General features: G+C 45.5%; 5 long non-coding RNA genes and 1 pseudogene across 8 annotated transcripts; 2 read left to right on the top strand and 4 right to left on the bottom strand.

The window, feature by feature from the left end:
* Positions 1 to 2,725: 2,725 nt before the first annotated feature.
* On the bottom strand, positions 2,726 to 109,680 carry LOC147996331 (uncharacterized). The gene is made up of 6 exons (XR_015672100.1): positions 109,487 to 109,680; positions 56,478 to 56,668; positions 44,091 to 44,238; positions 41,335 to 41,392; positions 6,866 to 7,259; positions 2,726 to 3,114 (listed from the first exon to the last, which is right to left on the bottom strand). It is a non-coding gene; the product is annotated as an uncharacterized LOC147996331 (long non-coding RNA).
* On the top strand, positions 5,623 to 26,057 carry LOC147996332 (uncharacterized). The gene is made up of 4 exons (XR_015672103.1): positions 5,623 to 6,037; positions 7,931 to 8,198; positions 17,007 to 17,068; positions 21,238 to 26,057. It is a non-coding gene; the product is annotated as an uncharacterized LOC147996332 (long non-coding RNA).
* Positions 37,164 to 77,620, top strand: LOC103691600 (uncharacterized). 2 transcript variants are annotated; one of them, XR_015672088.1, is made up of 3 exons: positions 37,166 to 37,663; positions 74,338 to 74,712; positions 75,247 to 77,620. It is a non-coding gene; the product is annotated as an uncharacterized LOC103691600 (long non-coding RNA). The 2 variants fall into 2 exon arrangements; XR_015672082.1 differs by lacking the exon at positions 74,338 to 74,712 and having other exon boundaries at positions 37,164 to 37,663.
* LOC103691602 (uncharacterized) lies at positions 48,884 to 49,968 on the bottom strand. Its single transcript, XR_015672091.1, has 3 exons — positions 49,812 to 49,968; positions 49,319 to 49,390; positions 48,884 to 49,125 (listed from the first exon to the last, which is right to left on the bottom strand). It is a non-coding gene; the product is annotated as an uncharacterized LOC103691602 (long non-coding RNA).
* Positions 87,759 to 88,650, bottom strand: Fdps-ps3 (farnesyl diphosphate synthase, pseudogene 3; annotated as a pseudogene). Its single transcript, XR_015672060.1, has one exon. The product of XR_015672060.1 is annotated as a farnesyl diphosphate synthase, pseudogene 3 (transcript).
* An 18,342-nt stretch (positions 109,681 to 128,022) lies between the features above and the next one.
* Positions 128,023 to 144,013, bottom strand: LOC103691599 (uncharacterized). Of its 2 annotated transcripts, XR_015672080.1 has the most exons (7): positions 143,833 to 144,005; positions 141,025 to 141,095; positions 136,112 to 136,219; positions 131,207 to 131,511; positions 130,806 to 131,001; positions 130,191 to 130,322; positions 128,023 to 129,187 (listed from the first exon to the last, which is right to left on the bottom strand). It is a non-coding gene; the product is annotated as an uncharacterized LOC103691599 (long non-coding RNA). The 2 variants fall into 2 exon arrangements; XR_015672076.1 differs by lacking the exon at positions 136,112 to 136,219 and having other exon boundaries at positions 143,833 to 144,013.
* Positions 144,014 to 144,179: the final 166 nt, after the last annotated feature.

Consider the following 144,179-nt stretch of genomic DNA (forward strand, 5'->3'; position numbering starts at 1 on the left):
TTTATAATGAGGAAGGATTTGAGGGTACGGGTTCAGAGGTTTCAGTCCATCACTGCTTGGCCCCATTTCTTCTGTGGCGGTGGTGAAACATAGCATCACGCCAGGGTACAGATTAGAGGAGACTATTCATCCCCCTGTGGCCAGGAAGAAGAGATGGAGCTGAAGGAAAGGACACACACACACACACACACACACACACACACACACACACACACACACGGGGGGAGGGTCAGGTGAGAGGGAGGGGAGGGGAAGGGGGAGGGGGGAAGGGAGAGGGAGGGGGAGAGAGGTATCTGAATATCCACTTTAAGGTCATATCACCGATATTCTAACTTTCTCTCTCTAGATCAATCTCCTAAAAGTCCCAAAAGTAAGTGACCAAGTCCTTGAAGCATGGCTTTTGAGGCTCTTTCCAGAACCAAAGTATAGCACTAGACTGAGCCAAAATTAAATACAGTGAGTATATGGAACAGAAGTCAGACCGTGGCTTCCAAAGAAACAGTAAGTGGGCGTGGATATAGTTCTACTTAAGTTGTGTAATCCAGGTCTCCGGGTGACAGTTCAGACATGAACACCCAATGTCTGCCACGTTGGGTCTTGCCTTTTGGTTTGTGGCTTTTTCTAGTTATTGGAATAGAGGGATTTTGACATCAGGAGCTCCTGGGGATGGCACAAGGGTGGGGACAGGCAGCATGGCCAGCTGTCATCTCCTCATTTCAGTGACAGGGTATATTAGAGCTGGCTAGCTGGTCTGGCTTCCACAAAGGCAGCTGGGCCTACTCTGGAAGAGAATTTCTGCTAAGTCATTTATGTACACTCTTGATTTGTCCCTTAGAGTCAGACTGCAGGGACTGGAACAATTCAGCAATAGAGTTTTTGCATAGCACTCATTCACACACACACACACACACACACACACACACACACACACACATTCACATACACACACACATACACATATACACACACACCCCAAATATATACATTCACATCTTCACACACAAACACACCACATACACAGGTACTCATATCACACATAAACATGTATACATATACATGAAACATATCACACACACACATATACACACACATACACACACACCCCAAATATATACATTCACATACTTCACACACAAACACACCACATACACAGGTACTCATATCACACATAAACATGTATACATATACATGAAACATATCACACACACACATATACACACACATACACACACACACCCCAAATATATACATTCACATACTGCACACACAGACACACCACATACACAGGTACTCATATCACACATAAACATGTATACATATACATGAAACATATCACACACACACATATACACACACATACACACACACACCCCAAATATATACATTCACATACTGCACACACAGACACACCACATACACAGGTACTCATATCACACATAAACATGTATACATATACATGAAACATATCACACACATACATATACACACACATACACACACACACCCCAAATATATACATTCACATACTGCACACACAAACACACCACATACACAGGTACTCATATCACACATAAACATGTATACATATACATGAAACATATCACACACACACACATATACACACACATACACACACACCCCAAATATATTCATTCACATACTGCACACACAGACACACCACATACACAGGTACTCATATCACACATAAACATGTATACATATACATGAAACATATATCACACACATACACACCACACACACACACCACCCTAACTATACATATACACATATATAACACACACACCATACATGCACACAACATATGCATACCATATACATAACACACACACACAATGCACACACATACACACACACAATGCACACACACACACAATGCACACACACACAATGCACACACACACACACGCACACACACACACAATGCACACACACAGTGCACACACACACAATGCACACACACACAATGCACACACACACAATGCACACACACACAATGCACACACACACAATGCACACACACACACACACACACACAGCGTTGGGGTTTCAGGGCAGGAATAAGTTGTTGTGTCCAGCACTTCCCACAGGACATAATGAACAGATGGAACCCATAAATGAATGCAGAAGGAGGTGTGCCGATATAATTAAAAATAAGGGAGTGTGAGGGAAGGTGAAGGACCAGGGGAAACCGCTCTCCTGGTCCCATGACTCACATGTTCCCGTGAGAGACCACTACCTTCTTCCTGCTTTGATTTCTATGTGGTTGAGAGTTATTCAAATCAAATCAAATTTCCGCTTTTGTTGGCCCAAAATATTCAAATAGAGACGATATCGGATTTGACTCAGTTAATAGTGGGACAGTTGAGGAGCTAAGAGTAATTTCATGTACAGGATGAGAATTTGAACTCTGACCTCTGCTTAGACCCACATGCATGGCACTTTACATCTCCTGCGTAGACTGATGCAGTTGAAAGAGTTGGACTACGGCCTGTGTACCCTCAAGGCTGGAGTCTTCCAGTCCTGCTCCAGCCCTTTCTTCTGTCTCTAGCATCCTAGAAGCAGCTTGTCAACCACTCTCTCCCTCTGCATTGCACATATGCTGTGGGCAATTTTAAAGCAAGATTGAAGCAGAAGCTTGAAAACAAGGCATTAGGTTTTTTTCCCTTCTAAATCAGATATTTAAATACATCGTGGAAGCAATTTTGGGGGTATTTAATTATTCACACTAATGGTTTATTGTAATGAGATTTAAAAAAAACCATTATGACGGGCAAAGGGCTGAGGCTTAAAATATTTTCATTTACAGATACGTTTTGCTTTAATGAAACCCAATCTGCAAAAAATCTAAAATTAGGTAAATTGGAGGCTTTATCTGGACTCATATTGTTTACTTTACAAAAGGGGTGTTCTGCTGCTCAAAAGCATTCGCCCCAGTGTTCCTTCAAACAGTGCGAGCGAGGCCCATGGCGCCTTTGGAACGCAGCTTCAATCATTCCCACGCTAGTGGCGCGCAGGTGTCTCCGGTAGAGCAAGGTTCACCTGAGGAGAGTGTTGAGCCTCCATAGGAATGAGGCTGACTCTGAACTGTGGGAGCTGCAAACCGGGAAGAAACAAGAGCAGAGATTTGAGTGACATCCTCAGCAGAAAGGAAGAAAGACTCAACTCGGGACTGTGAGGGCTCCTATCTGATCTAGATGCGAAGGTGCCTGTCAAACGTGCCATTATATCTCTTTAGCGTAATCCAAGTGCAGCTTAGCGATTAGAGTAGTGCAATCCAAATCGGGGGTCGTGTTCCTCTCTCGGTCTCTTCTTGCTTCCAGTTGGTTACTTCTGACACGTTCACTCTAAGGACAGTTTCCCACTTATCAAGCAATTATTTCTATCCCGGGGGAACACTGTAAAACCATGCTAATGTTTTTAATAGCCTGTGAAGTCTTCAGACCACTATCTAGCACTGTTACCTATTCAGCTTTGGAACAGATGGACAAGGAGGTGTGTGTGTGTGTGTGTGTGTGTGTGTGTGTGTGTGTGTGCTGTACATGTGCGCATGCACGTGTGTGAACATACACAGGCAGGCAGGTTAGAATGCAGGTGCAGAGTGCGGGTGCATTTGGAGGCTGTAGGTCAATGCTGGGCAGCTTCCGCAAATGTCCTGCCCCTTTTGAGACAGGGTCTTTCTTGAACCCGGAGCTCACTGATTCAGAATGGCTAGCGAGAAAGCCCCAGGATCCCTCAGGTCTCCACTTCTGTCTTGCTGGGATTATAGGTCCCCACAGTCACACTTGGCTTTTTGTCTTTTACATGGGTGCTGAGAGCCAGTCTCAGGTCCTGTACTCAAATGGAGAGCGCTTTACCAACTGAGCCATCTCCCCAGCCCTTCCTATACTTACCTTTTGTCTTCAACTTTAAAAATAAAGTAAACATGGGGGAGGGGTCATGTAGGGGACACTGGGAGGAGAGGTGGGGCCGAGGTCCGGATATAAAGTGAATAAATAAGTAAATTAATGGGAAAAAAAAGTAAACACAGAATGTGAGGGGAAAAGCACACCCATGCATTGCTTGGCTTTTTGTTATTGTAGCAAACTGTGAGATAAATAATACAAGTGTAAAGGGATTGTTTTCAGTCATGCTTGAGAGGTTTCATATATGTGTACTTGGCTCCCACTGCGTTAGGGTCCAGGGCGAGGCAGGACACCATGGCAAGAACTTAAGGTGTATAAAGTTGCTTATGTCATGGCTGCAGGTAAGTGAGTGAGGTGCAGAAAGGGCAGTCCTGCGTTCCTCTCTACCCTCCAATGATCTAAGTCCTCCCACTAGGTTGACCTCAAGGTTCTGCACTTCCCAACAGTTCCATGGAGCACCCCATAGTGCCTGTGGGGAACATTTAAGATCCATTTTATACTACCTCGACAGTACAAAACTTTCCCTAGTAATTTATTCCATGAAACTTAAGGATCTGCTAATTGGACAGCAAATTGTCACTGAGGCCGTGGAATCAGCAATTTTATTCAAGAGAATTTGTTAACTCCGTGTCAGTACATCAGGTTCACTTTGCATGGTTCATGAGAGGATAGAAATGTCCTCATTACACAGCAATGGTCAAAACGCTGAGTGCATCTCGCAATCCAAACCACAGGAGTTGGAAGTGAGTTTGGATGGTTTTAGATCTGTGGTCTTTGAAAGTAAATGTTAACTTTAAAATTGTAGCAGATCCAGGTCCTTGGATATCATTAGTGAAAACAAATGCTTTCCATGTTTGGCCTAGTTGGCGTTCTATTTCTGTGATAAAACCCTGACTGAAAGCCATGGGGGGAGGGAAGGGTTTGTTTCAGCCTATAGCATACAGCGGCTGATGAAGAGAAGTCAAGGCTGGAACTGAAGCAAGGACCAGGAGGAGTGCTGCTTCCTGACTTGCTCAGCCTGCTTCCTTATACATCGTAGGACCACCTACCCGGAGGAGCCACTGCCTTCCCACATCGATCATTAATCAAGAAAATGCCCAGCAGACTTGTCTACAGGCCGACCTGATGGAGGCATTTTCTCAGTTGAGAGCCTCTCTTTTCAGACAGCCCTGGCTTATGTCATGTTGACTAAAAACAGAACAAAACAAAACAACTAACCAGCACAGTGTCCACTGAGGGAAAGAACAGGCTCTAAGTGGGGAGGGGTGTGTGGTGTGTATTCAAAGGTAAAGAAGAACTTACAGAGTTGAAGCTTGATAGCTGCCACCCTCTCTCCTCTCATTATCAACAGTCTATTGTTCTACTTTCTGAATCGAACATGGACCAGGCCTCCTGAGAACCCGGAGCAGTCCCAAGGACAGTCTACCCACTCAGCAGCTCTGCTTCGTGAACTGGCCGTAGCCCAGGTGGCCCGTCTGCTTGTGTGCAGGTCACACGGTCCAGATAAGGGCAAAGCAGAGACTTTCATGTAAGCACCGGTCCAAGAGCACCAGCAGTTGGCTCTGACGGCTGGTGGCAGTAGCTAGATCCCAGTCACTGAACCCTGGTAAGGACAGCTAACTGTGTGCTTCAGAATTCCTAAGTGTGAGACGGCTTACAGGATTGCCGCCGCCACAGAGAGCACCAACATGTACAGCTCAGTCGGGAAAGGAACACAAGGTCCAGCCCCGTCAGAAACCAGTGAGCCTTGAAACACAGTCCCTCAAACTTGTTGGCCTGGCCTGTTGCAGGAGCTCATCCCAAGCCAGAACAGAAGATGGGAGGCCACTGTGTGGACAGAGCTATGTGGAGGCTGGGAATCGGGCCATGAGATGGAAATGGTTTCCCAGTTGGCAAAATAAACCAGATAGGCTGGGAGGCATCACTTTAAAACCTGGCATCTGCTGGACTGTCACGTACCTATCAGAACAGCAGTGACAATGAGCAGGTAACGTTTACTTCAAGGCTTCCTGAGCCTTCCATTATTTCTGGCCTCAGAACTCGTCAAAAATGGATCCTGCGTTGTTTCCTTTAATGAAGAAGGCTTTTGCCCCTCTGTGTGAGGAGGACATGAGGTAGGTAGTTGATCAAGCTGGGTGAGCATGTCGTAGGAGGGTCGTTCGCAAAGGTGTGGGCTGAGGGCGCTTGTCCAGCATGCATAAAGCCCTGGGTCCCATCTCCAGCACCACGGAAATCAACAAATAAAACAAACAAACAAATAAACAGAAATCCCACAAAGTTTGCGTTGCATTTAGGGAACTAAAGAAGTCAGCAAAGTGTACTGACAGGCACCTGTGAGCTGCTATGCCTCCTGGGGCGGAACGGGTACTGGACAGAAGTCACTCCCTTTGCTGTTTTCCTAGGGTGAGGTCTTAGGGTTACTATTGCTTCAGTGAAACGTCATCACAATTAAGGAAATATATAAAAAGAAAGCATTTAACTGGGGGCTTGCTTGAGGTTTCGGAGGGTGAGCCCATGACCATCTAGGCACAAAGCATGGCAGCAAATGGGCATGGCACTGGAGCATTCGAGCTGCATCCTGATCAGCAGCTAGAAGGCAGAGAGAGGTGGGGGAGGGGAGGGGAGGGAGAGAAGGAAAGGAGGGGAGAGGGAAGGGGAGGGGGAGGGGGATCGAGAGGGAAGACTGGGCCTGGGCTAGGCTGGACTTTTAAAACCACAAAGCCCACCCTAGTGACCTACTCATCCAACAATACACACTTTCTCCAACAAGGCCACCCCTTTAATCCTTCTCAAACAGTTCCACTAACTGAGGACCGAGCATTCAAACATGTAAGCCTGGGGGTGGGGAGGGTGCATTCATTATTCAAAGGACCACAGGTGATGGGACAGGAAGGAAGAGGGGGCACACATACCAGAAACCCACTGTCCCCCCTCTCACTCACCTCCTGCCACCTTGAACTGGCTAAATGCAATCCTAAGCCAGAAGCCAAGTGGGCTGGCCTCCAGAGCAGACCCATGTGGAGTGGAGTGGTGGAGCGAGGCAGGAGGGGCCAGGGGAAGGTCGTCTGCCTGGCTTCATTGGAAATTCATCCACAGGAAGATGATGGCAGCAGAAACCTTGCAGGACAAGACAATCTGCATTTGGGGAAATGGCCAAGAGCAGCCCCGGATGACTTCTTACTGTCTGTAGTGTCAGTGCACATGTCGCCAGACACTGGCAGATAGGTGCCCCTCCTTAGAGTTTGAAGTTCCTGAGGGCTGAAATCAGGCTTTCATCTCTCCTTAGCACCGAGTCTGGCACGGAACGAGTTCAGCAGCCCTTCACTCACTGATTGGCTAAATAAATAGGAAAGAGAGGAGACTGTTACATTCTGGTCAATTTAATTTTCTTGTCAAATGAATTTTTATCCCAAAAAAAGGAAAACAATCACAGAAAGCCCCTTTGATCTACTTCTTCCAGGGCTGAAAATTCTTCCTAAAGTATAACACTGGCTGTTGCGGCCCTTCAGAAAGGATTATGCTAAGCTTGAAGGAACATGTCTTTGATGACTGTGAGTGGAGCAACTCTCAGGGCTGTCAATCTAAACTGGAAGTGTGGGCAACAGGGCCCACTTGCAAGGCACTAAAGATTTTAGACACAGATAAACAAACACTCTGGAGTCGCCATAGCCAATTGCCCCGGCAGCGGATCCTGCCAAGAATTCTTTTCAAGGAGAACGGTTCTATATTTTCCCCCCAAGTGTAAGCACTGCTTAATTTAGGATTGGGGTTAGATACAAGGAACAGAGATTTTTAATTCTCCAAAATAAAAAAAAAATTTTTTTGGTCACTGCTGTTATTTTGACTTCTTTTCTGGTACTTTTCCAAATTGATGCAAGTATCTTTATTACATTAAGAAACCAGAATTTGTGTGTGAGGGTGTGGGTGGGGGTTGGTTTGGGTTTTTTGGTTGTTTTGTTGTTTTTTTGTTTTTCTATCTCTCTTGAAGAAAGTAAACTCCTCTGCAGGACTGGGCTCCGGCATTTCATCTTTGGCTCCAGAAGAAACTGTTACAATGTTCTCTTAAACTTTCTCTGAAATCGGAATTCCACAGTAAGGTTACATCTGATACAAACTCCTTCAGACCGACCTGGCAGAATAATCTTGAAAAGCTGAGGGCTACTCATCCTCCTCCCCTGGAGTGCTGGGGACAGCCTGCCTGGAGTTTGTCCACAAGTCTGCCTCCATCAGACAACTCTGAGTTCCATACCTGACAAGAGGACTGTGGTGCCACACGTAAGTGGATATCCTTGGCGAGCTAAGCTAACGGCCCGGCAATCACCTCTGGTAATTTCACCTGGTTTAGCCCCTTTGCCCCACTGAAAATCTGAACCTTTTCCCCTGTTTTAATTTTTTTAAAAAAGGTTTGTTTATTTTACTGTATGAATGTTTTGTCCGTGTGTGTGTGTGTGTGTGTGTGTGTGTGTGTGTGTGTGTGTGTGTGTGTATTTTATTAAATGGAAGAGTCATCTTTAACTCATGTGATTCTAGGGCTTGATCCCAGAGCCTGACTCATGCTAGCAAGCACTTTAGACTTGTATCACGTCAGCCTTCCTTCAACTTTGGTGTCACTTAAGACTTCACTAAGTTTTCCAGGTTGGCCTTGAACTTGCAATCCTCCCATCTCTGTCTTCTGAGTGGTTATGCCTTCTGGCCTGTGCCACTAGGTGCAGTAAACAACACTATTTATAGATATCTTTTTCCTCTCTGCTAAATAATATATTGGAGATGTTTTTCCGTGTTGTTGATCTTTTATATTATAAGAGAGGACTGCATAATATTCCAATTCAGCAATGTTATAACTTATTCAACAAAGGTCTTACTCATCTCTGATGGTTGCTGTTATGCCTGAATACATGCCAATATAAAGAAATAGCTCTAGGAGAGTTATTAGATCAAAGGGTGTGCCTAATGCTGAGACTACATGACTGAAATCGAGAGTCTGATCTGCTAGGAGGATTGAGGACTAAAGTTAGAGGAAAATACAGAGAAAATGTGGACCATAGCAAAGACTGAACAAATTGTCACTGGTGAAGGGGGCCGTGTTGTATTCAGGGACGGGTACAGGGCATTGTTTTGGCAGCAAACAAAAGCACCTGGAAGAATGGGGTCCACACAGCACTTCAGAAATCTGCTCCAACTCTTATCTGGAGGACTCAGTGCTTCCCCATTTAGCTCTTGTGTGTTCCACTGGTGAATGTTTTCTAAGCTGAAAAACAGGATCTTGCCAGAGGGAGAGAAAGAAGGGAGGGAAAAAAACAGGGAAAGCGGAAAGTGAGGACTTGTTGAAAGAAGTTTGTTCTGAAGGAAGGATTGTTATTTTATAGGTTCCATTGGTGTGATCTCCACAGCCACCATCCTCATGACCCTTGAGAGACAGATGCAAAACATCCGTACCAACATGTTTGTCTCCTCTGTGGTAGCCAAGTGACACTGTTGTCCCAGTTGCTTTGACATCACACTGAAATAGTAGCTTGGTATGAATATAGAAGGCTGAGAACTTTCAGAACTGTCCACAAATAGTGTGGGGGGAAGGACTTTGAGGCTGTATCCAGTGATGCCATTTCAATCAGATGCTAGGAATGTACTAGAAGCATTGACCATTGTCTTACACAACCATGGGATGTATCTTCAGTTCTGAGCTTGTGTATAGCAAGTGGGGATGAGCCTGGAGCCCAGAACAAACACGATGAACCTCCACAGAGGAAGGAAGGATAGAAGGCGAAAGAGAGACTAAGGATTGAAAAGAAAGAGAAGGGGAAACAAACAGAAGTGAAAGGAGAGAGAAACGCATCAGAAGCACGCAAGGAATGATTTGGAGACCCATTCTCAGTACTTCCTGGACTGGGGTCCTGGAAATACTTCGTCCTCTTCTGCTTCACAGCAAGGGGTATGGAGTTTCTAAACAGTCTGCATAATATTTGACCCTTCTAATTCTAGCCCCTCCTACAGGTACTTAGACTGGTCTCCCTGAAAGAACGTAGGGGGTGTTAGGGTCTTTGATAGACTAGTCGTTGATGAACCAACACTGTATCAACAATACATCAACATGTACAGAATGCTGGAACACACTTGTACAAAGTCCCATCATGGAGCATGCCATATCACTTCGAGGACTAGGTTCTAACAAGATCTGAGTAAAGGCTCTCTGGTGCCCATGCTTTTGCACGGACCTGGGCAAGATCACAGACCCTGTTTACGGCCTTGCCACCCAGTTTGGAGGGTGGTTTCAATTGACAGCAGAGACTGGCAGGAGCCTGGAAAAGTACAATAATATTCGAAGACGCCTTCGGTCTTATTTTTATTTGGGCTAATTTGCATGACCGGTGGATGCCAAATGAAGATATTTTTCCCTTCTCCTTGGAATAGCTTCATGTTAAAATATCGTTCTTTTCAAAGCGCCCAAATATTACTGTGGTGACTGATGAGCAGATGGAAAGTGGGAAGGGCGGGGCAAGTTCAAAACGCTTTACATTCGGCAGAATAACTCAGCTTTCCAGATTTTCCTCCATCCCGTGGAGACGCAACCACCAAAGAGCCCCCGTCAAACTCCATTGACCTCCTACACGCAGCCTATTCGAAGGGCGTGCGGCAGCTGTCCCTCCGCAGGCTTAGCATGACTCATTCAAGAAGAGAGGGAAGTCTTCCAGGCTCTGGGACTTTGCTACTTGCAACTCTGCCGGAAGCATCCATCCCTTTGCAGAGAGGGAGAGAAACAACCCAATGTCTCGTCGCGTCATAGACACTCTGAAAACGGCATTGCAAGGAGACATTTTTTTTAATCCCTTTCTGAGTGAGCAATATCAGGAAGCCACCGACAGCTAAATGTTTGACTAATTTGAGTGCACAGCTTTTTTTGCTAAGAGAAAAAAGAGTGTGTCTGTCTGGTTTCCAGAATGGTAGGTGCCATATTGCAGAGTTCCACTGTTATTTCCCCAGCCCTAGTGAGCTGCCGTCATCTCTCCCTCCTCTACCCAAAGCTACACCGCCCTCCCAGGCCCTTGTAAAATGTCAGCAGTTCTTCCAGGAAGCCTCGCCTCTGTACCAGTCCATCTCACCGGTAAACAATTTAGAGATTAATAATGTAGCAACAGGAGAGAGATTAAAAAGCCATCTGGTGAGCAAGCCCAGGCACAGCTTAAAATACCTGCAGCACCAGGAAGAGATGCGACTCAGAGAGCAAGGGCTTGGGGTCAAAGCACTCTGAACTCGGTGTCTAAACCTTGGACTCACTAGCTGTGTTCATTTGGGGTGGTCACTTAACCTCGTTGTGTGGTTCAGGGAATAATAATCCTCCTTCTCTCAAAGGACTTCAGAAATGAACTTACTGTCATAGGAAACAGTCTAATGCAAATGGCATAAGCATTTAATACTACAGCAGGGATCCAGCACCGTCCATCCTTGGGGAACACCACCAGCTTCGGGACTGCTAGAGGCAGACTGACAATGCGCTGGGCAATGCCCTCATATCTGGCTGTAGAGATCAGCGGGTGCCTGGGTCTAGACAAAAAGGTTCACTGTCTCTGACCCTCAGTGGCTCTGGAAGTCAGAGCTCACAACATCAGAGCATCATCTTCTTTCACTCAACAAACACTTGTGCTTTATGTACTGGCCGCTCCTCTTGGAAACAACAAGCCTCCTTACCCTCAAGGAGTTAGAAAATAGATGGCAAACTAGAGGTGTAGAGAGCACGCCCCCAGTGATGTGACACTGTAGAGAGCACGCCCCCCAGTGACGTGACACTGTAGAGAGCACGCCCCCCAGTGACGCGACACTGTAGAGAGCACGCCCCCAGTGACGTGACACTGTAGAGAGCACGCCCCCCAGTGACGTGACACTGTAGAGAGCACGCCCCCCAGTGACGCGACACTGTAGAGAGCACGCCCCCAGTGACGTGACACTGTAGAGAGCACGCCCCCCCCCCGTGACGTGGCACTGTAGAGAGCACGCCCCCAGTGACGTGATGCCATAGAGAGTGCCCCCCCAACTCCCCAGTGGCATGATGGCAGAAGGGTCCAACTGAGAAGATGACAGCTGAGTGAAGGCCAGAGGAAGGAGGAAGCAGGCAGTGGAGGCAACAGCAGGATCAATGGCCAAAATATTTCTTCCATCTACATCATGTCTCACTAAACCACACTGTAAAGCTTGTAAGAAGCTTAAAGTAGGGGCTGGATAGAAAGTGATGATGTCATGATACCCCCTCTTCTTGCAGCCCTGGGCCTCTGGAGCCACAGAGGAACAGCAACACATACTTCCCAAGGGGAGCAGAGACCATCTCCTGCCTAACCCAGGGCAGAGACATGTCCCCATTGGATATAGTAGAGAGGTGGGTAGCAGCAGGGTCAACTAGAATTCATCAAGAGTTCTGTGGAACAGGAGGCGGCAGTCAGAGAGTGACACTGCGGTGTCTGCAGAAGGTCAGAGAGACACTGGTCAGTCTTTGGAGAAGAGACATTTATCCCTCGGCAGCTCTGACGATGGCAGAAAGCCACAGGTGATGACTGTTTTGATGAAGAGCCCTGGCCACCTCCATGATGACTCTGCCTCCTCTTGGGCAGCCCCCCACCCCCGTCAGGACCCTGGGGGAGCCAGTGCTGTTGGCAGCTCTGAAACTCCAAGGAAGGGAGTTGCTCAGTAGCTGGTGATCCTTTCTGTTTGGACTTTGCCCAGAAAGGGTGGTTCAGAGAGCAGCGTTAAGGAAAAATGTCTCAGTTCTTGTATTTATTAGCTTTATCTTTAACCTGAGGACCTGTGAACGCCCTAAAGGCAGAGACCAATTCTTATACCCAGATTGCCCACAACAGTTTCCTTAGGGCTAAGTAATAATCCCCAACGGTTGCTCTCAACACAAACCATTGTCTCTGGTCCCTCTAGGCATCAACTCTTTCCGTTAGTTGTCAGACTAACTCAGAGAGGTGGAACAATTTTTTTCCAAATGAGAAACAGAGGCACAGAGAACGTAGACACTTCAACTGAGAACACTTGGTAAATGGGAATTAGTCTTTTCAGCAGTGTTTTTCAACCTGTGGGTCTCAACCCATTGTGGGGTGGGGCTGTCATGAACCAGCTGTTCTGCACATCAGATGTGCAGATGATTCATAGCAGTAGCGAAATGTCAGTTAGGAAGTAATGATGAAATCATTTTATGGTCAGGGGTCACTGCACCATGAGGAACTGCATTAAAGGGTCACAGCATCAGGACGGTTGAAGACCACTGCTCTAGAGGGACAGCTGCAGGCTGACCTGTGCCTTCCTGAACTTCAACCTCTGAAGCCCTGACCCCCAGACCTAAGGATGAGACTGTAAGTGTCAGGGTCTTTAAAGAGGTGAAGTCAGTTAAAGTAAGGTCGCTATGAGAGCCCCTGATCCAATAGGCAGCATCCTTATAAGAAAATTGGATATAAAAAAATGGCATAAAGAGAAGACGTAATGACAGAAAGTGATCATCTATAAACCAAAGGAGCCATCCTGGTTCAGCCTGGATCCCAGACTTCAGCTTCAGGACTGTGAAGAAGTGAATTTACGTTGCTTATATCTCCCAAGTCTGTGCAACTTTGCCAGTCAGCCCTAGAAAATGGATTCAGACAGCTCATATGTGATGGACAATGGTAGGGAGACCTCTTTCTTTCTGGACACTCAAACATGTCCCAACCATGGCTCCCAGGTCGGTGTGAGGGGGCTCTCCTTGTTCCTCAGCATCAGCACCTCAATGGAATGGCCAGGACTTCCTCAGGGGAAAGGGTGCCCCACCAGGAGACAAAGCTGTGCTAGAGTTTAAAAGAAAACAACTGGACAGGCAAACGAGAAAAAGAGGCTGCTGCCTGGCGAAGCAAGAAGAAGAGAAAGAAAGGCGAGCTGTTTGACCTAAACCGTGCTGTTGAGCAGTGGTGGACTGAGCCGCATGGCAGACAGACAGCCACCACCTCAGAAAAGAGTAGGAAAACATTGTGTTAAAGAAGAACAAGCCAAGCTCAAGCAAGTATCAGAAAGAAGAAAAGGAAAGAGTTATCCCAATCTGAGTCTGGACTCACAAAGGCAGGTAGACCAGGTATCTGGGAAGAAAAGGGCCATTATTTCATTAAAGGGACAATTATCCCACATACCCCCGAATGCTTCCTAAAGGGCCCTCCCTTAGCCAGGGGGATTGACTAGCCCAACTAGATAAAATGTTAGTCTCAACATAGTCAAAGACCCCATTTCTTGACCAGAAGAGAAGCCCCTGTTTCTTAGTGAGCCTTTAATGCACTATGGCAACAGTGAGAATCTAAAGGTGACCGGGAGTACATTACACTGTCTGCAGAATAATCGTGAAAATATAATTAGGCCTCTGAATACACAGACTCTATAGCCATGGGTTCAACCAGCCATGGGTGGGAAACATTTTAAATGACAATTGTGCTAAGCATGAATGGACTATTCATCCTTGTCACTATTCCATAAACAATACAATGTAACAACTATGTGTATCACATTCCCAATATATTTGGGAATTATTAGCAATGTACAGATAGTTCGAATATGGAGGATATGTAATAAAGACCATTTTATGTAAAGAACTTGAGTAGCCCAGGGGGCTAAGGTCTAGGAGTCAACCCCATTGGGAATGCTGAGGGATGATTGTAAATTTAAATTTTACTTTACTCAACTAGTCATACAGACGTAGGTGTGCCTCGATGAGAAGTCAAAAGGAGCGGACTGTAAAACGGCTGAAGAAGCAGATGTCAGAGCAAGTCGATTCAGCAGGGGTGGTCGGCAAAGGTCTCTGAGCCCAGTAGCAGGAAGAGTGTGGCAAGCCATATCTATATCTATATCTATGTCTATCTATGTCTATGTCTATGTCTATGTCTATATCTATATTTGTATCTATATACACATATACATATATATGTATGTATACATATGTATATATCCACTTATACAGTAATTTGTGGAATGGAGGAAGTGGTAAGAAAAGAGAGAGAAGCAGGAAAGACAAGAGGAAGAGATGAGAAGAAGCCAGAGGGAAGAAGGAACGAACAATAGCTGTAGTCTGCTACATTCCAGGCACCGTACTAGACACCTTCACTCACAGCAACTGGTACTCCAGCCACATAGGTGGGAGAGGAGGTAGCACTGCCTTTGCCCTACTAGTCCAAGCCTATAACAGCTCTGCCACAGGCTGCCTTATACACTGTGGCCTGGGGCTTCTCTGCTGTGGCACAGAGCAGTCCAGAGCAGTTCACTGAATGCTTGGTATGCCCACCGAGGCTGCTGCCTTTGTCTGCATTCCATGGCCCCAGTGGCTTCCCTTCTGGGCTTTGAGCAAAGCTCAGGGTAGCTGCATATGTCACAGAAGGTCAAGAATGGGTGGAATGACATGGGAGGTACTGGAGGGCTCAGATTCCCAGGCAGAGTCTAAGATAGGGCAGGAATTTACAGCCATGAATTAGGAGAATTGAAATATAAGCAGAGAGAGAGAGAGAGACAGAGAGAGAGACAGAGAGACAGAGAGACAGAGAGAGACAGAGACAAAGACAGAGAGAGAGACAGAGAGACAGAGAGAGAGAGAGACAGAGAGAGACAGAGACAGAGAGAGAGACAGAGACAGAGAGAGACAGAGAGACAGAGAGAGACAGAGACAGAGACAGAGACAGAGAGACAGAGAGAGAGACAGAGACAGAGAGAGACAGAGAGAGACAGAGACAGAGAGAGAGACAGAGAGACAGAGACAGAGAGACAGAGAGAGAGACAGAGAGACAGAGACAGAGAGACAGAGAGAGAGAGACAGAGACAGAGAGAGAGACAGAGAGAGACAGAGACACAGAGAGAGAGACAGAGAGACAGAGACAGAGACAGAGACAGAGACAGAGAGACAGAGACAGAGACAGAGAGAGAGACAGAGAGAGAGAGACAGAGACAGAGAGAGACAGAGACAGAGAGAGAGACAGAGAGAGACAGAGACAGAGAGAGAGAGAGAGACAGAGAGACAGAGACAGAGACAGAGACAGAGAGAGAGACAGAGACAGAGAGAGAGACAGAGAGACAGAGAGAGACAGAGACAGAGACAGAGACAGAGAGAGAGACAGAGAGAGACAGAGACAGAGAGAGACAGAGAGACAGAGAGAGACAGAGACAGAGACAGAGAGAGACAGAGAGACAGAGACAGAGAGACAGAAGCAAAGAGACAGAGAGAGAGACAGAGAGAGAGACAGAGACAGAGAGAGACAGAGACAGAGACAGAGAGACAGAGAGAGAGACAGAAGCAAAGAGACAGAGAGACAGACAGAGAAAAGCCCCCCCCACACACTGTTGCCCACTGGGTGGGGTGGAGCTTAGATCAAAAGCATTTTATCATCACTCATTTACAAGATATTTTCCAAGTCACTCAGGTCAAATGAATCTGTCCTGTTTCTTCTACTCCACCTGCTGGGCTTGACTCTCACTCCCCTCCCTCCTTTCCAGAAGAATATGAGTAACAGCCAAATGGCCTTTGCTAACAATATCCCCCCCAAATACAACTGGTAGCCTGTGCTTTACTTAGCTCAAAATCCATTAAGAGAATTTTATGTTTAAAGCCAATGCTCACTAAAGCTTTGTTTCTCTTCCAGCAAGGAGACTTGAGCTAAAGTGCATTAGACATAGCATAGCAGTTGCTGTACCTGTTTCCCTTTTCATCATAGCCACTAGGAAGCTCGTCATGATTAACAGTTGCATCAGTGATGTTTGTAGTTCTTAGCTATTACCATTTTTGGTTAGTCCCAAATTTCCACTTATGGCTCCCTTGAATTTATTTTGCTGAGCTTCCTGGGAGAAGAGAGTTAACAAAAAACAAGACAGTGTTACCTGCCTCGAGGCCAACCTCTCAGACTAAAATCCCAACCACCTAGTAGTTATTGCAATCTCTGAGCAACTGTGGCATAACGGAACCACACTGCACAGCCTACGTTAGTCCCCACTGAGAATAATTCAAGCATTGTTTTATACTATGTATTTATTGTTATTTTAATTTTTTCCCAGAGCCTAGCAATTTCTTCGACAATAAGCATTTTCTATTGCTTCCCACAGTTTCCGTGCTCAAGGGATCCAGGAGCTGCTGAGCTGGGTGGCCCCTCTCAGAGGAGTCTCCGGTAAGTTTACAGGCAAGATGCCATCCAAACGTCTGAAGGTTCAAGGAGGGCCTGCAGGCTAGGCTTTGCCACAGGAGCTTCTCTATAAGGCTGTTAGAGTGTCTCTTGAGCTGGGTAGCTGGCTTCCCCCTAAAACAGTGATGAGAGAGACAGGGGGGTTGGGGCGGGGCAGGGCAGGGCAGAGGGGTGGACACAATGAGGCAGGCAGTCCATGATTCCTTCCATGACCCAGGCTAAGGAGTCACACGGCAACATCAATGCTGTTTTTTAGAGGTGAACCATCATGTACTCAGGGCAATCTAGGGTGAGGAGCTGGCTCTCCTTCCAAAGGGAGGGGCACCAAAGCACTGGAGAAAAACATATGGGAACCACTACACAGAATTTAGTTTTCTTTCATTTTTGAAAAGAGTCCTCAGGCAGCTGGAGCACAGCTGAGTGCTCAGCATGTCTTTGCCTAGATGCAAAGTAAGATAGAAAAGAAGGAGGAGAAAGCATGTGCCAACTGGGAAATCAATTTCCCAATTGATCGACACACACCAAGAAAGCATCTGAGTCTGTATGGCTCCTCCTCCTTCCAAACACAATGGAGGCTGTGAAGATGGCACCTGAGATTCAGAGACTGCAAGGATGTTTCTCTCAGGGTTCCTGTGGCTGAGGAGTCCAAGGTCAAGGACTTCCGGGGCCAGAACACTTGGCATTTCACACAGGCTAGTTTGAAGTAAGTAGTGGTTTCTTGCTGAATGAACAAACCACCTCTGCCTCTTCAAGAGAGAATTCTGATTCACAGGGCAGTTTTTGTAGCAGTTAATCACAATTGTCAACTTACTGAGATCTAGAGTCACCTGGAGATGGGCCTCTGAGCACACTGGTAAAAGAACATCTTAAGTTAATGGAGGTGGAAAGATCTGTCCACTCTGGGCGGCACAATTCCCTTGGCTAGGATCCTACATTGTGTAAAAAGGAGAACATAAGCAGAACACAAACATTCATCTCTCTGCTCCCTGGCTGCAGAAGAAATGAGCTACCTCAAGCTCCTACCGCCAGGTTTCCCCTCCACAGTGGATTGTACCTGTGGATGGTAGAGTAAGCTATTTCTCTCTTATACTGTGTTTGTCAGGTTATTATTCATTTATCTCATTTATTGTTTATTCATTTTATTTTTGTGTGTGTGAATAGTTCGTTCACATATATGTCTGTGTATCATGTGTATGCCTGGTGCCTGCAGAGGGCATTAGGTTGCTTGGAACTGGAGTTGTGGACACTAGGGAGCTGCCATGTAGGTACTGGGAATTGAACCCAGGTCCTCTGAAAGAACATCCAGTGGTTTTAAATGCTGAGTCATTTCCATAGCCCCTTCTCAAAGTACTTTATCACAACAAGAAAAGTAAGTAAGATAGTTTTCCCACCCCACCACTTCCCGTTCCTAACGCCACCCTGTTTGGTGTTAATTTCAACACAGAAACTTTGTGGGTGCCTTGGTTATTTTTCTCTTTCTGTGACAGAATGCCTTGAGGAAGGATATATTTTGGCTCAGAGTTGGAAGGGAGTGCACTGTGGTGAAGTGGTGGTGGCAGAAAGTCTGGGTCCATAGTTAAGGAGCAGAAAGGGCAGAAAGTGGGGCTGGGTGATAGAGTCTAAAGGGTCACCCCTAGTGACCCACTTATTCCAGCCAATCCCTACCTCCTAAAACCAGTGGCTCTTAACCCTCCTAATGCTGTGACTCTTCAATACGGTGCCTAATGTTGTGATGACTGTCAACTGTAAAATCACCTTCATTGCTGCTTCGTAACTGTAATTCTGCTACTGTTAGAGATTGCCATGGAAACATCTGGCATGCAGGGTATCTGATATGTGCCTGTGAAAGGGTCCTTTGACTACCCCACATGGGATGCAACTCACAGGTTGAGAACCACTATAGAAGTTCCCAACCTTCCCAAATAGCCCTACATGCTGGGACCAAATGTTCAGACACATGAGCCTATAGGGGGTATAGCAATTCAAACCACAATAGCGGGAAACACAGATACTCATACGTCAGCACACCACCACGTGTGGGGGAGCACATGTTCCCAAGTGGAGTGGGAATAAAAGAAAGGACAAATCCTTCCAAAAGGAGAGCTATGTTCCTGGCCAACCCTAAAGATCATCTCCTCTTGAGACAGAATTGAAGACCAAAGCTAAGGCAGCCCCTGAGGAGTCTGAAAAATTACTGTTTTCTGGAACCTTCTGGTTAGACCCTCCAGGTGACTCAAAGAGTAAGGTGAGAGACAGTGAATCATTGCTGGAGAGATGGGGTTGTTGGCAGGTAGGGCGTGAAAATTGCCTCCAGATTGGCAGCAGACCCATGCTGTCAGGAGAGCTGGCTCCCCTGCCACAGGGACACTTGGCTTCTCTTAATCTCGAGAGCTCCCTTCCTTCTGTATGCCCTCTTGATGATGCCCTCCCATGGTGAACAGCTGAGTACTGAAGGTGACTCACAAGGGAGTGGGCGTTTCTCCTCACGAATGCCATCTTTGCTCTTGCAAAATTGCCATAAAATACTCCAGTACAGGCGAGCTAAGTAACCAGATCTGTGAGGTGTGTAACATCCCTGTCATGTAGGAATTAACTAGCCTACAAAAAACGAGCGAGGCCGGACGCCTCTTATGGGATAAAGCACACAGCTCAGAGCTTTGTGTTTTTTGTTTTTTGTTTTTTGTTTTTTTCTTTATCGAGAAAGTCGGATGCTGAAAGCAGACTAAATGTGCTCATTCGATGTTATCTAAGTTCACCCCAGGCTCCCACCCCCTTGGTCACACTTCCACCACATCCACATTCTGGTCCACAGAGGAAGCCACAGGCCCTCTAAGGCTGAGTTCTCTGTGCATGCCATTTTATGATCACCCACCAAGGATTTCATTTCTTACCTACTGATGAGGGGACCTAGGGCAATGGGCTAGGGAGTATTCCTGAGATGGTCACCACTGCAATGGGAGCATGCTTCTTGGCTGCCACTTCACTCTGCTCCAGAGTGACTGCCTGGTGAAATTTATCCTTCACTCTAGCAGGAACCCAAGGTGTGGGGCTTCCCATCGGGCTGCAGAGACTCTGAAGGGGAAGCCTGAGATAGGTGAGGAGAACTGCTGCTACCATGCTACCTGACAGCAGCAGCTCATCTCTAAGGAGAACAGAAGGTCATGAGGTGAGAGCCAAGGAGTGAGCACTGCACAGTGGGACAGGAGGAAGGGATGACAATGGGGAAGCCATTACAGTGTTCCAGTTAGAGGTGGCAGAATTCAGACTGGGATTGTAGAGACAGAGTCCAGAGACCTATGGGAAGGCTAGTGGCACTGGTGGACCTAGCAGAGCCCATGTTGATGAGAGGAAAGGATTCTTGGTGCCTCCTGGGTTCTGACCCAGCTACTAGAAGAGGATGAAAAGGAGCAGAGGAGGAAGAAGGGGCAAATCCCAATGGGTGCCGTAACCATCACCATGGAGACTGGAAGCAGATGGGGACCACAGTTTAGTAAATGGGATGAACGTACCAGTGGAGCTCATGCAAGCAGAGGCCCCACTCTGCCTGAGACCGACACTTCCTACAGAATGGACAGGAAGAGTCAGCCATATTTACAGCAAGCGGGCTCTCAGTTTCGAGGTTTTATTGGCTAAGTCTGGATGGCCACAGAATCAAAGAATAGGAGACTTGAAAACTCTAGACAAGGCTTTTAAAGTTAGGGTGGATGCTAGATGATGTTTGAAATCTGCCTATGTGTTCCAGATTCTTCAGTTAACTAACACAATATGATTTCTCCTGTCGGTGACCCAAGAAAGAAAAGTATCATTCCTGGTGTTGGTGCTGTTGGGTGGTTCATGGCCCAAACCAGATATCTTACAAACAGCATTGTCCAAAGAGTGTGAAGCAGGCTTCCGGTTGAAACCAGCCAGGTGGTTTCCTCAGATGGGACTGAGACACGGAACACTTACAAGACTCACCCTGGCGTGGCTCCCACTGTTAACTTGGTGTCAGATCCTAGGAATGGGTTTCTTAGCCCAGAGGGGCTTTTCTTTTCTTTTAACAGTTTCCCCCACCTTACGTGTCTGTGAGCAGGCGTGTGCTCTGAGCTCTGTGATGGTTTTATTTTAGATTTTCTGCATTCCTAACCTTCCTTTCTGCCCCCGTCTCTCTCCAGTCACAGGTGCTATAAAGTGACAAGAAATGTTTGAATCCATCCCAGCATACCCTGCAGGTCATTTCCTCGAGTACTGAGCTGGTTTTGTAAGCACTCCAATTACCGGGAGAGCCCCGTGTGCCCTGAGGCATATGGGCCAGCTAAGAGTCCAGTCCCTGTCCACACTGCAGGGTACATGACTTGTCAGAGTGGAAGGAACATCCCTGCCTGTGTGGGGCAGGGGAGGGGAGCAAGACCTCATCTCAACTCTGCTGACAGCCCTGGGGCTTGGCTTTCTTTTTTTAAAAGCTGCCTCTGTTCATGCACGTGTGCCTCCATCCCCAGTGAGTTTTCAAACCCTTGGCATTTGCTTTAAAGGTAAGTCTGCTTTGAAGACTGGTGGGAATCTCAATCACGTTCCTATTCACAGTCAAGAAGGGAGTGGGAGCTAAAAATACCGGCGTTTCGGATTTCTTTTTCTCTTCTGAAGCACCGGAGAGAATCTCACCAAGTTCTCTGAGGGAGTCAGGGAGAATGTCTGGCTCCCTCAGCACCCATGCTGATACCCTGTGGTGCGCCATCAGCCCATTCCAAATGCCCACCAGACCTCTCAACAGGGCGCTCGCTCCAAGACTCCAAGGCCGTTTTCCTCAGCATGCAAAATGAAGTCTCCTAAGTACATTACATATTTAACAAGCGAGACAATTTGGCTTTGGAAAAATGTCTCAGAGCCACCAGGACATTCAGACTATTAAAAGCCAGATGAGCTGACAAGTATCATCCCCTCTGTGTGCAGCCTTGACACCGAGCAGTTCTCAAGTTATTAGCATGGCGCTGTGGCTGGAGAGCACTGGCTTTCTGCTCAGACCCGTGATCCTTAGTCACCGGCTCAGTCTGCCCTGGGCCTGGGCTTGGTTGATGTGGCAAGCAGGTAGATGTGGCTTTTACATTAAAAGTCCCCGGGAGCACAGATACAGATTTACCATTGATGACTTGTGGGTGAATCAGTCTTTTCTAAATGAAGAAATGTTCCTTTAAAACTGAAAAAAAAAAAACTGAAATCTGTCAGCTTTTCTCTCTCTCTCTCTCTCTCTCTCTCTCTCTCTCTCTCTCTCTCTCTCTCTCTCTCAGAACCAGATTTGTCTTTTGGAATCAGATTTAAATTAAGACTAGATGACTTACTCTGCCAACATCTCATTAAAACAGAGACACCTTAAGAAGGCCAGAAGTGTGGACTTTGAGGCTATGTACAAACTGAACTCCCATCCCTGGCCTTTTCTCTGTCCAGGCAACGGCAACTAACTGGCAAAGCCTTATCGTTCTTGCCCGTTAGGGTCAGGTTGCCCCTTGGCAATGCGGCCAGCATTCTGATTGGACAGACTGGCTAGCCATCCGTGGCCAAGGTAATAGCCATTTGGTAGGACCATATCGAAAGTGATTATTAAAGTTAATTAACAGGAAGCTTAATTAACTAATGAGCCACCCAGCAGCGGAGGAACTGCTAAAAGGTCACCTCGGGACCAGTCTGCCTTTTGCTATCTTATTTTTGCTCAAAGACAAAGTAAGAAAAATATTTACCAAGTGAAACAGAACAAAAAGAAAAATTGCTGAAGATCATAGGCACCATGGTAACACTCGGTTTCGAGTGCCTCGGTGCCGCCAGAAGACAAGCGATAATGATAACAATTTCTGGAAAATTGTATTAGATAATGCTTGCCACCGAGGCTTGAGCGACTCAGCCATTGTTCCCTTGCGTTAAACTTATTTATTCCTTTCATTTGAAATCCCAGGGGGATAAACTCATCCACATGAAAACAAGTGGCTTTTTGGATAAATTGCCTAAGACTTTTGCCGTGCAGCAGACTTGACAGCTGGTGACAAAAAAAAAAGGTGATGATCTTAGCGGGTGTCACCTGCCCTTCCTAGCTCCCCATGCCCACCCAGGCCTTTCTCTAAGTTCCTCCTGATGGTCTAGTTCTGTTGATATTGGGTAGACGCATCCAGATCCACAGAGGCCATGGCAGAAAGAGTAGGGCTGTGGACACGACCAAGAGAGATTTGGTGTTCGGTTCTGACAGTTGCTGGCTGTGTATCTTGAACAGGACCCTTGGCTACCCTGGGCTTCAGTCTCTGCGTCTTAGGAAATAAAGGTAGTAAGACTTGAGTTATCTCTAGGGCCCCGTAAGTCATATCATCATTGTGAATAGGCTGTTGAAGAGACAGCTGTCTATAAGGCCCTTCTTGCATGCCGAGACCCCAGATCACTCTGACATGATCACCCCTTTCGAGACAGCCACTGTTGACTCTATTGGGCTCCTGCACTCTGCTTGAGTCTGACTCCCGTTGCAGCTGTTCTTAGGTGTCCGACACTGGTGATTCTCAAACTCTTCGGTTCTGGAACCCTCTCGCAGTCTTATGGATGGACTGATGAGCCTGTATTAGTGTTCTATTTTTTGCTGGAGTAAAAAACAGCAACCACAGTAGTATGTCACAGTGCAAGACAACCCTGACTCTCTTGGTGGCCAGAAATACAAAATGGGTCCCACGGGACTCAAGAGAAGGTGCCGGCATGGCTAGCTCTAACGGGAGTCTGGTTCCTAGCTTTATTCAGCATTTAGAGGCCGCGTGCATTGCTTGGCTTACAGTCTCTTCTTCTAGTCACTGTAGCTTCTGGTTCTAGCCTTACATCTACTCACTCTGTCTCTCTGTGTCCCTTTGTGAGGAACAAGGTCCCATCTGATGAACCCAGATGGGTTCATCACCTCTTCAAGGGCCTTACCTCAACCATGTCTATGATATTTCCAGAGGTTCAGACGTGGACAGTTTTAGAGAGCCGGTCTCTGCTTCCTGACCTGTCAGGGAGTAACAGGAGCTGCCTCACCTTCCTACTACTGTAGAGCCATTCAGCAAAGGCTGCCCTGCACGATAGGTTGTACTCTCTGAAACCGTGAACCCAAAGCAATCCTCCCTCCCTTACGTTGTGTCTGTCAGCACTTGTTCACAGTAGTGAGAGAGGGAACTGATAGAGCTACAGTGTATACCAAGTATGAAAGCACATCTAGGGATTGATATAGTCGATTATATTGGTTGGCCTTGAATAGCCTTCCCCCGAATGTGAATTTATAATACGATCAGACTGCTCACTTGGAAAATATTAGCTCATTAAATTAGGCAGGCCAATCCTATATCAGCACCCTTCGTGAGATAATAAAATATGCTAATTAATATCATCACAAGCTTATCAGAAAAAGCCTTACATCTTGAGAAACGGCTAGTAAATTTTCAAAAGTTTTAACAGTTGCTTGATTTCACAAGAGGTGCCTTTAGCAGCAAACCTTGCTAGTTGCTTCCCTCAAAGGGATTGATTGCTTGGCCTGTCCCTGGGAAAATGTCTTCTAAATCCTTAAATCCCAGGGTGGTCATCAGGAGACATCAATTGTTTCAAGTAAAGATGATACTGGGGCGGGGAGTAGCTAGTTCAGATTGTCACTCAAACACTTGCACAAGTGTTATTTCCCAAGGCAACTGCCATCATTTGGCCTATAAGGTCAGGGTTTTATTGTGCATCTTGCCTTGTCACACAGTATCACAAATAATTAGGAAAGCTACTACTACTTGGTTTTGCTTCATCAAGAACATTCATATATAGAAATGATCTGGGTTTGGAGCATTTCTGTGTTTGGTTTACAGTGCTCACCCGGTGGTGAAGAATGAGACGACCTCAGTAGGACTGGCTACCCACACCTTGTCTGGTAAGGCAACCCTACCTGTGAGTGCCTTTGCACCATCCTGGCAAACATCAGTGTGGTGAAAACCCTCGGAAACTCAGGGTTTCTCTAGGACCTTAAAATCCTCCCATATAAAAGACAAAATATTTTTCTGAATAACTTCATAATTTTGTTGTGAGAACCAAACTTTGATAATGTAGTGACAGCGATTTTGTGTGTAGCCAGGATCCAGGACAGCATCAAAGAGATTCCTCAGTTTTCTTTCACTTCATCGTTTTAGCATAGCCTCTGGCACAATCCTCTGCACATCCTGGCATGGTCAGGCTTAGCCACTCCAATAAGCACACAACACAGATTAAAGCAATTTGAATGCAAAAAAAATTCCATAGGCAAATACAAGCCTCCCTTAACAGTGCCTCCATTTTATGTAATCTCAGGATCTGTACATTTAGATCGCTTGTACTTTCCAAGGATCTGGGGCCATATTGAATTTTTTAATAAGACTCTAAACTACTCAATGGTGGAATTTTTATTTATCTGATTTTTTTAAGTCCTGTTGATTGACCTATTAAAATAGTACCTTTTTTCTTTCCAAATTCTCCATGTCGTTTTATGTCAATATTTATATCTAGTCAAATAGACAAGCCCTTGAAAGAACTTAAAACTTAGAAGGCCATTTGACTACTGTGTTCCAATGACCATGACGGTCCCTGTTGGCATTTGTTGGGTCTGTACATCATTAGGTCAGTTTTTCTCCGGTGCAATGGCAACTCCAGCTAGAGGATTTGGAATCTGAGATAACTGGAGACAGAGTATGTACAGTCTTCCCATGATGACTTCTTAAATAGGACTGATCTACACCCCGCTATCCATCTCACAGACATTCCCAGAATCACTCTGAGTCTCCAGCCAGCAGGCTTCACTAATTCTGATTACTAAGCAGAAGAAAAAAAGTAGAACATTAAGTAGAGAAGACCGGTGCGGTTTCTAAAAATAAGCACTAATTAGATATGCTTTTTAAAAAAGACAAAAGCTTTAGCTGCCTGTTTTTCCTTCTCATTGTTAATTTATTGTGCTACTGTATATTGTTAATAAACCTTCTTCACCGGTGTTAATGAGTTGACAATTTATAAAACTCCTTCAGATAGGTTATCTCAATAAATCCAGTTGGAACACTCGTTTTAGAAATTAACTTTTAAAAAAAAGAGAGAGAGAGAGAAAACAAGAAAACAGGGGTGTCAGAAGAGCTACGTGACTCTTCCAATTACCCTCCATTAGTTTTCTTTTGCTGTGTAACAAATGGCCACAGACACAGTGACGTAAGCAACACATGTTTACTCTATCCCATGAGCACGGGTCAGGAGTCCCGATGCAAGCTGGCTGAGTCCTCTGCACTGAAATTAAGGTCCTGGCAGAAACTACAGTCTCTTGTCAGGCTCGGAGTTCTTTTCCAAACTCACATAGTGGCAAAATTCAGTTCCTTGCAGTTGTTCCTCAGAGCTTGAGCTGCCAGGCTTCTTGCTGTTGACAACCTGGGTCAGCCTCAGCTCCCAGGTGTCTTCTCTGGGTCCTAGGCACTCGACCACATGGCAGCCTACTTCGGAGGCAGTGGGGGGAACCTCTCTCCAGCTGGCAATGACGCTATCTTCTTCTGTACTGAATGGGACAGCAACAACTATCCCAGCATCCACCAGTCAGCTTTCTGTTGCAGTGCCAGCAGAAAGAAAAAGGTCGATTTGGGCTCAGAGCCTCAGAAGTTTCTACCCACTGTCACCTGCCCCTCATCTCCTTGGGCCTGTGGAGAGACAGAGCACCATGCTGGAAGCCTGTGGTCAGTCAAGGTGACTCATGGAATCAAGGTCAATCACGAAAGCTGGAGCAGAAAAGAGGAGATGGGCCAGGATACCACACCCCACTGGGCTAATGATCTCCATATCCCCCTCAGGAGCTCACTCCCACTGTCCCCCACTTTCCTTCCCCTAGGACACACCTACTAAGGGTTTGGTCACCTCCTAACAGTGTCACAGGCTGGCAACTAAGCCTTCAACACATGGACCTTTATGGGCATTTAAGAGCCAAATCCATAGCTTAGCAGCTTTGCCATTTAACATAAATTAATTCTGGGAGCCACTATACCTCATGTCAGTGTACCCTGAACACTCTCAAAAGGACGGCACTACACTTGGTGTTTGAACCAAGGGGTGGGCATCTTAGGATCCTGCTAGAACATTGCCCTCCAAAGATAGCCATTTGTAACTGTCTGATTTCAAACCCAGATGAGTCAAGAGCTTTCCTTAGGAGATTGAGTGATCGCGAAGGCCTGAGCACAACACGTCCCTCCAACTCATACCCATCTCCCCTTCAGCACCACTAAATACCCTTTGCCCATGGAAGACGCAGCTGAAGTGTGGGTTGAGTCCTGGACAAGGGCTGAGACCCTTCTAAAGTGGTCACAGATGCATCCTGGGGACAAGAACTCTCGTCAGTGATGGGAATTCTCCCTGGGTGGACAATAGTACCATTTATGGTGGGCATGCTGACTTGTGGCTGCCAGCGCCTTTTATGGAACCATTGCCCTTCCCACAACCTTCCTCTCACAGCCTTCCCACTAACCCTGAGCAGAATACACTGGATCTCCAGCCCCCAAGCCCTGATTCCCACTGTCTGTTCGCTTTGTTTCCATGGCTAACAATTCTTGGTCTTCTTAGGACACGGCCCCTATCACCTGGGATTGTCCTGTGATGGCCACCACTAGCTGCCTGAACTGAACTCATGCCTCTCTCTCTCTCTCATACTGTGGTTTGGTCACCGTGGCTCAGCCCTCTCTGATGAAGACAAACTGATAAGGGCTTCTTCTTATCCATCCCTAAAATGTCTCCACACTTGCTCCTCTGTGCTTTTTCCTCCGGATATGTCTAGCTGTGGGCAAGAAGAGGACTTTGGGGGCAATGAAGAAATCACAAAGAGAAGGAACCTGAGGTCGGTGGGAGCGATCTCTTCCTTCAACACCAGTCCTTTCCCAGAACCTGAGAAAGATTTAGTGGTCTACCATGTGGTGTCTAGGAATTGGCTATTTTGGTCTATTTGGTAATTTTACTTCTGCTTCCTAAGTTGAGTGCTTACCACTTGTTGTGGGTTGTCCTCATGGTGCTGTTTGTATTCTGATGTTAATTCTGATTCCTCAAGAGGAATCCTTGCTGCCCCAACAAGGAGTGGATTGGGTACTCAGGTGATTTCATATGAACCTTCTCCCCATTTTAACTGGTGACATAAAGACTAGAATCTATGATTGGGCATCGGAAGGGAAAGGTGGGGCTGGAGGTTTTAGAAAGGGGGGAAAGAGGGAGAAGGAGGAGGAGAAGGGGGAGGAGGAAGACAGAGGAAGAGGAGGTGAAAGGAAGATGGAGCAGAAGCACGTGGCCTGGCGAAGCTACACGTAACACGGGATCTCATAGCTGGGGAATAGAGTACTATAATGGAATGTCGGCCCAATTTAGGTGGACAGTTTATAAATATTGTGACTGAGTTGTGTGTTTTTGCAAGGGCTTTTTGGGGTTGGAGATTTACTGCAACAACCACAGAGTATGAAGCTGGTCAGAGCTTGAATGAGTGAAGAAGGGCCTGAGAATCCCACCATATTTAATCATTCTCATCTTGTGACCTTGGAGAGTCTCACCATAGCAAATACTGGGCACTCTGACATCTTGGGTGTTGGCACAAGATGTTCCAGGTTTTGGTCATGGATAACCTTGATGTGACATTGAACTTCTTGGCCAGTTTAATCACTGGTAAGTCATTTTCTTACTTAGGGGCTGGCCAAGAGACATGAACAAATTGGTCCTGGCATATTGCCAGCCAACGACCATGGTTTAAACTCAGAATCTTTTAATTTATAACAATATGACAATAGATTAATAATCTGAATCCTGAAACATAGTTGCTCTGCTGCCTAACAAAAGAGGAACACACGCACAATCACATGTGCACACACAGGCACCCACACATGCACACAAGGGAATCAACACACTCAGATGCTGGTATTACTGTGCTCATTCTTGTGACAGACAGGAAAAGAAACTCAGGAATTAAGAGACATATGCAGAACCCTATGTGGTGAAGCAAGCTTCAAATCCAGGTACTCATTCCCTCTCTCAACAGACATCCCATCTACTGATGTCCCCACTCCATGGTTTCCCTACCACTGAGCCATCTGCCTCCTCCATCAAGAGGAGGAACAGAGTCACTGTTAGGCCATATGGCACCTTTTTGTGAGTTAGAACAAGGTATTCCTTCATCAAAACATTCTGATGGTATCTGCCAAAATAAATTACTAGCTGGTAAATAAATATCCATAACTTCTCCATCTTTAATCTACCTGGTGGGTGGATTAGGTGGTTTGATGTTCGATCTCCATAGTTCTGCGAGGCAACCCCTGGGGAAGAATAACAAATTGTCTTGTGTGATCTAATTTCAATGCTAATATGACTGGTTAGTATTGTTGAGTCCTGGGCCCAGAAGGCATGCTATTTTATAGTTGGATGGTTCTATATCCCTGTTGTAATCAAAGGTTGCTTCTAGGTGATTCAGCTCCTAGAGTAGTGACTACTGCTTCCCTGCTTGCCATTTCTTTGTGGGCACCAAGAACCCAGAAGCAGCCAATCACACCATGTAGCTCACCCCACTTCTCTCCAGCATATTACAAGCCTGGGAGATGGAAAACCTCAGGCAAGTAGGAGGGAAACCTACCAGACCTGTTGGCAGAACTGAGTGCAGTGGGGCAGTTGGCCTTGCCAGACCATCCCATAATGTTCTCTCCTGATCCGGAGATCACACTGTTGCTCTTGTTATTCTGAAAACTGCAAAGGAAAATGGAAGGAAACCGGCCCATTGGAGCAACCTCGGTATGGTTCACAGGCATGTTCTCCAAGATGGCGTCTGAGGCATAGTGTGAGAGCCAAGGAGGAGCACACTCAGCAAGTCAGCATGGCAGCCAGAGAGCTTGGAAGGACTCCCCACCACTGTTGCCTATGTCAGTAACAGGCAGGGCTTCTGATTTTCATTCCTGGCATGTGGCTCTTTTTCTGCTTTCAAATGGAATAACTTTCAAGCAAAAGGATGGGATCATTCGAGTTAACGCTAAGTCATTTGGAAAGAGGCTTTCAGCCTCTGAAAACCTGGAAAATCACCAGCTATCAAGCCTTACTTCATCCCCAGGAACTTGTTTCCTCATCTGCATTGGGGAAAGCAGTAGGAATGACTCCACAGGGTTGTGGTAAGATTCAAGTGGAGGGAAAAAAGAGACAAAAAAAAAAAAGACAAAGCATTTGTCTGGGTGATCTGGTATCTAATGCCCATATCACCATCATCATGATCATCACCATCATCGCCACCACCACCACCACCATCACCATCATCATCATCATCATCTAATATTAATATTAAGCCTAACTTTTTCCAGAATGACTTGACCGTACTCTCTAGTCTTGGACCATGTACTTGCTTCTCTACCACTCAGCATTTTGAGCTTGAAAGAAATGCTTCAGGAATGCAAAACCTCAATGAAGAATTAATTCAGCAAGTGGCATGAATTTGTGTGCACAATTATGCTGCCGGCCTCACCTATGCCCTCCAGTCCTCCCGGTGTGGATTATGGCAGCAATTTTCACAGAGCCCAGTCTCCTGGGCCTAAGAGATAAGGGGGAGTAAGCAGCCCAGTGACAGGAGGTGTGTTTGCTGAATACTCGTACTGAGTTGCATGAGTCACTTTGGACCCTGGACTAGCGACTCCTGCTGCCTGCTCCTGCACTCCTGCTCTTGGACCTAGGTCTAGACATGGGCCCACAGAAGAGGATCCAGGAAACTGGGTACAGCCAGGGATGGACGAGCCTGGACGTCTATCTTCTTTGTATTCCTGCTTCCGTACCCTTTATGTCTCCTCTATTAGAAAACCTCAGCAAAGTCAGACAATGCACACAGGAACGGTTTTGAATTGATTTTAAATCCCATAATGGTACAAGTGTAGTTACAAGAGGCCACTTGTTTAGATAGAACATTCTTGTTTGTTTGTTTGTATTTGTGGTTTTATTACAGATGCTGAGGATGGGACCTGGCTCCTGTGCATACAATGCATGCATTCTACAACTGAGCAATGCTCCCACACAATAGAAATATTTCAAGGCCAGGAAAGCAGGGCAAAGTGGTGGGTGAAGACGGCTAGATGACAATGACATTTGAAAGGAAGATTCAGAGCTTTTCCAGTTTGACTGTGCAGATCATATCATCATATCCAAAACTGCCACATGTGTGTGGTCCCCTCAGTGGCTAACGTCCTCTCTCCTTGACACAGAGGAGTACACAGCTGTGCTGCCTGTCCCTGGTTACCTTTCATCTCTCCAAGGACCCTGACCAGAGTTGGAAGTCTAGCTTGTGGCCACACAGGGCAAGACATCTCAGAGGCACCCCTGAAGCTGAGGATCATGGTAATTATCACGCAGTATGGAGGAAAATCACAATCATTTTGTTCCTCTGAATTCTGTCACCCAACTTTCAACTTGTCACCTTGAGGATTGTGTGCTGTGCAAGGTCGTGGACTATGTCTTGGTAAAATATAGGTCTGTCTTGAACAACTCATCCTCCCATGGGGGGGGGAGGCATGGCATCTCCCCATTTTTCTTCAAATAGTAGTCTAGCACCCAGATTCATGAACTTTTTTTGCATTAACTAATGAGCTAATTTTTGCATGTGCACAGGGCACAACATGCATGCAAGGTCAGAGGACAACCTCAGGAATTGTTTCTCTCCTTTCACTATCTGGGTCCCAGGGATTGAATCTAAGTTGTCAGGCATGGGCATGGTGTAAAGTGTCCTTACCACTGAGCCGTCTTCCTGACCCTCACATTCGTAAACTGTGGGTCACGACCCTATATGGACCTAAGCAATCCAAAGTCAGTATTGCGAGACATTTGACATACTAAAGGGCTTCTGAACACATAAGGACCAGAAATTAATTTAAAATCAAAACCTGGACTGAATCTGGGCTGTGTCTGGCAGAAGCTTTCTCTCGCTCTTGCCTGCAACACTGGTTCTCAACATACCACATGCATATTTTACCCTGAACTTGTCACAAAGACACAAAATGTCACCTGAGACTTGGCTCAGATTCATGACTACTGATATGTCATGAATTGCAGTGTTTTACTGTACGTCCCTGTGGACTGTGCCACTAGACAGAAGGACTGGTAAGGTAGTAGTAAGGTCAGAATCCCAATAAAATTAATAATTTAGAACGGCAGGAGTGCGAATTAGCTCCCAACCAGATTCCTGTCCTGGAGCACGTGACCACGACACCCCACTAATAGGACCATGACAACTGGTCACCCTGCATAAAGCCTAGAGTTCTGCATGCTAATGAGGTATCTAGATGTACCCTCAGTATTATGCCAATGAGCTTCCCTCCCTTGGCATCCCTTCCTGCGAAAGGTATTTAATGTCTAGCTCACCCTGAGTAAGTATGCATCCTATCCACCATGAATAGAGAGAGCAGTGTGGACAAACAAGAACTGTCTCCTTCATCAAGAACCACCGTGGCAGGGGGAGAGGAAGAATGACGTCATCATACAGAGCCCCACCTAAGTCTCCAGCAAAAGGCCCCTCTGCACTCCTGGCACCCACTCAGAGCTAAGCCAGATTCTCCATCCCAGGCCCTCACTCATCACAGGCCCTCTCCCTCTCCATTCCTGACTCCTCAAGGTCCCCAGCAGCGCCTGTGTTCACAGGAATTTGAGAACACAACCTCCCATCCCCACCTCCCAAGACATTTATCACCTGGAAAAACATGGACTGAGATCCTATCATAGACTGTGTTTCACTTCCCCTGGGTGGCATTCTGATACTGGTGAGGTAGAAACGCAGACCCACACATATGAAGTTTTTGCCCTTATAGAGATACAGTGGCTTAATTACCGAGGGCATTCAATGTTCTCCTACCGCCATTCCTTAGGATGTAAGTTATCAAGTCAGTATAACTTTGGATTGCATTGGGTACAACTTTCAACATGGGGTTTAATTTTCTGCCTTGTGTTCCATTAAAAAAATACTGAATAATTTTGGGTTTGGGAAGAATTTCTAACCATTTCTCAAATGGCCCTAAACATACACCTACCATTCGGCACTATGTATTCATGCACAATAGCATTCTTGGCATTTTTTATCATGACATCAAAATATGATCAATTCATGCTGTGCACTTTAATCCCATGCATGGCCTTTAATCCCTGCACTCAGGAGGCAGAGGCAAGTGGATCTCGGTGAGTTTCAGACCAGCCTGGTCTACAAAGTGAGTTCCAGGACAGCTAGGGCTACATAGAGAAACCCATCTCAAAAACAAAAACAAATAAAAATACGATCAATCTGGGAAAGAGTTGAAGACTGTCTTCATTCCACAGTGACAGGATTTAGAAAAGATTAATTTTTATGTTAAAATAAACGTGTGCATTCATTTCTTTACTGTGAAAATTTATGTACATGCATAAATGGGAGTTTGGGAGCACTCATGCGCATGCATCTAGAGGCCAGAGGACTGCGGTTACTCAGATGCCTTCCATGTTGTTTCTTTGACTGTTGGAACTCACAGACGAGATCGTCTGGCTTGTGAGCCCTGAGCATCCATCTGCCTCTTCCTCCCCAGGGCTATGATTACACACATGTGCCACCATGTCCTGTTTCTTTACATGGGTTCTGGGGATCAAATGTAGGTCCTCTGACTTGCAAGGCAACCACTTTACCAACTGAGCTCTCTCTCCAGGCTCCCTAAAAATTGTTTTAACATCAATTTTTTTATGATTTATTATAGGCAAGTATCTAATTTTTGTGCCTATTCTATATCTCTGTGTACCTTGGATCATATAAAAAATTTTAGGCACAAAGTGGTCATGAATGGAGATGTCTGTGAGGCCCTGACTTAGCAGATGCAATTAGATCTAAACTCAGGGCAGAGAAGGGAAATTTTGCTGTTGAAAAGTCAGGGCTGAGCCAAGAGAATATCCTAACTGATGCTAAAAAAGGGGTGACTCTCTGCGTTCCCGAGGACCACCTTTCTCTTTAAGGAGGTGGGCCTGACAAGGCGCCATCTGCTGTCTTCTAGGCAATATCAGTCAAACTGACAGCAGACACACCCCAAACTACCATGACACTGTTGAATGGCCGTTAGGATAAGGGAGTTCCATTCTCCAGACTCTGAAGTAGACAGCAGCTTCGCCATGGTCCCAGAATGTGTAATAGTGCTTGTGTGCTGGTCCTCAGACCACCTCCTAACCTGCCTGCTAGAGCTCGATATGGTCCAACCTCTTAAGGGTGGGGATAAAGGAGTTATCTGAAGCTTGGGGAAATTCCAGTCATCTGCTTTTGGAGACTTTTGCTTCTTTGTCTTTTGTCTTGATTAGCCTTTTGCTTTTGCCCCCTCCTTTGGTTGCTTTAGCATCAAAAGGATTGGGTGAAGAGCTCCACAGAGCTGTCAAAGGGACGGGAATAAAGGGATGCTTCAGCACAGGCGTGGTCCATAATGGGGTCTGCGGGAGTTGGGGTAGTAGGCTACCGAAGCAGAGATTAAGCATTAAGTGCGGCTTAATGGCACTGAAGAGAAGCTGGGGGTGGGTGCTGGAGTGATGGAAAGGGGAATGGAACTGCACAAGAGCACCAGGAGAGAAGGAAGAGGGAGGTTGCTAGGCAACTTCCCAGGGCAGAGGAGAGAAGTCTTGAGGGAGGAGGTACTTTCAAGGGTGCCCCATTTTGCAGTGGGTGGCTACACGCGGTGGAACAAACAGACCTAAGAGAGGTTGGGCACACCTAGCTGGCAGCCCACTGTCCTCCTAGAGCCACATCTTACAATAACAACAGTCAGGAGGAGGCTAGGGTACAGAGACCCAGGAGTGCAGAGAATGGTCTGAGCGGCAGCTGGGATACAGAAGGAGCTGTTTATTCTACAACTTATACCATGGAGAACATGGGGGCCCAGCAGGTGGAGCTAGGCATTGTAGTTGAAAAACACATCCACTAAGTGCAAAGTAAGTACCATGTACAGGGGCACCTCCTGGGAGGGACAAAATCACAGGATCCTTACCAACAGTCAGCCCCTCATCTCGCCTTGCCACGGAGAAAGCCCCAAGAATATGTGAATTGCTGGATAGTCTTAGTTGTAGAGTCTGAAACAATGCCTTCTAGTAAGATTTAACCAGACTACAGGGCAGGGCTTCTGTCTCTGAGTATACTGCAGAGCTGTGGGCTCAGGAACAATGTTGACCTCGTAGACTGCTGGTGAGAATGGTACCTACTTCAGAGGGGTTGCTGTGAGAACTAAGTGAGCTGACAATTGTAAGATGCTCTATACACCATCCAGCAAATGGTAAGGCTTGCTCAGTCATTTCCAAAGAGGAGCTGAGGGATGAGGCTCAGAGCACAGTCGTGAATGAGCTCTACGAGGCTTTCCATCCACATCTACTTTATAAATGCCAACTGCAGCCAGAAGAGGCCCGGAGGCTGGGAGCCAACTACTTGCAAACTCTGTCACTAACAGGTTCTTTGCTCATCCTAACAGATAGTGTATACCCCAGAGAGATGCCTTCTCCTTCTCTGGGGGAAGAAGCCATGCCTTGCAAGTTCAGATATGCAGGTCAAAATAGAAGGGTATCTGAAAAAATACAATCGTCAGTCGGTTTCTCCCGTCTCCCTGGTCCTCCTTTATTGTCGTTGGAATGCAAACGGGTGGGTGTGTCTTGTGATCCATTTTATTTTCCCACCCAGACTCTGCCCAGCTCACATGTCTGCTCAGTCCTTTTCCCTTCCTCCCCAGTCCATGAACCCTCAAGATGGCCCCTCGCTCTCCCTAGAATTGTCCCTATGACCTGCAGTGTAAAAATGGGAATCTCAGCATTTCAACCGTCTTGACTAGAGAAATGTGTTGCTGGTTAAAGAAACATAAATTCAGACCTGCAGAGAGACTCCACCCATGTGTGAAGTGGCAATGTCTAAGTGAAGTGTATCCTTAAAGGCCCATGTGCTTAAGGCTTGGCCTCCTGCCTGTTACATTGTTAGGAGTTGATGGAATCTTGAGGAAATATTGCCTAACTGAAGGAAATAAGGCCATTGGAGGTGTGACCTTTGATGGGCCCTGGACCCTGCCCCTGTCCCAACCTCTCTACTTCCCACCATCATGCTACAGGTGGCCTCCTTCACCACATGCTCCAATCATCATGTGCTGGCTCATCACGTGCCCCAAACTGAGGGCAAGTAATCCCAGACTGAAGTCTCCAAAACCTTGAGCCAAGATAAACCTTTCTTCTTTTTAAGCTCATTTACTTTGAGTACTTGTTACAGCAACAGAAAGTTGACTGACATACAGTGGGCTCCCCGACATTTGGCCAGACAACTGACACTTTTAGAGGTAGCTCCAGCTATGCAATATATAGGGCATATATGTCATAAACAGCCTGCTGAGAAAGAGACAGGTGGAAAATACTGTCACTGAATAAGCGGGGATACCCTGAAATGCATTTCTTCTATGATGAGAGCTGCCCTGCCAGTCCCATATCTTCTCCCAGAGGCTCTGGGTTTTCACCTACCATCAGACCACCAAGGACTGACTACACAGTAGAGGAGGGCATATTGTTAAGATGCCTATTCCACCCTTAGGATTTGGCTAGAAGGAGAAGGTTATTAAATTTGGAAAGATTCCATTCTCAACCCCAATGGAGCCCTTCTGGTGAATTCAGATAAATTCTGAGATTCTAATTTCTCTTGCTGGATTCCATACCTGCAGGCATCTGACTGGGCACAGGCAGAGAGTGTCCTGAAAGTGCCTCCTGCTTGTGACAAGCCACCATCTTTGTGTCTAGGTACCGGGGCATCTTTGGGAGGGAGTGAAACACCACCACCCCTCCCTAGGTGTGGACTCTAGTCCTCACGTGGCTGGCCAGCTACCCCCATCCGCCTCCATCTGTTGTGCTGGCCCCATGCCTGCTTGCAAGTACATTGGACCCTTGACCTTAGGCACACTTCCAAGGCCACATGGGTTTAGATGGCCAGTCTGAGTCATGCTGGAGGTGCCATCTGTCCAGCAGGAAGACTGTCCCCCTTGTCGGTCCTAAAGCATTGGCTCCATATTTTATTCACAGCTGGCACCTGCTATTTTCTGAACGGAGACACATGAACAGCCAGCAAAGGGAAGCATGCAGTCCAGGGGCAACTGCAGATTTTAACTTAGAAGGTTTAAATTGTGAAGGCTTTCTTAGAAAAGACAGGGACCACAAGATCATAATCAATAAAATTAGAAAGCCACTCAACGATAAGGAATTGTAAGGACTCTTAGGAAAACACGGAAATGGTCTAGCAATTAGCAGAACAACTCAGTATTTTTTTCATTTTTCATAAAAATTCTACTACAGTTTACATGATGAATATTCCGCTGTGGCCTATATTGTAAAGACCTGGTCCCTAGCCTGAGGCAACAGGAAATGTTGGAACCTTTAAGAGGCGGGGCCTGGTAGAAGGTAGCTTGGCTTTAGGGAGCAAGCCTTTGACATTCGGACTCTGGCTCTCTTCTATCTCTCTGCTTTCGAGCTGTCACACGGTCCATCCATCACAAGTGCAGAAGCAATGGGCCACCCTGCCTCCACACCGTAAGCAAGCCTCTCCTCTTTGAGCGTCTCAGACCTCCCTCCACAGCGGTAAGCCTTCCTTTCTTCTTTTCAAGTTGAGCATCTTAAGCTTTTTTTCTTATGATAAAGGAAAACTAAATGATCTAAAATCAAAACTGGTAGAAAGGCTTTTAAGGTTCCTACAAGGACAATTCAGATGAAAGTTCTCATGTCCTACCCCACACCATCTCAGAATACACCCAGGCTTCTCACAGAGAAGAAAAAGTCCAACATTTCATGCAACAGAAGAGAAGTAACTAGACCCGGACATAATACCATTGTTTTCCCAGTCATGGCAGGGAAAAGGTTAAAGGGAATCCCTCTGTCCCAAAGGCTTCTGGGTAGAATTGGAAGCAACAACTCGAAAAGCTAGCTTCAAGGCATTCCTTAAGCTTGATTTGTTAACTACATTTATTGGACATGATTGGCGGCCCCTTCAAGTGCCAGTGGCCTTGGTCCGTTCTACCTCAGTGACATCTCAGATTGTTTTTATAGTACTTTCAGTGTTCCAGCAAACCAGGTACTGACAGCAACAAGCTGGACCATTGCAGTCTTATCCATCTCTTTTGCATTTAATTCTTATATCCCATTCTCTCACTTAAGCTGGCCTTACACTGGCACCTTTGCTAGAAGCAGGTGTAGATGAAGACAGAATACGGGCATCTTCTTCTGCAGAAAGCCTGTTTCCTTCCAACATCCCTTCTAGCTCACTGCAGGCTTGGGCCCATGGCAGAAAGGAGAAGAGTAACACATTTCAAAGAACTACATGGCTGTTCTTTGCCTAGTATTGGCATGGCCTTTGCATAGACTTACACAGCACAGGAGTGGACGATGAGCACAGAAAGACGTCTCAGGACCTGCAGTTAGAATACGGCAAAGTGTGGTTTTGAACCTAGGGCATCTAACTCTGAGGTCCATGTCTGGAGAGCTTGCCTCTGTCTTGAGCAACGCCTTCTCATGGTGCTTTTATGACATCCATGCATCCAGTGATCCCTGGCCCACAAATGGGGTTGCCTTACCGTCCCCAGTAATCACCTTGTCCAGAGGTTTATACCTTATACTTAGGCCTCAGAAGAACACAGCCTTGCATTCTCAGCTCTTTGCTAAGCCTTTTCCTACACTAACCCTGCCCTGCTATCCAGCTAAGCTCCAGCATTAGATTTTTGGACAGATGTGAGAATATAGCTTCTCAAATCTTCAAACTATCCCAGAGACTTGTGGCCAATCCCTAAGAGGTCTGTTCAAAGTCATTATTCACTTAGCTTTATAAGAAATTCCCCACTGTCTGAGAGTCTTCTCTAAGGAAAATCTGCCTCTCTGGGTGTTTTCAGAATGTTTTAGATATCCCAGTGTGGGTTCCGAACTAAGGGCCATCAACTATGCTTCAGGTATTTTGGTTAATTTTTGATGGTAGATCTGGCATCCACTGTTCTCAGTCTTTGTGTCCTGGATAAAACTCAAAAGTCAGAAAGAAAAAAGCCCACAGTTGACATCTCCTTACACACAGTAAAAGCAGTGCTTTCCCAAGCAAAAATGCTGACCTGAAACAGCTGCTCCCTCCACAAAAAGAAAAAAGGGGAGGGGGCAAATAGAAGGAGACAATGAAAGACTGAGAAACAAAAATGCAAAGAAATAAGGAGGGAGTAGAGATTAGCATCACAGACAAGACATCACTTGTGAAGTTCTTTGTGGAATCTTGTAAAAACCTACAGTTTAAAAAATGTTATTGTTACTCTTTTGCAATTAAGGAAATTGAAGTCAGAACCTCATCATAGGTCCATCTTTTATAGGTGCCCTGGCATAGAAAAGTCATGAAAATAAAAGTTCAGATAGTTATGGTTTCCATACTTTAATCTCTGCACTCAGGAGGTTGAGGAAGGAGGATGTTCAATTCAAGGCCTGCCTGGATTAAATAATGAGAACTTATCCCAGACAAGCCCCCAAAATCAAGTATAAAAGACGCTTGCCTGAGTACCAAGACTCATACATATATGCATGCCCACATATCCACACCAGTGAAAAATGAAGAGACCAAAGTTTTACAATCCCCCGTGAGGGCGTGTCGTAGTCATGTAGAAGTTATTAGGCTCTTCCCCTGAAAATTTCTACCATCTCTCAATAGCTCCTAATGTGGGCTAAATCTTAATGCATGCCTTTGAGAGACATTTGAGCTACAAAACTACAGCGTGTTTGCGTCATGATTAGCAAACTCCTGACTTATGCCTAGAATCCTTTCCACTTGTTCTCCCCAATCTCTCTGATAACTTACTCTTCAGTACTATTTTCCTTTGTCTTTATATTCCTAGCTCCTCTTAACTCAAACCTTCTACCTTTCCACTTCCCTGCCTTTTCCTTTTGGGTGACCCTAGATTTGTAGTTTCAATTGTGATCATCTTTCTAGTGACTCCCAAGCTCTATCTGTAGTCTAGATATCTCTACTGTCTCCCCCCAAGCCCAGTCTGTCCGGTCATCAAGGCAGTCCTTCTGGTGTTCTGCCGTCAGATAGCATCCATTAGTCAGTCATTTCTCATGCTCCATTGCCACACTTCGAGGCAGGTCCCCAGTTATGGTCTTCCTGCTCTATTATGGACTCCTTAACTTCTTCTCCACATAGAAACCCAAAAGTGAGCCTTTTGAATATCATTTGGGTTGTACCAAACATCTGACAGTAATCTCCCTGTCCAATGCCTGTTCATGGGACCTGTCTTAGGGTTTCATTGCTGTGAAAAGATACCATGACCAAAGCAACTCCTATAAGGACAACATTTAACTGGGGCTGGCTTACAGTTCAGTCCATTATCATTACGCGGTAAAAACGTGGCAGCACCCAGGCAGTCATGGCACTGGAGGAGCAAGAGTTCTACCTCTTGTTCCGAAAGCAGCTAGAAGACTGGTTCTCATGTGGTTAGGAGGAGTGTCTCATTGCCCATGCCCACAGTGACACACTTCCTCCAACAAGGCCACACCTCCTAATTCCCTAGGCTGAGCATATTCAAACCACCTGACATATAATCCAACTTGCTCCTGCAACCTGTAACTTCACGTGAGCTGACCACCAAGGAGCCTCTCTAGCATCCTCTCCTCTCACCTTCCTTCCCCTTCAGATCATTGCTTCTTCCCTGGCATCCCCCATCTCCACCCCTTGAGCATTCTGTGTGTGTGTGTGCGCGCGCGCGCACGCGCGTGCGACTAAATTTGGTTTTGCTCTTCTCTTTGCCCTAAATGTTTATCCTTCAGACAATCACACTGCCTCTGAACTAAGTTTACTATCATCTTGATGAGTTCCCTCCCCTTGGTCTGCAGCACCTCTAATCCTTTTGGTTTCTCCTGTTTCCAGAGTCCTTCCCTCTTCTTCTGCTCCAATTGCCACAGAACGTTGACTCTATGGGGGCTCCCACCGGGGTTATGTAGGCACAACCTGGCAATACCTTCCTACACAGCATACCATATGCCTCCCCCCCTCACACCTCAGGCTTCCCTACCTGTGCCAAGTAGCAGGTGCCACAGGATATGCCTGGTGCCCACATATGGACAACCCACAGTTTTGGAGTTAATACCCCGAGGGATGCAGAAAGCTGCAAATTCTTCTCTTTTGTAGTGTCCCGAGGCACAGTAGCTCTTGTGGTCAATCAGGAGCCATTTCTATGGAAGGTGGAGATCACTTGCACTTGGCCTCAAGCAACAACTACCAGAGAACATACCTTGTACTCACTCTCCCGGCTTTCTGCCTCCCTTTGGCTGTCTTTTGCTCTTGTTTCCCTGAAAGATAAAAGAAAAGCACTTATGCCCTAGGTTGCTTGGTTTTTATTACGTTTTTAGAGACAGTCTCAAGTAGCACAGCCTGTCCTCGAACTCATTAGGCAGGCAAGGTCGACTCTGAACTTCTGACCCACCGGTCTTCTATCTCCCAAGTAGGAGGGTCACAGCCCAGTGGAACTGAAAATTGGAGCTTCCTGTCTGCTAGGCAAGCACTCTATTAAATGAGCTACATCCCAGTCTCATAGCTCAGCTTTAGACACTATGTTCTGGAAACACACACACACACACACACACACACACACACACACGCGCGCGCGAACTTCCTACCTGGTCTCTTTTTATTTTTCCTCTCAATTCTTATCAGAACGTGGGACACCATATATATTTATTGATCCATTTCATGTTCTTGCCTCTTTGCCTCCTCACTCCAATATAATTTTCATGAGTTCTCTTCTTTTGAGCTTTCAATTGTACCCTAAGCATCTAAAAATATAGGAAATACTCAATAAACATTTGTCGGAGGAATGAGTAGAGGTGAGGAGGAGTTTGTCTGGAAAAAGCTATGAGAACCCATGGTGTCTACAGCTGCTGACTGGAGGAAGAAGCAAAAGCTAAGGCAGTGCAGACCAGGGAGCCTGGTGGGGAAGTTAACCACTCAGAAACAGGCTTGTCATTCCCTAGAGGTGAGGAAGGTATGGGGGCTCTGCATAGCACAAACCCACATGCACCGAAGTCTTACTGTGTGCCACTCTGAATAAAGTAGCTTCATACATCTTGAAAGGAATGTGCTGTGGTATTGTCATCTGCCTCCCCAAAGCGTTAATGTTTCATTTGTATGGTTTTACATTTGGGATAAGGATATACTTCGATTTTAGGTAACATCTTTGCTGCTACTGAAAAAAAAATAATCCTAAGCAACTTTATGGTATTCTAGTCATTCTTTTTCAAACTGAGAAAAAAAATCAAGTTTCATGGGATGAAAATGCTAAAACCATATCAAATGTTCCTCGGATTCAAATCCAACGTAAGTAAATTCTGAGCGGGAGAAGCGACCCTGTGCATCACCTTTGTGGGATTAAGAGGAGAGTTATCCCGCCCTCCCATCCCCTGCCAAGGCAAACATGGGCATCTCTGTGATCAGTTTGGAAGTCAGCCACATCAGGAGGCTTTTACAGCAGTCAAGCAATATTTATTTGAAATACAGACTGCCTATAAAATAGCTAAAATTACTTGTCTACTGGAAACAAGATCAATAGAGAATAATAGCGAATTGTGAGCGACTTTGAATCTGGAGAACACTATTTTATCTCAAGTACAGCCTATGGTACAAGGAGGGTTTATAATGAGAGACATGGTGATCTTCAGAAGAACAGTCTGTTAGGACTAAGAGTTTTAAATGCTATAGCAGAATGTACAGACATCGTTTGTCTTGATTCTAGAAAATTAGTCACCATGCTATTTCTGAAGGATGGCATGGAGAAATGAGACTCTTCATGTGATTAGTGTGACAATTGGTATGCAATTAATATTTTACATATGACATATGACCCCACTTCTGGTGCATAATAATTATGAGATAAACGAAAGTTATTATTAGTAAACTTGTATTAGTCACTCAAGTTGAAGCACCGTCTGGGAAACGATCATGTGTAAGACAAGTTAACTGCGTCCATTATCATTGAGCAGGAAAGACTAAGGCCCAACTGATGCTATGGGGAGTTAATCCATTCAGCAGGGTCTGGAGAGTGTCTGCAACTGGACCCCTTGAATGCAGGATGATAGGACTCAACGAGTCTCTGCATTGTGACAAAACCAAGTGAGAACCACTGGTCCAAAAAAGTCAAGCAGTCCTTTGCTACTCTATTCATGACAGCCAGGTAGAAAGGTACATCAACAGATGAATAAAGAAAACATGCCTCACTGTGCGAGGGGCAAGCCACAAAGGAGAATGACATCCTGACATTCTCAGGAAATGGATGAATCTGGACATAAACCAGACTCAGAAAAGGCAAATATCTCATGTTTTCTCCCGTATTTGGAATAATATATATATACATATATATATATATGACAATGTATATGTATATATGACCTGAAATCAGGAGACTGTAAGAGGGGAGAGAGAAATCTAAAAGGGGAGGGGAGTGGGTAACAAGAGAAGATGCTGGAAAACAGGTGACATGAAGGCAGGGGGAACTATTTGAAGGGAGGAGGAAGACTGGCTCGTGGCAGTGTGGAGTGAAGGAGAAAACATAGTGATGTTTATGTGTTGAAACCTCATAATTTTTGAAATACAGACCTGGCATTATAAAGGTGCAGAAGCTCTGGGTACTGCTGGATATATTCAATGTCTTGATTGTGATGCTGGTAACATGGGTGTGTATGCAAGCCAAGACCCTTTAAATGGCAGGCTGGCAAGATGGCTCAGCATGTTAAGGTATCTTTTGCTAAGTCTTAGGATTTGAGCTCAATCCCTGGGACCTACACAGTGGAAGGAAAGACCTATCTCTTATAAGTTGTCTTCTGACCTCCAAAAGAGTGCTGAGGTGTGCACACTCACACACACACACACACACACACACACACACACACACACACAATCAACACAATCATGCACACCAAAAATGAACACAATAAAAAATTCTAAATCTTCAGATTGCACACTCTACTTGTATGCGGTTTGTTGTATGTTACTTACACATCACAGTGAAGATAGAGGAGAAAGAAAAGCAATAATGGGGAAGTTGAGTCATGCCAAGAAGTATCAGATTAGTATGTGTTGAGTCAGGAACTGGGAAGTCAGAGTTCAGCTCCAAGGAAATCCTAGAGCCATTAGCTGCAAGCATCTGCAAAGACAGAGATGGGCCTGAAGTTTTCTAACATAAGTTTAAGAGCGGAGTTTAGTATTTTTCCATGGTTTATTGCTCAGTATAAAGGTTCAAAAGGAGGCAATAAGATCTACAAGGGGGCACAATCAATCATGCTGTGAAGAATGGCTGCCTTAGTCATAAGAGTGTTAAGAAGAATGTCAGGTTATCAGCCTTAACATACCTTTAATATACATCATTTAATATACTCTCTAATATACATCATAACCCTTATCGCCTGGGATGTTTGTTTAAATGTCTATCCCTCCCCTCCCCCACCAACACAACCACCACTACCAGAACTAGTAGATCAGAGTCTCTGGGGGTGGCATCTGGGCATATGTACTTTCCTAGAGTACCCAGATAATTCTGCGGCCTCCTGTGTTTGGGAGCTGCTGCTGCAGTGGTAGACTCAGTTGTCTCAATAGTTTCTTCTCACTTTCTGTGGGACTATGAATACCATGGACATTTGACTTCATCTTTGGTGTCCCATATAAGGTCTCCGGGACAGATCAGTCACTTTTCTGTTGTTGCAATAAAACATCATGACCAAGACACCTTGTTATGTTAGGTTTACAGTGAGGAGAACTGGAGTCAGTGATGATGAAGCAGAGGTGACAGGCAGGGGATGTGTAGTTAGTTGGACCAGCAGCTGAGCTGAGGAGATATATCGTGAGCCATAAGCAGGGACAAGAAAGGACTAAGTCACAATTGTGTGAGCCCTTTGAAACCTCAAAGCCTAGTGACATACCTCCTCCAGCAAGGTTACTCTTCTCAATCATCCCCCAAAGAACCACCAGTGTGAGACCAAGTCAGTGACTATTGGATGGGGAGGGTATCATGTCCTTTAACCACCACACAAGGATAAGGAGAAAACCTACAAAGTGTGGAATCCAAGTCTTAGCCTTTTAAACCTCCTTCACCCTGAAGACTAATCTCTGCCTGGAGTTAAGGTACCCAAGGTTAATATCCTCTGCAAACCCACCCCAACCTCTTCTTCTCCTCTAGACTCTATGGCTCCAGATATTATGTGTTGGCACCCGCTCCCACACGGTACCAAGAGCTGGGTGTATGCCTGCAAGGTTTAAGAAAAAACACATACACAAAAATATTTTACCATTACCTTATTCATTTTTACAAGGTTTACTCCCCACTAGCCCAAATCTTTATTTTTCTTTGCACATGCTTTCAATTCCCATGGTGTCCTTCACTGTATCCTGCTTACTTTGGCTTTAACTTCGTGGCTCATTTTACCCAATACGTCCTTTCACTTTGCCAGCCGGCTTCCCGGGAAGACCTCGTTAGAAAATTCCTCACTTTCCCCATCTTGGTGGCACCTCCATTTGCAAGTGCCCATGCCAACATGGTACCAAGAACCGGGCATAGGCCTTCGAGGTTTAAGAAAAAAACACATACTCAGGGCTTTCTCATAACTTGAATGACCCGAGTATGTGTTTTCTCATAACCCAAATGAACCGAATATATGGTTCTTCAACAACTGTGTCCTTTTCTTGAGGCACCGGGGCCCACATGGGCTCTCTTTGTTCTTCTGCATCTTTTGTTGGGGCATTCAGCAAGCTCAATTAATAAAACCCTGAACACTCAATAGATCAATGAGCGATAACCCAAAGACTATACCACAGGAAACCAACGTGGGATTTTCACAACTGATGTGGAAACAACAGAAGCCACCCATCACAGGCAGGCTCATTCCCAGGGGGCTGATTCTGCCCTGATGATGACCTCATAGGAACAAAGAAGGGTCTTCCTGTGGCTGGCTATCTCCTGAGAGAGAGGAGAGGTGGAAACACAGTCTGTGAGGCAAAGTTCTCCATGTCTCCCTAGCCATAGCATGCTCCTCCTCCTCTCTCAGGAGGACAGAGTAGCTAAGCATGCCATCATCATCATCCTCTCTCTCTCTCTCTCTCTCTCTCTCTCTCTCTCTCTCTCTCTCCACACACACACACACACACACACACACACACACACACACGTATATGTATATATATCATTATATACACATACACATATGCATGACTCCCTCTGCATTGGACAGAGACTTCAGAGCAGAAAGGAAGTCCACCTGTGTCCTTACCCCTGCCGACATACTTCCGTTTTTGTATTTCTGGTTGTGGGCCTGGCCTTTAATACCTGAGCCATCTTTCCAGCTAGATACTTGTGTTCTTAGATCTCCTTTTGTGTTTTCTTCAGTATCTGGCATTGAGCTGAGAAAGTGAAATGTATAGTAAATAAGAAATGAATGAATGAATGAGTGAATGAATGAATGAGAAAAACATCTCAGGACAAGGAACAAAAGAGGAAGAAAGTGATGAGGAAGAAACGGGAACTGTGATGGAAGTGATCTGTCAGTTAATCACAGAGACAATAAAATGTCAGTGCTTAGGGCTTTGACCCTAAGGGTAGATGACCTGAGTTCAGATCCTACTCTAGTCCACACTGTTCTTTCTGAGCAAGGTACCCAAACTCCCCCTTGTCTGTACTCAGTCCAGCTGTGAGCCTTAAGTGGGTTCAGGCCAATAAAGGGGTTAAAATAGGGTTGACAAATGAGGTCCTGCAGGCCAGTCTGATTGGGTATTTGGTTTTCATAAATATAATGTGTTGGGAGCAGTCACACCCGTGACAATGTCCTTGCCCCTCTGCAACAGAGGTGGGTGGGTGCAGCAGAGAGCTCATGGTCTACAAAGCCTGAGGCCTCTACCAGCTGCCCTTGTGAGGACAAAGTGGGCTAATTGCTGCCTGCTTCAGACACAAAAACATTCCATTCTTTATTTGGTGTGTGTGGGGGTGGTGGGGGTCTGTGGTTGTACCTGTGTCCATGCATATATGGATGGATGGGCATATATGTGCATGTGAAGATCAGAGGCCACCATCAAAGTCTTCCTTAATCATTCTCCACCTTATTTCTTGAGACAGGGCCTCTCATTGTATGTGGAGCTCACTCAGCTACACTAGCCAGTTACTAAACCCTGGAAACCCTCTTGCAAAGATCACAGATGCACACCACTTTCCTTGATTTCTTGTTCTGTGTACTGGGGATGTGAACTCAGGTCCTTCTGTTTTTGTAGCGAGTACTTTACTGACTGAGTTATTTCTGCAGTCCCCAAAGCTCTGTTCATCAATTCTGAAAAGAAGACTTAGGCTGTGTATCTCTTCTCTAAAAGCAGTTCTCGTAATTCAACTTCAGCATCCTTCCTTCATCCACCGTACCACCTCAAATGTCCTGGGGCACTTTGCAAGTGGCACCATCCACTGGGAACTTAAGAGTCTCCATGTTTGAACTGTCTTGTTCATTGCCTCCACGTACTGCCTTGAATAAAATTAACACCTGGGAAATTCATGCTATCAAAGATATTTATCATGCATGTGCCCACGGTCGCAACGTGCGTGCGCAGGCACAACAAACTCCAGAAACAAAGGAGCCAGTGAACTTTTCTCCTATGGCAGAGGCAGGTGGAATTTCGTGTTCCAACCTTGCCTATTTATTCTCTTCCATTCTCAGCTTCTGAGGTAGTGACAGTCCTGCCTTCCTGAAAGAATAAAAGTCCACGAGGAGATGTCCCCTGCCAGCAGGCATCAGTGTGGGGACAGGCGCTGTCAGCAGGGGCTGAAACATGCCCTTCTGGTGCCTCGTTCTGCCCTCACATTCCAGCAGGTGTTCAGGAGCATCCTACCATGCTTCTTGTGCAGCCACATTCGTTCCTGTCCCTCAACACTCCCGGTCCTGCTCACCCATAATCTGCCACACCATTAAAGCTGGCCCTTGAGCTTTCTACCTGGAAACCTTCACACTGACCTCAAGAACCTCAGGAACCTCCCAGGTCCTCTGCTTCAATCCCCATCCCCCAAGGAGGTAAGATGGCCACAAGAACCCTCTGTCTTGATGCTTAAGGTCACAGAACCCTCACTGCTATAAATCCCGCACAATGGGGTTAGCAGCTGGCTTGGGTGTTGACTTTCTCTTGGAGTGACCCCACTACCTGAGAAAGCCCCTGCAAATGCCTGCCTCTCAGCCTCACAGACCTCCTCTTATCTCAGTCCTCAGTTTCAAGGTAAAAACCTCAATGAGCTCCCGAGTAGCCAACCTTTCCCAAGTCTCCTTGGAGTTCAAAGATGAAGTCAATGTTTGCCTCCAAGAAAGAATTCATTAGCTGCCATTGCCAACTCTAGGTGTTTTCTCTGAGCAGAGGCATACTCCCCAGGACCTCCGAGGGTCACCAGGTCAACAACTTAACATGCAGAGTCTGCAAATGCCAGTGGTCTGGAGCACAGAACAGGCAGATACAGTTAAGTTGCTTCTCCCAGCTCAGTGGTCTGGCTTCCCATCAGGGACCAAGCTGAAAAGTACCTGCCACCTCTTGCAGATGAATCCTGGGGCCCACCTGGCAGATTGCAAACCAAAGACAGAGCTAGAAACCCAAACATCTCTCCTGGGTGTCTGGCAGCCCCTATCCATCTTGACTTGAAAGAAGGGCTTTATCTTTCTTTCGTTTTTTTTATTCTTTCTTTCATTTCCTTTTTCTTTGTGGCACTTGTATTCCCATAAGAATCAGTGAGTAGATACGTATTGGTAAAAGTAATGGGTAAAAGAAAAATGATTACTGAGTTTTTAAAATGTGATTTCTGATGTTCCAATTTTTATTTAACTCAGGCAATGACAGTTACACTGACAGCCATGCTTATTCCGGATCTAGAGAAATCGTCTTTGCCTCATACCACATTAAGCACTGTTTGCAAAGTAGCATCCTTGGATGACTTCTGCCGCCATGTTCCGGGCCTCTGCCACCCAACCTCCGGAGGGGCTGCCAGCATCTTAAGCAGCATCGGTTCTTGATGGTAGGATTCCATCTGGGACAGAGAGATGTCTCAGAGCTGGCACAGAAGGCTGTCTTTCTCAGATAAATGGCCCCAAAGCTGACAGGATCATCCTGGGATGACTGTCACAGCACACATCCTGGGAACAGGCTTACTGCAATCCGAAAAAGGCTATTGAGTGAGCCTTTTTAATTGCCGCCCGCCCTCCCTCCGCCTTACGACTCACTTATTAAGATGTTTGGCACTCGCTGACGGTGGAGATTTTTCTGCAAGGTTCTTTTGGGAGCTACCTAGATGACTTTGGCAGGAAAGAGACATATAAATAACATTGAGGATTATTATTATTGGTGGACTAGGTCCTCACTCTGTGTGACTGGGAATTCTAATGCTCCAACTTGCTTGTTATAAATATTGTTCCCTTCATCCCTTCAGGAAGCATGAGAGTGAGGTGGAGAGGGCTGTGTGAGGGGTAGAGAGGCCGTCGTTAGGAAGATCTGCTCACCGAAGCTAGTCTGAGAACCATCCTGCGTGTATGAAATAAATCACATCTTTATTTTACCTTACGTCCATCTCAGCAATGGAAAAGAGATGGGAATTGTAGGTAAGACTTTAGAATAAGTGACACAAGCCCGGCCCCAGAGTGAGACCAGAGACAGAGAGTGGGGACAGCAAATATTTCTACAGTTTGAGAGGAGAATTTCCATTAGGAAGGCAGGTACCTGGTTCCAAATTGACGCTTGACCAGTCTCTGAGTTGGTGGTATCATGTTCTGCCCTCCACACTGGGGTGGCGCCAAGGCGCATACAGAAAGCCCTTGATCCCAGGAAGCTCAAAGCCAAAACCAATATTATATGAACAAACAAGCAAACCTATGAACTAACACAAGAGACAAGGTTCAAAGGAAAGATACATGAAGTCGACCCAGCGACAGAACAGAACAGAGGAGCTTCCATATAGGCTAAAGAGCAAGCGAAACAGAAGTGGAAACTTTAAGGGTTCTTTGGAAAGTCAGTTGTGTTAGATGGTGTTTTACTGGAGCAAACATGGAAAGGAACACTTCGTTAAAGTAGACGCAGGTGAGAAGCTAATGCAGACTCTTAAAGGAGCGTTCGGCTAAAACAGACACAGGAGAAAGGGTGTTCTGCCAGAAGAGCACATCAAAAGACATGTGATGAAGGATTCTGCACTAACAACACACTATATCGGTCCGCCTTACATTGCATAGTTGAGCTCCATTTGTCAGGACTCCATAGAGAGAAACACACCAAAAACCTCCTTGCGGTGTGCTACTGTTTCTTGCCGCTTCCACAGACTCAGACTGATTGACAAAGTGATGTCAGCTGAGACAGACACATGTGCTGAGGCAAGACACGTGGAGGACACATGAGTCCTAATATTCGGTTAGGGCTCAACGGACAGTGACGGGGGCTGAGCTCGGCTTGCGTGTAAAGCTTGCTGTGCAATGCTTGTGGGTCTCCCATCTTCCCTGATCTTCGCTTCTGCTGAGAGGTACAGCCAAGAACGTTTCCCGGAGTCCCTCCTTCTGCTGGCTGTCTTTGCTAGGTGGTGCCACCACTGATGATTCCTGTTTACTACCCTAACTCTACCCAACTGGACTGCTGATATATCTGTAAGCTGTTTTCGAGTAGATCGAGCTGCCGCCGCTCACCTGTGAAGTGAACGGCTAATTTCCACACAACACAGATAGGAGTTGCTCCAAAGAACCTTTGTAAACAGGACAACTTTCCACCCCCATCTTCCTTTTCCAGTGCCTCTGGTGGGTGGCGGGCTACACAGGAGGCTAAAGCATTTAAGAACCATTGTTAAAAGTAAGATTTTTTTTAAATTAAAATTACACAGAACAGTGAAGGAGAGACTGGCCAGTTCCCATGGGAGGTCACAGGGATAAGCTTCTCATTGTGTTAGCACCAGCAGTCACTGGAAAGGGCAGGAGAGGCTGCGGGCTGTCCATTTCCCCCTTGGTTTAAAAATAGAACCTTCTGAGTTTCAGCCAACTGATGGCCACACAGTTAGAAGTTCCTTGGCACTATGTGTGGTCATGGGAAGCTCTTATGAATCCATGAGCTGTGAGCAGAAGTGACCAGTGCAACTCTGAAAAAGATCTGCTGTGGGTTCTCCGGTCTCTGTTTTCCCCATCACACTGGCTCTGTGTAGGCCGCCAGCTCTGACTCCTGACAGTGTAAAGCAGCCCTTGGGTATGGTGAGCAGCAAGCTACAATTTGCTCTGAGCTACTCATTTCCATTTTGAGTCTCTTTCGTTATGTTAGCTTAGGCTGCATCCTACTACAGAAAGTTTCAACTGGGAACAGTTTAAATGTCAGTGAGATTAACCCACCTGCCATTTGGATCCAGATGGAAAAATAATAAATTGTGGGTAGACAGGAAGACCACCCAAGAGCCCATTGCGGTCATTCAAACAAAGACAGATAGTGTTATGACCTGAATATGAAATGCTGACCCATCCACCTCTCCCCCACCCCTGCTGCCACAGGCTCGTGTTTCCAACCCTTGGACTTCAGCTGGTGGTCTTATTGTGGAGTTGTGGAAACCACCTGGAGGAAGTAGGGTCACCAGGGCGTGCCCTTGGTGCTGTCGTGCCCTGGTGTCTCCCCATATCCCCGCTTTTCTCTGAGTTCTGACAGCTCTGATGCTCTGTCCACATACATGAAACTAAGTAACCAGGAGCTAAACCCTCTGAAACCATGAGTAAAATCCATCTCCCCTCCTGTAGGCCGTGCTCTCTTGTACTTCGGTTACAAGGTAGTTGCTTTGCGCATAACGAAAGATTAACGAGCCTGAGGTCCATTTCGGGGAGCAGAAACAAATGATCTGAGAGTTAATTGGCTATCTGGGTGGAGGGTAAAGGGAAGAGAAGTCAAAGTAATGGATAGGATCCTTCAATGATTTCTCCAGATACCTAAGTGGGAACTGTGGAAGGAGATGTTAGGCATCATCTCGGCCTGGGAGCCTCTTGTGTGATAATCTTGTGTGAGGTAATCACAGACACAGCTGTCAGTCTAATAGTCTTCTCTACAGATTCAGCTCCCATGGTTCACATTTGAGTTGAAACACTGCATGTAACAGAAACCGATCTTAGCTGGTTTAAAACATTTTTTAGAAGGAAGGATGATGATGTAGCTCACAGAAGCCAAGTATAGCCAGAGCTTTAAAAAGAATGAGAAATAAGGACTAGAGAGATGGCAGGAACCAATCAAATATTCTCAGCTCTCTATCCCTAAGCAGACAATTTCTTTCCCTACACAACTGACAAAGGATGCTTCTCCCCAGAGCTTCTGAGTTTATATACCTTTCAGCATGCAAATTGTGCAAATCCAAATGGATACATGCTCACCCTAAACTCCTGAGTGTGCCATGAGAATGTAACTAGTTCCACACGGGGAGGAGTGTGAACCGTCCCTCCCCATGAAAAGAGTCCATGTGAGCCGGGCAGCTCCAAATTTCTAATGTGGCCCAAATTGAATACAATTCGTGTCGATTTCATGAAGGCCCAGCAGCCCACAGCTCAGTGGCTTTAGTTAGGGCTAACCAGAGACTATCTCCAGCTGATAAACAGATTTCTTATTGCTAAAGATTTGTGGACTCCTCGTGATCTCGGAATGCTCACAGACATTTTCAGCTTGTCTGTTTCCCCCGTGCTTTCCACAGCATGAGACAGATAACCACCTGTCCTACACTGATGCATGTCTTGGAAAGCTGGTCTGGAGTGGGCGTGGAATCCTACACAGGAATTATTTGAGTGTGAACCAGCAGTCTCACAAATTTGCCTAAAGTCTCCAATCTTAGATTTGTTTGTTCTAAAAAACTTCTGTTCTGCAAATAAGTATTGTCGAGCTTCCAAATACCCTAATGTCCCTCTTCCCCTTACCTAGCCCCAAACACTCATTCTTCGTTCCCATCCGGGGCTCCCTTCCCTACTTCTCAGAATAAAGTTTTAAAATTGAGCTATAAGAATGAATATAGCAGCTCTTTATCTGTCAGAGAAAGATTAGCTGAGGATAGTTATGGGCCCCAGGCAAAGATAGGGACGCAGCCTGCCTCTTAAAGACCTGATTGGGAAGGTTTTATTGTTGTTATAAAGATGCTCTCTCTTTTAAAAGTTTACAGCTAGACTTTCTTTTTCTTCTAGTCATAGGAGGTCATGTACTCTTTTATTATTATTAGATACTTCTCGGGTTTAAGGCTGAGATTTACTTAATAGCACAGGCAACCTAGCAATGAGGATGATGGGAAGTGAGCAGGGTCTCCCTAGAGAGCAAGGGCCTCAACATGGGGAGCCATTCAGCTCTGGGTTATGTGTGAGGTCACAACTCCCATCAGACAACAAGCTCACAGCGGGAGTGGAGACGGCCGTGTGGCTTTCAAATGCCAAAGGCACTGAACGAATGACCTTTCGATGCACTTCTCGCTGTGGTTCCTTCAACACTTTTATTTTACAACTAATGATTATGATCAAGTAGATATCACACAGAAGAGGTGCTCCTGAATATAATCTCATTATTTTATGGGTTTAAATTTTCATGCTCATGGCCTTCATAGCCAATTATTACCATTTCCTATTGTCACTAAACTGATAAGTGCTTTTATTTTTCTTATTTTTAATTGTGGTATTAATATATATATGTGTGTGTAACATAAAACTTGCCAGTTTATGTAGCTGGTCTTTGCTACTTTGTGGGTTTTTCTTTTTCCCACCTTTTACCTTCCAGGTTTTACCCCCTAGCACTAAATAGGAGAGAAGCAAGGATAGAGGGGAGAGAGGAGTTAGGAAAATCCCGGAGTCTATTTTCTTTCCCTTTGTTTCTTCTTTGACCACAGCTACTAACAAACTACAACCAATCTCCCCAAATAACCATAACCACCTGTCGGTGTTCCAGCATTTATATACTCTTAAGGTCTCAGAATTCCAAACGTCACACTGTCACAGAAATTATCTGCAGCTGGCAAAACCACACTTCTGCTAGAGCACCAGGCAAATCATAGTCAGCGGCTGCAGACAGTCCGAACCAAGCCCACAGCCCTACACTGGGGATTCAAATGAAAGCACGTTCTTATCACTACACCCCCTCTTTTGTTTTATGCCATTAATTGTGCTGTGTTTGAACAGTTGTGCACAGCCTGGATTTTTTCGATGAACTATATCAGTACCTTCCCCAGGAGCATTTACCACTTTGCCCCTTATTTCATTATGTGCTGTCTCGAGAGTTGTAGGAATATTAATCGGAGCACCAAGTGTTGTAAAAGATATCTTCCCCATAAATTTATGAGCATGTCAGCCACATAAGGTCTGAAGTTTTCTATCTGACCTTCTGGTCCCACACATTTAACCCATCACACCAAAACCTCTCCAACTCTGCAACCCTTTCAGTAAAGAGAGAGCAGGCTAGCCCCTTTTGTTTTCCCATTTCAGCCTTTGTTTGCTTGTTTGTTTCTCAGGCCCCTTCATTCTCACCCAACTGCTCATCCATTCTTCCATCACTTTTTGAAACGGACTATATGAAGACGAAAAAGAAAAAAACAGAAAATCCCCTTTAGGAGAAAAGCAGGGGACTTATCTCAGTGGTAGCAACTTCTATATTTTTTTTATGGGTCTCTTGGGGGAAATCCCCTCCCTTCATCGCCTACCATTTCCTCTACAGCATTTGTAGCCAAATTTCCCATTTTTCTCTGTCATTTGGATACCACTTGTAGTCTTTGCTACATAGTGGGTTCTTCTTTTTCCTACCCTTTATACCCAGGTTTGAGGCCATATCTCTAGATAGAGGAATATGAAGGATAGCGTGGGGTGGGGGGGAGAGAGAGAGAGTGTGTGTGTGTTCTGAATCTAAGTCTAATTTCTTCTTTGAGCACAGCCACTAACAAACGACAACTAACTCTCTGAATTACCAACACCCATCTACCCCACCTCTCAGGGCCCTAGCATTTATAGACTCTGAAAAGTTCCCAGTATTCCAAACATCACACAATCACAGAAAATATCTACAGCTGGCAAAAACCACACCTCTGTTAGAGCACAGGACAAATCACAGTCAGCTGCAGCAGACAGTCAGAAACAGCCCCACATCCCCACATCTGGGATTAAAATGAAACATATTCTTAGAATATTTCTGTATTTTTAAAGAAACCAAAATTGCAAAATTGTCACTGCAAGTTTAACACTGCAAGAATAAGTGTACAATTCAGTGACATTAAGTACATCACACAGTTTGCACAACCACACCATCTATTTCCAGACCCATCATCATCCAGCAAAGTTCTCATGTCCATTAAATAATGGCTCCCCATGCTTCTTGCCCCTGGGTAGCTTCAGGTAACAGCTACACCAGTTTCTGTCTCTCAGAGTTTGGCCTATTCTAGTTACTTCAGAGAAAGGAAGTGCCCAATATTTATTCTACTGTCTTAAAATGCCACACTTCATTCCCTTAACCCCTTGACATACAGGCTAACTACCAAACCTCTCAAACCTCATGCAAGAGGCATGAGATATGGGTCACCCATTATAGCCAGTGATACTTCAGTGGGAAGATCTACTCCATGCACACTATCAGCTGAGTGCATGGAAAACCTGCAGAATAGCCATTCCAATCCTTCACTTCATGGTTAAGAAAGCAAGGCTCCTTCCGGTGGTACCATGATGTTGGGACACAGCAAGCCAGGATTTCACTAAGGTTATCCAAACACCCTGGTGTCCTGTCATTCTTCCTGCTTCCCCAGTGAACGCTCTCCATTTGCCATCCCCTTGGTGACACAGAATAGCTGTCCCCTAGATTCTTGGTGAGGATTAAAACCATTCTCATTGTTCAATCTACACTTAGAACATCAGGTTCTGAAGTTCTTTACATCCTCCCTGTAAATGGTGTATGCCCTTTCTCCAGAGGCAGTATGGCTCAATAATTAAGCAGCCAGCATCTGGAACTAGGCCGCTTGGGTTCTGCCACAGCCTTGGTTTGAATGAAAATGTTCCCCATAGTCTCTTGCATTTGAACTCTTGGTCCTTAGTTGGTGGTGCTGTTTGTGGAGGCTTAGGAGGTATGGCCTTGTTGGAGGAAGTAAGTAACTGAGGTGGGTTTTGAGGTTTAAAGATGCATGCCATTTTGAGAGTCTCTCTCTCTCTCTCTCTCTCTCTCTCTCTCTCTCTCTCTCTCTCTCTCTCTGATTCACATTGTGAATCCTTCATATCCAGCATCTAATTCCTTTTGCCATCTACCTCTATCATGGGCCCTAACCCTCTGAAACCATAAGCCCGTATTAAATCTTTCTTCGGTAAATTGTCCTGATAATCATAGTGTTTTATAATAGAAAAATAACTGATACAATGACTAAATGATCTTACCCAATCGACTTACCCTTTGTGATGCCATTTCTACATCTGTAAGTTGGGGTGATGGAGATGATGTCTTTCTCATTCGGTTCTTTTCATGCTTAAATAAACGGATGCAAATACTGTTTTGTTGCCTGAGAATCAACTTCCTGCTAAGCAAGCTAGGGGGGGGAGATATCTTCCCAGGTGACCTGGCTTTGTGCTTCTTCTTGAGATCTAGAAAGAAAGAAGGGATAGCCCATTTACCCATATACCAAGAACAGTACCCAGGGCTTAGAAAACATTAGATACCTGATGTTGGTAGGACTGTAACTCATGTCTATAGTGAATTAATTGCCACCTCTATTTGGTTATAGAGTCCTTGTTGAAAGTTACATATCCATTATCTGTCTCTCTGTCTGTCTGTCTATCTATCTATCTATCTATCTACCTATCTATCTAATCTACCTAGTTACCTATCTAATCTACATATTTACCTATCTATCAGTTAGAATGCTTTCTGATTCAGATAAAGAAAACCATAGCTCAATCTGGCTTAAACTTGACTTTAGAGTTTACCTGAGAGTAGCTTAAATCCATGGATAAAATGGCTTCCATACATTGTAGTCAGTACAAAGGAATGCCATCCATAACATACTTCTCTCTGTTAACTCTGTTCTGATGTCTGGGCATCAACTTCCTGCTAAGCCAGCATGGGAGAGACGGCTTCCAGGGTGAGCCTGACTTTGTGACTCTTCTCAAGATGTAGAGGAAAGGGATAAGCAAGTCCATTTACCCAGTGGTCGGTTAAGGTCTCCTTCCCTTTGTAGACCAGGAGCAAAGCCAAAGTGGTAAAATCAAAAGCCCCATGGGAACTTAGGATGAAGTTAGAGCCATACAAAATCAGTGTGATCAGAAAGATACTGCCACATCTACAACTCGAAGGCTCTTTTCCACCATGATGCAATGCACAGAGTTGGCAGGCAATTTAAGTACTATGTTCTCCAGATGAACAATACTCTATGTGAGATATTCTAAATGTCAACCAAAGACAAAGCCAGGTTTTCAAGAAGTTGTGTGTGTGTGTGTGTGTGTGTGTGTGTGTGTGTGTGTGTTACCAGGGATGGAACCCAGACCCTTGCACATGCTAGGTACACACTTGACCACTGAGTTACATCCCAGTTCAAAACAATTGTTTGTCTCTGAGAATTGGTGTTACTGAACTGTATGTCAGTGTTTCCTGTTTCTCTTCTTCAGCCATAACAGTGTTAGTAGAAAACCCCAAAGCAAGCCTACATCTCCCAGGCAACTTATAGAGTTTTATTTATGGAAGCACATATTTTCACCATGTTTTCCTGTCTCCTTGGATCCCTAAGAACCATAGTTTATGACCCAATTTGAAGAAAAGATGGAATTCATTTTCCCTGTGCTTACAGAAGTATCTGACTAGAAGAATTGAACATGAATGATGAAATAAACAAATAAGATAATCTCATAAGAATTTCAGCATTGGGGGTTAGGAAGATGGCTTAGCACTCGTTAAAGCACATGTTGTTCAAGAGTGAGGGCTGGAGTCCGGTATCTAGAATTTACCTAAATGCTGGACGGGTGAAACAGAGACACGGCATATCCAGAGGAAGATGGCCAGTGACTAACCACATTGGGCAGCTATCCATTTAACTGAAAGACTCTGCCTCAATGAAGAAGGTGGAAGAGCCATCAAGAATGACTCCTGATATCAACCTCAGTCTTCCACATGCACACAGGCAAGGTCATGTGCATTCACACACACACACACACACACACACACACACACACCACACACACCACACCACACACGTGCTAACCCCCCACCCCACACACACACTCACAAATGGGAAAAGAATTTTAGCATGAGCTCATATACACAAACATACTCATTCAGACATCCTATTCATACAGAACACTGCCCTGATGGTTCAAAGGCAACAGTGTGTTCTTTGAGAAGGTTCACTGGTGCTTTGTTGTAAGTCATTGTTCTGTCTCTAGAACACATTGTTGCCTGTGTGTGTTCTTAGGGCTTTCTTTACCATCCAACTCAAATCTCAAGCTTGTACTGATCCTTGTTACATTCTTAAATCTCACACACATACACACCGATTGTGTGTATCCTCAGCTTTATTCAATAATATGGTAGGATTTGGGTAAACTCTCAGCTAATGACCAGCCTCCAAGTGAAATTTTAAACAAAAATTGCATTCTTCTCCTAACAATAATTTCCCTTTCTTCTAACTCAATTAAGTTTTTACATTGTATATACATTTTATTTGAAAGAAACAAGGCAGTTCTACAAAAAATGGCCCAATTTATGGTAAACATTCATATTTACTATGTTAATTTTACCATTAATTGTTACTTTTTGAAATTAAGAAATATTAATGTTCAATTATATACATTTATAAAGTTAAAGATATTTCAGTTAAAATTATGTTTACAAAAAGTTTGCAGTGGATTGGAGATTTTTCCTTGTTTATAATATTAGCTTTTAAAACACAGCAGGCAAAATTTAATATGTCTTCTCTGACAAGAAAATGAACCAGTCAACAGTCTTTTTCACTACAAAAATAGAAATGTTGCATTAAAGTTTTCAAAATACATTTGAGTTCACAGCAAAGAAACAAAAGTAGAAAAAAGGGGACAAATAAAGAGGGTGGGAGAGAAAGGAAACACCTAGTTGATAGGGGGAAAGGAACTGAGAAGCAGAAGTGATGCCTTGCCCACTTGTCATGAAAGCTCAAGAGAAGCCCAGCTAAGACCTAGCTCTTGAAGATGCACACTGGATGGATGCTGGTGCACTGAGACCAGACAAGGAAGAACAAAACTGCAGTTCTCATGTAAAACCAGACCCTCTTCTCCCTATTAGGACTTGACCCAGATAGCACCAATGATCTCTTCCCATAATCAGACAGGAAGATGTATCATTTATTAGAGTCCAGATGTGTGCTATTCCTTGAATCGGGGTTCAAGCTAAGAAACAAATGAAAAAAATAAGTCACATATTGGTGAATTTCTAGAAACCTTTGTGTGTGGTGGGGTGGTGGAAATTTGCCACAAGAGAAAGACAAATATAGTCTGAAGTAGATGCAATCTGTAGATGAGTTAGCACCCAACTTGAAAAAAAGGAATCTGAAAAAATAATTTTAAAGAAGTTTATGAAAGGAAGTAGATGTATACTAAAGGCTTAGATATTAAAACATAATCTTTTTTTTCTTTTCTTTTTTTTTTTTGGAGCTGGGGATCGAACCCAGGGCCTTGCGCTTGCTAGGCAAGCGCTCTACCTCTGAGCTAAATCCCCAACCCTAAAACATAATCTTAAAAGTAAACACCCGACGGGGCTGGGGATTTAGCTCAGTGGTAGAGAGCTTACCTAGGAAGCACAAGGCCCTGGGTTCGGTCCCCAGCTCCAAAAAAAGAACCCCCCCCCAAAAAAGTAAACACCTGATAAAATATGAGATTAGAAGCAGCTAAAGAGAGAATTGCTAAGGTGGAAAACAAAAATGAGGAAGTTATTTGGAATGGCACAGAGCAATAGAGTAAAAAAAAAACAAAAAAACAAAACAAAACAAGAAAACAAAAACAAAAAACCCCACTGATTTAAGGAGTTAGAAGATAAAAGGATAGATACCCAAAACAAGACAACAAAATGGTTGATGTACTCAGAAAATATAATTTTCCAGAATCAAGTATCTAGAGATAGAGTAAACACTGTTGAGGTTTTCCCTCACTGTCCCTTATTGAAAGATCTGCTAAAGACTTTCTTGGACATAAATTGAAGCTAGGATATAAAAGTAGAACACAAAATATTGTTGAGCAAACAAACGGGGAATTATAATTATGAATATAAATAAGCATCGGGTTTAGAAACAAAAGACAGACACCATCAGATTGTTCTTAAGTATGCCCATCTTCCTCATGAAATTTTCTTCACTTTTAATGTTTACTTTATCTATACAATGTTTTTGTCTTAAAATGATGGAGAGAGGAGGGAGGAGGGAAGGAAAACTGCAGTAAGGATGTAATACATGAGAGAAGAGTAAATAAGTAAATAAAAGTTTTAAAAACTGCTTGTCTGATATAAATGCCATTATCTTGAATCAACCACCCTTGACATTTTAGAATGTTTCCCAACAGCTTTTATAAGTGAAAAGACACAAACTGTTTTATCTCCAGGAAGACGCTGATTTAGAAAGATGCCCATTTAATACACGTATAATATTAATATCATAGCCATTGCTGTTTGGTTTCTATGTCTCCTCCTTTCCACGTTGTTAAACAGCTTTTATTATTAATGAGTCTTTAATTTTATAGTTTAGGAACGTTAGACGCATTCGCAGCAGACCTTGTTCTCTGTTGCAAGGTCTATTAATGTTTGTTCTACAGGAAGCCTTCTCCCACAGAGCAAGACCATAAAAGGGAAGCCAAGGTTAATGGGATAAAAAGGAAGAAACATCATCATTATTCACAAGTAATGTAAGTTTTTGATGTAGAAAATCCAAGAAGATTGTCGTATGAAGTGACTATTGGTGACTTCAGCGGCTGTGCTAAGTGCATTGTGCACACAAACGTGTCATTATGCACATTGACGGTGTCTAAAGGGTTAATTGTATGGCACCGTTAGAATAATCTTACCGTTTACAAAGCCAGATGAATTATTTGCTGTTATTTGCCCAGTAGCGCAGACATCTTCTCAAACCAAAGCCTTTTTAGGAAAATAAAACAGCATATGTGTATATAAGAGCCATTAGGGGAAATTTCCAGTCTCAAAATGGCTGACTTAAGGGACAATTGTTATATACAGCTTTTAACTTCCAGCTCTGCAAGTCTCTTTTTTAAAAATAAAATTCTATAAGTATATACTGTTTTATAATTAAAGGAGAAAACACTTTTTAAAGCAAAAAAATACAAGCTCTGGAGTCCAGAGTCACCACAACGAGGCAGTACCTTATCCAAGCACCTCTCTAAGCTCTTTTTTCTAACTAACCAGAGAGGTCTTGGCAACCCAGAATCCTTTCTTTCTGCCTTGTTAGTTCTACCTTTAAGTCTGATCTGGAAAAAAAAAATTATTTTTCTCCTTTCCTCAGCAGCATTATATCCTAATTTCTCCCTACTCTCCTTTCAGTAATCAAATCCGGAATACTTCTATTCACTTATAATAATGCCTTCGGCCAAATGCACAGAATCTTACACTCTCGAGATTTAGCAGGGCAGAAGAATCAGGAGCCGGGTCTGTCTTTAGCATGCAAGGCAGGCAGTCACTGGGGTGGGAAGTCACCACTGTGCAAACATTGCCTCTCTTTGGGTTCCCTTTTAAAGTTTTAATTCTGCTGGAAAAAGCATTATGTAGCATTGTTCAAATCCTCCTAAATGGGAGACAGTATGCAAGGACAAAGGTGACCTCTTCTGCAGAAGGCCAGGACTGCCTGTCAGCCAGCTCCTATCTCTTGGAGCATGAACTGTCGGGAAGATTGGGACGAGGCTGGATCTCTAAGGCTCCTTGTCTCCTGGGACACCTGTGAATTTCTACTAAGAAAGATCTTTTCAGATTTATTCCATAGTTCTACAGAAGTAACAAACATCCAGGTGTTCAGAATTTGGGGAGATCCCCCATGATCTTATGTCCATGTATTTGGCTTACTAAAGTGAGAAGAACCATCAGGAGGCTCTTTTTGACACACAGAAGGTGCTAGAATAAGAGGACTCCCTACCTGTGCCTATGCTGAGGGCAGTGATGGGGTACCCCTGCACCCCCTACCCTGCACAGCAGGGCCCTAGAGGAGTGGGCTGAATCTCAATGGTTCGCCGGTGTATTTCTGGCCCTCAGCTATCACTGGAAACCCCTACCTGAACCATCATGGTCACTTTGATGACCTATCTTGGAAAGAGTTCAGGTTTATTTATCACAGATACCTACAAATACAGTTGCTGAAATGACCGGGAACCCCAGGCCCTCTCCAGAAAATCTAAGTACTTCAAGTGATATGAATTTTTCTCAAGCTCAACAGGAAATCTAAAAGAATTGAAGTCTTAGCTAGTTATGCAGCCGTTTGGTCAGTAAACAGCACTGTTCTGTGGCCCGATGTGTCAGGCCCCTGCAGAGCCTGTGAGGTTGGGATGAATGCCACATCATCCTGCTCTGAGGCACAGTGGTCTAGAAGGCAGGGATGACACAGTAACAGGAAGCCGTGAACAGGTGAACAAACATGGCTCTCCAAAGCCGGCTTGTTGCATGGTATGCCTGTGTGACTTCCGTTTGCAGGTTTGTGTGTCAGAACTTGCTCTGGAGAGAGTCCCAAGCTGACTGTGTGCCCAAGGCCTAGAGGGGAGCAGGTGGATTAGAGTCTTGGATCGTCGAACACTTCAGGCTCTGTGGCTCTGGGCTATAATACAATGGCTGACGCTCACTGAGCACACTTCATAGACCAGGCACTGTGGAAAACACTCCCACACACATTATCTCATGCCCTGTGTAGCTTAGCTGTAGGAGGGACTGACTGCCTCCGTTGTAAAGACTAGGGAAGAGAAACAAACACTGAGATGGACGTTGGGGTGTGTCTTTCTTACTTTTCTATTGCTATGATAAAACACCATGACTAAGGCAACTCGTACGATCGTGTTTCATTCAGGGTTGAGTCGGTGAACGTCACCGTGAGGAATATGACAGCAGGCCAACAGCAGGCACTGGGACAGTTGTTGAGATCTTACATCTCGAAACCCAGAGAGAGCTAACTGGGAATGCCTTGGGCTTTTGAAACCCCAAACTGGCCACACCTCCTAATCCTTCCCAAACAATTCTACAACCCGTGACCAAGCATTCAAATTCTATTAGCCCAGGAGGGTCATTTGCATTCAAAATGTACACCACAGGGTACAAGGTGATTACTGGGGTGAACTCCAGTGAAAGCGGTAAGGAAGAAGCTAGATTAAGTAGAAGACAGTCTGCCCCCTTCTGAAGATATAAAATCCTGGGGCTCTGACCTCTATCACCTGAGGGAATGTTCCCATCATTTGCCCACCTCACTCAAACACTAGGTGCCTATAGAACAAGTTTCTAGTGAGACAGCTCTCTATAGCGGAGGGTGCCCTGCAAGTGCAGACAGCTGTGGAAAAAGCCCCAGCAATGTGTTTTCTACCAGTACTATAAGAGGCTACCCCACCAAATTACTAGAAGAATCAGAAATCGCTTTTTTTTTTTTTGGTTCTTTTTTTTTTTTCCGGAGCTGGGGACCGAACCCAGGGCCTTGTGCTTCCTAGGAAAGCGCTCTACCACTGAGCTAAATCCCCAACCCCCAGAAATCGCTTTAATAACATGCTTGGCACAGAATGTTAAAAGGCAGTTGACATTACTCAACACATGCTACCATAAAGAATGTCATAGAAACCCCCTAGGAGATGCTTCTCTAACAAATGTTGGGGCTTTGATTGTACCTTTCAACTCATTCTCCCTCCCTTATCCATAACCATTAATACTGAAGCTTGCCCCAGCCCCAAAACTCAGCATAGCATTAGAGAGTAACACAGCTAAGAGTGGCGTCAGTGGTTAGACATGACACTGGGAGAAAAATCAAATTCTGGGTGCCATCGGAGCCTTTCCTATGTTAACATAGGGTGGACTTGCTGTTCAGTGAAGATATTTTGTAAGGGATAGCGTTCATTAAGCAGTACTTTGGCTGAGCGGGGTGTCACTTGTTAGCAGCTGGGCAGGAGGGAGGTCGCAACAACAATTGGGAGCCCTGTGAGTCTGAGCTCTCGCAGGAGCCGAGAGAGCAGCATCTGTGAGGACTTCACGGTTGAAAGGACAGTGATAGACTGTAGTTAGAAGCAAGCCCATATTTTCCAATTACTCGCAGCAAGACCTGTTCTTAAAATACAGAGATGACAACCGCGAGGATGAGAAGCAGGCGTTCGGACACGTGCCTCACATCCACAGAGAGAAGCCCGTGCTTAGTGCTGTCCATCACAGCCCGCAGCAGGAGCTAATTGTCTGATGTGTGCCGCGCTTGGAGAGATTGTTAATTTGTCTATTATATTTAATTTGCAAATGTGAGAGTCAAATAATTCCCCATTTTCTCTTCTTTTCTGTGTTTGCAAAGCACTCCATATCTTCCCAAGCATAGTCTCTGCTTTGTAAAAATAAATAAATAAATAAATAAATAAATAAATAAATAAATAAATAAATAAATAAATAAATAATTTTTCAGTCTGTCTCTCCATGAGGCACCTATCTGCTATGGTTCCTCTCTTTGCTGGTTCATATTTCCTGTCAGAGGAGCGTTTGAATCTATTGCAGGTGTCTGTGCCTTCTGCACCACCCTCTCTCATTGCCTCCTTGACCGCTTTCATAGAGTCCACCACTATTCAACCAAAAGCATTCTCATGGCAAATGCCAGCAGGGTCAGTCCCCAATATTTCCTGTATGACCCCGGTGAAGCACCTGCCATCTCCTGGCCCTTCCCCCTTTCAGATTGTCCCCGATTTTCCCTACAGCATGAGCAGTAGTAGGTGATTCTAAGCTAAGTGCTCACCCCATTAGTCATGGCCTCCTCGAGCACTGTGTTGGAAAGAAAATGCAAGTTTCAAGGGTGCTGGGATGGATTAACAGGCCTGTCATAGGAGCCGAGGGGAGAGAAGTGACTTTGATTCTATGTGTTCACTTTCCCCGTACTTAGCAATCCCATCCTAGTTTCTCTTTTGTGTCCAGTGCTTAGGCACTTGACTTCCTGATGCTTATTGGGGCTGTATTAGATTCTAAATCGATAACAGTCATTACTACCACCCCGGGTTTTTTCCTACTATCTTCATAGATTTACTTGATTAGATATTGTGTCCTTGCCTTACATGCCTTGGCCCACGCCTTTTCTCCCAAATCCATTGCTCCCTAATGGCTCAGAGCACTCTAAGAAAGAAGATAGAGATTGGGATACGGTAATATGTGCACAGAGTGAGCAAAACAACAGAAGGTGAAATTGTCCTTTTGCCTGGGCGTTTGTACATTTGCTTGTTTTCAATCAAATCAGTAAACTCTGGAAGGAAAAAAGAAAGAGGAGGTGATCGGCTTCATATCTCTTGCCAAGATGCTCATACCAGAAAAACTGCCCTCAAAGAGTTTTGAACTCTGACTTCACAGCATGGCATCCAATCACCTGCTGCTTCCAGTCTGTGCTCTTCCATGGCCACCACAAGCCTCCTCTCAGGAACTCACCAAGCCACAGGAGGGGGAGAAACAGAAGCAAAAACAGTAGATCAAAACAGAGCGGGGAAAGAGTGAGGAAAGAGGAAGCAGCAGCCACACATGGCGCCCTTTGGTTCCTCAGCCTTGCCTCCCCTGACCTGCCTCTGCTCTCACAGACCTCATGCTGGCCCACCGCCCCCTGAAGGAAGCCTTCAGAGTGGGTTTTCTTCTATCCCAAGAAAGACTCTGTGCTTTTGTTTTGTTTTGTTTTGTTTTGTTTTGTTTTGACTCGGTGTTTGTAATCTTACCTCTTTCTCTTTTCCCCAGTGTCAGTGGTTACTGGGAAGGTTATGATGGTGGCCACAGATGGGGCTATTGCTGTTTTCCTGTTTACCCAGGTTTCCCCAGGACAAGTCTTTCAGACCCAGAAGCTCCTACCCCGCTCCCAAACCCAGAACAACAAACCTGATTTCTCCTTCACCACTGCCCAACAAACCTGATTCAAGAATAGGCTGCTGGCCTCTTGGGCCAGGCGGACACTCAGAGTAATGTCTCCGCTTGAACAGAGGCTGAGTGGGGATTCTAAAGTCCTGGGTCTGAAGTTCCTTCATCAAAGAAAAGCCCCTCCTAAGCATAAATACATTTGTTGCCTTATAAAGAAACCCATTAGCCACCCTCGGCACTGTGTCCTCTGGGGCCTCCGTGCACAAGGATATTTTATCTTTTCAATGAATAAAACATATGCCAATTGCCTAAAATTAAAAAGTGCAGTGGTAATGAATAATTCTCAGAACCTGAAGCCCCCTTGTGTTGGGTGGGGTAGAGGCCAGGGGAGCCGGGCTGAGGAGACCCTGGCTTAGCCATGCTGTTGACTCAAGGCCTGTGCTCTTCCTTCCTGGAACCTGCTACACGTGCTCCTTCCTCTTTTCTGCCCACAAGGGAGCCACGCTCTGTGCACTGGTGCTGCTGTGGGTCCTGCTATAGATGCACAGTCCTCCTCCCGTTTCCTTGGTTCCTGATACTTCTTGCCTGAATCCTCCCAGAAGATCCAGCCACTGTGCAGACAGGCTAACCCCAAAAGTGAAGGGTTCCCCTAGCTCAGAAGATGCTGCTCTGCCATAGGCTATAGATGCAGAAGTGTGGAGGAAACCTCAGAGATGCACCATTTCCCCTTGGAGCGCTCTCTCTCTCTCTCTCTCTCTCTCTCTCTCTCTCTCTCTCTCTTTCTCTCTCTCTCCCTCTTTCTCTCTGTCTGTTTCTCTGTCTCTGTCTCTGTATCTCCCTGTCTCTCTGTCTCTGGCTCTGTCTCTCTCTCTGTCTCTCTCTCTGTCTCTCTTTCTGTCTCTGTCTCTCTCTCTGTCTCTCTCTGTCTCTCTCTGTCTCTCTCTCTGTCTCTCTCTCTCTCACACACACACACACACACACACACACACACACACACACACACACACAAACTAGGAAGTCACAGAGCGATGCAATGAGGAGGGCCAAGCTCACTTGGAACTGTATCATTCTGAGCCAGCCCTCCTTAGAGGCAGGAAAGGTAGGAAAGGGTTTATAAGAATCCTCCATGCACAGACCCCCAGTGTTTGCAGGGACTCCTTGCAAATGTAAGTGTCAAGGCTCCTGTTCAAAGCATAGAGTGACAGAGGAGGGAAAAGCTTTTCCTCTTATTGTCACAGGATTGTAGCAACATCGATCTCATGATGGGTAACCTTGATTGTCAACTGGAGGGGGATCTTGGATCAGCTAGGGGGGCCCTTCTGGGCTAGTCTGAGGGAGCTTTGGGTTAGGTTAATGGGGCGGGAAGACCCACTCTGAATGTGGTTTGCACCATGCTGTGGGCAGGAGAGAGCCTGCTAGGCAGCAGCCATATATCTCTTTGCTTCTTGACTGTGGATATCGTGAACCCTGTTCCTGCCACATGTCCTGCCTACCGTGATGCACAAACTGAGTCTAAAATGAACCTTCATTAATTTGTCGGATATTTCGTCATGGCAATGAGAAAAGTCACTAAAACAGCTATTTAATGTTGTTCTAAATTAAAAAAAAATTAAACTTTGAAATTAGCCTGTATTTTGCCATTCTACTTTATATTTCCACAACAACATCATTTTTAAATGCAAATTTAGAAGCATTTAACGTATGCAGAACTACTGACACTACACAATTTGTACTTCGTAGCTTGCATATGCATGTTGTCAACCTTTAAATAACAAGCAGAGAGATCCCCTAAGGATAAATGGTATATATTTGGAAATAAAAAGGGGACGTTGCAATGCAAAAGAGACATGCCTTGGGAATCGGGAGCAATGCAAGGAGGCTGGTGCACAGGAAGCAGCATCTTAAGGTGAAGGGAGGAGGGTAGCATAAGCTATATTGGAAGAATTTGCCTTGGTTACAGGATCAGAGAAATGGTATCATCCCCAATTAAACAGGTTCATGCAGGGTGTGTGTGTGTGTGTGTGTGTGTGTATTGCACTAAATTTGGTACAAGTTGTGATTCTGGAAAAGCCCTTTTTATAAGCAGGTGTAGTATGTACACGTGCGTTGATATGTATATAGTATATGATATGTGGTATATGGTATGTGGTATATGGTATATAGTATATGGTATATGGTATAAGCCAAGTGTTTTCCTTTAATTATTCTCAGGTAATCTATTGAGGCAGGGCTTTGAAGTGGAAACTTACGGTTTCCTTGGAAAGTCACTTGTGTCCGATATCTGTAGGTTGATGTTGTTATGCATGTGAAGGAAGGTCCCAGGATAGGCCTGTCATTGGATGAGAAGGAAGGATGGGTGGGAGAAAAGTTTTAAAGAGGCAGGGGAGACTGGAGCGAGGAGGAGGCAGCCAAGAGAACATGGCGGCAGATGTTAAGATTCCTCTCTGCACATATTACAAGTTGTTATGACTATTCTTAAGGGATGGATGTGTACAGGATTTTGTGTTGTCTACATGGGCAAATTATATCTTATCTACGTGGGCAGTTTATATCCTTATCAATTGGTTGTAAGTGTATTGTGTGGATGTATTGTGAATTGAGATTTTAACATGTAAATCTGATTGTTGGGTTACAGTTTGTTGAGTCTTGATTTTACTGGGTGGCTGGAACCAGAGAGTTTGAGGCTAGCAGAGAGCTGCTGGGAGAGATACTAATCTGAGATGAATTAACCATAGTTCCAATGGCCTGTTGGAGCAGGAACTAGTGACCAGCCAGGTACACCCGGGAACCAGTTCTGCCGCTTTTTTATTTTTACCACAACAGCTATCAATGTTTCGCTGGTGCAGACACATGAAGGAGTGTTTTCCAGAAGCAGATACAGGTGAAGGGATGTTTTGTGACACACACGTACTGGTTCACTTTACGTGGCATTGTTGAGCTCCATATGCTGTGACTCCACAAAGAGAAATGCACCAAAAAACTGGTGGTGATGTGTTGGTGGCTTCTTGCCACTGCTATGACTCTGGCCGATTGGCCAAGTGATGTCAGCTGATACAGACTCAACATGGAGTTTTGCTAAGACAGACTTACTTGGTGAGATAAGACCCATGGGCGGACACATGCTCTTTGGCGGGAGGACCCAAGAGAGACAGTGATGGCAGGCTTGCGTGGCTAGCTTTGCAATGCTTCTTGGTCTTCTGTCTTCATCTTCACTGATGGCTGATCTTCCCTTCGTTGAGAAGGGCCCAGCAGGGCTCTTCTGGCACCCCCGCTGGTCCTGGTGTCCCCCCAATCCCCGCTGACTTATGCTGATTCAGTGGAGGCCTGGCTGTCTCTGCTAGGGTATGCCATGGCTGCTGATTTGTGTTTGCTATCCAGACTCTACTGAGCTGGACTGCTAGTGTATTCATTATTCCTGAAGTTTTTGAGTGGATTGAGCCGCCATTGCTGCTGATTACTGTGAACTGAACTGCTGATTTCTTGACAACGCAGATTGGATTTGCTCCAAAGAACTATTTCTAAACAGGCCCACTTCCCCTGTATCCTAATAACCTTTCTTTTCCACTGCCTCTGGTAGGTGGTGGGCTAGAAGGGAGGTTAAAGCATTTAGAGCCCACATAAATGTAGATTTTGAAAAATGAAAGCCATCAGGGCTTCCTACTGACTCCAAGCTCACTGATTTGCTCAGCAGCCTGCTAAGGGATCTCCTGTCTCCACCTTCTGTCTCCACCTTCCCAATGCTGAGAGTATAGGGGGCTGCCGCACCTTCCCAACATTTATGTAGATTCTGAGGATCCAGACTCCAGTTCTCACATGTACATAGCAACAACCCTGTCCAGTGAGCCATTTCCCCAGTCCTTCAGCAAGGTCTGTTGTGGTCATTCTTGTTGGGCATAAGTGTACGAGGTCCCCTCCTCTGTAATCTTCGGGCTGTACTAACTTATTTTCTGATGTAGTTGTTGTTGGCCTGACATAAATGTCTCCACTTTGATTCTAGCAACTTTGACAATAAGTAGCTCATTCTTTGCAGAATAGCAGCAACACTACATAAAAGTAACTCAGCTGTCTTCATTTCTCTTCCTGACCCAATCACAATCTACCAGCACTCCCTGTCATGTCCAGAAGCCTGCATTTCACAGCCCTCCTCCTCACCCACCAGCTCCTGCATCCTTTATGCCCACTCTCCCATGATAGTCCCAGACCTCGGCTAAGGGAGGTCAGTATAGATTACTCACACCCACGGCTGAGCACTCGTGGTTTCTTATTCTTGGCACTTTAACAAGATACGAGTTTTTTGCATTAATCACTGAATTCAACTTGCTGCAAAAAACATACTTCTCTGACCAAACTGAGAGCAATCCAAATCTCTACAACCATTTTCACATGAGTCCTCCAGTCATCAGGAGAACATGTCCTACCTTGTCATATGCATACTAGGAAAGACTGGAAGGTATGCCCTGCCCTGTTAGGTGTGGCGCTAGCCAGACTATGCACTGAGCATGGGAGGCTGTCCCCTTTGTCTTTTGGTTGATTTGCACAGCTAGATTAGACAACTGGGTTTGCTACCGGAAGTTAAACAGTTGGGAGAACAGCCATCCTTATTTGGGTAGAAGCAAGCAAAATGAGAGCAGTGTGTTACATTCGTGATTGGCTGGTCTTGGATATGACTGTTCCCACCTCAAGTAGTACAGGGGGATACATTTCTGGGCTCTAGAAAGAATACTGTGTTAGCCTGCCTCCCATTACTGTAGCAAATACTTAAGATCAATATATTTATAAAGACAAAAGATTATCTTGGTTCCTAATTCTGATATCCCATTCTACAGTTGGGCAGACCTATTGTCGTCTGTGGGGATGGGGCCTTGTATACTGTGCTTGGAGTTTGTGCTGTAGCAGAACCCTTTAATTCATGGCCAGTATAAGAACAAAAGAGGAAAAAATCCTCAATCCCTCCCACAATCCCTCCAGGGCTCATCCCTCTAGGAATGATCTCTTGGTGTTTACTTCCTCCTAATAATGCCACTGGCTACAAACTGAGCCCTTGATAACCCTACAGACACTTGATAACCCTACAATGAGGCCCAAAGGTGAGTAGGAAGAATGCACTGAATCCCAGATTGAACAAGATACCTAGAGGTAGGGGTAGGATGGGGTGACCTCTAAAGGGCTACTGAGACACCTGCCCCTAAAGAGGACAGACCATATCTCCAGAGACTGACCATAGACAGGAGCGCTTTGAAGGAGATGGGACGGAACTGGACTAGAAGTCACTCGATTGGATGGATCTACCCAGATGTCTTCATGCCATTTGGTAGGTAAGTGGGGCTAAGATGCAGATGTTAAATGACTTCTCCAAGGACATCTCTGTTGTCACACACTTTTGTCCTGCCGACATTAGTGGTCTCTGAAATCCCATTAGCTGGACATTTAGTTTTTTAAAAATCTTGTTAAAAAGTGTTTAAATGTTAAAGATGCGTTTATCATCTTGTTTCAGAAACCCCCAAACCCCTCACTGTGTTGCTCCAAAGTGCTTATCTGTTTGTCACTGTGCACATGCTCAGATGATTATTTGGATCAACGTCTCCTCAGCTTGACTGAGTTGCCTGAGGGCCTGGACATACGAGCTCTCGCCAGTCTTCCCAGTTTTGCCAGAAGTGCCATCACTGGTGGTAAAGAAACATAGAGTCGCCCCACTCATTTGGTATAAAAACGTGACTACAGACCAACTCCCCTTTGCTTTGACTTCTGCGTGCAGCTACAGTAGCAGGTACATCCCACAGGATGATGTCCCTAGCTTGTTCCCAAATAGACACCATTATTCGTCAGAGACTCTCCCTGCGTTTGTTGAAGACACAGCTAGAGACCGGTCTTCACACCGGTTGCCCAGACGGCAGTTTTCACAATGACAATTTTCTGATGGGTAGCAGCAAAATGTCTCATTGTAGCATGTTCAGTGGGGTGGGACAACTTTGCAGCAAGTAGGAGTGAAAGCTGTCTTAAGCAAGGGACCCTCCTTCTAATACTTACAAAGACCCCCGTCAGCTAATGACTTACGGACTTTCCTCATACCACATAGCTGGGGAGTCATCACCCAACAACTCTGCCTGGGTGTTGTTGCTACGAAAAGAGAAAAAGTAGGTCTGTACATGTGCATGGGAGTACACACACACTGCATTCCTGTCATAAATGTGAAAGTGATAGGCTCCCTAAAATAGACCTTTGGTCTATTCCAAACACTGAAGATCTACAGGAATATTTATTTATTTCAATCTGGAATATAACTATAATATATCTCCCCACACCCTGTTTCTCACCTACTCTCTCCAAAAATAAATAAGAAAAACAAAACAAAACAAAAAAAAAAAAAACACAGAGTTCATACCCATCTATTCTAACTCATCCCATAGATGGGATATTTGCCTCCAAACGAGTATTCCAGAGCAGAAACCTGCAGATTAATTAGGCAGGAAATAATCTCCCAGCCACAGCACACCCTGTGTTCCCTAACAGAACTCAGAAATGATTTGCGCCTCTATTTATGACTTCGGGCACCTGCCTGTGCTCCTTCGAATACTCTATTAAAAACTTTTTTATTACCTTGTTCCCAGGGTCAACTTCCTGTTTGTTTTGTGGGGTGAGTAATGTTTCGCACGCCTGCTCTGGGACAGCCACAAGGGCACACCAGGAGGTACTATAGAGGATTCATTCTCCAGAGATTCAGAATGTTCTTCTCGGGTCTGATGTTACCCACGACTCAAGATTTGTCTGATTCATGAGAGCATTGCACAGGTGTAAGGAAGTGACCCTCTCCCGTTTGTTTTAAGGGCAGCTGAGCTGTCAGGAGTTTGGAAGAAGGTTTTTTGTTTTTCTGAGGCTGCAACATTTCTCACAAACACATTCCCGGTTTGAACCCAAGTCATAATAAATTTATGAACTAGTTACACTTGGCTCTAAATCATTTCACTAAGAGAAGCATGCTGGCTAGAAATTTAACTGCTCTCGTTGGGGCCGTAGATGGGGGGAAAGGGAGAAGGTCATCAATGTTGCCAGCAAACTAAGGATAAATATCTCAGACAGGAAGTGCTTGATCGTGCACTGACTTACTAGAGCTGCAGAAAACCACTGCAAAGTAGAAAAACCAGTATAGCAGTGAATTAGTTAAATGGCTTTGGCTCCCAGCAGGTCATGCTTCCAGTCACCCACCAGAGCCCTCTATATTTGTGAATGAAATACACACACACACACACACACACACACACACACACACACACACACACACACACACAGAGTTAATTTTGATATGCCTTGGCTAGTTCAATGACTGGGCATTTCTAATCCTCCCTGTAACTAGCATATATTTCCCTCTGGTATTCCTGGCTTAACACCTTCTAATTCTATGCTTATCTTTGCTGCCCTGTGACCTTCTGGGCAGCTCCCCCCATAGGCCGCTTTCCCCTTCCACCTACATTTTGGGTGATTATTTTCTCTGTAGCTCCTAAATCTGATCCCCCTGCCTCAAGTCATGGTGAATCTGCCTCCTTCTCTATCTCCTATTATGTTCCAAGACTGGGAATCCTAAAAGTCCCACCTCTGTCTGCCCTGCCAAACCAGAGCTGCTGGCATCTTTATATACCAATCAGAACCGACTGGGGACAGGATCCCTCGGTGCCTTAGAGTGCCTACAGACACTCATGAAAGCAGTTTTGGGGGCCAAAATTAACAAAACACAAGCAGCATTAGGCCAAACCCACTTCAAACCAGAGATTATATTGTTGATTGACCTTCTCAAATTCATACAGTTTGTAAGAGTCTCCAAACTCTGGAGATGGGGAAACATTATACGGTCAAATAGTCTTTTTAATCCTTTCTGCCTCCAGAGACCACAGCTAATCTCCCACTACAGACTTATTCTGTATTTCGGATATTTTGGAATAATCATTTAATACTCATGAAGAAGGTTTCATTTTCTAGGCTTTGTGTCATTGCCAAAGGTTATGTCCCATTCATCAGATGGGCCTGGATAGAACCGAACACAATCATAGATAGACTAGAGCCCAAAGACTCACCATCACAGTTGTTACTGGGTTTGTTATTGTCCAAACAACATGTCACTTGAATGTAGCAAAGGCCTCCTGACTGCATTACTACATAGCAGAGATGTGGGCATGCGTGGACGCAGACAAGAAAGCAGAAGCTAAAGAGCAAACCATACAAGCAGAACTTGCTCTATAATAAGCTGTTCTCTTCTCTCAAGAGCCAATCCAGACTTGGCCACTCCGGCCCAGATGGAAATGCCTAGAACTGAGAGTTCACATCTGAACCATACATACGAAGCAGCAAGAGTGTGCTGGAAATCATGTGTGGCTTTTGAAACCTCAAAGTCTACCGTCAGTAACATACTTCCTCTACAAAGACCACATCTCCTAAACCTTCTCAAACAGTGTAATCAACTTGGGAGCACAAACTCAGATGCTCAGGAATACAGACAGCGTCTCATTCAAACCTCCACAAACATCCACTCAATGTTAACATATAATACTGTACTTCAGGAACAACGTAAACATTCCTCAGTGGAAGAGTGGCTCGTGATTATAAGACTCCTAGACGTGGAATGTTGGGCAAGCAATGAGTAAGTTATTTAATGATACAGAGAAATGCCTTTACTATTAAAAAAGATACAATTATGAGAGCTGTATGTATAATTGCATGTATAACCCCACATGCATAGAGAAGCCAAAAAGAAAGACATCAAAAGGTTAATGGTAGTTAACTGAGCGCCGGGGTTTTGTGGAGTTTTAAAATCTTGGTACCTCTCCAAGTTTTCTACATTAAATTTGGTATTTCACAATTATAAAAACGAAGTGATGTTAAGGATGTGCGCCTGCCTATGGTAGCTTGTGACAGGTCCTCAGCGTCACCTCGAGATCTTCTACAGGCTGCCTAGCTCTTCCCTGGGTGTTTCAAGTCAGTGGGTTTAGAGTGAGACCTGAGGATTTGTATTGGCAGTGGACACTCCTGGTGAAGAGCCACTGCCCTACTTATGTATTCCCAGGAGAAAGATATTTCGTTTTGAGCAGAGCAGGAATGGGGTTGTAAACCCAAACACTAGATAAACCAAAGGGCTGTACTTGGGGGTGTGACCTCTAGCTTTCTTGTTCCACAGACAAGATCCAGAGATCATGAAATTGCTACTAATACCCTGAGGTGAGGAAACGCTGCAGAAAACATCACTACCTTCACAGAGGCCTCTTTACCCTGACCTTTTGACTGGTGGAGATGCGAATGTGCTCCAACACTCACAGGGACAGCAGCCTGTCTATCTCTTGGAGAGGGGTCTCTCCTTCCTCTGCCTTGCAAACCCCACTAAGGAACGAAGAGTCTAGAGCTCTAGTTTCCAGGCGTCTGGCCCTTAAGGTAACAAGGAAGGATGCCATTGGAAATGAATGCTGATGGACAAGAAACTGAAGAGCAGAACAGGCAAAAAAAAGGGGGGGCAGGAGAGGAGCAGGAGCAGAGAGTGAAAAGAAGGCGCAAAGGCAGATTTCATTTGAGGGCAGAATCAAGTAAAACAGTTTTGGAATAGGGACTGCTGAAGCTTCGGAAGGTAAGAGAACATGGGAGCAAGTAGATGATGCGTCAGGCTAACGGCACGGAAGACGTTCAGCTGTGGGGACAAAAGGAAGCACTAGCATCTTACTCATAACATTGACAGGGACCTCAGCATTATCTGGACCAAAATAAGACAACTCTTATCGTGACGTCTGCCATTAAAACCACGGAGCTTCGTGATTCCTCCCACGTGCCCTTTACTGAATACCACAAATGATTCAGGTTGAATGAATAGATTTTTAAAAATCTTTTTAGAACTACAGCACTCTGTATAAATATTACTAACTGTCAGTCCTTTTTATCTTGGTGCAGACTTCTGAGTACTGACTCTGAGGAGCTAAAGAAGCCAAAAACAAGAAGGATGCCCTTGATTTCTTCCTCTTACAGTTGCCCCATGGCCCACTCTGGCTTAGGTTGGGAAAAGCTGGGCTTCCCTGCAGGTGGATAGGTGTCTATGGCTGGACACCGAGGGGCCAGCAGAGCATTAGAGATGAGTGTTGTCCAAATGGGTGAAGCTTCAGGCCAGTATTCCCAGGGCAACCTGAGAAGACAAATGGAGGTATAAGAAATCACCAGAATGAGATGAGGGAAGACGCACAGTATGGAGGGTAGGAGGAAGCCTACAGCTTTCCCAAGGAAAGCAAGAGAAGAAGCTCTGAGAGCCAAATGGGGGAGAACACAGAGCACTTCCTGACATTAACCATGGAGACAGAGGCTTAAAGAGCATGGCTTCTCCATGAGCTTCTCGGGTATTTCTCTACCTCTGGTCTTCTCATCTCTGCTCAAGGCCATGAATGCTGATCAAGATGGGACCACCACATCTTGGTTGCCTTCTTCTCCTGGCTGGGGAAAGCAGGCCCAGGGCTGCTGCTGAAGCCTCAGTGTCTGCCACTCCAGAGAACAGCTCACTCAACTATCGGGGTGCATTCTCTTTCGTTCTGACTGTTGCTACTGCTTATGGGGTCCAAATTGTCTCCTTTTCTACAGGAGTGTGATGACAAGAACAGCTCAGGTGTGAACTTTGAGGAAGGAAAGCAAAAGCACAGCTTCCAGACCACAGGACCTGGCAGGACACTGCCTGTGGAGTTAGCCTCTGCGGCCACAACTGAAGTCAGACTACTCTCTTGGTTTGCTTGGTCACTTCAAGCTCTGCCTTGGATGTTACCACGCCCCCCTGCACCCGACACACACAAAGGTCAATGTTTGGAGCTTTGTCCCTATGGATATGGTGTTGGGAAATCATAGAATCTTAAGAGGCAAGGACTAAGAGAGATTCTAGATCATGAAGTTGGGATGCCCTTGAAATAGACCTTGACCAGTTCAAGATGGTTGTTAGAAAAAGCTTGAGACTGACCCTTGAGTTGCAACCTGGCTTTCTGGTTCAAAGTGTGGTCCCTTTGTCTCAGTTACACTTCTACTAGTGTCTCCAGTCATTAGGGGATGCAGCTAAAATGGAAGGCAAGATAGGGGTAGGGGACCTCACCAGAGCCTATACACTAGGCCACTTGGATTCCCAGCCTTTATGCTTATGAGCTAAATTATCCTCTTTTCTTTATAAAGTCCCCCTGTTTCAGTCTTCTTGTTGTTGCTACCTGTTGTGGTTTAAGTCTGAAACGTGCCCCCATCTTATGCCTGAATATGTTTGACTGCCTGTCCCCCAACTGGTGGTACAACGCTAGGCTGTCATGGACACTCCGAAGTGTGTGGCTTGCTGATAGAGATGGTTTACTAGAGGGATGCCTTTGAAGCTCACAACTACTTCTGGGTCTGCCTTGCTATCTCTTGTTATCTGCCTTGCTTCACGGTGTGAGGGGCACCAGCTCTCCACCACTCCAGCCCCCCTCCTCACTTCCATGGACTCTGTCTAGGTTTCCCTGCTGTAATAGATTGAAACCATGGGCTAAAATAAAAATGTCTTCTAAGATCTACATGCCTCTGTCATGTATTTTATCCAATGAAAAAAGTGACAAATACCCCATGAATTAATACATCCGGGGATGTCTTGGTTTGATTCACGTGGCAGTGAGCCTAGACTCAGGTTCTGTCTTCTGGCCACTGGACTCCAGATGAAAGTGTCTACTGAGCGTATGTGATCCTGACCGTACCCTCCAGGCCGTGCATGTTTCTGGCGCTGTTCGAAAGACCCTTTGCCCTTTCAACTGTCAGGGAAGAGACTCCTTTGCATGTTGTATGAGCGAGCCAGCTGCATTGTGAAACTTGACTGACTGAATGAAAATCTTGAACAAAGCAGGCTGCAAGCTCTTCCTTGTCCTGAGGTCATATGCAAAGCTGTTTCCTGAAGCTAGTGACAACATTTTTCTTCCGGAGGTGGCAGGGCTCTGCCTTTCTTACTAGGGCAAATCAGAGGGCTCTCAGGGCTGACTTTTTTAGACAGTAGCATTCCCGACATGTCGCACAGATTTTTGAAAAGGCTACGGGGTAATATACCATCTATCTAGACATTTAAAAGGCATTTTTAAAATGCCAAATGCCTGTTCTCTGTCTGATTGGGTGAGCTTCTGCACTTCATTTCCACTTTATTTAACTCCATGGAGGGGGCTCCTGCAGAAGCTGCATCTGCAAGGGAAACAGAAACCTTGGGTAGAATGCATCCGAGTTACTGCCTGATCTGGGCTGCCGCTGCTACTGCTGACCCATTTATAGCCTGTCTCTAATTTATCTGCCTTGAAGAACCCGATCATGGGCAGCTAAGCAGAGTGTGTTGATTGCAATATGACTTCTCTGGGAGGACACGAGCAGGCTCCAGTAGCAATCAGCTTTAGGGGGAGACGTGACTGAGGAAAGAAGTTGTCTGATAAACAGGGGTCTTCCTTCCCATTTGCAATGAGTTAGACAATTTTCAGGATGCTGTTTCCCACTTCTGATAATGTGCGTGCGCGTTATATTATCCCGACATTTGGTAGATGGGCTCCATGTCCAAACATTTAGTATTATTGATGCTGGGTAAGTGTGGAATGGCAGGCGGGCCTGGGCTTGATTCATGCAGATGGCTATGAATGTGCTCTCATTTCACCCCAAGTCTTTATTCAGTGCGCAGGCTGTCCTTGAAATGCTTAATTCACAGAGGGGGAAGGGGGCGGGGGCTGCTTGTTAGAGGAGCTTTTGGTTCAAGAGAGAAGCGTGGGTAAAGAAAACCAGCTGCTGCTTTCCTGGGATACCTGAAGCTCTCCCCACGTGACCTTGTCAAGGCTAGCTCAGGCTCTCTCTGGTAACCACAGTTGTATAAAATCTGGCCAGTATTTATTGATGAGCAGAGATACAGAGTAGTAATAGAGAGAACAACAGTAAATGGCTATACTTCATATAATAGGGGACAAAAGAGTGTCACCAGGGGGAGTTCCAATATTTTAATCAGGCGAATAATTAGCTAACAACTCTTTGTTTTAAAGGCAAGGTATCACTTTGTAGTATGTAGCGTGTTGTGTGCCGTGTGTAATATGTAGTATGTAGTATGTAGTGTGTAGTATGTAGTCTTGGCCTTGAAGTTGGAATCCTCCTGCCTCTGGCTTCTGCCTGTTGGGATAAGGGAATAGCACCATGCTCAGTAAATCCATGGCTCCCCTTTTTTTTAATTCCAAAAGCCAGTGCCTGTCTCTAGTGTCATTCCAGATGCTGGAGTGCTTTAATGAAGAAGACAGCAACCCAGCAGTGGATGCTCACAGCTCGGTGGGAAAATGCCAGAAGGAAAGCAGTGATCAGAACACATGATGGCAAATGCCATGAGAGACGCACTAGAGTCCCATCTGGGTGGGAGAAAAGGGACAGTCAGAGAACGTGCTCCCAGCCTAATAGTACCCCCTGGGTGCTGAGGGCAGATGGTGGCCGGGCAATAATCATAGCATGCATATCAGATGCACAGCCCACTCAGATGTGAAGACCTACCTGAAACAGAAGAGGAGCACAGGACAGGTGGGTCAGTGCTATTAGAAAGGACCAAGTGCCGTCAGACAAGCTTTCTAGGAGTTTGCATGCAGACCTGAGAGCACTGCCCAGGTTCATCCAGGTCAGCCAAAGAGGGAGTAGCCTCTCTGCAGAGAAGAAAAATCTTAGGACTGGATGCTTAAAGGTCTGTAACTGAACATTCACTCCACATGCCTTTGCTGGTAATACTAATAAACAGATCTACAGGAAAGAGAAGTCATCTGTCATATGTATCTGCCCATAAGAGCAGAGGCCAGCAAGTTTTACGGTTTGTTTGTTTGTTTGTTTGTTTGTTTGTTTGTTTTTGCTTATGGCTCTGTGGGTCTGTGATAGTAAATCACTGTGAGCTTGGCTGTTTTGGAATCACCAAGGAGACACACTTCTATGAGGGAGTTTCCAGGGAGGAACTGAGGAAGTGCCCACCCTGAATGAGTGTGGCACTATTACCTGGTCTGGGGCTGCAGACTGAGAAAAAGAGAGAGGGTAGAAAGGGGGCTCAGCTGAGCGTCAGTGTTTGATGAGTCTTCATCCTGACTACAGCTAACAAGAGCAGCTGCCCCACGCCCCTGCCTCCACTCCCTTTCCACCTGGTACATTGTACTGGCAAACAGAATAAACCTCCCTTCCCCTTTTCCTTCCTTCCTCCCTTCCTTCCTTCCTTCCCTTCCCTTCCCTTCCCTTTCCCTTCCCTGCCTTTGTTTTGTCACAGCAGTAAGTAAAGAAATTAATTCAGGATCATTTCACACTAGTACTCAGCCTCTGTACTGGACACTTAATTCTAACTGGGAACAAAAGATTGACACACAAAAATTTAAGACAAAATGACTTTGCTAGGAGTCTTGGAAAATAAGTCTAATAATTGGGTGGTAGAAACCTTTCTTAATACTAGGCTCAGGGTTGAAATGTCACCTGTCAAGTCATGTGGCACTGTGGAGGGGTTGATACTTTTCTTGATTTTTTTTTTGTTTTTGTTTTTTTGTTTTGTTTTGTTTTGTTTTGTTTTTTTAGTTTAGTTTGGTTTGGTTTGGTTTGGTTTGGTTTGGTTTGGTTTGGTTTGGTTTGGTTTGAGGCAAGATCTCACTGTGTAGCTGAGGTTAGCCTCAGGATTAACACACATCCTTCTTCAGCAGCCTACGTTCTAGGGTTCTGGTCTACCGATGCTTATTACCAAAGGATCAGTGTTGAAGATTTAACTTGGCAACAATGCCTGCAAGTGTCAAGGCAGCAAGAGCTTGCAGGCAGCAAAAGACAAGAAGCTACAGTGCAGCAGGTGAGAACCCCAGTTCTGCAGTCAATGGGAAATGGAATGAGAACAAGGGGGTGCATTTCATATGACTTGATGACTGCCTGGGAGGCTAATGGATGACTGGGCAGATAGGAAAAGGAGGGGAGAGTGCTTCAAGAGGCAGGTTTGGTCTACTTAGTGTTCATGAGACGTGGAAACCAAAATGGTCCATGGTGCCAGGGAGCGGAGCCCAGTAACACAGGCCTGACCTTCCAGCTCTTCAGGAGGCTAAGACTGGAGGATTGCAAGCTTAAGGATTGCATTGGACGCAGAGTAAGTTCAAAGCCAGCCTTGGCAACTTAATGGAGACATCTCTCAAAATAGAAGGCAAGAAGAGGACTTGGTGTACAGCTCAGCAGGGGACTGCTTGCTTAGCATGCATGGTTCTGTGTTTGATCTTTATTCCTGAATATCACTGCAAATACATACATGCATGCATACACACACACACACACACACACACACACACACACACACACACACACACTAGGATTGTTCAGCAGAATGGCCAAGACTACAAAGGTTGGACTCTCCCTGAATGGTCAAGGCTGTTCCATTGCCTTTAATACTCCCTGTACCCTCTTGGGTATGTTGTTGCCCTTATTTTACAGATACAGAGACTAAGCCTTGGGCTGGGGAGGCAGCTCAGTGCTTGAGCACTCATGCATGAGGCCCTGCAGTCAATCCCCAGCACCACAAAGAAAGGGACCGGGCCTCAGTCAGAAGTGATTTGCTTAAAGTCACACAGTTAGGATGGAGTTGTTGTACAACTAGAAGGCATGTCCCTCTGCCTCCTAAGTTCATGGTCACAGCAAACTATACTGCCCATTGGTTAAAAAGTCTTTCCTGCTGGTTTGTCAAAAAAAAAAAACAAGCTTTTTACCCCACTCAGGATCTCCTGTGGATGGAAAGCACTCTCTTTCTTGTCTAAATCACAAAGATTCCCACACAGCCTCTGTTCTCTCCCTCCCTCCCCCAATCCTGACCCTCTGCTGGCTGAAAAGAAGTCCAGGGACAAACCGTGGCACCGTCTCTCTGCTCTGATGGAGGTCACTGGGTTCTCCTAATCAGTCCCACAGCATGCAGATCATAGTCCTGACTCTTCCCACGTCAGCTGCCCTGGCATGGTTGTCTCCTATATGTCTATAGCACGTGTGCTCCTATATGTCTTAGCGGCAGACTGTGGAACATGGGACATGGTCTTCCTCATCCTGCAGCCAGGCCCCTGTCATCTGACTCTGAAGCTTGTACCTTGAGAGGCAGAGTCCGTGCTCCCATCTTCCAGATCTGGAGCTGCCCTGTGAGCTCTTTGGGCCACTAGACCTAATACACCAATTGTAAGCCTTGGTTTTAAAACTCCTTGCATGGGGCTATGATTAGCTCAATCAGTAAAGTACTTAGGCATGAAGACCTGAGTTTGAGACCCAGAACCCAGGAAAACAAAACAAAAAGTCAACCATGGTGGTGTTTGTAATCCTAGTGATAGGGAGACAGAGACAGGAAGATCCCTAGTGCTTGGCCTAATTGGTGAGCCCCAGGCTAGTAAAAGACCTTGTTTTGAGAGAGAGAGAGAGAGAGAGAGAGAGAGAGAGGCGAGCTAGTTCTTAAGGAATAACACTTGAGGTTGACCTCTGGCCTCCACAGAAGATGCACACACGTACACACATAAATATACACACATCAATATTCCCTCTTTGAGAGCCCTGCCTCTGCCGTGTGCATAGCCTGGGCTAGCCTGCTGAGAACAGAAACCCTGAATAGGTGCTTAGTGTTCTCTTCCTACCAAGTCCTGAGGCACGGGAGCAGCCGGGGCCAGAGTGACACCACCGCAGCCTCAACATTCAGGCACACCACTGAGGAAGCCCAAAGAGAAAGCTGAGCCCAAGTTAAAGTGTGAACCACAGATCTTCAGCTGCGAGATGGAACATTTGTTTTAATTTTTCCACCCACTAAGTGTGTCTAATCAATACACTCCCAGTGTACTACCAATCCTTCAACAGTATCTGCACGTGAGGAGCCACCAGCCAACCGTATTGAGTTCCAGAACTTCCAAGGTTTCACCCGCTTCTCTGCAGTTGCTCTGCCTTCTCCAGTACTGAGAAAGGAGGGCAGAACCAGCCAGCTGTGCCTCTCACCACAAGAACACTCTGGCACAGATGAAAGGGCTCTAATTAAAAGGCAGAGAAGATCAGATACCTCTGGACTTCACTGAGAAAGGTGTTGAAGCCCTCGGAGTTGCTTTACTTCTGACTGTTCGTACGTTGGAAGACTAATTAGCTATGACTGGAAGCCATTTTCATAAGGAGAACATGATGATGGATGGGGCCCATGCTGTCCCAGTGTCATTTGCTGAAAAAGATGTGACGAGTCCAGCTTCCAATTGCTCAGATGAGCACACAATACCGAGGTCTCTTTCAAGCCATAGAACCCCACTGCAAGAGCTGACAGCTGTCACCTTTTCTGTAGTTAAGAGCCACATTCCCGGGCTGATGATCCAGTGTGCAATGCAGGTGAGGCTGCACCATGTCAGGAGGCTGGAACCAGACCCAAGTCAGTCTTGTTGCTTCAGGGGCTTGAGGCTAGCACAATAGAATGCGGCCCAGAGCAACAAAGGGTGTGTGCGTGTGTGAGTGTGTGTGTGTGTGTGTGTGTGTGTGTGTGTGTGTGTGTCCCCCAGCATTACACCCCAAAGTGGAAACTGCCACCAGGAGACAGGTTGGTTTCCTACACACTTTAGAGCAAAATGAGAAGAAGCGTGTCTCAAAAAGTCATAAATCTGGAGTGGGCAAGAGTTTTCTAAAAGACACAAATATTAAATATTTTAGACTCTGAGGCCAGTAGGCAAGATATTTTGAAGGTATTTATATAACTGTTTAAAATGTAACTGTGACAAATATAAAAACCATTGTTAGCTTACTGACCACACACACACACACACACACACACACACACACACACACACACACACACAGTCAAGTGCCCAGATTTGACTCACAAGCCATGGTTCATTAACACTGGCCTTAAAGAAACAGAACTGTTGGCTTTCTCACAGTGTTAGAGTTCTGTGAGGAGAGTATTATTATACAATTTAGTATATATAACATTATACAATTTGAATATGCAATATATAATCTATAACATTATTGATCAGTGTAATATGCACTCATATTATATCAATATAAATATGTATTAATAGACTATTCCATTATACTTGTTAATTTACTAGATCAATATACTGGTAATATTTCAGTGTTTACAAGAATACATGGTATGCCAATATGTTTATATATATAAATATATGGATGTATAATGTTAGTGAAGTTACATAGCAATATATTCTATAGTCATAAATTGAAGACAGTAACAAACTCTGTGAATTACTATTTCTTCCAAGCAGCATCACATAACTGGTATTCCTTCCCCTAGCCAAAGCCGAGGATTCTTTGTTTGGTTCCTCATGTGACCACTAAGCCCCAGCTCATGGAAGCCTCCAGGTCTTGTGAAAAAAGACGGCCTCATGAATTGAGAAGCACTTGTCTATCACATGCAGCAAATTCATAGATGTCATTGTTTCGTCTCTTGCTACTTAGTTGCCAGTGCAGGAGTGGAACCTGTGCCTCACACAGGCCAGGCGCACCTTCCCTGGGGAGCTGCACTGGAGCCTTGATTTCCTTGCTGACAGTTCGTGAAGAGGACAATTGGGGTTTGCTATCTTAGGCAACCTAAATGACCTTTTCTATAAAGGTGACCTAAATGTCTTTTCTATAAGAAAACTCAATGCTCTGTGACATTAACATTTGAGTTTAGCATACTTAGTAGGTGATATGTTTGCATGTTTAAGAGGCGAATCTACAGAAGGCTGTTCTCAGAACATGGGCTCACTCCCTCTGGATAGTCCTGGCATGCTTCCAGGCGTTCCTCATACTGCTACAAGGCAAAATTCTTGTTTGCCCAAGTTTATTCTCCAAACAGTGACTCGCTGTGCACTCCACTCTGGCTCCCGGCACTTGTCAGATCTTGGAGATACAGCAAGCATCTAGAAACTCTGCAGTTAGCTTTGCAGACAGTTAACTGAGATGACCTCTTTCTGCAGCACAGCACCGAGGCACCCTCAGTTTGTCTAACCTGTCTCCAGCTCTACTAAGCCAAAGCTCCCTTTCCTCCCAGGAGTGTCTCTCTTAACAGTACGTCAATCTGGTGCCAAAACTTGACAGTTATTCAGAAGACGAGAGTGCTTGTTTCTGGTTCTAAGAATGGACTCAAGCCTAATTTCATGCATGGGCTCATAGGCTGAGCTCTGGTCCTTAGTGGCTTAGGGTTCATCAGTGAGTGGGTGGGATCAACTTTCTCATTTCTTCTTGCCCTTCGGTGTTGTGATAGGAACAAGGGAGGGGGAGAAGGAGCTCCGCTCTCATAATGATACCAAAGGAGAAGGGTAACCCTTCTGTAAGCCACTGGCTACTCCGCTGGCTTTCTGCCCATGGGCTCGGCATGGGTAGGTGAAAGCAGGTTTTGAATACTACTAGTATGTTTCATTAAGGATCACATTATCAGAAAACCAAAGTCATCTGTCATGAGGTGGGGGTAGTGTGAAATCGGAGACTATCGCAGTGCCTCCATACTGCTGCCAGTGACTCCAAGTCCCTCTACCTTGTTGATCTGTCATCTTTAATATAGGAGAGTCTTCATCCTCATTCTCACAAAACAGTTGCTGGAGCTCCAGCTATTTCATACAAAGTACGGTAAACAAGAAAGACAAAGAAGGGATGCTGTACTCCTAATAAATCTATTGCTTCGTACAGGAAGGGAAAAGTAAACCTTGGGTAAATAGAGAATGGGTTGTCTTGGCATTGGGTTCTTTGCAAGATATTGACACATTTTCTAGTAACCCACTAGGTTGGTGTGGGGGGCACAAGGTCCAGAGAAACCAGGAATGTTAAACATGTAGGCTTGTCTCTTCCACAGAAGGGATATATCCCTTTTTCCACCCATAAGGCTGGGAGTGGATACAGTTAATGGCCTGGTGACCTGTGTTCTCTGTAGGGCCAGGTCACACCCCAATACCCCAGACGATTACGTTCATTTCAGACTCTTCTTTCATAGACCTTTATCTTGAGTATTATTTCTCAGGAGATTGAACTGGTCCTTAAGGGAGATGTCACATATACTTTGTAGCCTGGTGACCTCTACCTGGTCCTCCCCTAAGCCCTTAAGCTATATAGAGCCCATCTTTATGGAAAAGGTCACATGTACTTCGCAAAACTGTTTCAATGTAGTCATGCATTAAATTTTAATGTGCACATGGGATTGAGATATTGTTACTAGGAAACTTTTCCCCAAAATTGAACTGTACTTAAATATGTCTGAACAATAAAATAGTGTCAGAGGCTAGAATCTTGAAGCAGCCTTGACTCTTGGCTCACTAGGTCATATTGAACCGGATTTCCATCTTGTTTCATCTGGATCATCACTCTGCTGGCTGTGGCATTTGCAGAGACCCCCCCAGCGTGGGCCTTTTCAGTCTATGGCTCTTGCTAGCGTGACATCCATCAATCACCACCACACCCTATGCAGAGTCCATCAGTGTGCACAACGTCGACATCCAGGACAGTCCTGAGATGACAGAACATGGAGACTGGCCAACTCTTCTTCCCCTGGACCTCAGGCTAACCAAGCCATCTCTCTTGTCCCATCTTCTCATGTCTCTGCCAGGTCAGTGGCTGGTCCTTCTGAGGTTGGATAGTCTGCAAATGAGTCAACGCAGGGGACCATTGGGGCCCTCCAGGGAACCTTTCTTCTCTGCAGGCAACGCCCTTCCCAAGGTGCCTACCTAGAGCCCAGGTTCTCTTCATAGACATGAATGGGAATGCCTCTGTCTTAAAATCTCCTGTCTTATCCACCCCGAGACTTTCATTCCAGCCCTCAGCATCAGGAGATGCTGTAGTGACCTGTGTCCTCACCTTGACTCCAACTGCCACTTTTGCCTTCTGTCTAAGAAAGATACCTAAATACCTTTCAAAAAAGACATGTGGAAACCTACTACTGACAAAGCTTACACACACACACACACACACACACACACACACACACACACACGAGAGAGAGAGAGAGAGAGACAGACAGACAGACAGAGAGACAGAGACAGAGACAGGGACAGAGTTAAAACTTTAACAGGGCAACAAAGTTTCTACTAGACACCAGAGTCTAACGAACAAAAATCTCAGTACTAGGAATGGATTTCCTTCTTTGCTTGTATCTCTCTCTCTCTCTCTCTCTCTCTCTCTCTCTCTCTCTCTCCCTCCCTCCCTCCCTTTCCCCCTCTCTCCCTCTCTCTCTTCCTTTCTTCCTCTCTTCCTCTCTCCCTTTCTCTCTCCCTCTCTCTTCCTCTCTTCTCCTCTCCCTCTCTCCCTCTCTCTCTCCTCTCTCTCTTCCTCTCTCCTCCTCTCCCTCCCTCTCTCCCTCTCTCCCTCTCTCCCTCTCTCTCCCTCTCTCCCTCTCTCCCTCTCTCCCTCTCTCTCCCTCTCTCCCTCTCTCCCTCTCTCCCTCTCTCTCTCCCTCTCTCTCTTCCTCTCTTCTCCTCTCCCTCTCTCCCTCTCTCTCTCCCTCTCTCTCTTCCTCTCTTCTCCTCTCCCTCCCTCCCTCTCTCTTTCCCTCTTTCCCTCTCTCCCTCTCTCCCTCTCTCTCTCCCTCTCTTTCTCTCCTCCCCCTCTCTTCTTTCTCTCTTTTTGCAGTTGTTAGACAGGAAGGCCCCCCACAAATTGTCATTATTCTTGGTTGTTCCAATCCATCCCCGCCTCTTCCCATATCCACCCGACATTGTGTCCTTTTTTGCTTAAAATCCTTCAATTTGTGCTTTCTTTGTTGTTGTTGTTGTTGAACAATAATTTATTGAGACCCCTCCCTTGCAGCCTCTACAATTCGAGGTCACTTTCTCCGCTTGTAGATCTTGTTTGCTAGTTCCAGGAAGATGGATGGGGGCAGGGGCGCGGAGCACTGCTCTATGAGACTCTTGAGGCGGTTGTAACTGTCTTCCTCGTACTTGAAGAACACACTCTGCAGATCCAGCTCCTCATACAGTGCTTTCACCCGCGCCACTTTTTCTGGGTCCTTCTGCCCATAATTCTCTAAGATCTGGCGCTGCTGAGGAGTGGCTCGTAGCAGACACTGAACCACCAGCCAGCTGCATTTGTCGTCCTGGATGTCAGTGCCGACCTTTCCAGTCACATTGTGGTCTGCAAAGAGATCAAGGTAGTCATCCCAGACCTGAAAGAACTCGCCCATCTCCAGCAGGATCTCCAGAGCATTATCGCTTTCCTTCATCAATCCCTGCCATGTACATGACAGCCCCGTAGGCAGGTAGAAAGCGTAGAGAGCTCTCTTGTACTTGACAATAGATTTGCACCTCTTTTCAGTGTATCTACCAAGATCCACATGGCCCTGGGGTGCTGTGATGAGATCGAGAGTCTGCCCGATCTCAGTCTGATAGGAACTCTGTAGAAAGAGCTCCAGCAGGTTGAGGTAGTAGGGCTGCTCCCTGCAGTAGAACTTAAGCAGGCGGTAGATAGAGGCTTCCAAAAGCAGAGCATCGTTGATGGCATCCAAGCCTATGCCCGGCTTCTGATACCAGCAGATCTGCGCCCGGCGAGTGTGGGAAGAGTCCATGATGTCATCTGACACGAGGAAGAAAGCATGGAGCAGTTCTACACAGCAGCCCACAGTCAGGGCCCACTGAAGTCTCTCAGCATCCTGTTTCCTCAGCTCCACCAGCTCCTGGAAGGCCTGTACCACCATCAGACCCCGATTGTACTTGCCTACTACAGCGACATACTCCAGGACCTCCTTGAGCCAGCTAATAGCATCTTCTGTCTCTCAGTGTCCCAGTTCACCCCCAGTTAGCACCTTGATGATCTGGGAGAAGTGCTGGATGAAATTCTGCTTTTCTTGGTTATAAACATCCAATTTCTGGTCCCCATTCATTCTGACAGAGGAGCTAAATGTTCTGTGCTTCAACACGGATTCTGCCAGGCTCAATTTGTGCTTTCAATGCATAGTCCACTGCTGGAGAAAACAGACCCTTCACATCCCAGAGGCTACCAACTCCCAATTGTTCCATAACTAAGGGCAGACGTGTGTACCCAGCTCCCTGATCCATGATGGAGTTTGGTTTTATACAAGTTGTCACAGCTACCCAGAGTTCATGTGTGCAGTTCCACGGGTGTGGCCAGAAATGATTCTTTGTGGTCATCTACTGCCTCTGGCAGCCATGCCGTCACCACAGCCAGATCCATTCAGAGACCAGGTGAGGAGTTTGATATAGGCCAGACCTGATTGAACCATCACTCTTCCCCTCCTCAGAACTCAGCCAAGTCCAGCTCAGGCCGGGGACAGGTCTGAATGAATATACTGCCTTCCTCTCTCATCCATTGCAGCCCTAGAAACTCCGGGATCAAAGCTTGTGTATTGACTATTACATCTGTAGAATGTATGACCCAGCATGTCAAAAATTTGTTCAGTATTATGTGTGTGTGTATATACACAACTGGTACACAGAACACAAAGGCACCATGGATATTTGTTAAATGGAGATATGCTACCTCCAGATTTGAGACCCAGACGACCAGGACGGTTTTGTTACGTTATAAAAGCATACACTCATGCTCACAAAAAAACTGCTTCAGCTCCAGCTATTTCATACAAAAGCAGAAAACAGAAGAAGTGGCGAAGGGCAGGAAAGAAAAAAGATTTTTGCCTGCACCAGGAAATAAAAGCCATCCTAGAAGCTCAGTGGGCCTCAGCTCACTTCCTGCACCTGCCAGGCAATATAGTTCTAGTCAGCCGATGGCTTCCTGAGGCACAACTGGGGTTCTCTTGGTGAGTTTGCGTAGTAATGACAGCCATCTCTGCACATGGATCCTACAAATAGCCACACTTCACAGAGAATCACAAGCCTGAGGTCTTAGAGCATTCTGCTTTCTGTGCCGCTGCAGGTCAACACTGGCCTGACCTGGATCTAGTCATAAGGTGAGTGGAACAAGCTCGTCTCTGATGATGAGTCCCCAAGAGCACATGCAGCAGAGGCTGGCCCAGAAATCCTGAGTTCATCCTCCACCTAGCGGGGACGGTCTGGGATGGAAAGCAGACAATCCGAGTGAAGGGAGGACAGTGTCTGCCCTGCTGTGTCGGAGTTGCCTTGCGGTCTGCCTCTCCAGCACTTCCAAACCATCAGTGTAGTTTCTCCTGGAAAATAGTCCCTTCTATTTTAGAAAGGGTGGCTAATTCAGCCCTGGTGAGGGTTCTCACAGAGCTGGCTGGACACTGAGGCGGGCACTTGATGGTTGCTGGGTTTGGGTTTTCTGCTTTGTTTTGCGATAGTTCTCGAATATCTCAGACTGGTCTCAAACTCTCCAGGTAAAGGAAGATGACCTTGAACGTCCAATTCTCCTGCCTCTACATACTAAGCACTAGAAGTAGAGATGTGTGCTACCACATCTGGGTTCTGCAGTGTCGGGGATGAAAGCCAGGGCTTCGTTCATGCTAGGTAAGAACTCTACCCGTTGAGACACAGCCCCAGCTGAAGATAAGGTTGCTTTACTAAACCCCAAAGACAGGAAAGAATAGCTGTGTGGTTTACAATTCAAGGTAGTTTTTGTTGTTGCTTCTGAACTCGCAGAGCATTATCCCTGCCCTGATTACTGCAGCAAAGGTCCGGACAGAATCAAGGTTTATCCCTGATCTTGGATGCCAAGCTCCTCAATCGAGCCAGGCCTAGTTTGCGATTACTATGTCTGAAGCTGCAGCCTTTTGGCCTAATCTACAGTCAGAGCAGTAGCCAGGCAACTCCCCACTGCTCCCTAAGACCGGCTAAGCTAAGTACAAGCACAGGAAAGCTTCAAAGCTGCTGTCAGTGAACTTCAGAAGCAGAAAATCACTGTCTCTTCTTGTGGAGAAATAGCAAAGATTTGCATAAACCACCAAGCAGCACAGGGATGGGAATCCAAGTTTGTTTTTCTGTGTGTGTGGGTGTGTTTGTGTGTTCAGTATGCCTGGGTGTATATATGTATGTGCAAGTGTGATTCCTGTATGTGTGTATTCCTGTATGTGTGTACATATGTATGCATGTGTGTGCATGTTTGTGTGCATGTGTGTATGTGAGTGTGTATTCAGTGTGCCTGTGTGTGCATGTGTGTATTCCTGTATGTGTGTACATATGTATGCATGTGTGTGAATGCATATGTGTGCATGTGTGTGTGTGTGTGTGTGTATTCAGTGTGCCTGTGTGTGTACGTGTGTGTGCGTGTGTATTGCATGCTCATGTATGTGAGAGTTTGTGTATGAACTTGTGTTGAAGCCAGAGGACAATCTTACACATTGTTACTCAGATACTCACCTTGTGTTTTTGAGACAGGATCCTTCACTGGCCTGGGGCTCACCAATTAGATCAGGCTGGCTAGCTGATGAGCCCAAGGATCCACCCATTTCACCTTGTTGCGCAGATTACAGGTACATGTCGCCACACCTAGTTTTCATGTGGGTTCTGAGGATGGCTCAGGCCCTCCTTTTTGCATACAAGCACTTTAGTGAGCCATCTCTCCAGCTCCTATTCCTCTGAAATTTCTCAAGTAAAACCCATGTCGATGTCACCAAAAGTTCCCAAGAAAGAGTCCAGGGCAGCATCTGGAAACACAGAGATGCGGGGGGGCAGGGAGAGGGCATTGTAGACTTAGCAAGGGCAAAACACTTTGGATTAATGTTCTCAGTGTTTAAACCCCTTCAGGAGCTCCTGCTGCAGAGTGAATGTTTGCAACCCAACATTAGCAAATGGAAGCTCGGCCCCCAGTGCAGTGGGGCTAGGGAATGAATTCTCTGGAAAGTGATCGCAGTCAGTGAAGCCCTGAGCGGGCTCTCCTGATGGGGTTAGCATCCTTATAAGAGGAGGAGATGAAGCAGGTAGAAGATGACTGGAAGAAGGTCAGTAGAAGGTCCTCAACAGGACCAGACCGTGCTAGCACCTTGATCTTGGATATCAGATTTCAAGGCTTGGATAAATAAGTGTCTGCCATTTACACTCCCTCTATCTATATGGCACTTCGTCATGGCCGCCTTAACAGATAGATGTGTCCACTTCATTTCCTCCCACAGTCGGAGGAGTCTGAGTGGCCCCACTTCTCATCTCCCCACTCCCTACCCCTCACCTCCCCACCCCTCTTCTCAATCCTCACCTTCCCACTCCTCACTCCTCACCTCCTCACTCCTCACCTCCTCACTCCTCACCTCCTCACTCCTGACCACCACAATCCTCACCTCCTCACTTCCTCACTCCTCGACTCCCTACCCCTCAGCTCCCCATTCCTCACCTCCCCACTCACCTCCTCACTCCTCACTCCTCACCTCCCCACTCCTCACTCCTCACCTCCCCACTCCTCACTCCTCACCTCCCCACTCCTTACCTCCCCACTCCTCACTCCTCACCTCCCCATTCCTTACCTCCCTACTCCTCACTCCTCACCTCCCTACTCCTCACCTCCCCACTCCTAACTCCTCACCTCCTCACTCCTTACCTCCCCACTCCTCACTCCTCACCTCCCCACTCCTCACTCCTCCCTCTTCACTCCTCACTCCTCACCTCCCCACTCCTAACTCCTCACCTCCTCACTCCTTACCTCCCCACTCCTAACTCCTCACCTCCCCACTCCTCACTCCTCACTCCTCACCTCCCCACTCCTCACTCCTTACCTCCTTACTCCTCACTCCTCACCTCCCAACTCCTCACCTCCCCACTCCTCACCTCCTCACTCCTCACCTCCCCATTCCTCACCTCCCCACTCCTCACCTCCTCACTCCTCACCTCCCCACTCCTCACTCCTTACCTCCTCACTCCTCACTCCTCACCTCCCAACTCCTCACCTCCCCACTCCTCACCTCCTCACTCCTCACCTCCCCATTCCTCACCTCCCCACTCCTCACCTCCTCACTCCTCACCTCCCCTACTCTCTCCCTCCTTCCCATTGGCTGCCAAGCACACACCAGGCATCTTTCTACCCCAGGGCCTTTGTGTCGGACACTCCTACATTTCAAAAGCTATCTACCGAATCCACAGATAAGCAGATTTGTTTCCTAACATCCTGAGACCATCACTATCCCCTCCTTGGTGATGCCTTCCTTTGCTGCATCTAAAAATCATGATGATCATCTACTTTGATTCTCCACCTTCGTTCTCTCTCTCTCTCTCTCTCTCTCTCTCTCTCTCTCTCTCTCTCTCTCTCTCTCCATGAAATTCTTATTTTCCCCATTTTACTGTTTTGGTTTATGAGTGTGGGGGTCGGCACCAGGGCTTTATGCATGCCTGGCAAGTCTATTTCCCGTGTTCCATCATAACTTCCATAAAATTAAGTATGCTTAATGCTGTGAGCCTTGCACTTATAACAGTGCTCAGGGTACAATCAACCATTGATAAATTTTTAATAGGATAAATGAATTACTGAATGAGTTCGATCTTAAACTCCCCTTCATCTGCATGCACAGGTCATGCAGTCTCCGTAGTGCTTTCATGGCATGAGTTCCCTTCCACCCAGACATTCCCAGGGCTTCCCTCATTGCTCCGGGTCCCAGGCTGAGCAGTCTGTGCAAGAGGAAAGCTAAAATCTTGCTGCCAGATGAGAAAGAGGAAGCTAGGCAGGTCTGGGCAAGCAAAGTAGGGGGAAACCCAGAGAGGCCAGAAGTCACCTCCAGTGAGGCCCCAGGTGTCAGTGCTGGTCAATGGCACACTGAGCGAGCTCGCCTATGCACCCAAACCAGAGATGGGCAGGACAGCAAGCAACCCAGACTCCAGTCAAATGCTCAGAAACCTGCGACCCCCTTCCAGGAAATCTGTCAAATTGGACAGGAGCCTTGCCTAGAGATCCCACTGAATTTAGCCCCACAGGAAGACAATGAATGAATTCACAGGAAGCCATACTGTGAATGCCTCAGTCCTCGAACACTCAGTTCTAGAAGACATAAACCAGACAGCTTCTGCAGTGGTCCATGCCAGGATGTGAAGAGCATGGGGCCAGTGAGGAAAATCCCTCTGCTGGGACCCCACAGCTTCTGGACAGTGTGCAGCCTTAGGCTGAGCACAGGCAGAAGGAAGCAGGTCCTTAGAACACCCTGGTAGCATCCATATTCTCATCACAGAGGGGGAAGGAGATGGCCTCTCTGTCATCAAGGTCCCCTTATTTGGACAGCTTGGCAGTTAGCTTTTCTTCCCTGTTCATGGTGCCCTATTCTGTCTGAGGAGGGTTCTAAATTCACAGTTTTAAATAGTGTTGCTTCAATGAAAACTTATCCAGGGTCCAGAGGACTTAACTACACCCCTCGAGTCGGAACTAACGTTGCGTTCAGAGCTCAAGCCTGAGTGAATTAATTAATTCTGCCTTTAAAGGGGAGAAAGAGAAGCCCTGGTCTTTTGAGAGCCACTATAAACTACTTCTTTATTATATGTTTTTGTCAAAAAGTTTTATCAACCTTCTTTAAGAGCTGGGCTCAGCTTTACTGGGTTTTTTTCCTGTGCCCTTTTCAGTAAAAAGGAACTTTTAGTAACACAGGCCCTTGCCTATTAAGAACCCAGTCTTCTGAATAGCGTGTTTCTGAGAAGCTCCAGGAAACTGATAGATACTTGGCACTCTACAGCCTGGACTGGATGCCTGTTCTTACATTGTATCTGGCTCTCAGAGGTGTCCATACTGTTAGGGCCATGGATGCTTAGAAAGGGAGTAACAAAAGACAGAAGAGAAAATCTCTTACAAGACAGCAACTCTCCTGTAGGTTCCTGCTTCATTTGACTCCCATGGAAGTTGTGGCAATAATCACAATCACAGTAGGGTATCCCACTCCCGAGAGCTTGATCAGGGTCTCCAAGTGCTCCAGACATCCAGTTATTCTGATACGAATATGGCTGAGCCACCCTTCTTCTCTTCTTAGGAATAATCTATTGTTAGTTCTCTTTTCTAAGCAAGAAGACCTAGTCAGTCCTTTTTTTAAGTCACCAAAACATAGTCAAATCCAGGCATGGGGGCCCTGCTTATAGTCCTAGCACTCAGGAGGCAAAGGCAGGAAGAGCTCCAGTTCCAGGCCAGCCTTGACTACATGGCAAGACCTGTCGCAGGGTGGAGCACCTTCGAGGCCCTTGGTTTCATCTCTGTCTTCACTTTGCTAGAACTGTGTCCAACATCTGCTGATATCCACGGTGCTGGTCCAATTCCTTCCCTGCACGGCGCCTGATCCTTGCCTCTTTGAAGCAGACTCCTCACAGCCCCTAGCTTTGGCCCATCTCCAGCAGCCAGGATTTCACTATGTTCTCCAAACACCTTTTCTATCACTACCTTCTTGTCTGGCCATGGCAGGGGTAGATCTTGGAAGGGGCCGCTTATCACCCACTCTCTCTGGGTACCTTCTAAGCTGCTGCGTCTCCTGGGGTGATAACTGCAGGAGCTTCGTTTCCTGAACGATGATCCCTCTTGTTTATCCCAGGATAGACTCCTTCTCCTCTTCCCTTCATTTTCTTTCAAGTGAGCCGGAGCCAGTCCCCAGGCCCTGTATCTCTGTTGTAATTCTGCACGGCTTTTCAAGGTAGATTTTATGGTATTCATGGTGGAGGAAGCTCGAAGCCGTTTTCTCTCCCAGCCCCCAAAGAGCCAGCTTGACAAAGTAATTCCCGACCACCTAGGCTCCTCCCAGCAGGAAGAACATCCCAGGTTCAGACATAACACAACAGAAACCACAGCTTGTTCTTTAGACAGTAGCCTTGTAGCTGAGTGCTAATAGCATTTCTTGCGTGGAATTGATCCGGATTGTCTGTTGGATTCCTAACGCCTTGGCCAAGCTGCCATTAAGGAACACCTGCTGCTTTTCTGTCTCCTTACCTAATTATTTTCAGAGCTCCTTAAGGCAAAGTGAGTGGAAACTACACAGCCTTCCACCAGGAGACCAAGAAACGAAGAAGGCATTTTGCTATACAAAGCTGGAGGCAGAATTGAGCTAATGGCCTTCAGTGGTGGACCAGAGCAGTCCCCAAAGTCTCTGCAGTCTGCTTGCTTTGGTCACTTGTACTAGACAGGCTTGTTTTCCTATCTCTGGTTAAAACTCCTGAAAGCATTCTGTGAGCCCACCGTAGTACAAGAGACGGGACCAAGTACCTGTCCTCAAGGCTGGCCTGCTAAGGACCATGTGACAAGTAAAGCCAAGCTTATCAAATTGCAAAGGCTGGGACAGACTTAGAGAGCTATCATTAAGGAGGGCAAGGTTAAGTTCTAGGACAGAGTTACTTAAGCTTGATACTCCCTGGAGAGCTCATTGGAGGTAACTGTCTTCCTCATTTTGTCACAAATCCCAACAGCCATCCCTCATCACTAAAGGTAAGACAACCACTGTCATCTGAAAGAATCCAAAATAAACAAACCAAACATTAAACATTAGTGTCAGTGTTGCCTTGGCTAATATCCATATCATCAGAGCCCTACAGAGGTTATAGAATAAGGTCAGTGCTTATAACTAGACTTTTTTTCCCCCAAGGCATGGCCTCATGTAGCCCAGGCTGGACTTGAACTCACTGTGTTACTGAAGACTGCTTTGAACTTTCAAATGTCTTGCCTCTGCCTCTCAAATGCCGTGAATGCAGGCACACACCACCACACTCAGTTTATGCAGCATTAGGGCATCAAACCCAGGACTTCATGCACAGTAGACAAGCACTCTACCAACTGAGCGACAGCCCTACATCATGGCTTTAAATTACTAAACATTTAATGAGACTCCGATGATCTTCCTAAAGTAAATCTCAGTGGAGTCAGTTCTGTTGTCTAAGCACTAAGATGGCTTCCTGTAAATGTGGGGCTTTGGGGGCAGTGGCTTCGGGTTTCTACTGATGAAGTAAAACATTGTGACCAGAGGCAACTTGGGGAGGAAAGGGTTAGGTTCACTGCTACGTCCACATCACAGTCCATCACCAAAGGCCATCAGGACAAGATCTCAAGGCTGAGTCCTGGAGGCAATACTGAAACAGAAGCCGTGGAGGGTGCTGCTTACTGGTTCACTCCTCATAGCAAGTTCTGCCCACTTTCTTACAGCACCAAGAACCACTAGCCCAGGCTTGGCTCTGCCCATATTGAGATTCAACAATCATCAAGCAAGAAAATGTACCACAGGCCAATCTGATAGAGGCATTTTCTCAGCTGAGGTTCCTTCTTCCAAAACGATACTAGCTTGTCAGGTTGACATAAAGCTAGCCAGTACAGGCAGACACTGAGATTTGATTGACACAGAACAAACAAAAGGTGAGTCCAGAATTTCTGGAGGAGAGAGTATAGGGAGGTTCCCCTGGAGAGTCTGTTTGGGACCCTATGGGCATGGCCACTACCCAGGATGCTTTGCAGACCCAGAACCGTGTATATTACATGGAACATGGCTTTCAGAAAGAGGCAAGGGGTTGGTGCCACTATAATTCTTATTGGCTCCTTAGATGATCCACTTTCCTTCTGGATAGACCTGAAGCAAAAACTGCTAAGTGGATATAGGAGGCAGACTTAGGGCACAGTCAAGAGGCCTTGAGTGCAGGTTGAAACAAAAAGAAGAACGAAAGAAAAGGAGTTCAATAGGAAGAAGTACAGGGGATGATGGAAAGCCAATTACAGCTAAAGCTCTGGGAAGCGGAGAGTCAGGAGGTTTCGAAGGGGTCCACTTCCCTAGGCTCTGAACCAGACAAGCAACGGGACAGAACTCTGTCAACAGGACTCAATGGGCTAGAGTTGCTCAAAGCACAAGTCCCCTGCCTTAGAAGTCATTGACCAGAGGCAGTGCCACATGAACCCCAAGGAGGACCCTCCCACTCCCAGGTGAACATATCCCTTCTAGACCAGCTTTCTGATCTCCATGTGCTTTTTACAGGTCATCAGACCCATGTGATCCTGCTCTACCAACAGACGGCCACAGCTTCCAGAAAGTTGCTTGGCCAGAGGCCTTTGTCCCCTTCCTCCTGTCTCGTGACTCAGGAAAATATCTGAGGTTGACATTCTCTCAGCAAGAATGTTGCAGAAACAACTTGCCCACTTTCCTTCCTGCCCCGGCCCCCAAGCTGGGATGAGATTGTTTTCTTACCTTTAACAGGAAGGAGAGGAGACCACCACTGTTCCAAGGCTAGCATCTTCTGCAACTTATCCTATTTCTCCATTAGAAAGCTCTACATAGGAATCCCACTCCCAACCCATGCTGCAAAGAACCCCAAGAGCATATGGGAATACATTCCAGCCTCCTTCCATGACACCCCAAGTGACCCAAAAAAGGTCTCTGATGCCTTATCATTCTCGTGTGTGGCCCAGGGCTGAACGTACAGTTTGTGTGGATTTTCTTTCCAAGGCTGAGGTTCTGTATGTTCATCCTACCATGTACAATCTACCCAGAAATCCTACAAAGTTAACCCTAATATCAACCTAGACATTTCCTCTTTGCACTGTGACTGTCTTTCTCTGAGGTATCAACTTTGCTCTCCTGAAGTCCTTTCAGAGAATACCTTTTGCCACTCAGTCTGCAGGTGGGTTTGAAGCCCACATCATTTTTGCCTCACTAGATAGCAAACACTGCCATGGACCCCTGTTCGGAGTTCATTTGCTGTTGCCAGTAACAGACCCTGGGGAGCTTATTAAGAAAAGAGTTTTTCGGGGTTGGGGATTTAGCTCAGTGGTAGAGCGCTTGCCTAGGAAGCGCAAGGCCCTGGGTTCTGTCCCCAGCTCCGAAAAAAAAGAACCAAAAAAAAAAAAAAAGAGTTTTTCTTGATGCATGTTCCCAAAGTGTGGAAAGCTCAAGATATGGCAGCCATAGCTGATGGGGAACCTGAGTTGCTTCAAGTCATGGGGAAGAGGGAGGAGAAGCAGGCATGGATGAGACAAAACATGAATGCAGTGTTGCTTTCCAAAAGGCCCCTCTCACTGTAACTAACAGTCCCCCACCTATGAGGACTCTGCCCCATGACCCAAACACCTTGTAAGAAATCTAAGCGCCCAGCACTGCAATGCCTTGAACTTATTTACCAACATGTGTCTTCCGGGGGATCAAGTCAACTACAGTGCCCACCAGCCCCCATTTATTAACAGTAGGAACAAAATCACTGGTATGGTCCCTGAGGCCATAGGTTGATCCTGCTGTTTGCCTCTGCTGCTTCTCTCTCCCCTGATCTCCCAATAGCCCCCAGGCAGCATTCTCAGGCAAACCCTACTTCCTCCAGACCACTCCTTAGCTCTCACTGCTAACTGCCTGAGCTTCTCTGCCCTTCTGCCCACCCTGTAAAGCCATGGCCTGTTCCTCATGCCCTACCCAGCTTTTTATTTCACTGTGAACCTTGTAATTTGCTTGTTTGTTGCGCATCATGGGGAATCTCTCTCCCTCCACTTGAACGAAAGCTCCCTAAGAGTAGTAATCTTTGGGGAATCACTGATTGATCCCAGATGCCCGGAACACAGTAGATGTTTATAAACACTAATAGAAAAATTAAAACGAACAAGTAGATATAATGAGAAGAGAACACTCAAGTCTCGTCTCGTCTCTCCTGGGTCTCATGGAGTTCCACCCACATCCAGTCATGCATAATGTCCAATCTAGACCAGGATATTGGTACAACTTAGACTCCTCTGATTCTCTTCCTACATCCTCTCTCTGCGAGGAAACTTCTGGGTTGCATGTATATGTCAATAGCTGCCTGAGTGCCCATTTCTGTTACAAAACCAAAACATGTCACTTTCTCGTAAGCACTTGGTTCTCTTCATCGTAAACAGAAGGAAGACCGGAGGCATCTGACACTCCGGTGGAAAGATGTCAGTGCAGTGCAGTTCCCAGCATGCACTAATGGACACACACCCTGTAATTCTTTTTACTGCAATAAGAAGTGGCTAATGGTGAACACCATTAGGATAACATAGGCTTACAACCGCATGTGGGTTAATGTTCACCACAAGAAGGATAATTAGATTCCCCACAAACATTTACACTTGCTGTCTAAAGTTCATTGTTTATTATATCTTGTCTTATTTGGGGTGCTTGGTAAACTATTTGCTGTTAGCAAGTTGCTTGGCTCTCACAACTGCTGTATTTCATACTCAAGGAGTCAAAGCAACACTTTGGATCAAAGTGAAACACTTTAATTAAATAACCATGAAATTTTCCTCAAGGGAATAATTACACCCAAAAGAATGGTTCACAGATTTTCTTGTTGTTCCTCTCAGTTCTTGACATTGGCCCAGTTTGGTCACTATCCTATTGGAATCTATTTATCCAGAGCTCAGTGGCATATGTCTCCTCTGGTATGCTTGTGCAGGGATTGACAAGGCAGCTCTCAAATTACCTCAGAAGCTTCCTCTAAATGAGGAATTCCCTGCGGACCCCCAAGCCAGTATGCAAATGGTAGAACCCTGAGTCCGGATCCAAGAAAAGCACATCTCCCCCCCACCCCCCATGCTTGGGGCTCCCATTGGAAGTCAGTACCCAGAAACAATACACCACTGAACTCTTCCAGGAGATCCTGGGCGATAATGTTGATAATGTCGTACATGGTGGTGTTCACTCCTGAGCAGGCACTGACTCCTGTAAAAAGAGGAGAGCTGAGTATTGCCGACTGTTAGTCAGCATTCAGTCACTGAATCAAATGCCTGAGATTAAAAAAAAATTGAAGGAAGAAGGTTTCAGCTAATGGTTTCAGAGGTTTCAATGGTTACTTGTTACCATTGCTTTGGAACTGTGGTGAGACAGAAAGAATATCAGGGATTGTAAGCAGGCAGTAGAATTTACTGGTTTACCTCACTGTAGCCAGGAAGCAACAAGAGAGAGAAGAAGAGGCAGTCCCAATATCCACTTCCAAGGTACAGCCTTGGGAACTGATTTCCTTTAATCTCCTAAAGGTTCTATTCCCCAAGTTAACACCACAGACTGGGACCATGCCTTCATCCTGAGACCTTAGAGGAGGCATAGAAGAGCGAGCCCACAAAACTGATGCGTCCTGAGCACTTGGCATTGACGTTTCAGAGAATAGTTCCAATGTGGCCCGTGTATTTGAACGATTGGTCCCCAGCTGGCAATGCTGTTTCAGGAGGTTGTAGAACCTTTGGGAGGCAGAATCGAGGAAGACAGAGTAGACCATCAAGATCAGGCCTTAGTGGTTGTAGCCCAGGTCTGCATCTGGTTGACCCCTTGGCTTCCTCATTGATGATGTAATGTAACCATCTACCTCATGTTCTTACAGCTTCAAGCCACTCTCGACACCAAACGTTGATGGGCCATGACCCCAAACTAATCTTTTCTCTTTGAAGTAGCTTCCTACAAGGTATTTGGCTACCAAGAAAAACAACAACAATGAAACAAAAATCTCCTGTAAAATTAGCCCATCCAGGAAGGACCTTGTTAATTCTATTTTCCATTTTATCCACAGGACTTGTCATGGTTCAAGAACACAGTAGGTATTGACAAGGTCACTTGAATAAATGAACCTGTTTTATGCTGATCACTTTATACATAGTCTGCATTTAACCTTTTTATAAATTTAAGTGAAGTAGGTGACATCTCCCCATTAGACATAGTCATATAGACTATGCCATAGACATAGACATACTAGGAGAGGTTAAGGAAGTACTAGACTGGCCTGCCAGTGACTAACAAGAAGCTTGAACTCAAGTTTGTTGAGCTCCAAGGGACACAGTCCTCACAGGTCATGTAGACAGGCTGATGTGGATTGAGATTATGTTAGTTCCCGCCCTCCACATGCTCATCCTTTTGCGGTCAGTGAAGACCTCCTTCCTATACTTATCTCCTCAAGGACCCACCCTGACTTGGTCTCTATCAGAAGGTGGATTCCCTGTCTGCACTAGGATTTTGCTGTATCCAGGACAATTCACCTCTCCAAATAGTAAAAGAATCTTCATTTGTCTGTTTTCTTCCCAGTCCCCTCCTCCTCCAAGAAGGGAAGTTATAAGACCTGGTTTTGGAACTTCAGTATATTTAGATGAAGCTCCTTACAACCAAACTATTAATTCTCATCCCAGGCTCTCCGGCTCCTCTAGATGCGTTACTCTCCCCTAGAGAGATCCCACTTATTTTCTGGACTACCTTGGGTTTCCCTTGGCTCATAGCCCCTTATTCCTGATGAGTCTTCTGGCTTTAAGAATTGCCCAATCCTCCAGATCCTCTCCTTTCTGGCCCAGTATGATTCAGCAGATGCTCTGTCAGCTCCCAATAGCAAGCCAGCATTCAACATTTGCGCTGGGGAATATCCAAAAATACAATGTATGAAAGCTAAACAATGTTGCAGAATATTTGATCACACGGTGAACCCCAAGATTGCGTTATTTACTAAAAAAAAAAAAGCCATTTCTAGTGGTGTGGCTCGGCCCTTAGCACAGACCTTTAATCCCTCTGGCTGGAATACAGACATGCTCTTACTACATACCTTTAATCCAAAATATTGAAAGTAAAGTTTGTTTGTAGAAGGAAGCAGCCATGTTTGAAAGTTGGGTCCAATTGAGTGGAAGGCAGAGTGACTAATTATAAAAAGATCTGACAGAATAGGATATGCTCAACTCTTATGAGAAGAGAGAGGAAAGGGAAGCTACTTAAGAGAGACCATCACAAAGGAAAAAAGAAAGGAGGAGGAAAAAAGAGAGGAGGTAGTTTTACTGGGACAGTTGTTCATAGGCAGGTTACAGAGAGAGAACAAACTAGACACAGATGAAGACAGAACAAACCAGAGAATGAGAAGGGGCCAGAAGATTAGAACAGATTGCCAGAGTTAGTTTGAGGCCAAGCAGAGGCTGAGAGAGAAGCCAGATTGAATCATTCAGCTTGAAGAAGAGTTGGAGCCAGAATGGCTGAGCTGAACCAGCCAGCCAGAGTTCAGAAAGAAACAGAAAGGGAGGGTTTATTCAGGAGCTTAAGTCTCAAAGTCCATAGATTTATGGAAGCTAGAAGTTTCCAGAACATGGCCTAAGTTAGTAGGCTGAGACAGTAAGCCTTGAAGATGGCAATTTCAACAGCAGAATAAACATACGTTTACAAAACAGCCTTTAAAGTGGTCCCATTATGTACAGATTCTGGTCCCGACTCCATGGAAGAAAATTTCTGCCTTTCTGTGATTCTGACCACTTTGCTGGTCTCACATCTTGCAAGCCATGGTTTCCATGAACTGTCTTTAATGTTCTTTAACTGTCTTTAACTAACTTTCTTTAGCATTCAGGTTCTCCCCAATGGCCTCCAGTGGAGCACTGTGCTTGACACATAACTAATAATCCAAATGCAAATCAAATCACAAAGCTTGGTGGAATTTCCTTCGCACTGATGATCCGCATAGCCTTCTGGAGATTTAGAACCGTGAGCTCATTACATCATGGACCAGGTATCAGAGCAAATCTGAAGCCGCGTGGCGGTGAAGAAGGAGCAGTGGACCATAAGACTCTTCTCTGTAAGAGCTTCATCAGCAGCTAGGCCTCTTTCCTCTAACCAATGCCTGTGCCAAACCAAGCCCAGAGAGACCTGAGCTATATTTTTCACACAAGCCAAAGCGCAGGTAGTTCCCTTAAATCCAGATCACATCACAGAAAATGAGGGTTCACTTCATGAAGGCCATAAAGGCAGAGCTGGTGAGCAAGCATGCTTTCCACATGAACAACAAATTTAAAATAAATTCTCTCCTGAATGGGTTGGAAGATTCATTTCCATACATAAATAGTAGTAGCATGTCAATATGGTACCTTGCAGGATAGGTAGTACCCATTTTTTTTTTGCATAGATAAATGAGAATGTCAAAGGATACTTCCTAAAAAGCTCCAAGTCTCAGTCCTGTCATATTTGTGCCTGGTCCAGAGGGGGAATGATGGTGGTGAGACAGAGAGGGAGAGAGAGAGACAGAGAGAGACAAAGAGACAGAGAGACAGACAGACACACAGAGAGACAGACAGACAGACACAGAGACAGACAGAGAGGAACAAAGAGACAGAGAGACAGACAGACACAGAGAGAGACAGAGAGACAGACAGATAGACAGACACAGAGAGAGACAAAGAGACAGAGAGACAGACAGACACAGAGAGAGACAGAGAGACAGACAGATAGACAGACACAGAGAGAGACAAAGAGACAGAGAGAGACAAAGAGACAGAGAGACAGACAGACACAGAGAGAGACAGAGAGACAGACAGATAGACAGACACAGAGAGAGACAAAGAGACAGAGAGACAGACAGACACAGAGAGAGACAGAGAGACAGACAGATAGACAGACACAGAGAGAGAGACAGACACAGAGAGAGACAAAGAGACAGAGAGACAGACAGACAGACACAGAGAGAGAAAGAGAGAGAGAGAGAGAGAGAGAGAGAGAGAGTTTCTATGCAGCTATGACACTCTCTCTTCAGTGATGTCTTCTTGGAGCCATAAAGGCACATTGTATTTCCAAGGCTTGTGTGATCTTATTTCTTTGTAAATTGGATTAAGCTCTTTACTGTGTATTACCGATATTAAAAAAGAATGAATTCTCATCTTGCAAACACAGCAGAAAAGCAATCACTCCCATGGCAAAGAAGTCATTGGCCAGCATCCACAAGAAACCAATTTTAACTTTCAAGCCCAGTCAGCAGGCAAACATGCTGGTTGATGGCAGGGTCAGCTCTAGGCAGCATTGTGAGCTGCATGATGTGAGCTGTCAGCATCCCAGTTGCACACCACCCTTCTTCCTTTCCAATGCCTTCTACTGCTTCCTTATCCCAAATACACCATTCTCCCAGGTCACTACGATCATCCGGAAAAAAAATCTGCACGTGCACCCACATGAAGTGGAGGTCCACAGCCGCTTACTGTCCCCAGTGGACAATGATTTACAAAGTGGCACACAAGAAAGTAGTACTGAATACAGCCTCAGTGGCAGAGTGCCCAGCAGAGCTGAGGCCCTGGGTTCCATCCTCAAAACTGGAAAAAGAGGAGGAGAAGCAGCAGGTGGGGGAAGAGGAGGAAGAGGGAGAGGGAGAGGAGAAGGAAGAAAAGTAACACCTGACATGGAGCTGTCTTTACACTATAAAATTCTCGTATCTCTGTGGCATGGGACTATTACTAAGACTTAATCCCCATTCCCCTGTGCTCTGACGTCCCCTCATTTTAGAAGGGGGTGTTATTGGTAAGTGTGCCGGTCAGTTTTTCTGAGATAAAGATACCCAAGATAATAAAAGTAAGATAAGTTGATTTGACTCAGTTTAGAGAATTTTGGTCTTTATCACTTGGCACCATTACTTTGGGGTTTATGGTGGTCCAGCACACCATGATGGGGAAATGATACTCTTCAGTGACATGTTCTCGGTAATGTAATGTTTTCCCACTAGGTCCTGTCTCATAGAGGCTTCACCCCTCCCAACAGCATCCGAGAGCCAAAGCTTTAGCTCATGGGTCTTTGGGGGATATTCCAGATTCAAGGTACAGCAGTAAAGAGTGAAGAGACAAGAGCAGAGACAAGAAGGTTAGAACTTCAGGCTTCGGGGCAGTTCTTTGTACTGAACATTGCCACGAGGGTGGTTGGGATCAATACATGGGTAAAGAAAATGAACTATTGGTGTGATGGTATGATAGCCTGAAGTGTAAATAAATGTCCATATTTGGAGAGAAATAAAATAAATGTGCATTGATTAACAGAATAAGGTAGATCTATATGTACTGACATGAAAAATACTTCATGAGAAGAATGGATAACATAAACCATATAGAAGGAGCTCGCTAATACAGCACATGTTCACATATACATGCACATCACGCATGCACGCACATGTGCACGCACACACACATGTAAAAATAAAAATAAAAATAAACATATAATCATGGAGAGTGGAGGGATGACATTGCAGAAATAACAAATTAAAGGGAATTTTTGTTCTTTGTTCTGTTTCCTGTTATCTGTATTGTTTTCACTTGGGTTCACAAGGAAAATGTGTTGTTTTGGTTTTTATTTTTATTTTTTTGCTTTGTGTTTTGGTTTTGTTCTATCAAAAGCAGGAAAAATATTCCCACTCCAAGGTAAATGCTACATGAATTCCCCAGTGGTTGGATAGTTAAAGAGGGCAGTATGGAACTGTGGCATGGCATGACAGACCATCTCCCAACAGTGTCCCTGTGCCAGTGGGCACAAAGGTGGACCCATGGCTCTAGCCGACTGACCACTTATTTCTAATCTACAAACCTCAAATGTCCTGAAAATGACCGCTGCCCTCCAAACCTGGATGGAAAATTCCAGCTGAGCACAGCTTGCTCACACTGTATCTGACAGGAATGCCAGTTTTCCAATTGAGCCTTCTAATAAAATTCACCTCAAGCATCAAAAAAAGAAAATATTTTGCACATCTTGCCATGGCACCTGGGATAAACACACACACGCATAGTTACCTGACTAATGAGCTTGCTTGCAGATCGTTTTCCTAAGGAGCCAGGAGGAAGATGATCACAGTGTATTTTCACTCACAAAAAAATGCTGTCCTGTTTAATCAAATGCCAAGAAGTGCCAACTTTAGCTTGCGCGTGTCTATTTCTCCCCTTCCTTGAGGGTAGGTCAAGATTCTGGTTGACAGTCTGTCATAATTACTTTTCTATTGCTGTGACAAAACACTATGGCCAAGACAACTTATAAAAGAAAGTATTTAATTTGGAGCTCCTGGTTCAAGAAGGTTAGAAGGGGTGGTCATTGTGGTAAGGAGCATGGCAACAAGCACACAAGCATGGCATTGGGGTGGTAGCTGAGAGCTTATATCTGATCCATAAATAGGAGGGAAAGAGAGAGATAACAGGGAATGTCATGGGCCTTTGAAACCTCAAGGCCCATCACTAGTGACACACTTCCTCTAGCAAGGCCACACCTCCTCCAACAAGGCCACACCTTCTCCAACAAGGCCACACCTCCTAATCCTTCCCAAACCATTCCATGAGGTCAAGCCCTCAAATACATAAATCTTTGGAGTCACTCATTCGAACTACCACACGGCTCTCCTGTGTAGCCTGTTAATTTTGCAGCCTGTTAATTTTTGCATCTCTGTCCCCAGTTTCCTCCTGGGATGGTGTCTCCAAGCTGAGTCTTTAGGCAACTGCTTCTGCTCCTCTGGGATGGTAATGCCTGTGCCAGAATCCACTTGCTTTTATCCCTCAAGGTTCTTCCAAGATGACAGAACATGCATCTCTCCAGGCTCCAGTAGGGCCAAACTGCTATACCTAAGGGTAAATCATTTCCATTTCTTTCCTGACACCCCAGTCAATGGTATGTCTCTAGGTAACCACTGACTGAAAGAATGATTGTCATTTTGGCAAAACTCTGTCCTGGACAGTGAGAAACCCGGCAGAAAGAATGAATGCGAGATGGGAGTAGTGACTCACATCAGTAATCCCAGAGTGCTTAGGAGGCAGGAAGACTGAGTTTAAGATTAGCTTGGATTCCATACGTAATGAGTTCTAGACTAACCTTGGCTACAGTGTAAGACCCTGTCTGAGAAAAATAATAGTGAGGCTGGGAAAATGGCTCAATATTTAAATCAATTGCACTGCCAATGTAGGGTCTAAATTTGACTCCCCAGAACCCACATAAAGTTTAACACAGCAGTACACATCTGTAATCCCACCATTCCTCTGGAGAGATAGGCCACAGAGACAGGAGAATCCCAGAAGCTCACAGGCCCGCTACCCTGATAACCAATAAGAAACACTTAGACAAGGCAGAAGGTGAATATGGGGAGTGGAGGTTGTCCTCTGACCTCCACACAAGTGCTGTGGCATACACACACCTACACTCACACACATAAACGTGCATGCACACAACAACAGCACATAGAATAACTGTAAAGGATCCAGGGAGAATGGAGAAAGGGGTTTGCTGTGGCTGCACCCAAGTGCACTCTGAATTCTCTGTAGAGCTTGAAAAACAATGGAAGAACCAACCAGAAGTTGATTTGCTCTGTGTTACACACACACACACACACACACACACACACACACACACACTAGCATAGGGCCATTAGGGCAGTCCCTAATCTTATATGAGTGATGTCCTTGTATCAAGAAGAAATGTGGACTCAGACACGTACAGTCCATGTGAAGACTCCAGAAAACAGTCACCTACAAGCCAACAAGAAAGGCCTCAAACAGATTTCTCCTTACAGTCCTCAGGAGACAGCAGTCCTGCCCACACTAGCACTGCCACTTTGAGCCTTCAGGATTATGAGTAAGTACCTAATGTTTAAGCCGTGTGATCTGTGATGCTTTGTTACAAACTGAAATAGCCACTCACTACTTAAAGGGGTTGTAGATACAGCCATGAATCAGTGTGGCCTGATTTCTCTTTTCAAGTGTGGCTTGACATTCCCTTCTGGATCCCCTTCTGCTTGACCCAGACCCAAGGTCAACCAGACTATAATTCCATGTAATCCCCCAGGATGGTAGTTTTCATTTCTCATCTTCAATGTCAGGTCTTCCCTGCAGCCATGGACGAGGAAGGACAGAGAGATGCTGGCAGAGTAGGAATATGGAAGTTAGGCTGTTCTTCCTCCCATTCCCATGCTCCCAGAAATAAGACTCAGACTCAAAATATATTTACAATACCTTTGCCATATAGCTAGGCTCTTCTCTAACTTGGTCCTAACTTAAAGTAACCCACTTAGGCTAATCTACATTTTGCCACATGGCTGGTTGCCTGTGCTCAGGCACCAGGTATCTGTCTTGCCATATCTTCCTCAGTGAATCTCCCACCTGGCACTATCCCAGAATCCTTTCTGCCTCCCAGATGTCCCACCTCCTATATCCTGCCTAAACTATAGGTCATCGAATTTATTACTGACAGGTGCCACATCCACACAGACATAAGGTATTTTCTCTACATAGGGATTAATTAGAAGTCAGGGGATGGGGTCGGGAGTTTACCATTCTCATAGGGTTTCTCCTTCCTCAGGATTTAGTTTCTATATGTGCACTGTTTAGGCAGGCACAGTCAGCTGACCATGGAAGCAGAGACAACAGAAGAGACCATTGTCCAGTCCAAGACTGGAGGCTGGATGCCACTGACTTCTGCTTCTAACCATGGAACAGAAATACACAGTGTCCTTGAGGCAGAAAGAGAAAGGCGCTTATCCAGGGACATAGCTGACAGAGAAGAGACATCCACCCCCATACACAGACCGCATCCCATCATGTCTAACATCTGCACACTTGGCCTTTCACAACTCACAAGCCCAACCTTCCCAGGTAACTGGCCCCAGGATAACAGAATGATTTTGATCTGGTGTACCTTCGATAACTTTTCTAAATTTTATTTTCTTAAAAGAAACATTAGAGAGCTGAGCATCTAAGATGGGTTTGGATTCACACCCACTGTCTGTGGAACAGCTTGAGGCTGACAAGATTAGCTCACTGGTACACTCTGGGATCCGTTCAGCCTGAGCTGCTGCCCACACACCAGCCACGCTCACAGAAGCTGCTTTCCCACAAGCAGCAGCCCACTTCATCTCCTCATCTTGGCACGTGGAACTAATGGGTCCTTGATGTCTTACCTGGTCATGAGGACAGTGGCTTCCAGCCTTACCTAGTCCTTATTCCCAGCCTCCAGGACGTGGCCATGGTGATTTCTCAGCCTCTCCAGAGAAGTCCTTAGAGTCATGCTTCTGTCCTCCCTCCTCCCATGTCTAACCACCTGATTTTTCAGGACCCAGCATAGCAATCTGTGCTGCAAGCTTCCTTACCCTCCCTCAGCTCTCTTTCTGCCCCCTCTTTCTGAAATATCCAAGGGGACCAGACAGGGTGGGCCTTAAATAACACACTTCCCTTTGGATCCCAGGGCAGCATCTTCTAAAACCTGTGAATCAGACTGTTCTAGGTCCCTGTGTAGATATACATCCCAAGGTTGGGTTCTCTGGTGCCTGTCCAGAACTGAGAACTCAAAAGACAGACCAGCGGATAGAAATGCTATCCTGCCCACCCCAAGCAAGGCCTGCTGGCTCAGTTACCTGGCCAGACAACAGGCAGTAATTGTTGTCTAATCTCTTCCCAGAGGTTTCAACTACTTCCAAACTGTTGTGGCTAATAAAAACCGAGGAGATTTGTAAGAAATTCCAGGTGCGTCGGAACACTTTGGGGGATTGTGCAGCCTGCAGGCAGATGAAACTTACCTGGAATAAGCATAAGGTAATATGTGTTGGCAAAAGTAACCTGAAGTGGGAGTGTACACCTGCAGGCTCCAAATTGGCTGCTGCCTCCAAGGATGGAGATCAGGGAGTACCTCAGAATGGACGAAGTGGGCAGAGCAGCCAATATACATCCCAGAATAACCAAGGCAAATCAGATCTCATTTCACACAGACCCCATCAGTGGCCCAAGATGAAGCACATGACAGATTCCACAGTGCCACTTGCTACTCTAAGGATGGGGAGGCATCATGGAGTGGCCTCCAGATTTAGTGGTCCCCTGTGAGTCAGAAGCATATGGCCATGATCTCAATGGAGTGAGTAAAAGAATGCGTCTGGCTTTGCTCGTTGGAATCATTGATACCAAGCCCTGTAAACTGCCACATTCCCTCCATCTGCCATCTAACTCCCAGGGCCACATTTAGATAAAGAGCTGACTTCTGAACTACAGCAGCCCTCGACTTCAGTCCATTCCCTACTTTCTGAGAGAAAAAATATTGAAAAGCTGTATTGTGGCATCTTACATGCATGTGCTATGAAAACATTTTAGTTTCCAGGATGGGAAGGACTGTATATCCACCTATACTCATATACATGTACATGTATACATGTGATACACATTCATGCATATCCACCTATAGAAATAAGTGTGTGTATATGTGTGCATATATGTATATGTGTGCATATATGTGTGCATGTGCCTGTTTATATAGGTGACTAAGTGACACTAATGGTGACTCCTATGGCTGTGTCTCCATCTGGCCTAGGTGACAGGTGAGCAACTGCACTGATCTTTCAGAGATAGCAGCCTTATAGGGCAGGGGGAGACTGGCACCTCTGCCCTCACCATGACCTTACCTGCAAGCCTCAGAGGAACAGGGTAGAAGGGTATTTTTCTCCTCCATCTTCTAGCTTCCAAAACATGTGCTAATGTCTTGAAACAGAGACGGGGACATGCTCTGTCCTGGCCCTCTCGCCTCACAGAACTAAGAGCTAAACATGGCTTCCCCTATCTCAGTAGCTTTCTTCTCCCACAAGCACAGGCAGTAGAGAGGCCTGGCTCTACAGGTGGCTGGGGTAGAAGAAGAGGGGTTGGATCTGGAATGTTCTCCCTCCTAGAAAGCAATGGAGGAATTTGGAAGTACAACTGTCTAAAGGCAGAAGAAGAAAGGAAGCCATTGCCACAGCCCCATCTGTGGGAACCAGCCAGGTCCATTTGGACCCTCATCACACTTGGCTTTGAGGGTTCATCACTCAGCTGGTAAAACAGAAGAACAAATGTTACAAGGGTCAGTTCCCAGGAAAAGGATCAGTATCGAGTGTAAAGAGTTTCTGGTGGTATGAAAGCCAGTCACTGAAAACTGGGGACATGTCCTCAGTCCTTGAGACCTGAAGCCATATCCCTCTTCTAAGTATCCATTATACCAAGGATTCCACAGCCCTAGGCCTTCTGGATACAAACAGTGCTTCCCCAAAAATGTCTGCTACCCGAATGCCACTGGCACAAGTGTTCTAGCTCTTGGGGAATAGCTCAGTGATGGAATATTTGCCCAGCGCGTACAGAACCCCAGATCCCATCTCGAACACGAACACAAAGCAACCAGTAGATTTCGGATCACTCAGAGGCTCTCCTTCAAAGAAAACAGGAAATAGGTTCATTCATTAATGTAGTGACTCTCTCTTCTGCTGTGTCTGAGACACTGTGCTCGGCAACACCAGAAAGAAGGCAAAGATTTAGCAGGCGGATGCAAAGGAGGACGTCCAGTGCATTCTCCATGTCATCAGAGCAAGACAGCACACAAATGCTCTCAGCACCAGCCACAAGAATTTACCTGTGACATCCTAATAAAGAGGACGCAGACTGATGACATCTACAAGGACTTGGTTGGCTCTCCTGGAGCTAATTGTGCACACTAATCCCCGGGGAATATGGCTAAGAGGTCTGCGGTGAAGCCTGCATACCCACAGTCTAACTGGGTCCTGGGTAAGGTGGAAGCTGTCATGAGAGTGGTCCGCAGACCATGTGTGTATAGAAGACTAGTTCACCTCACTCTACTGAGCTGAATCTTAGGAGGGGCAATTAAATCCTAGCTATCACCCAGCAGCTGACTGGGTGCACGCACCCTGTCAGCTCTCTACTAACTGGTCACACCCAGGGGATTTCCAGGCTATTATAGGTGTTATTAGTAGTAGTGGTAGTAGTAGTAGTAATTTCAGAATATTTACGTGAATAGCAGAGGGAAATATATACTTACTTCCTTTTAAACATCTTTTTCTAAGTCTAACTTTCCATATTGTTAGGGAGCTACAAACTCAAGATTGTCTCCAAGGGATACCTGAAAAGCTAGGATGTCACCAGAACACAGGGCCATCTGCCATAGCAGACACTACTCTCCTCCCATGAGCTGAGAGACTTGGAACGATTGACCCCAGTTAAGAAGATGAGGGAGACGGCAGGATGAGGAGGGAAGGGGAGAGTTTTTAGATGAGGAGAGGGTGTGTCTAAAGCCGCTGATTCAGGAAGAAACACACAGAGAGAGCAGCAGATACAGCTGGCCTGTAGCTCCCTTTCTCTCCACCCAGACGCATCTGTGTGTTGTTTTCTCTCCTCCAACTGTCTGCACAGTGTCACTAACAGTTCCCTTCTGTCCTTGCCAGGGCCCACTGTCCCTTTAGTTTGTCTCACTGCGTTTACCACTGACAGTGACCCACTAGAAGAAAATACAGTAGAGGACACAGCCAACAGAAAGCCCCAAGGCAGGAACAGCTGCTATCACGTAATCGGTAAGGGCAAGAGGATCCAAAAAGAGCCATTAGAGAGAAGGCCAGGAGGTGGGCCCTCGTGAGCACTTTGGACTCTGTACCAGTCATCAGTTGCTACATGGCAACCACAGATATTCAGCAGTGCCCACCAGGAAGCCTGTTATTTCCACTGCCCAGCGGTGCATAAATAAGGGCAGCTGCCCCTCATGCTCTCAGTCTGGGGCCTGTACTGCAGAGTGCAGGAGCAGCAGTTTGCAACAGCAGGAGCCAAGGAGAGCAAACCCAATGGCATAGGCACCTGTCAATCTTCTGTAGACCTCAAGACCACTCCCATCCTGTGACCAAAGCACATTAGTGACGAAGTTAAGGTCAAGAGACAGAAAGAACAACAGTACTACCACCGTGAGGCTGTGGCAGGGGATTTGCATTGCAAAAATGAGGACAGGACTCCATTCTGCCACAGGCTGTGATGTAGGAGCCACTGTAAATGGGACAAGGAATGTGGGCCAAGAAGGGTCAGGACTAGATACACTCCGTTATTAATTCTTACGTTCTACCTGCCCATTGTGGAATAATAGATCAAGCTTAGGAATTCGGGGTAGAAGCAAAGAGACCCTGCCAGAATTCAGCTGGCAATCAACACTAAAGAACACTGTATGAAACCATATTCCAGGCACCAGGCCCTAAGCAGAAGGGACAGCACATTCAGTTTGGATTCCATAGGAGTCCTGGCTCAGGCACGGCTAGACAGAAAACAGAAAAGGAAGCAGGAGGTCTCGCTCCAGGACTGAGCAGCTGTGGAAGGTCTCTGTGGACGTTGAGAGAGTAGAAGCGGTCATGTGATCCAGATGTGAACATAAAGATCCCCGATGACGGTACTGTGTATGCTGCCTTCAGAAGGAGGCTGAGAGGCCACGGACAGTGTGTGCCTTGTTTCAGCTGCAATAAGGCAGCGGGATGGTGAGTCAGAAGCAGCTGGCTTCACAGCTTCCAAACAGAATGAAAAGGGCTTCCCTTCCCATCCCATCCCACTCCACTGCAGCTCTGCCTCTGTCAGCTCTCCCGACAGAGATGGCGAAATGAGATGCTTTGAGAAGGCTGCATTTTGGAACGACCACTTTATAAAAGGAGCACACTGTAGCCGGGACTTGTTCTCTGTGGAGAAATGAACCTGTCCTCTGTCAAAGGGCACTGGGCAGAAGCTGTGGCCCAGAGATGCCTGATCTGAGCAGGTGTGGACTTCATTGTGAATCAGGTCTTAGATACGCCCCCAAAGCCCAGTACAGTAAAAGCTGTGAAAGGCAGCCTGTGGTGCTATAGGGAAGCAGAGAACTTTTAGGAGGTGGGACCTTGTGAAAGGAAGTTAAGTCATTTCCCATTCCTTAGTCACTCTCCTTCCTCTTCCTTCGTTTTCATTTCCTGGCACCTTGAGGGCCCTCGTCACACATTCAGCTCATCATATACAAAGCTATCATAAGACCAAAACAACTGGGCCAAGCAACCACAGACTGGAACTCTTTTGTTTTTTAGCTGACTTACTCCAGATGTTTGTCATAGTGATAGAAAGCTGAGTAGCAACACCTCCTACACATGTACCAGAGGTTCCTCAGCACTAAATGTGAGGATAAAATTAACCAGAGGTCAGCTGGGCAAGCAGCAACATTTACACACACACACACACACACACACACACACACACACACACACACACACTGTGCACACTGTCCTCTCAAACACCGTGGAGGATTAGAGCAGGTTTGCATTCTAAGACCTAAGTTGTTCAAAATTTCAGGTGAGTATAAATGGGTGAGAGAGGGAGAGGAAGGGGGAAAGGGGAGGTGAGAAGGGAAAAGGGGAGGGACAGGAGGAGGAGAAGAGGAAGAGTAAGGAGGAGGAGAGGAAGAGGGGGAGGAAGAGGAGGAGGAGGAAGAAGAAGAGGAAGGAGGAGAGGAAGAGGGGGAGGAAGAGGAGGAGGAAGAGGAGGAGGAAGAAGAGGAAGAAGAGGAAGAGGAAGAGGAAGAAGAAGAAGAAGAAGAAGAAGAAGAAGAAGAAGAAGAAGAAGAAGAAGAAGAAGAAGAAGAAGAAGAAGAAGAAGAAGAAGAAGAAGAAGAAGAAACCAGAAAGGAAATATGAGCCATGAGTCTGGTCAGGCTACAGAGCGTCCATACTTTTTCATCTTCCAATAGTTGTCTAGACCAGGCTTCCTTTTATTGCTCCTTCCTTTTAGGAAATTCTGTGATCCATTGAAGAGTACCTTGTAAGAAACTCCCCAAAGTGTCAAAAACAAAAGCAAGAAACTGAAGGCATCTGTTGAATGCATAAAAGAATGAAGAAAGAAATAGGAGAGAGATCGTTTGAATATTTCGCTCTTTACCAAGGAAGATGTGTGCCCTTGAAATGGACAGGTTGGAAGATTCAATAAAATTGTGGTAAATGCATTGAGTGTTCTAGTCTGACAAAATAGATATCAATAAATCATCCAGACAGGATGTGATCCACCAAAGAATTTCAGATGAATTCATGGGTGGAATTGTGCAGCCATCAACTATGATGAGACCAGTTGTTGCAACAGCTGCAGAGTCAGGGGACAGGCAGGAGCCAACGTCAGCCTTGCTCTGGCCTACAGAGGGGACAATGGGACTACCAGCTGATTGTTCCTTGTGTTCAGACTAGCCAAGTTTCTGGAACCTTTAAATAAAAGTACAGAATTGCAGAAATTAAGTCAGCACAACCGAGAGAGACAAAAGTAGACCATAGTTGTCTATAGAATTTGCAAAAAGGGTATGGCAAAGATATACAAAAAGATACATACCATGTGACCCCGCAAACTAAGAAAATGATGGGGATGTGGGGCAGGTAGAGATTTGCAGGTCAGGAATGGGAAGAATGGAGCAGCAGTGCCTCGGAGCTTTGTGTCAGCATAGCTGGGTATCCTGATTGCAGCGATGGTTACATGAACCACAACAGATGACCATATCATCTCAAGTTGCCAGACACTTGTACAATGGGATGTGTGTGTAGCTAGCAAAGCCCCCTGGATAGCCAATGTCAAGTTCCCAGTCTTGATGTTCCTCTAAAGTTGTGTAAGATTTTGACCTTGGAGGCAAAAATTTCATGAGATGATTTTTCTCAAATATCTATACACTTATAATTATGTCAAAACAAAACACTTTCTTAAGAAAGTTGAAGAGTCAAAAACGGAAGACGATTCTAAGCTAACTACCTGCTGGAGCCTATATAAGAAACTAGTCAACAGAAGAGAAAATGGAGATTTGGGGAATATTTTCTTAGAAAATTAAAGGCACACTATAGTTTAACCCTGCCTTTGGAATGATGACAGGATATTGGTCTGGCACCTTAAAATCAATGGTGATCTTTGGATAGGGCCACTCTGAGAATGTAGTCTTTTTCCCCTTATAAGCGAAGGGGAACTTTACCTGCATCTCACCTCTAGATTGAGAAAATTCAAGAGCAAAACGTAGAGTGAGCAAAGTGGTTGCTGAGATACAAGCCACCCAGCAGAGGTAGCGTTATGGTTCCGTTCGTTAGATGTATGACTGCTTTCCATGAGCCAAATGTGGACCACACAGACCTGGCTGCAGAGGTGAAGAAAGAAGAAAAGAAATGGGAGGGGCTGCTGGAGAGCAGGACCAAGAGAAGGAGTCTGTGACGAGCTGGAGAAGAAAGTGTTGCCAGGGATCTCTAGGAGAAAGGCAAGTCCCTAGGACATCCCAACGTCCCACCCAATAGAGTCAAGAACAAGCACTGACTTCCAACACTAAGCCATGACAGTGCTAGACCAGGAAAAGCATTCCACGGTTGTTTTTGGTGCTCTCTTCCTGTGCTCCACTCTAGAGAGGTCAGGAATGGTAGTTAACAAGGTGAAGGGAAAGGGAAATCACAAGGTAAACGATGCAGACATTCGCCTTTCCTGCCCATAGTGAAGGGGGTCTTATTTTTTTAACCTTAGTTAACCCAATCTAGACACTCCCTCACAGACAGGCCCAGAGACTTGTTTCTATGCTGATTCTAAATCCCATCGAATTGGCAATCAAGATTAATCACGCCAGTGTGGAAGCAAAGTTTACACTAGAAATTGTACTGATGTCAATAAACCCATAGGTTGTATGAATAAGATCAATTAAAAAATTTTATCATACTCCAGAAAATGTGATGGGAAGATCACACTCAAGGTCAGAGAAAAAAGGTCAAGTCCTCTTAGGGATGCTATGACTTTTCAAGAAATGGTACAGAGTTGACTAGATGGCTCAGTCCACACAGGGCTTGCTGCACAAGCACAGGGACTTTAGTTTAAACCCCAGGGCCCTTTTTTAAAAGATAGGCCTGCTGGTGGTATGTATTTGTCACCCTGGAATTGGAATGTCAAAGACAAGCAGATCCCTAGGGAGCACTGGAAAGCCACCTAAACAATGCACCTTGGGTCAATGAGAGACCCTGTTTCAAAACACAAGGCAAAGGCTGTCGAAATGTCTTTAGTGGGTAAAGGCGCCCTCCATACAAGCCAGGCAACCTGTGTTCAATCCCTGGAACTACATAAAGATAGAAAGAGGAAAATGACGCCACACGGTTGTCCTCTGACCTCCACCCATGTGCGTGTTACATGCATACCATGTACACACACAATAATATTTTATTGGTAAGGTTTCTAAAACACAGCATCTAACATTCTTAACTCTACGGGCACATGCTCACACATGTACCCACAGGAACACGCACATGGGCATGCGTATACGTATACATGTGCATACACACAAAATGGTTTGGGTTAACAACGTAACTGGATGGTATCTTAGTCACTGTTTATTGCTGTGAAAAGACACCTTGGCCAAGGCAACGCTTATAAAAGAACGCATTTAATTGTGGTTTGCTTACAGTTTCAAGAGGTTTAGTCCATTATTATCACAGTGGGGAACATCACAGCACACAGGCAGACCTGGTGCTGGAGCAGTAACTGAGAGCTCCATATTCAAATACACAGGAAGAGAGAGCCACTGGGCCTGGCTTGAGCTTTTGAAACCTCGAAGCCCTCCCCAAGTGACACCTCAACAAGGCCATACCTACTCCAAAAGACCACACCTCCTAATCCTTCTCAAGTAGTGCCTCTCCCCAGTAACTAAGCATTCAAATATATGAGCCTATCCGGGCCTTTCTTATTCAAACCACCACAGTTGGTTTAAATTTATTTATTATTCTGAGTGCATAATATGTGTGTGTTGGACGGCTTGTATGCACCATAGTACATCTGAGAAGGTCAGAGCACCAGTTCTGGTCTTTAGAAATGAAAACTGTTTATCTGTTTATAAACAGTTCCTTTTCTCTCTACAAGAGCTTCTTTACAGCCAACATGCAGAAGTCCTGCTGGTGCTGCCCTGAACTGCTACTTGACACATGTTCTTTCTGGGCTCTAGAATCCTGGTCTTTTCCTGGCCACATTCATCCCAACATTCGCTATAGCTTACCTGTCCCCAGTTTCCAGACATTCTGCTGTCCTTTGTTGGTCCTCTTGACTCTCCTACACTTGTCTCTTTGTCTGGAAGGGTAAAGACGATACATACCTTATCCCTGAGCTGAAAGCTGTCAAATGTGTTCTGGACCTTGATTTCACTTACTGGCTTCCTTCGATGTGCTCATCTAAGAAGTCTACCTGCATCCCTATTCTGTAACTCCTATGAAGATTCCTTGGTGACCAGGGTTCTGATGCTTGTGCCAGGATCTGGGGCTGCACCACTGACTTGAAACATTATAACTTACGAGTTCTTAGAACCAAAGGGAAATAGATAAAGCAGAAAGGTCCTCCAGATCTTTAAAGGTGGCTATGTTTCTTTCAGATAGGTCCAACCAAGGCTGATTTTTTTCTCCCTTGACATCGATAGAAGCTTATGTCGTTATAGTCTAATGAACATCAGGGAAAGTCTCCCTGTGGCATCTGCTGCTGGGGGAATAGAATAAAACACAGTTAGAATCAATATCATTGGTCCTAAGAGATACTGGGGAGCTTTAATACAGACAAAAGGAAAAAGGGGTTTTGAACAACTAACATGGCCATCTCTCCTGTTGTCAGTAAGGTAGGGTAAGCCAAACTGTGTTCTGTGGTTATACTCACTGGGCTATATTCTGAATGACCCCTTAGGGCTGCAAAGCTAAAGACATTTCTTAATTTCTCTGTATTCCTGTTCCTGGTCCACAAGATCATATCTCATGGGATTTGTGTGAAGATTAAATAATAAGAAGCCACAGGAAATCAGAGGCCCAGGCCCAGCACACGGCAGCATATCAAGTAAACCACACCCAAGTCTGTCAATGAGATTGAACAGCACAATGGATCAAGATACCCAAGACACTTCTATTTCTGTGTTCCTCAAGGTTTTCTCTCAATACTTTAAGGGAACCAGTCCTTGCTCTGCAGGCTTACAGCTCTGAAGGCTGCAGGGTTTATAAAACTACAATTTCCAGAACTCCAGCCCAGGTCTAAAAGTGTCAGGACTCCTGGTCTACCTGCAAGTCATTTTCATGCCTTGATGACTTGTTTTTCTATGAGTGAGTCCGAGAGGGGGGAAGTCTGTTCTTTTCCTACAACTGGAGGATGATCTTTGCTCTACACCCTAGCAGCTGGGAGTTAGGACAGCCGGACAGTACAGGCAATATTGAGTGGGCTCCTGGTTAGACACATGTAGGCAGGAAAACATCTGTGTGTGTGTGTGTGTGTGTGTGTGTGTGTGTGTGTGTGTGGTGTGGTGTGTGTGGTGTGTGTGGTGTGTGTGGTGTGTGTGTGTGTGTTTGTATGTATGTGAATCATCTCTACAGTCCCCCTTTTCACATATACACACATGCACTCACACATATACATACCTATTCATACACACTCATACACCACACACTCATACACCACACACTCACACATACACTCACATACATGTTCATGCATACACACTCACATCCACCTTCACATACTTCTACACAGACAAACACATACATACATACACTCACATACATACTCATACAAACACACTAACACACTCCACACATACTCAAACACACTCATACCACACACAAACACAACAACATATATTCACACATTCATGCACATGCATACACAGAACACACATACATACTCATGCACACACCACTCATACATACATTCTCATATACTCATACACTCAAAGAACCACATACTCACAAAAACACACTACACACACTCAGGCACACACTTACATATGCACTCATATTCACACATACACTCAAATACATAATAATACATACTCAAACACAGTGACACATACTCATATACCCCTACACACTTCATACTTCCTATACACAATAAAACACAAACAACATACACTAACATTCACATATACACACACGAATACACCACATACATTCACATAAACAGTCACATACATACAAACACCCACACACAAACCACACACACACACACACACACACACACACACACACAGATGTTTTCCTGCCTACATGTGTCTAACCAGGAGCCCACTCAATATTGCCTGTACTGTCCAGCTGTCCAAGCCTACACTCCATCATCAAATTCTTATGAGCTAGAGAAACATCACTGAAGGCTAAGAGTCCTACTAGCAGGTCACAATGTGCCATGTGATCATCCCTCTGATCAAAGGCAAAAAGGACAGATGACATCCTGCTCCAATTTGCATACTAGTCAAGAAACACAATCTTAGTAACACATGCAGTTTCTCCTTTCTTTTCTCCCTTCCTTCTTTCCTTCCTTCCCTCTTTCCTTCCTTCCCTCCTTCCTTCCTTCCTTCCTTCCTTCCTTCTTATTCTTCTTCTAATTCCCAGCAGCAGCAGCAGCAGCAGCAGCAGCAGCAGCAGCAGCAGCAGCAGCAGCAGCAGCAGCAACAGCAGCAGCAGCAACAGCAGCAACAACAACACGGTGTGTGTGTGTGTGTTGTAATCCATTAGAAAGGAATTGGCTCGGGGAATAGCTTAGTGGTTGATCACTTACCAGCACTCATAAGACCCTGTATTCTATCACCAACACAATGGATGGATGGATGGATGGATGGATGGATGGATGGATGGATGGATGGATGGATAGATGAATTTCATGTAGATAAATAAAAAGTCTAGACTGATGTGAACCACATCCAGGCACCACTCCCTCAGCCTTAATTCCCATTCTTTGATCTTTACTTCCTACCTTTGTGGGACAAGAGACTTTTCCAGATCTATCTGCCTTTTATACTGATCTGATCAGTCAACACCGGACAGTCTTAGGGGTCAGATTAGCCTGAATCAAGGGCCCTGTTCTTTAAAAGAGCCAAGTCTACAACTAGCATGAATGAAGCACTATAAATACATTTTTTCTGAAAAGTCTGTGGCTGTCCTCCAAAGGAGCTCTGTAAATAATTAAACTTCAGGCAGTTCGTAGCGGCTGGCTAAGTACACACAGCACTGTGTGGGAAAATGAGAACCCTCCTGGGGCTGCTGGGATGTGGAACAACATAAGTACTCCAGGCTAACCTTTGCCCACCGGTTCCTGAGGTCTTCTCAGGGACGACAACAGAAACACCACTCCTAAATCAAGTCCTCTTGGATTCTTTGCCTCTGAAAAAGAAAAAATAATGGACCTCCTAGGTAAAAGAGAAGCCATGCCTACTTCTAGTGAGACTTTGGTCACAAGGCTGATTACATTCACCATTTTCAGTCTTGTGTGATCCAGAAGGAAGACAGACATTTTATTCCTAGCTGCTGTTCTCACACAGATACAGACTATTCAACAGGGCCAGTCAGCCATGCAGCAAGAGCCCAGTGATCTGCTTTCCAGAGCAAGCTCTGTGCATTGCCCAGGCAAGATGGATGAGTAAAGCCTGGCTTCGTCCTCAGGACACTCACAGGCTGGTGAAGGTGCCAACATCACAGGAAAGGGTAAGAGAGGGTGACCAAGAGGCACTCTTAGGAAGGGTGCTCAGATCAACCAACTGAACCCAGAACTCCATTCAAGATGCAGTAGATCCAAGGGAAGGGTTCTCCGATCAATTAACTGAACCTAAACTCCATTCGGGTTCCATAGCAGCTCAGCAGGGTTATCTTGGTCAAGGGAGAAACGTCATTACCTCAGTGACTTGAATGGCAAGAGAAGAAATTATTGCTTGCTCCTTTGAAAGCACTACCTCCTTGTTCACCATTGTGGAAAATTACAGGCTACTTGGTGGAGAACTTGTGTCCCCATGAGTCACTCCACGCCCCTCAGTTTTCCATCACACGTGAGCCATTCTTTCCAGCTGGGTGTTGACAAGATAGAACTGTTCCCTAATGCTTAAGGAATAGAGTGGAAAATAGTTGACAAAACATATGAAAAGGTTGATTTTGATTACACATACAATCTCTTCTTTCAAGGTCAAAATGCATTCGGGCAGGTGTGAGTCATTCCTTACAGGGTTGTGAAGTGGTTTATAAATTCAGATGGTTAGTTAATTGGTTCATTTTAGAATAATGGCTTTCTTGGTTTTCTGCATGCATATTATAAAGACTCAAGATACAGATAAAAAAGATCAATGTAGGACTCCCCAACACCAATAACTCCTGCCAGTATATTGCTCTATAAGGGCTGGAAGAATGGATCAAGAAACACAAACACTTTTATCACAATGAGATTCCATTATATTCCCTACAAAATAAACGTTAGAAATCTAGCCACATATAAATTGAATAGAAAACAAGAGAGACCAAAATAAAAAAATTCTAAAACTCATTTGAGTCTTCAGAGAGGACTCTATGATACCGAAAGCAATGGATATCCTTAAGGTGCTGTTTGCCTAATTTTTTTCATTTTAGACGATATGAACCGAGAGATTTTTCTAAAATAATGAAATCCTCAGAACACTTACACTTTCCTGTGCCTTCCTCACAGAACTTCCTGATTGACTGGGTATTTTGTTTTGTTTGCTTGGTCAAAAGGGGTGTGTGTGTGTGTGTGTGTGTGTGTGTGTGTGTGTGTGTGTCTGTGTGTGTGTGTGTGTGTGTGTGTGTAATGTCTCTATGTTTGTATGTGTGTGTATGGGGTGTGTGTGTGTATGTAATGTCTGTATGTCTGTGTGTGTATATGATGTGTATATGTGTATGGTGTGTGTAATGTGTGTGGTGTGTATGTGTGTGTGCCTTATGTGTGTATATGTGTCTGTATGTGTGTGTATGGTGTATGTGTGTGTGTGTGATGTGTATGTATATGTGTGTGATGTGTATGTGTGTGTGGTGTGTGTGTGATATATGTGTGTGTGAATGTGTATGTGTGTGTATATGTATGTATGGTGTGTGTGTGTATCTGTATGTGATGTGTATGTGTGTGTGTCTATATGTGTGTGTGTATATGTGTGTATGGTGTGTGTGTGTATGGGTGTGTATGGTGTATCTGTATGTGTGTGTCTGTATGTGTTTGTATGGTGTGTGTGTGATGTCTATGTGTGTGTGTATGTGTGTGGTGTGTCTGTATTTGTGTGGTGTGTGTGTGTGTGTGTGGTGTGTGTGTGTGTGGTGTGTGTGTGGTGTGTGCGTGTGTGTGTGTATGTGTGTGTGTGTTTGTCTTATGTTGAGCAGCCACCTTCCTCTCTGTTGTTGCCTTTGATCATCCCAGCTCTTTATTTGACTCAATCTGCCCTGAGATTATTTTCATCATTTTTCAATTAGGTCTTGGTGGGATAGATTTCACACAACAGTATACAGTATTGGAAGGAACAAACACATTCATGGGGCATTTACTATGTGCCTGGTACTGTTCTAAGTACTGTAACTAACTACAGAGACCACAATAGAGCTAGAGGTAGATCGGTGCTAGACAGATAGACAGACAGACAGAAGACACGGTAACTGACTCTCTAAAGACAACCCAAAGTCCCTATTTAATGGATAAGGCAACTGAGGTAAAAAGAAAGGACAAACTCCTTGCCTGAATTACAGCACTAGGAAGGGGTAAAAACAGAACCCGAACCCAGGTCGTCTGCTTCAGGGTGTTCCTTAAAGACTTCCCGCCAGAAGGTTAAAGGGTGTTAATTTACATGTTTCTTTTGTTTTGTAAATGGTCTCCTTGTTACCTTTAGACGGGAGTGAAAATTTGACTAGATGAATACATTGTAGACCACCCTTCTTTCCTGCCTTAGACACTACTGCTCTCAGGCATTTGGGAGTTGACAAGAAGACATTTATAGTGTGACCTGATATATCAGTTCTTTTGTCACTTCAGGAAACTTTCTGGTATTATGTTTTCTAATACTTTTCTGCTTTCTCTTGTCAAGTTCAAGAACATCAAATATCCTTACACTGAATTGTCTTGGGCCACTCAACTACTATCAAATTATTATTTACTCTGCATTCTCTGATTTTCTCTTTACCTGTAATGTCTCTATAATAATACAATTTTCTACTTGTACTTATATCTGTATTTCTTGTATATATTTAAATTGTAGGTATATGTGTGTTTGTGCATGGGGGTGCAGTACCTGAAGAGGCCAGAAGAGGGCATCAGATCCCCGGGAGCTGGAGTGACAGGGAGTCGTGAGCTGCCTGACATGGGTGCTGAGAACTGAACCCAGGTCTTTTGCAAGAGCATTTTTACTCTTAATCATTAAGCCATCTCTCCAGTCCCTTCTATTAAAAAAGAAATGTTTCTGTTATGCAGAATTTTATTCTGTGCCTTGAGCTCTTTACTATCTCGTTCCAGCTCATTTTGTGGTTTGTCATCTTGTTCTGATCTTTTGCTTTATTCGTGTTCTCATTAAATTACTGTGCACTGCACTGCAAAGCAAACACTGTGCAGAGCACAACGCACTTGTCAGAAACCTGCTTAGCGTTTCAGTTTTGTCTTTACAGCCAGCATTCTTCATGTCCTTAACATGTGTTTTTTTCTCCTTAGCATGTTTGTACAAAGATTGTAGCTTTTTTTCTTCATCTTATCCCAACACGGATGGCTTTTACTATTGATTGGTTACACAGGATATGGGTTCAGATAAATTTTCTTTGATATCCTCCTGACTTGTGTGGTTTTTCTCTTTCCTGCTTTGAGCTATAGCTTGAAGGCTAGTTACTTTCAGTGCTCTTTTTCTGTAGCCTAAATATGTAGGGGAAAGAAGGACGCTGTCCCAGCTAGGCCTTAGTGGGGTCCTTATTTAGAGTCTGTGTAGGTCAGCTTTCAGCCACTGTAACAGAATACCTGAGGTAACTAACTTATGCAGAGAAAAGGGTTTTTTGTTTTGTTTTGTTTTGTCTCACAGTTTTAGAGGTTCCAGTCCAAGATGAGGTAAGCCTCATGGCAATGTTAAGGCAGCATGTGGTAGAACAAATTGTTCTCATGGTCAGGAAGCAAAAGATAGAAAGGAGCCAGATACCCACAATCCCAGCAAGGGCATATCCCCAGGAATCTAAAGACATCTCCCAAATAAAAAGAAATCTCATAAATCAAAACACCTCTTGAATTCCTACCACCTTCCAAGCACACCACCCTGTGATCACACTATTAACAATGGGCAGATCCCAGTGAGATAACTCCCCTCCCCACCCTGCCCCCACCCACACCTCCACACCCCACACCCTCACCCCGGAGTCCACTCCACCTGACCAAAGGTATGGCCCATTTAGCTCATCCCTGTAACAATGCACACAGATCTGGAAGCACTGCCTGCCTCCAACACAGTCTCCAGAACTTGATTAAGTATGTGATTCCAAGTCAGGGGCTAGGCTCCTTCTGAAAATGCTCTCCCAGAGCTGTCCCAGTGGCCTCTACTCAGCCCTTCAGTCTGTTTCTCCTGAAGCTGGAGCCCATTGGTGGCATCTATTGATGGGCCATCTTTTCTCCAAAAGGCTTAGGATGAGGAGAGGAAGAAGGTTGGTTGCACAGGCCTATTCAGCACAGCAACAGCTTTTGTTTCTGTTTTATAGTTTGGTGTGTGCGCATGCGCACCTGTACATATGCGTGTGCGCATGCGCATGCTACTTCCTGCCGCTATGTACAGCTGTTCCTCCACCCTGCCTCTCACACACAGATGCAAGCCACTTTCTGAGCAAATAATTTCTAGATATTAGAGAAACCAGAGTCTGTGATTACTACTATACTTTGTCATAAGGAACATTTTTCCCTTTTTTTCTCTTTTATTGGATATTTTTTATTTACATTTCAAATGTTGTTCCCTTTCCCGGTTTCCTGAACATGAGCCCCCTATCCCTTCCCGAGGAGCATTTTTAAAGAGAAAAATATTTCTGTCCAGTTAGCTACATTTTCTGTAGCTCCGGTGGTATCCAGTATTTCCCCATATTTACAGCCATCACCATTCCAGTTCAAACCCAGGAGCCCAGGAGACTCCCTGAGACGGGCTGAGACCGCAACAGCCATTCTCGGTGCTCTCCTCCTAGCTATTAGCAACTGCCAACCTGGTCTCTGTTTCTACATTTTTTAAAAATATCCCATATATTTCATATAGTCCGAACCATATAATTTGTGACGCTTTGTGCGTGTCTACTTCTTTTTGTTTAGCACATGTCTTCACGGTCCTCTGTAGTGTAGCACTCATTAGAACTTCATTCATTCCGTGACCCGGAAATCCTAAATTTCATGACTATCCTCTAGTCCAGCCTTTTCTGTGCTCATTCATTTATCTCATGGATGTGTGGGTCATTTTCACCTTCAGTGATTATGAACAATACTGCTATAAATATTAGCACACAAATCACTGGGGGGGGGGAGGTTCTCTTTAATCCTTATTTTCAATTCCTTGAGGAACATGGTTTGAGTAGAGTGGCACGGTTGGTAAATCAGCTATCCATGGCAATCCAGATTTAACACTCTTAAGTGGTGACAGATCCTGTGCCACACAGTACCCACACATGTCCATACATCCATTTATGCTGGCAATGTATGAGTAGTCAGTTTCCCCATCCGTAGTTACTCTTCTCTTTTCAACATCACTGCGAATATCTAATTCAACCCTTAATTATTTTATAGTTAGTAGTGCCCTGGAACATAGTTATGAAGCCCTATTCGCCTCAGCGTTCCCCATCTCAACGCCTCTGTTTTCTGAGGGAAATTGTCATGGTTTTCACACACATTGGTAAGATCACTGGTAAGTAAACTCTTTCCTTCATGTAAACTCAGGGGAGGAGTGAGGATGTTTGCTCATTAGAGAACACAAGAAACAAGCAGCAGCATAGCTCTCTTAGTGCCGCCATTGTCACAAGCGCAGTGGCTTCAGACAACACTCTGCCATCCTCGAGTTCTCTAGATTAGATGTTTAATGTAGATCAGACAAGGTCAGCCCTGCAGCTCCTCCTTGACTCTGCTCCATCCTCAGACTGCCTCTCAGACCACAGGAGAGGCCTCTCCTGGGCGATGCCTGTGATTAAGTTGCATGATTTGCATAATCCAGAACACCTCCTCCCCTACAAGTTCTCCATTTAATCATATCCCCCAAGTCCCTTTGCCTTGTAAGGTGGCATATGGGTGGGGAAGGTACCAAGGAGCCAGACATGGATGGGTGGAGGTATTATTCTGTCTGATAATGCAGACAAGTAATGATCAAAGCAGGCAGCATTAACTGGGAGCTCCCTATGTGCCTGGAGCCCCTCAAAGAGTTCCCCTGGTATTAACTGATTTTGCCCTTGTAGTGTTTTCCCTCGGAAATTGCAGCTCTTGTTACGTGCATTAACAATGCGGTGGACGCTTTAGTGCAAAGAAGGGAGGAAGCTTATCTGCAGTCTCACAATGGGTAAATAATAATGCAAGAGTTTAGCCCAGCGCTTGAGCACAGAAACTTGTACAATTGAAAAGGTTCTTACTGTCTTGGAGACTTCCACCCAAAGGAAACAATGTTTCCTAATCAGGCTCCTAACTTAAGACCTAAAGGGCACTGCCAGTCCCTTAGGAATGGCTGCATATCCAAGGAAGGAGTTAGAGCCTCGGGACCACTCCAGGACGGATCTGTGAACGATCTCTGGTATTTTGTTATAGTCATAAAAGCTGACTAACACAGCTAAGCTGGGATTTGGCGACGACTAAGGAGTCAACCAGGCACCTTTAATCGTTGTTGATCTGGAATGATGTTTGTGGTTTTCTTTATCGATGACCACTGACTGAGAAAGATGTAATCTCAAAAAGACACGTTAATGTTAGAACTTGTTTAATAAGTTATCTTTACTGGTCAATGTATTCTACATTGAAAGTTAGATAACATAGACTCAATCTATTGCCCACAAACCTTGAGCTTCATAAAGCACAAAACCAACCAACCAACCAAACAAACAAACAAACAAAAACCAGGGTTTTTTTGCTCAAGTTTGTAACAAACTAACAGAAGCAAATTCTGACCTAATATAACCTGAGGCTATTTATAGTTTTGATCCCATTAGTGGAGAATGCTTCTTTATTTAACTACAAAGATATTAATGTGTTTGATTATCAGGTGCTACCCCAGACTCCGCTGGGGATGTTATTAATATGTATATTATTAATATATGCATCTCCTTGCCGCTTTAAATCCTGAAATGCCCTTTTTCCAAACACAATTACTCCCAGAGGTCTGGAGTAGAGGCTGTGGACCACTAGGAGGTATCTATTTGGTATATATTTGTTAAATGTACCATCAGAGCTCAGACAACCCCTGACTCCATCCCGGCCTTGCTTCTGTTCCCTCATGCGCACATCAGCTTCGAGCCTCCTTACCCATTTTATCTGGGGTTCTTTGTCCTGATTTCAAATGCATAAGCTCCTAGTCCAGGAACTACATCACCTTTTAAAGGCTAGCTCCCCTCTGTTTAAAATAACACTGTCTGACTCTGAGGCACCTAAAGGAAACGTATGGACACAAGGAGCTACTGGGGTACAGCTACAGGGTAGTACAGGACGGTTGAGGTGGAATTGCTCAGCGGTATAGATCGCCGTGGACTGTCCACTACAGGCAGCAAGCCTTAAACAGATTGGTAGAGCTGCACGGGCGGTTCTTAGAAACTCCATTCCTAAGGAACCAGAAGTAGGAGACAAACTAGCTCAACGAACATCATCCCTGAATCTAAATCTTGTCTCTGTCATTTCATGACCAGCAATGGCTGACGGTGAGGTGTTTCCTGGCTGAGAGGGCGGGGCTTGAGAGGGCGGGGCTTGAGAGGGCGGGGCTTTCCTGCCCTAGACTTCTGTTTGTTCACTGGAGCTGGGTCAGTCTGCAGTGATAGACCCTGGGATTCTCAGGAGAACCCTCAAGGGTCAAATATGTACTCGCGAACACCAACTCTAATAGCATTCAAAAAGACTTCATCTTTAGCCAGGTCAGCAGCCTGTGGAATGAAATGCATGTTTCACACCGATAAAATGTAATTTGTACAACTAGTAAAATATGTTCATTTATATGCATGTAATAACTCATAAATAACCAAAGGCATCAGCAGTTTATCAAATTTTCATCTGAGGTCAGTGAGTGAACAAGTCTCTCTTGCTTTCCCAGGCCTGGGAGCCGAGGAGTCAGCCCAGTTCAGAACTGACCCCATGATGAACTTATTAGTGTAGTACTTGTTATGCACTGGGCTCTGCTGGGAAAGGCACGGGGGAGGAGGAGGCTGCACAGTTTGTATTCACTGACTTGTGCCACTATTGCATAGCTCTCTAGCTAGCACAGAAATGGGATCTGCTCTTCCCCTAGGTCTGTCAGGAATGAAAGCAGTAGTTGATTGGCAGGTCCGTTGAGCCCGCCCCCTATCACAAACAAGAAGCAGTGTTAATGGCAGGACGGAAGGGGGTTTATTTAGGAATCAGGTTTTATGTTTTGCTTCTTAAAATCAGAAGTCTTCGTTTTAATTTACTCTAAAAGCAAAACATATTACCTTGCAATCATTTCTACCCAAGCTCTGGGCATCACTGTGGGATTAGAACACCAACCTCCAGGTTTGAGATTAAGCAAGGGTCAAGCCAGAGGTGGGGAGGGCTCTGCCAGTACTGCTTGTGCCCTTCCGGAAAGGGTCAGGCAGCATCAACCTCCCCAGAACATGATCCAGGGCCCGTGTTAGCGCCCTCTGCCTCTCTCCACAGCCACAGCCACGGCAGGAGAATCTGGCACTGGTTTCAGCCACAGGCTGCTTGTGAGATCTGCTAGTTCTGAGGAGCAGATGGTGGCTGAGGCGGCTGACTTGTTGGGGGCACCAGGCCCTCTGAGCTTTCTGAACCTAATGATTGCTGGCAAAGAGGGACCTGGTACACATTTGGGAATGAGTGTCTGCTGTGCTGGAGGGTCACCTTCCAGGGCCCAAAGCCTGGGGCCCTGGCTACCACCTTACCCCATCGCACCTCTTCCTGCTCTGCCATCCCAGGTGGATGGCTTAGCTCCAAGTATCAGCAGGTTCTGCTGGATTCAATTCCTAGGGACAGTGAGATGGCTCAGTAAGGGAGCAAGCCTGGTTCTCTGAGTCTGACCCCTGCCTGGTGGAAAAGGAGAACAGACTCCTGTAAATTGTCCTCTGAACTGCACCACAACACATACACATACACATGCATGTGCAGACACACGGGCACACGCACACAAATGTAATTGATTCAATCCCCTGGGGACATGTTAGAATGGCTCTACTAGGTCAGCACCTGAGTGGAGTTGGGAAATTTTCTCAGTGGCTACCCAATGCTTGCTGGTGTGTTTGTTAAGAAACTTTAGTGCTCATCCCTAGGGTCTGGCTCCTCTCTGCTTTTGCTGGGACCAGGCAGAAGCAGGAGCTTCTGGTCCAATGGTAACAAGCCTTGCCACTGGGCTTGGTCAGTCTTCTACCTCCAACTCCCTCAGATCCTGGGATCCTCCTGAAGGGAGGTTTGGATGCTACTATGGGAAACCCCGTACACTCCCCGTGATCCCATCTCCTATGCACACACCTGCACACCACAGACTGACCCATCGCAGCCACTGTGACCTACCCACAATTACAGACTGTACTCCTGAACTGCGAGCCAAAATGAACATCTCTCTCCATCCGTTGCTTCTGTCACAACCACAGATCCATTGAACCAGTTCAGCAGCTGTTCCTAGAGGAGGCCCAGTGACGTCAGGAGAAGCTGTAACAAAGATTCCTTCGGAAACCAGTAAAGCCAAGATGGAGTCTATCACCAACGGCTGTGGTTCAAATAGAAGGGAACTTGGTTATTAGCTGATGGGTGGGCCTTGACAAGTGGTGGGATCCTGAAGGTTTTGAGTTAATCAATGGACTAATCCACCAATTGCTTTATAGTGTGACAGTGTTATTGGAAGCTGAGGAAAAGAAGAGGTTGGGCCTGGTTGGAAAAAGGAAGCCACAGAAAGGGTACCCTTGGGAGCTCACCTTGCTGCATTGGTTCCTTGGTTGCCAGCCATATTTTATTGGCCCGCTTCACGCCCGTTCCCCACTGTGATAGACTGAAACCCTGAGATACATGGTCCTTTTCGCCTTTTTCTCCTGTCTTGTCAGGGATCGCATATCAGTGACAAAATGCCTCCCATCCAGAGGTCGTCCTAGGAGCCTCAAACATAAGGCTTGTCTGGGGAGCCATGCAGAAGCTTGGCAGACAGTTGGAGATCAAATCCAAGCCAGTTCCAAGCTTCGGGTGGTCTGCTTCTCTGACACATGGCTGTCAAGGGTTCTGAGGTCTGTGAATCCATAAAGAAAAGTCATTAATTAGAAAGTCTTAATAGCCAAGCCATTTTCTTTCTTTTCCTGGGAATAGCTAACTCTGCAGTGAGGAAAGTTGCCTTCCCCTGGAGACAAGGGAAGAACGCACAGGGCTACTTTTCCCTGAAAGGGGGATTGTGGTACAGTGTAGAGAAAAGTAGCTTTCCCCTGTAGACATCAGGAGAGCACATTCTCCAGAGAACAGTCGTTAATCTTAGGTGGACTCAGCCAGAGGTGTTGTCTACAGCAAAACCGAGAGGGACCTAATCAAGCACTGCTGGATCTGGGTGGATGAAGATGGACGACTTACTTTGTTTTCCATTGGTGGACAGGCTTACATGTTTTTCTGGATGAGGGTGCGGTACATGTAAATGCATATATACATTTTCAGCATGTGTGGGCATGTATGTTCCGGAAAGGGTGTGTGTATGTGCATGCATGTGCATGCGAATGAGTGTGTGCATGTGTGTATATGTGTGCAAGTGAGGATGTGTGAGTGTGTGAATGTGTGTGTATATGTTGTATGATTGTATGTGGGGTTGTATTATATGTTGTATGTGTGTGTATGTATGGTTGTGTAAACATGTGTGTATGTGCAGGTGTGTGAACAAGTGTGTACTTATGTGTGCATGTGTGTGCGCATGAGTAGATGTGCGTGCATGTGTGTACATGTGTGTATGTATGTGTGCGAGTGTGTGAATATGAGCATGTGTATGTTGCATGATCATGTGTGTGTATGTGGTTATATGTATATGTGTGTATGTGCATGTGTGTGAGTGTGTGCTTGCATGTGTAGTTGTGTCTGCATATGTGTGTGTGTGTATGTATGGTTGTGTGTATGAGTGGGTAGGTGGGTGTACATATCTGTGTATGTGTGTGTGTGTGTATGGTTGTGTGTGTGGGTGTGAGTGGGTGGATATATATGTGTACATGTCTCTCTGTGTGTGAGTGTGTGTGTACGGTTGTGGGGAAGGTACGTGTGTGTGCATGTGTGTGTATGAGTGTGTGGGTGTGGGTGGGAGGGAGCGTGTGTGTGTGTGTGTGTGTGTATGGGTGGGGGTGCATGTGTGTATGGTTGTGTGGGTGGGGGTATGTGTGCACATGTGTGTATGGTTGTGTGGGTGTGTATGGGTGAGTGTGGGTGTGTGTACATGCTCAAATGGCAGCCCAGGCTATTGACCTCTTCCTGAGCACTCTGTACTTCACTTACTGAGGGAAGGTCTCTTGATAAACCCAAAGTTCACTAACTCCTGCACAACTGAATAGTCAGTTTCACCCATGGATCTCCTGCCCCTGTCCCCTGGGCACCGAGAATGCAGGCGAAGTGCAGATTTTACATGGCTATTGGGGATCCAAGCCCTTGTTTTCAAGTGAGCATGCTGTGGGGGGTTGAATGAAAATGGCCTCTGTAGGCTATATGTGAGAATTGCTGCTTCCCAGATGGTGGAACTGGTTTGGAAGGGTTAGGGTTTGTGGCCTTGTTAAAAGAAGCATGTCACTGAGGTTTCAAAGCCACTACTCCCAGTTAGCTCTACTTCTCTCTGCCTTGTGCTTTGTGGATCAGATGTGAGCTCTCAGTTGCTGCTCCATGCCCCCCTGCCTGCCGCCACGCTCCCTATCATGACCCTTTGGAACCATGAGCCCTAAATTAAATGCTTTCCTTTATAACCTCCCTTGGTCATGGTGTCTCTTCACAGCAATAGAAAATTAACTAAGACACATGCTAAAGGCTTTATCTACTGAGCCATCCTTTCGCTCCCAGATTTACATTAAAAGATACCAGGGCTCAGGGATAACTGGTCCTGCCCATCTACCCATCCTATCCATCACACTTCAGTCTCCAAAAGTCAGCCATAGGGAAATCATTTTCAGACAGTGCCTTAGTGGCTTAAATCAGACCCAAGTCAGGCTCCTGCTCTCTGTGCATGGGGAAACAAGGAGGTCCTGAGCAAAATGTATGGGGAACCCAGAATTAATCCTGAGTCTACTCTCCCTTCCTCTCTGAGGAGGAAGCCAGGACTCAGTTCGGGACCCAAACCATGGGATCACAGGAGAACTTTGAGGACTAGGGCGATGTGGACTACTTTGCCTGTGCATCCTCCTTGGCCATGCTTCTGGTGTGGGGAATAGGCTGACACATCCGCCTTCCACTTTCCACCCCAGCCTTTTCCAGTGGTCCAGCTCTTTTCCATGCTGGCTACAGAATTGAGAGCAATCAACCTGAGGGATGCTTGTGCATGGGGAGGCCCTGGCAGCAAAGAAAGGCAAGAATAGTTGAGACTTGATGAGGATGGTCTGTGCACAACATTCCTCCGACATCGGCCCCCATGCCCAGGTATGGAACTAAGTAGACAGGCAGAGACAAACCTCCAAAAGGAAGTCCCCGGTCCTTCCTCCTGCTCTCTCCACCTATATCTACCCTACCACAGAGCCCTTTTTGGATGATTCCCATGGACTAGAGACAATGACACTGGCCCTGGAGGGAGGCTGGGAAGCCCTGGAGCCCTTATCAGAGCCCACTATGTGCTTCTCACACACCAGTGTCTCCCTTATTCTGGAGAAGCTGAGTCACTTACTCAGTGTGCACTGCACACTAAGCCCCATCACCTTGCTTGTTATAGACACAGCTGGACACTTCCCTTACCCTGGGTTCCCCAGGGACTGAAGCTGGAGGGCTGCTGAGCAGAAGGGGCAGCCAGTGCCCTCCCGCTGGCAGCAGAGGCCAGAAAGCAGGCTTCCCTTGGAGCATTTCTCATGGTTTGTTTTCCCAGGCATCTCCCCTCTACCAGCCACTCTCTTTGTTAAAGAGAGTTATGTGCTGTGCAGGATTTATTGGCTATATCTAGAATCTACTTTCTCCAAAGGCAATGTTACAGACACCTCCTCTCCTCTACTATACTGGGGTGTAAAGAGATCTGAAATGGATAAGAAATGGGAGAAATTTAAGACCTAAGAGAGAAGGGAGCCGGAAAGTACAGGACAGGCCGGCTCTGGGAGCAGTTCCACAGCAGAAAGGAGAATCACTTTAAATCAATTTTCCTCTCAGCCCTGCAAAGAACCTGAGTGAGGATCCATTCTGGGTTTGCAAAAAAAGAATGTTCTCTCTCTTTATATAACAGGTTCAGGCCTTTTGGGGAAAATGCCAGCCATGCTACATTCACAGGACGTTGGTTAAGTTTCCCGGATCCCACTCACTCTTTTGGGAAAACGGTGTGGCCCTTGAGATGTGACCATGAACATGATGGTTTGTTTCATGCAGTTCCCAATCTATTAAGGACATCTTAGCAAAACAGCTCATGTTAGTCACACCCCCCCCAAAAAAGATGTAACTCCAATATGATCCTCAGATCTTTCACCTCCCACTCCTTACTGGCCTCACGCAGCCCCGCAGAACGCCCTCTTGTAGTAAGTACACTGTATAGCAGCACCTTCAATCCTGTATTTTTTTTCTTTCTCTGTAGGACCCCTGCCTAGAGGGGCCACTTTCCACTGCTGCTAACATGAATTGGCCACGGTGCTTCCAGATGGAGATTTTCTTGAGTCAGTGCATGGCTAGTTATGTGCCCTTGCCTGCCATCCTGATGTCCTTGTTCACGAGGGCAGCTGATCCACCAGCCTAGCTCCTCCCTTGAATGGAGGTGGAGCAGAGTGCCCACAGAAACCACAGGAGAACGGAAGCTGTGCTGTTAAACCTGCAGAGACACACGGGATGCTCAGCCCACCTTGGCTGGTACATTTCCAAAATGGCCTCCTTCTCTCTACCTTGTTCCATCCCCAACCCAATCTTCAAAGAGATGCAGAATTCTCTCAGAAATAAATCAAGTTTGTCAGAAATCTTTTGGATTTCCAGGCTGAAATTTTAACTCACTAACATGATTCCTGCTTGGGCTTTTGCTCTTTAATCTAACCTTCCTCTGTGTCGCTCGTCCCAATGCTCAATGCTTCAGTAAGGTATCCTACATCCTCATCCCTGGGGTCCCCAGTAAGCCAGATGCTTAGTACTGGGTCTTTCCAGTTGTTGTTGCCATTCACTGGGACAGGCATCATCATTTTAGCTCGCTGGCTCCTCCTTATACTTCTGACTTCAGTTGACATGATCCGATCTAGACACTGATAATTAAGTACCCCTGTTCTTATCGTTAATCAGCATGTTCTATGCATATGCAGCACTTACAGTCTTTAGTCATGCATCTATGCGATGACTCTTTTGTACTTAAGTTCTATCTCCAATGAGGTATAGACCCCATGAAGCTTCGGCCAAGCCTGTTTTCTTCACAGAGGTAAATTTAGCTCCTTGAACAGTGCCTGGCATACACACACTTTGGATGAAGTAATGAACACACACTTCCTTTGACAGAATCGTGATTAAAGCGGTAGCGATGGGAACTCGCACACCCCACATGTCAGAGATGTTCTCAAAGTGGAAAGCATATTTAAGGAGGGACAAATCTGAAATAAAGAGGCTCTAAAAATAGCAGTGAAGCCTATTTCTGGGTAAGACATAAGGCTGGTTCCAGAGTCAATCCAGAATTTGAAGTCACACTCAAAGAGAGGCTAGGCTTCATGTTAAAATCTCACCTAAGAGGAACTTCAAGAGGCACAGTCCTCCTGCTCCTGCCTCTCCATCTCCTCATGACGAAAGACACAGCATCCCAAAGGACTGGGGCCTAATGAGGTCCAGAAATCCTAGAAGAATTTTTAAATTCTTTTTCATTTCACCGACAGGGTTTTAAACTGAGTTAGAGTTCTTGGTAATAAAGCATCAATTCATCATAATTTTTGATGGTTGCTAAGCATAAAAGTCAAATTTTATTAGCAACACATTCCCAGTTGAGAGGGACGAAGCTTCTTTTCTGGACTGGCGTTAGTATTCGCTCGAGTGAGCTGGCTTCAGAAACAACTGTTCCTACTTCCCCTGCTTCAAGATGTAATTGCCAGGAGGACCCACTCACATAAATACATAGGTAGATACATTGGGAAGGCAGATGGCGGTGTTAGAGACACTGCTCCATTCTTCAAACTCTCTCTGAGTTGTATCCCCAGGCTAGCAAGTGGCCTGTCATCACGAGTTATTTTTATTGCCTCAGACCTGATAACTGTTACACCCTCCTTCATATTTTTAAAGCTAAGAATTGAAACTCACCCAACTTGCAAATGGATGTGTTACTCCATTGTTAGGCCACCTTTTCTAATATGTCAAGAGGTACACTAATGTGCCTCCATTAAGACTTTTCAAATGACAGTCCTGGGAGATGCGGCTCAGTGGGACAACACTCATCAAGTATGAACAAAGCCTTGAGTCTGGTCCCCAGTGCACCGTGCATGTGCACACACACACACACACACGCACACACACACACACACACACGCATATGTGCATTCATGCATATACACAATACACATGTACACATATACACATTATACAACACACACATACATAACATACATATATATACACAGCACACACACAACAAATAACTCATTTGTATATTTCATTCTAAGGAACATGTTTAATTTATTATATACATAAAAGATTAGAAAAACTAAACTGTTTCCAATATACTATTTTTTATTCAATATTATCAGATGTTCTGAGTACTGTAATGTAACTTTGGGGATCACATGTAGTTCATTCATTAGTGGACAATGCCTGTCAAAGTCTCAAGCCCAAAGCAGTCAGTCAACTAGACTTACCTTCATTATCCTGCATCAACTGACAGGGGCTCTCAGTAGGAATAAGGAATAAGAAAAATACAAGGTTCTTCTTTTAAGACCCCTGTCTTTCCATGTCTCCCTTTGCCTGGTTTCAGTTTTGTACATGCTAGGCAGTGCACGGCAGAATGTGGTGGGACGGATGAAAGACATACATTCCTTCAGTCAGGTAGCAAGTAGGAGACAGGAGAGGATGAAAGGAATGTGGAAGAGAGAGGTAGTCTTATTTTCAAACCTCTACTCAGTTTCTAAAAAGTGCATATGAAAATTGAATATCTGGAAATAAATTCCCTCAAATATACTTCATACCTCTTGGAAAGTCCTCAAGTCTCAGTCTCTCTCTCTCTCTCTCTCTCTCTCTCTCTCTCTCTCTCTCTCTCTCTGCATGCTGGTTTGTTTGTTTGTTTGTTGGGGGATGTTGTTTTGTTTTGTTTTTGCATGAGATAAAACCCAGAATCTCTTGGGTCCTAGGCAATAGCTTACCTACTGAACTGTACCCAAAGGGCCCCAGATTTGAAGACCTATGCTCTTGCAGGTAGTCATCTTGGGCTGCAGATTCAATCAAACCTTTCTTCTAGGAAGAATCCAGATAACTCGGCAAAAGTGAAGATCTTTCAAGAGTTCCCCTCATTTGGGCCCTACCTTTTGTCTCACTGTGTTTAGAAAACGAGACCATGGGGATTTGTGGGCTGTGGACCTCTTGCTGCTGGATACCTCTGGTTTGGAAGAGGCTGCTCTAGGTGCGGAGAGGTGGCTCTATGTGCCTGGAGGCTCGAGTCTAGAACCATGCTTACCCCAAGCCACACTGTACATCCAGCTTCATGCTAGCTTCTGTCTTACTCTGAATGAGTCAAAACATTTGTTTCAGTGAGTCTATAAGTGTCACCTAGAAATCCGGCACAAATGGCATGCAAAATGAAATATTATTATTCACTGATTTCCTTGTTGGTTGCAACAATGCTGTCTGGGGTTAGAGAGATAGCCAGACCCTTGCAAAAGACTAGAGTTCGGTTCCCAACATCCATCTGTAATTCCAGTTTTACTGAATCTGACACCCTCTACTGGCCTCTGAGGGTATGTACACACACACACACACACACACACACACACACACACACAACTGAAACCTTGGTTGCAGTTTGGATATACTCAATAATTTACATAATGCTTAATCCTTACAATGTATAGCCCACCAAGGGAGTTATTATTGTCCATATCTAATGACTATGGGAACTGCGGCCTAATGAGATTCTTACTCTTGCCCTGTGCCGTGAGATGCACATCAGATTGCAAAATCCTTGCAAACGCCACACGGGTCTGCCAAGGAGCACCACACTGCCAATGCAGACACAACAATAACAAACACTTGAGTCTTTCTTCCCTTCTGTACTCTTCTACCAGTGGCTCAGTCTTGCAGGCCTTGCTCCAGTTAACAATGGAGATTAAACTGTGTGGAGAGATCAAAATAACACAGATCTGCAAAACTCAACTTGGCCCACAGCACCCTCCTCAGATTCCATGAGGAATGGTAGAAAAGTTGTATCTAGCAAGTGACCCATTTGTCTCCATCCCTACTCTGCTCTGAGACAGAGACAGTAGCATATAGAAGAGACACCCAGAATTTATATCACAGGACCCGAAAGAGAACTCAAGAGCCTAAATTACATCTCTCTATAAATGAGCTACGATTGTGCACCACTGCGACACTCCATGCAGTGACTTAAAGCTGCATCCTCCATTAAGAAGCACCATCAGCTGCAAGGACTGTGCTCCCAGGGTTTACATCAAACTGCAGAGTAGCACTGGATTCCAAAGTACACAGTCAGGGGCTGTGGCGGACACCTCTGCAATCCCATCCCATATCCCCCTCTGTCCCTATCAGCTCGCCTCTGACTGAAGTGAACAGTCAACACTTCATCTAGGCTTCATCTTGCTCTGACTCTGTCCATCTCAAGGCAAAGGTTAGGGTCTTGTGAGAGTTACCCTTGGACCTTCCTGTGAGGCTGTGGTAAACATGGCATGAAGGCCTGAGATCAAGGCCCACTCCAGAAGTCAGGTGAGTGAGTCTGGATTATCAAATTATACAACCAATAGAGACGGAAGCCAAGCTCCAAGCTCCCCTTCTGTCTGTAGATGACTCCGGGACACAGTTGTACACATTTCTGGATGGCTGGAGAGAATTGAGCCCGCCAATCCATATGATCTCGATCACATTCTCACGTATTAGATTATCCTCCCTCACTGTCTCCATCTGCCTTCCCCTCCTGCTCTCTGAGATCTCTTCCCAAATAAATAATCTCCTCCCAGGCCTCTCAGACTCACCCTTGAAAGAGCACAAGCTAAGAGATAGAATTAATAGGTTTTATTTAAAAATGGGCCATTCTCCACAGCGGAGGATAAACAAGGTTAAAAAAAAACAAAAACAAACCAATAGCCAAGCAGATGACTTCAGTAACACAGCAATCCTTAATCCACAGAGGGAAAGTCAGGAGACTAACATGGGAAGAGCCTTCTGGAGGCCCATCCCAGCTCCACCCTGGAGGTCTCATGTACATTGCATAATTCCACCCTTCTAGAGGAATCCCAACCTCTTCGAGTCAGTGTCTTCTCACCAACCTGATCAACCTGATGATCTGTGATGTGCAGGGCGGGACAGAAAAAGAAGGCCCCGCAATCACAGCTTTTTAAAGACTCTCCATGGCCCCTGCTTATTTTTGACTGTGGTTTAATTTAACTCTGGCCCTCTCATCCCCATGCCTGGCTCATTGGAATTCAATGAAGAGAACTCCTGAAATTGTCTTCCTAGCCCCTGTTTTGAACTTGGAAAGCCCTTGCCACGGCTCATGCCCCGTCTGCTTTCTAGGAGAATGAAGAGATGAATGTGTCATAGAATTGCCTCTCCGTTCTGACAGCATCAAACTCATGACCCGCTTTTCGATTTTGTCCTCTAAAGAATAACAAAAATCCCCCTTCCAAGCAACTTGCAACTGAGAATTTGCCAGCTAAGTGTAACTTGGAATTTGAATGTAATTCCTTTAGCAATACTCTGGGAACCTGAAAAAAAAAAAAAGTATAACTGCCTGAGAGAGTTCCAATTTGCTGAGAGTTTCATCTTTCCTCAGAATAAAATATTCCAAACAATACATTTAAATAAAGCTTTCTGGTAGCGATTGAAGCTGGCTTCACAAGAGCCAGATGTTCCTAAACCTATTAGTTGAAACATAAGGTAAAACCTGATCCTTGTGCACTGAAGGCATAGTAGTTACTTGCAGCCTTCTTTCTCATCAAATCTGTGGTTCCTGCATTCTTTTCAACCCAGACTAAAATCAATCATTGTCAATAAGGTAATGGAAGAAAATCAAGCACAGGGACTGGAGAGATGGCTCAGAAGCTAAGAGTCACCCTCTGCCAGTTCCAACCAACCATGTTGGGTGACTCATAACCACCTGTAACTCCAACTCCAGGAGATCTGATGCCCTCTCCTGGCCCCTGTGCATAACTATGTGCACAGAATCCACACAGACACACATGCATATACATAATAGTAAACAACAAGCTAGAAACCATACAAGATAAATATAAAATTGCATTAGAGATACAATAACCATTTATTTTCATCAAAGCAAACTCTTGACCATAAGAAGCTGGTTGCTAGTACAGACAATTTAAATACTGACAAATATATATTTAACATCTAGAGCACAGTGTGGCCAATGCCTTTTAAATACCTTATACTAGCTTTCTGTCACTATACCAGACAACTGAGGTAATCAACTTACAGGGAGTTTTATCTTGGCTCACGGCTTCAAAGGTTCCAATCCATGATTGTCTGGCCCCATTTCTTCTAAGCCTGTACCAGATGACAATGAAAAGAAGCAGAAGAAAGACGCTCACCCCATGGTCAGAAAGTGGAAGGGGGAAGAAGAGGCCAGGGTTCTATCTCTTTTAGGACACATCACCTTGCATCTCCCACCTCCAGAAACGTCCAGTGGCTGTAATAGCACCGAGCTGGGGACTGCACTTCCCACACATGGGAGACATTTAAGGTTCAAACGTAAGCACACCTGTTTTCTATTTCTCAAATTAACAAAATAATTTTGTCTGCACACATGGCTTCTGAGCTAGAGGAATTTGGGGAGTTCCATTTAAAGAGAGGAGACAAACCTTTCTTTCTTCCATCTGCCGTAGAGAAGTTGGTTGATGTGGTCAGAGTGACCGAGCAGCCATATCCTAGGTTTTGTGCTTCAAAAACCTAGAAGACACTTCAGTCCTCGCTAACCACTGGCACACCCTACCAGACAGTCAATCTCAGACATTTTATTTTACTTTCAAAAAGTCCACCTCATTTAAGTTACAACGTGTTAAGTTTCTGTCATGCATAGCTTAGCTAATTAGCATAAAATATGCGCACACAGCACACATATTAAAGTAGGTATATAATAATGAAATATATGACCAGCGGTGAATAACAACTGTTCCCTGAAAAGAAAACCAGAGCAAACAGTTGTAGGCTTAAATTTTGATGTTTGGCAGATAAAAATGCATTTTTGTGTGTGCGTGTGTGGGTTGTAGATTGTGATTACTGGCAACATCATTTCAGAAAAGTTGCAGTGTTTGCATTGAGTAAATTAATGAATGGCTGAACCACTATTTTAAGTTGAGATATTGTTTCCTGTTTTAAAATGTGTTACAGAGCCGAAAATCCCCCACCTGCATTGGCTCTTTCTGGGGAACCATCCCATCTGCACTTTAGCCCCCTTTGTCTTGTCTCATCAAAGCATCCGCACCGTGGAAGTGTCAGGGCTACAATCCCATCCTCTTGCTTTCAAAGCACCAGTGCCGTGCTCATTTGCATATTAGTTGGCATTGGATTTAAATATTAATTTCAGGACACATTGCCTCTAAATCCAGAAAATAAATATAGCCTCCTGCTGTATAACAATGCAGATAACCAGTATTTAGAGCTCGGGGGTGTCTAAACATTTTAAACCACCTACATTTAATTAGGCTCAGATTAAATGTATACACACAACACACATCTTGCAAATTCATTCACACAGTGGTCAAATTCTAAGTTATGACCTCGCAATGAATATATATATTCCTCTCATTTATTCTCATGTGTCCAGTTATAAGTGCTTCCAGTTTAGAAGAGCTGATAATCTAATTTCAAGACCATATGGTCTGGACCATTCTTTTAGCTACCAAGAGAACCCACCTATGACTGCTTTAAACTAAGCGATGGGTCTACAGGCTCACACAAGCTGGAGCCCAAGGGTGGTCTGACTTCCGGTACAATTGCGCTGAGGTGTTTACGTGATTTCTCTGTCTCTGTCTTTCTGCTCTAACTCCTGGCTTTGCTCTCTCCCTGGTCCTCACATGTGGGCTATGAAGGCGTGCTTGGCTTTGCTATGGCACAGGTCCCCACACATGCGCTAGGAGGACACGCCTACCAGTCGCACATTTGCGCCTCACTTGTTTAATGATCTCCAAAGAATCAATCAGTCCTCAGGGGCGAGGGTGGGATTGTTCCTCTCCAGTTTCAATCAGGTGCTCATCTTGACGGACGACAGCTTTGCCAGAACCAAATGCAGTTAGGGAGGACCGTCTCCAGGAGGAAAAGTGAGAGTAATTTAAAAAAAAGCAAATGTGGGGGTGTTGTACAACTTGTAGGGGGACGCATGCCGGTTCTTGGGCTTTTGCTGACATGAGGATGCACTGAGTGAGGAAGTGAGCCGATTCCCCGTGGGCTCGCAAAGCTGGTCCTGTCTTTAAAAATCTGGGCTGCTACCAACAGGGAATTGCTGGGATGTGCAAGAGCTGCTTAATCTTTTATGTGCAAACAAATCACCCGTAATTAAAAATGTGTGTGCATTTGGATCCAGTAGGTTTAGAATATGGCTTGGGATTAGGTAGTACTATAAATTCACACTGATCTGTTGTCACGCTATAAAGTCACACTAATCTGTTGGTCCTCAGGCCACAGTGAATAGCAAAGGTCATCTCTGATTACTCTCCCTAAGACATCAGCTACCTGCCCAAACCTTTACAGACCTGTTTCGCCATCTGCCTTTGGTCACCTTAGGTCCTGTGGTTAGCCACTTTTCCTGCTGCTGTTCAAGAATTAAGAATTAATGTAACGGGCTGGAAAGATGGCTCAACAGTTAGGAGCACAGACCGTTCTTCCAGGGGACCCAGGTTCAAATCCCAACACCCACATGGCAGCTCTCAACTCTCTGTAACTGGCACCCTCACACATACATGCAGGCAAAACACTAATGCACATAAAAATTAAATAATATTTTTAAAAAAGAATTAACATAGCAGAAGTCCTTGGCTTTGTTAACCTGGAGCCGTTTTCCCAGCTCTGCTCTGGCGAGCAGTCCTCCTCTGTGACTGGCACCTGTTTGGAGCAACACACCACACTGGGCAACTGGGTCCAGGCACCGTCGGACCAGCTTTCAGTCTGCAATCTCTTGAATTATGGACAGTTCAGGAAAACAGCACTATCGATAACATTTCTTTCTGGACATGCAAAATGACTTGTCTGCATAATGTGCAGCAAATTCATACATCTGAGTCAGCACCTGGGCGTTCTTGCTCATTTAGCATGCAGGTGTAGAAGGCTTTTCCTGGATCGCTCGCCAGACATAATCTTCATCAGCTGCCGTCCAGAAGAACAAGGGCTGTGTTCCGGACAGGGGTGTGAGGATGGAGACAAGCGGAGTCGGGCATTGTCTGCAGACCGTTACACTTCTCTGCCTCCTCCCTATCCTTTCCCACACACCGCCTGAGTCCCTCCTCCCACCCACAAGCTTAGACTACGTACAGATTTCTGCTTTGTCTCCATGAAAAAAAAAAAGGTTAAGAAACTCTGGAGAGAGCTGAGGAAAATCGCACTGTAGTCCTTTCTCCGACATTATTAACGGATGGA

The sequence above is a fragment of the Rattus norvegicus genome, chromosome 2 (assembly GCF_021556685.1).
Source record: "Rattus norvegicus strain SHRSP/BbbUtx chromosome 2, alternate assembly SHRSP_T2T, whole genome shotgun sequence".
Taxonomy (NCBI): domain Eukaryota; kingdom Metazoa; phylum Chordata; class Mammalia; order Rodentia; family Muridae; genus Rattus; species Rattus norvegicus.